The sequence below is a fragment of the Leucopleurus acutus genome (assembly GCF_964270905.1).
Source record: "Leucopleurus acutus genome assembly, chromosome: 15".
Taxonomy (NCBI): Eukaryota; Metazoa; Chordata; class Mammalia; order Artiodactyla; family Delphinidae; genus Leucopleurus; species Leucopleurus acutus.
Window position 1 is genome coordinate 12,255,989 of NC_139157.1, and position 144,179 is coordinate 12,400,167.

Here is a 144,179-nt window from a genome sequence, read left to right on the forward strand (position 1 = left end):
TTTGAACTCCAAGTTGGGATGTGCATTTTTACCATTAGAGGAGACCAGAACCTGTGTCCACTGAAATGCCTGCAACACGCGACGGGGACTGAGTATCTATGTGCTCAGTGAATGGTTTCGTAATAAGTCCTTAACGCTGAGGATGCTCTAGGGCTACTGCAGGTGGCCATGGTGGAAGTTTTCTTACACTCTGCGGCCACAGATGCTCTGTCCCTGTAACACTGATTATACAAAGCACGGGTTTAATGCTGACACGCTGGCTACATGGAAAAACCTGGGTGATGATGGTCTCATCACAGGTGACGTCACTGACAGAACGTCTGCAGAGCATGTGCTAGGCCTGTCTCTAGAGCAAGGCCTCCTGTTAGCCTCACATTTTTACAAGACAGGTGTTAAGGCTGCCTCATGGATGAGCACGGTCTCAGGTGTGATGACTGCATAAGGAAGGTGTCAGAGCCAGGATTCGAGCCCCAACTTCCAACGCTCTTTTCACTCTATCCCAGCTACCTGTGAAAGCACACCTCCCCACCTTCGATTGGTAGGAAACTATTGATTAAAATCACACACGATCTCCTTGCTCCAAACCCACGAGGGATCGTGGCTAAAGCACTATCATCGGAAAAGCAGGCAGAGGAATAAGACCCCGCCACTGAGTGGCTCCTTCCCTCTACAAGAACAGGACGATAATACTGCTACACATAAATCTGTTGGCTGACATTAAACAAATCTACAGCTTGTGCCCCCTCATTCTTCAAGCCCTTTCTCTCAAGGCTTACTGTACAGTGTGCTCCCAATGACCTCCTGATGGACACAGCTGCCCACTGACGGTCGGCCCTCACACCGCCTTTCCCGAGGGGGGCTGGGAGCCACTGGGCTGTGTCTTCCAGCAGCAGCTCTCCCTGGACACTCTCCCGGCACCGCCTACATCACCTGCCCGGGTTCCCTCGCTCTCATCACCTCCAGCTGCACCTTGCCTCCCCGCTCCTCCGGGCCCTACGTTTGCATTCCACAAGGGAGGCGCAACACCACGTAGGAGAGAGAGAATTCCCACCCCAAACACAAACGTGCACAGTCTGACCAGTGTTGCTTTTCCACAGTCGAGTGGAAGGGAGGAGTATGTTTACTTAGTGCCCCTTACACTTCATAACTATGGTCAAGGCTAAGTTTTAATGTGTATAAATAGTCAACCCGATTGAGCACTTATGACGATACACGATGAACAGTTTCAGCTGAGTATAATGAAGAGTGGTCATTTTAAATAGAACTTCCTTGGAGAACGTAAGGAATGTTGTTCAGGGCTTTCCAAAATAGTGTCTTTTATACACTGCTTTCTGCCAATCGTTTCCCCACTAAAGGGGAAGCGGCTCAGCTGCACGGCAGGGCAGTGCTGATCACCAAGAGCCTGCTGGGGGGACCAGAGATATCTGGACTTTGGAAACAAGTCAGCGTGCAACCCACACCCGTTTCCCGTTTAGATTCTTGAAGAACCATCAAATCCAATAAATACAAGATACCTTCTGTTCACTCCTCAGACAGAAATACACACAACATACGCATACACACTGTAAGGCTGACAGAAAATGAAATACCCACCCAAGTCATTGTTCGTCAATAGCTATGTAAGACCTAAGGCGCCGGGGGGGTGGGGGTGGGGGCGACGACTGCTTCCAGACAGCGTTACCGAAGGCCCAAAGTGATTCTTTACGGAAAAGGAAAGTCCGCTGTGGTGTTTATTATCCTTCAGAGTAAACACCAAGCTCTTTTCCTTTAGTAGGGAATGTCAAATGTACATTTTCCCCATCACCCACTGATCTCTCCCTAATATTCCTTTCCCTGTGGGCCAGATCCCCCATGTCCCAGGGCATCACAGTGATTCTCTGCCTCCTGTCCTCCCTCAAGTCAGGGCCAGCTCGTGGCTCAGCAACACACACTGCCTGCTATTTAAAGGGATTTTTAAGTCTACATAAGTGTACAGGAGCCTTCGAAAGAAACATGTAAACAGAACAATAACAGTCATGAGTACTCAAGTACGTACCAGGCACTTGACCTATGTTATCTCCTGCAGTCCCCAAAGAGCTCTCTGAAGAACGCACCGTTACTAGCACGCCTGTGCACTAGCACACGAGAGAACTGAGGCTTGGACGATTAAAGTGTCTTCCCCACCATCTCAGCGCTGTTCCCTACGGGAGATACTGGATTTCAATCAGGTCTACCTCAAAGGCCCATGCTTTCAACATGACATAACACTGCAAGTTTTACATGGAACAATCTTTGCACTTAGTTTACTTAGCAAGTAAAACAGACTTGCTAACTGTTTTTATTCAACAAAATTAAACTTTCTTCATTACACTGGAAGAACTTCAAAGTGTTTTCAAATGAAAAAGACAACTAAGCAGCGTACATTCAAGAAAGCCATTTGGTGTTGAGAGGAAAAAGAATGGTCCTCAATACTCTACATATGCAAGAAAAAGTCAAAGCCTAAAATTAAAAAGCAAAAGTTGGTCCCTTGAAAATCAACCAGAAAAAATAAAACAATCAACAACAACAACAACAAAACAAACCCCAACCCCTCCCCAGACTTCAGAGTTAAATGTGAATTTCTGGTTGTGTTTAGACATAAGAACTAACTGGGAGAGAAAACAGATGACTTGTCTACAATAAACGCTTAATCTCAGCTATCTATAATGTTGAAAAATGAGATATTCCACACGAGATATTTTTCCAGAACTATAACTGCACGCGGAACGTAAATTCAACTCCGTCTGCAGTGGCGTACTTGGACACAGTGCATGGCCTTTGGCTGGTGTCTGCTCTTTATTAAGCGTTTTCCGTCTTATCTCACAGTGTAAAGCTGCTAGCTGTCACTGCCTGCTGCTGTCAGCTCCACGCTAGAGGCTAATCTCGTTGCTAGACTATGATGGAATTTCTTGATCTATCAGGACACCTGTCAGCCCCATCTCTGTAATTATTGTGGCGCAGAAAACCAGATGATCAAAAGATTCTTAGAGCCATTTATGAGATATGAACCTGAATTCATTCTCTGATGCCACACATGGGCCTCACAGGAAACCTGTCTGCACTCAAGCAGGCCAGGGGTGGTCTGGACACACAGGCCCTGCCCTTCAACCTGCCTACAAACACATACACACCCCACCAGCTTGCGGGTGGCCTGATGCCCCTGACAGTAAGGCTTGCTTGACCACACCCACCTTGACCACCTGCCCTGGCCACGCCTCCTGGCCTTCCCAAACCACATGTAGTCGCCTAGCCCTTCCAGTTCTACATAATCCTCCAAAACAGACCTCATCACAATGGCCTGGGCTGCTCGGGAGCCCCTGGTCCTCACTTCCTGGTTTTTAAGCAGCTGTGTTTAGGAACAATGGAAGGTCCTGCATAAGTAACTTTAAGTAAGTCAGAAGTTTTTTAGAAGTACTTGATTTGAATGGTTTTGGAAGAAAATCATCAGTTTGTTCTGTTCTCAAGCGTTTATCACAATGGACATTCTGACAGTCTCTCTGAAGGAACTGCTATGATACTAGTACAATGGGTATCAGGCACTGCAGGCGCATAACTGACGCAGAGAATCCCCAGTTCTTACAGGGGTTTCTTCACACAGAGACACCACATTGAATCTGTGATCCAATAAGGGAGCATATTAAGGCCATGAGGTTGGAATATCACTTAGTCTGCAGACTATAAACATACAGCCCACGTCTTTGGTTTACAAAATGAAAGAGAAGTTCTGCAGGGACCTGTTTATGTCACTGGGCTGGACAGGGCCTAATGGGGCAATTCGGGGCAGCATCTTGAGGATAAGGCCAGGTCTGTCGTTCCCCGTGCCTCCCTGTGGCACCGGGCACACAGTAGGGATGCAACGAATGTTTGTTGAGATAAATGTCTAACTCAAGATTAGAAGTCATTCTGAGGCATCGGCTGTCTAGCCTCCGTCCTCCTCAAATATATCAGAAAGTTGCTATTTCTTCCACTTTAGAGTCAGTAGATTAACCTGCCAAATTCTGACAAGTCCCACTCGCCTTTCTAAATCACTCAGATTTCACGTGTGGCTGTGTGACCTGTGACGATCGTTTTGTATTCATCTGAAATCACAGTTAAAAGTATGATGAACTTATAATTTATTGTCCATGGAAAAGTGAAAAGAAGCACTATTAATAATTACATGGGGACAACAGGCATAAACTGAGGTCCTCTGGAGCAAACCTGGACACACGGTCACGCTAATTTTAAGTAAGGTGACAAAGAATCTCAACCTGGCCAAAATGAATCCCAACTACGTATCTTGGACCTGAAACAAATAAGACTGGAGCAATTTTGAGGAAAAGTTAAATGTGACAAGGGCACGGTGGTGGCCCTGTTCTATCTCAGGTTACACCATCAGAGGCAAAAATGCTACAAGGTAGGAAGACTGGCAAATTCTAAGGCAACTAACTACAAGACTGCTTAAAATAAAACAATTTGCATTGACTGGAAGTATAAAATATTTTTTAGAGAATTAAATTACAAAATGTTTTTCCCCCCTATAACTTTATACTTTTCTCAGTAACCAGGCAATATTCCTGGGCCAGAACCTTTTAGCCCCAAATTTCCCTATACTGTCCGTCGTTGAAGTTAAATTATTAGGAAGATAAAAAAATCAGGCGAACTGGACTCAACACTGTTAGTTACTATATAAACGTTTTGAGTAGAAACACATTTTCTGAAATGCTTTTCTATTTATACTCAGTGGGCCTCTTCTTTTAGTCAGTTACTTTGCTTTATAGGCATAACTCTTACTTAGGAGAATAAATTCTAGCAAAAACCATTAGGCCTCAAATTTTTACTTATTTTTTTACTCACTTATTTCAATTATAAAAGTGGGATTTCTCCTATTGGAAAAATACAGTGAAACAACTGGAATATAGCGGACAACTCTGCAAGATGACTTTTATCTAATATTTGGATGAACAAAGTTATACTGTCACGAAGTTTTACTGTTATGTCACTGGGCACAGGGTGCAACTTATGTGCCCCAGAATAGAGATGTTAACTGTCACGGTATCCAAAAATAACACCTGAAGGAAAGTTTGAATACAAAGCCAATGCTATTCTATGATTCTTGCTTTTAAGAGCAAATTTTTAAAAACTGAGATACAGTTGATACACAAGAGCAAACTTTTTTTTTTTTTTTTTTTTTTTGCAGTACGCGGGCCTCTCACTGTTGTGGCCTCTCCCGTTGCGGGGCACAGGCTCCGGACACGCAGGCTCAGCGGCCATGGCTCACGGGCCCAGCCGCTCTGTGGCATGTGGGATCTTCCCGGACCGGGGCACGAACCCATGTCCACTGCATCGGCAGGCGGACTCTCAACCACTGCGCCACCAGGGAAGCCCAAGAGCAAACTTTTAATGACAGGAAGTTTTGGCTTCCGGGCAGAATGTTTATCATTATACCATATAAAACTACCTGGAGAATTCTATCATACTTGTTTTGGGAAACCAGAAAAAAATGGGTAAACAATGCAAAAGATGCTGATAAAAATAAACGTGTATAAATACATACGACATCTTCATAAACGTCTATTTTATCAATGTCCCTTGTATCATTTTCTCACTTTTATAGGTGTATATGTATGAAGAGGTGAGTATATTTCTATGCTTTTTGAGAAAAAACCTCTTTACTTACAAATAATTTTATTAATATGTCTAAAAATGTTACCTGTCTTGGTTGTTCACTGAAATATTTTAGAACCTCAAATTTTCTGTTCCCATATTCCTTAACAATAAGGGGAACACGTAAAGTGAAATGAACAAAGGACAAAGGATCTTTTTATTTCCCTGTTAAAAATAATAAATATCGGGACTTCTCTGGCAGTCTGGTGGTTGAGACTTCGCCTTCCAATGTGCGTGTCGGGGGGTGCGGGTTCGATCCCTGGTCGGGGAGCTAAGATCCCACATGGCTCATGGCCCAAAAACCAAAACATAGAATAGAAGCAATACTGTAACAAATTCAATAAAGACTGAAAAAAAAAAGAATAGTCCACATCAAAAAAAAAAAAATCTTAAAAATAAATAAATATGAATACCCCAACCAGGCCATTTGATTTTAATTCAACAAATATTTACTGAGAGCTAAGCATGGTCTGGCATTTTGCTAAGCAGCAGAGATAAAAAGCTGCATACCAGTAATATCTTACGTTTAAATAAAATTAGCTCATGGATATCAATAACCAAACTGGAAAAAAAGTTGGCTCCACAGTTTCCCAGACTGATAATACAGTAAGCAGTGGAAATTACCGATCAAATAAGCAGTGGATAGAATTACCTAGCACAGTAATTACGAGCAAATATCTCTGACTATGACAAACACTATGATTAAAAATTATCAACATATTCATGTGGTGGAATTTCTACACTTGCTCTACTGGCAGTTTTTGCAAAATCTCTCTCCTGATCGTTTCTGTCGTGAATGATTACTACTTAACATAATTCTGCTTAAGAACCCACATATAAATGGGTTCTGCAAAACTGACATCAAATATATATTTTGACTTTAATTTCTTAACTAGATTTCAATATTGAGCAAATTCAAATCTACAGCTATTAATGGTTATAATTTGAAGTTTTTTTCTTTTTTTTTTTTTGGTCGTGCCACTTGTCTTGCGGGATCTTAGTTCCCTGACCAGGAATCGAACCCGGGCCCCCAGCAGTAGAAGCACGAAGTCCTAACTACTGGACAGCCAGGGAATTCCCTATAGTTTGAGTTATGCTGGAGTGCTGTACTGAATTGCATTTGAGTATTTTCCATGCCCCTTAGCCCAAAATGCTATCGAAAGACACTTAACAAAATTGGACCCTTTTTTATCGTTGTTCATTCACTTAATTCCTTATTTAAAAGATACTGAATGTAAATGCCTTCAACTCAAAAATTTTTAAAGATGTGGTTTTCTTATACATTTCAATAAGCTAATAACACCCAAATGCAATTAGAAAAAGCAATTTCCCAAATGTCACATGCAGCTGCTAAAAACAACTTAAAAAAAATAAGATGACAAAGACAAGGCCTTTACAGGACACAGCACACACATAAGCCCTCAGGAGCTTTTAACTGGGCCAAAGAGAAAAAATATCCAGCAAAAAGTGGGTCCACATGGTGAAAGCTGGTCAGGGCACATGTGAGTTTTATTTTTAACTAAAATCTCCTTACAGATTCACTTAAGCCAAAACTTAATCTTTAATCACTAGAAAAATGGGAACATATTCTAGACCAGAAGAACTCGGCAGGTACTAATCATATAAATGAATAGAACATGACGTTCCTTTAGTCTGTCAAACTTAAATCAGTGATCTTGAATAAGAACAGATTCTACATTTCATAGCCAACTGTCACCTTTCTAAAATCTCTGTAGCTAAGAACATGGCAGAAGTGAAATCAGATGGAGAAGAGAGCTGTGTGTAAGAGCTGAAAGAAAATAAAAATAACTTTAAACATAATTTGATTGATAAAATATTTTTCGACAGTGGATTTCCATTCTTTAACTGGATGTAACTCATTTAAAAGCTGTGCACAGTGAATAGATAAATGCTGACCACAGACCCACATGATTCTACAGACCCCTGCATGCCTTTCTCCAGGCTGTCACATGCAATGCCTGCCATGAATTCATTTATCTCATGCCGATCTCTACAAATGTAAGGAGAGAACCTAAATATTTCTGCAGGGATCAAAGTGTGCTATTTTAATTAACAAGATAAAATATTATTTTAAGCAAAGTGAACAAAGTCAACATCTGAAAAGAAAAATGACAGAGCATGAAATTTGAACACACAGGACACGCTTCTGAAGAGAAATTCACCTAACAGACAGTGAAGGAAAAGAGGAAAAGCTCTCAGTAATTTTCTGTCATAGATTTGGCTACAAATCATCCTGTCCCAAAACACGCAGAGTGGATATTAAGAACACAGGATTTATCATCAGATGCCCCTGGGTTAGAACCCACCTTTTGCCCAAATTAGCTGTTTAATTTGGGCTAAACTGCTTGTTTGATCTGTGAAGTGAAATAATATTCTCACAGAAAAAATAACTTGTTAAAGGTCTAGAATAGCAGGTTTTCACTATAGAATAATCATTACTATTATTCTACAATAACACCGACAACCACACATGGCTCAATAATGAGGTCAAAGTGTTGATTCCAACACTCTCCAGTTCTGGGGATGAGGAGGAATGAGGAAGAAGAAAGGGAGTGAGACATTGTTTCTAGGTATCTAGAAAAGTCCAAGGAGACCAAGGCCACCGGTGAAATCCCTACACATTCCAGGACATCAATCCTTCAGCCAATGTCTTGGCTCTACTGTGATTCTAGGTTTCTAATTAATTAGGGGTGCAAGATAAAATACAGGATGCCCAGTTAAGTTTGAGTTTCAGACATCCTGTACCTATACTTAAAAAATCATTCACTGGGGGTTTCCCTGGTGGCGCTGTGGTTGAGAGTCCACCTGCCGATGTAGGGGACACGGGTTCGTGCCCCAGTCCGGGAAGACACCACATGCCGCGGGGCGGCTGGGCCCGTGAGCCATGGCCACTGAGCCTGCGCATCCGGAGCCTGTGCTCCGCAACAGGAGAGGCAGCAGCAGTGAAAGGCCTGCGTACCGAAAAAAAAAAAAAAAAAATCATTCATTGTTTATCTGAAATTCAAATTCAGCTGGGTTTCCTGTATTTTTATTTGTGAAACCTGGCAACTCTATTTCTACTGCCTCTTTTCTCTTAATTCACTTAAAGGAAGCCTCAGGGAATTCCACTTTATCTTCAATTCTGAGACTGATAACGTGGTATCTACCAGTGCAACAAAGAGCATCATTCATTTATACAAGGTTTTCTAACTTTCCCGAAACTTCCAAGGAATTTTTACTGTGACGTCATTTGATGCTCATTCTAAACAGCCGGTACCTGCACTCCTGCTTTACAGATGAGGAAACCACGGCGGAGAGATGGCTGCACAGCTGCTGCTAACTCAAGCCCACTGCCATCCTTTGCACGTGACCAGATTCCTCACACCTTCCTTCAACCCAGGGGATTTGAAAACGTTTTATCTCGCATTATGAAACAAAGCGTGTTAAACATGCTTTTCAAACTCCCTCCTATCCTCCCCAATTTGACATATCCAAATTCTTATTCACGGACTAGATAATCTCTCAAGTGCTTTCGGGCTCTAATTTTCTCTGAACTATGACCCATGAGGTTGCTAAGTCCCAAGGCCCATTTGTTCAACAATCTCAAACAGAACTTGTACCTCCAGACGCTGCAGCCTTGCAGCCTGCTATTTCTACCACTTCACCCTGCAAGACCAACTCTGCTCTACACTAAAGGAACGTGGGTCCTATGGAGTTTGTCAAAGCCTGTTACTACAACTACACAGCTTGTCACCTGTGATACCTCACTGCAGTCAGCGTCAGACTCCAGGTTACCTGTGTGGGCAGGTGGAGCGCTGGCCCATCACTTCCTTCCCTGTCACCTGCCTCACTAGAGCCAGTTCTTTGAAGGCCATTTGGCTTTTCCTCTGCACAAAGCACCCTTCCTTTCCTCTGCAGACACTTGTCTCTACCTCTGCCTTTTCAGGTGGAGTAAAAAGAGTGTACAAACTGTGAGGGTAATAGGCTCTGTCCCTCTAGTTCTGGTTGCTATTTCTTGAATGGCTGCCTTTCATCTTTCTACTCTCCTACATGTTTATGAACAATAATGCTATCTATTTTTGAATAAATAAGACAAGATGGCAGAGGCTGTAGCTTTTATTGGCTTTATCCCACATCCAGCACATTATCACACACATGTCTTGTAAAATGTATGCTTTCTGAAAGCCAAGCATTGCTAAAAAGAGAGGGAGACTTTGAAGATATCCCCATTCCATTTCCATACATTTTACAGGAAACTTTCTCTTAAGAATGAATATTAACAGAGGGCCTGGTACTCCTAATGTCTGCAGTCTTAAAATCTTTTTCTCTAGAATCTAGATTACAATGAAAATAATAATAACTACCATGAATTAAGTGCTCACCATGTACCAGTCCTATTCTAAATGCCATATGCACTATTAAGTGCCATGATAAACCCTCTGACACAGATGAAGAAACAGAGCAACAAACTAACTTGCCCAATGTCATATGACTCTGCAGAGACAGAGAAGTTTGCTCCCAAGTTATGTTCTTTACCCACACATTGTCCTGATGCCCTAATTTAAAATTCTTTAGCTAAAATTTTACTTGGAGAATAGATCTGGGTAGAAGGAAGAGGGTATGGTGAGAAAAAAAATACTGAAAAGTGACCTAAATAGTATTCTTGGCTATTTCCTGAGTTTCCACAAAAGAATTACAGCATATTCACAAAACATATCTTGACACATTGTCATTCTGGAAAACTAAGTTAGGAAACCGAAATTTTAACTATAATAATTAAACTTATAATAAATAAGTTTAACTTATTTATTAAACTTCATAAAATGCATGGAAAACATTGAAAAGTAACGATTATTTTTACTTAAAAAAAAAAAGGCTTGTAACTTAGACTTATGAAATAGATCAAAGAATCTTCCAGTAAAAGTTCCCTCTGCCTCCTAGCCATTATGCTTTCTGGATAAATTAAATTAATTCAACATGCTGAATTCAACACATAACAGATGCTAATATCACTGGGAGAAATGTAGAGAAAGAAGGCTGCCTCCTTCTCTGATGGCTGACTTACAGAACAGTTAAAATACAGTTGCATGTAAGAAATAGCTGGTACCATACTGTCTTATGTAATGTTCTATACCAGGATGTTTCACATGTGGGGGGGTGTCTGCACAGGGAAGGGGTATCCACATACGTGACTAATTTAAAATTCTGAGCGCAGATATCTGAGTGTTAATGAGGTGCGTTCTTTCAGAGAATATCTCAGTCAACATGATTTTTAACACCCTTTACCTAAGAAATGCATGGCTCTTAGGTTAATGGAGAGGACAGTCTAGTTATGGCCTTCCATTTATTCTGGGGAATTCCTTCCATTCCTCCCCTACAGAAATAACAGATGTTTATTTAAAAATTGGAAGTATTTACTGGTCTCACCTTTCAAGACCAAAAATCCACACCTATAAAAATGTGTCTAGGGGCTTCCCTGGTATCGCAGTGGTTGAGAGTCCGCCTGCCGATGCAGGGGACACGGGTTCGTGCTCCAGTCCGGGAAGATCCCACATGCCGTGGAGCGGCTGGGCCCGTGAGCCATGGCCGCTGGGCCTGCGCGTCCAGAGTCTGTGCTCCGCAACGGGAAGAGGCCACGACAGTGAGAGGCCCGCGTACCGCAAAAAAAAAAAAAAAAAGTGTCTATATATTTATGTGCCAGGTATTGGTTTCCTCACTTGGAACTGATTATGTGGGTGTTACATTTTTATTGTATAGAATTTGAAAGTTAATAGAGACCTTTTAGATAAATGGTCAGGTCACTGATCTAAATTTTTTAATGAGCTGACTGAATAAAATACTTTATAAATGACATAATGGATTTCGATTAAAAAAACATTCTGTAAAAATTTGAATGTTACAGAGAAATCCTGTTAAAAAAACTTGTGTCATGTGATTTTCAGGAACCTAGGACATTTAAACATTAAAAAAGTGTCGATATGAATCATTAAAACAGCAACTGAAATGTGATTATATACTCCACAAGAAAAATTCCAGAGCAAAATATTGGATCAAAAGAAGGAAACTCACTGGATTAATGTGAGAACAACTTTAAAGAAAAGAAAGGAGAAACCTTAAATCATTAAAAATTATATACACATCTGGTTCCTTGATACACATGTCATTAATTGAGGGTTAATTAAACACAGAATAAACTCTACTTTGATCCTTAGGGAGCAGTCAAGAACAGAATAAGGTCTAAGAATTCAGCTATCATATCACAGCATGGGTTCTACTAGGAAAAAATGAGGGTCTGTAATAATACCACTGGAATATTTACTATGTTCTGGGTACATACTATTCTAAGTACTTTCCATCTATTAACTTAATACTACCGCAGGTGTTATTATCAACCCCACTTTACAGATGAGGAAACTGAGGTGCAGGGAGGGTAACCACAAGATAACCTGAGAACTAGCAAGTGGCAGGGCCAGGATTCAAATCCAGGTAAGGTAATCGCCTTCCAGGATCCGTGCTGTTAGCCCCTGCAGTATACACTGACCACGGACAACCAGAATGTTAGCACTAAAGGGACCTGTAAAAGCATCTAGAACAATGTTCTCACATCCTATAAACTGAGGCCCAATCACACTGGCCTACAGAAGTCGTCCTTGATTCCCAACTGCCTCTTTTCACAGCATTCCTTATCACCTTTCACAACCACCTTAAAAGGGGCTTGGATCACTATACAGGCTACAGATTTTGACTATCTGGTAACCAGCATTTGTTTAATTCTTGAATACTCCTCTGTTATTAAGAGGAGACACATCTGTGGAGATTACTTTAAAAACAATATTCTCCTATGAAATAATCTGTTTATATACTCAGAGAATGAAACACTATGTAATACGAACACACCCTAATGGTATAAAGACACAAGCAGTTTTAATAAGTAAAATTCTATACTACTAACTAGCAGATGACTGTACTGAAAATAATTACTTTGAGACTATTTTCAGCTAGCAAATTAAATGTTAAAATAGATGCTGAGTCTGATGAATATTAAAGTTTCTTCAAATTCAGAGATTCTATGGTTTTGTGAAATCATAATTTCTGGTGCTTTAGTGGATGCACCTAAGCATCGGATGGGAAGGTGTGTCATGACTCCGCTAAACATCATCAGGATATGCTCCCTTTATGTGGAAAAACGAGTGACTATCTCTTAAATAACAGGCAAGTGACTTTAAGGGAAGAGGAGGAATGTGCTTATTAGGTTCCCAGAAACACCAATGATGAATCTTAGTTCTAGGATAACCAGCTCATCACCAGAAGATACCACTGGGTTTCCTTTCCTAGGTGCAGTGCACAGTGACCTCTACTGGTGTAAATATGGAATCCTGAAATGCAACTTTCTCCATAAGTGAATTTTCAGAGGCACAATTAAGAATATTTATTCAGGGGCTTCCCCGGTGGCGCAGTGGTTAAGAATCCGCCTGCCAATTCAGGGGACACGGCTTCGAGCCCTGGTCCAGGAACATCCCACATGCCGCAGAGCAACTAAGCCCATGCGCCACAACTACTGAGCCTGCATTCTAGAACCAGCGAGCCACAACTACTGAGCCAGCGAGCCACAACTACTGAGCCCGCATGCCACAACTACTGAAGCTCATGCGCCTAGAGCCCGTGCTCTGCAACAAGAGAAGCCACCGCAATGAGAAGCCTGCGCACCACAACGAAGGGTAGCCCCTGCTCGCCGCAACTAGAGAAAGCCCGTGCGCAGCAATGCAGACCTGACGCAGCCAAAAAAAAAAAAAAGAATATTTATTCTTTGGGAACCTTTTAAAGTTTTTGATTAAAAAATAAATTTCCTCCTCTACTAGTATTAAACATTCCAATTAAAACAGACCACATAAATAATATCACAGAATGGAAAGAACTAAACAGCATTTTCATTAAAAAATTAATCCTGCCAGTGATAGCAATAATACAGTTAAGTGTCATGTATCAAAGCTGTTATTAAAAAAATAACCTTTTGGAAATACCTCTAATACACCCCAAAAGTTATCAAAGGGCACCAACTGCAGAACAAGAATTCAAAACTTTCAGCTGTCAAATATTATGTGGCCCACGTTCTCATGAATATTTTGCTTTCTTGTTTCCAAAATAATACTTAGAGCTTTGGTTTTTTCCTTTCAAATCTCAAAGGTTATCAGAAATAAAATAATTATAGATAGGTTTATTAAGTTTCTAAAACTTGCAAGGAACAAATTTTACTATTCAATACATGTGAAAAAAATGTCAAATAATACAGTTGACCCTTGAACAACACAGGTTTGAACTGAGCAGGTCCACTTACTCACAGAATTTTCACAGATTATTTACAGGAGTGAATACTACAGTAGTACTACACGATCTAAGGTAGGTTGAGTCCCTGGATATGGAACCGCAGCTACCAAGGAACCTAGTATATGGAGGCCAACTAGAAACAGCTGTACGTTACATGTGGGGAGGGTAGGCACTCCTGACCCCAACGCTGTTCAAGGGTCAATTGTACTTGACCTTAAAGACAGCCTTAATGTGCTTTGTTACATGATAGCCACACACATGCAACTATGATGGAAATACTGTACACAATTTCACAGGAAATTATGAGTTTTAAAAAACTGACAGGACTATTTTTAATTCTTGCAGGCTGAAATAATTTCCTTGAAACTTCATTTCCATAAATTTCCATTGCAGAAAACGAGTACGAAAAAATTCAAAATGATACTTTTCAGTGATGAATACTCAAACCAGATTTTGTTCCAACGGTGGGGAAATATAGCTTCTCTAATCTTGCTCTATTTTTTTTAACCAAGCATAATAAAAATAGTTGAGGATTGGTGAGTTAGTTGGGTTTTGCACAGAATATATGCTCAGATTAAATGCAGTTATTTTTCCAGAAATGTTATTTATTGCTTAAATAAGAGTAATGGGTTAGGAAAAAGGAAGACATTTCTATTTAACTTTGATAACTAGGATTTAACTATTTCTATACTATATTTCCTTTTCATTATTTCCACTTATTTATTTATCAGTCAGTATTTGTTGTACTACATGTAAGGCACAATCAGGAAAAAAAGGGTGAATAAGGCATTATTCTTGCTCCTGAGGAAGTAGCAGCCAGTAGGGAAAATAGGATTGCCATACAAATAACTACAAGGACATATTTTAAATAACTTAGCCTTAAAATACGAAGTTTTCCCTAAAAAGCTATCTAAGAGTTTGTGCAACTCCTTACCCCACCACATACATATCTGTAGCCGCGTGAAAGGCCTGCTTCTGCAGACCAGACAGTATCTTCTCTCTCCTCTCTTTTATCGGGGATGGGGTGGGGAAATTATGCTTCCGGCACAAGATCTATCCATATACACAGCTATTAAAGCAATTACCACCACATAAACCTCCTCCTTTTCAACCAATCATATCCATAAAATATGCCCTGGAATCAACTACTGAATGGACGCCTGGAATCACAGACTGAACGGACACGTCGTTTTTAGGAGAGAAAGCCTAAATGAGAAGTGAAAACCCATCGTGAGCCCATCAGAGTCTCTACCATCAGCCTAGGATAACATAAGACATGACAACAGCAATTTCCTAAAAGTTATCTCTAATTCACTGAAAGAATTAATGGTTTTCAAAATTGTAAACAGTAAGTCACAAAATTCTATGTAAACACTGAAGTCTTGACGGTACTCTAAAATAGCATGTCCAAAAAAGCAATAACGTCATTTAAACTCTACCAAGACTGGGTGTAACAGAAAAACAGGAAACAACTGAAATATTCCTCAGTAGAGGACTGAAACATCATTTAAAACTCTGCGGAGACTAAGTATAAATAGAAAAACAGGAGACGGCTGCAACGTCCCTCAGAAGACTGGTTAACTAAATTACGGGGAACTAAACTGGAATATTATGGATGTATTATAAAAAATGATACGCTTTTATGCACTGAAGTGTCTGGAAGGATGAATACATGGAGAACTGATGACAGTGGTTGCCTCTGCAGGACCACTGGTGGGCTGGTTAACTTTGAATTTTTAATTTCATATTCTTTAGTACTTGTTGAATTTTTCATGATAAACGTAGTGTTTAAAAAATAAAACAGAAAAATAATCATAAAATAAATACTATTTTGAATGACAAAAACCCAACCACTGCTCTGTGGAGAGTGGAATGAAAGCAGGAGTGTGAGAGATTTTCACAAGAAAAAAATAAACGACATACATCAACTTTTTTGCCAAATGAATACTCTGATAAATTCATTTGTCAAAATAAACTACTGTCAATTTGAAAAAAAATAAACAATGACCGAATTGGGTAAAAGGCCAGTATTCTTAAAAGGAAATAAACCCTTACATGAGAGTTACTCAATGTGGTAGTATTATAATCTTTTATAAAATATTTTCTATTTCCACTGTTATCCTCACAAGTTTTCTTTTTTTTTTTTCCCACAAGTTTTCTTATTTGTTTGCTTCATTCAATGCTTTGCTCCAAATGTTAATACTCCAAGAATTAGCTGTGAGCAACCCTCCATTATCCTTCCAGTGGAAGCTTTTGCTGCACACACCTCAAAAGCACATGCAATGCAGTACACAGCGTGCAGGATGTGTACAAATCCTCGCGATGGTCGGATGACAAGTTCTGTGCCTAGGACAGGATTCTCTGTGGGGGCTACAGGCAGTAAAAATTGTTTTGAAAATAACCACAATTCAGAAACACGTAACACTGCTTTCAAATGTAGATCAGATTTTAAGGCACTGAAATGCTGTAATTGAGAGATCCTTTTCTCCTTCATTTTTTGAAAATAATGTAGGGAAAAAACCCCAAACAACAACAAAAGCAACTATGTTATCTAGTATGAAATTCCACATTATAAATTTTCAATTTACTAACTAGTACAGGTAGAGATTAACTGGAAAAAGCAATCAGGAGGAAGAAAACAAAACCAGGGTGGAATTGGGGCCTGAGTGGGGAGGGAGAAACGAAGCAGGTCTGTCACGGAACATCAGGAATGCAGTTTGCACTTGTGAACTGCCGATCATTTATTGGCTTTTCATTTCCGTTAAGGGGAGATTTGCTCTATAGAAAAATGTGTGTTGTGACAGGGACAGTTCACTGGGGGTTGGGGTGGGGTGTGAAGAATAACTTGTTTTTTTAATTCCTGAAAGGTTCAGGGCTAGATTAAAGCTCAACAGAGGAAAGCAAAAAAAGAAAGCTAGGAAAAGGCAAACTTCACTTATTTTACAGTATCACCTGAAGCTAACTATGTATTTTACAGATTAAATTCCCAAAGTGTCTGTGTGTGTACGTGTGTGTATGCACCTTACAAGTTGTATGAAAATAATGCGTGTAAAGAAAGCAAAAGCAAACCTCTCACTGAGTCCCGACTGACCTTAAAAAAATAATTAATTTTATCAGCCATGAGAATAACTTTATAAGGCAGATGTTTTTGTGGCTATAATTTTTAGAGTCAATTCACCTGTCCACTTTCAGATTTATTATCTTGGGAGACTAAAACAGTAACGTTCTTCATCTTCTGGCAAAGCTGATTGTCAAATGATTTTAAAAATCTGCCCCTCATGAGTATTTATTAGAGTCAAAATCCTATACCAGTTAAGCCATCTGGCAATGGCAAAATTCTGTTGGAGCTTACAAAATGAGAGGAATGTTAATAACTCTCCAAACTAAGTCCTTTAAAATTAAAAAAAAAAAACACAGACTTTAAAAACTATAGTATACTCCAAAGGGAGTACACCCAGCACCACATGAATGGTAAAATGAAGTGACAATCTTGAAGAAATGAAGATTATCCTTTAAAATACTATAAAATATTTTATATTCAGCTAAAAGCTTTCATGCTTCTAAGACCAAATTGAACTATAAACACCTTCATTTCTGAGTTTCATAGCAGAGACTCCAGGTCCTCTATTTTAATAACTAACAGCACAATGTAACCTTACAGCAGATATAAAAATCAAAAGATCTTTGGAAAAACTGAAAATTAATTTGTTATGGCTAAATTACTTTTTTTTACTGTATAGTAATGCTGTGTCATGAGCACTTTATTTTTTTGACAACTAATTGGAATTTCAAAATCCTACTTTTCTGGTTGGAAACCGACTGATCAGGCCTTTAATGGAGAGGCTCTCACACTCACCTTGATGAATCTAGTTAGCTACTTATTCCTCATTTAAATACGCAACGAAGCTGCAAACCAAAATGCTGTACAGTCTACATCAAACTAACTATACTATACAGTTTGATTTACAGTGAATCTACACTGTGATGGACTCCTGAAATACTGTTACCTACAAAAATCCTTTTTCTTGCCTTTAAAGAAACATTTTTAGCCTAGTAGAAAACACTCTAAATTAAAAATTAACACAGGAGATATATAGAAAAAAAAGGGGTGGGGGGAGGTCAGGGACAAATCTGCCTTGTTAAAATCTTTTCCTTAGGAAAAAAAGATAGAATGCACACTTGCATCTGAGATGATAACTTATTCACCCAAAAGGCAAAGTGCATTATTGCTGTTTATATGTATCTTCTTAAATACTGCTCTTCCGCTTTACAGGCTAATTAGAATAGAGATCAATACATTGCTTCCTTCTTGCTGTTGCTCTTCTCACACTACAAATAAGAGGTCCTAGTAGTATAAGGATGACTATCAGCCTGGACACATTAGAAAGAAATATTTTAGTTTCAATGTTACCAGGAAACAACTAGATTAAAAAGTAGCATGCTAGGCTTCCCCGGTGGCGCAGTGGTTGAGAGTCCGCCTGCCGATGCAGGGGACACGGGTTCATGCCCCGGTCCGGGAAGATCCCACATGCCGCGGAGCGGCTGGGCCCGTGAGCCACAGCCGCTGAGCCTGCGCGTCCGGAGCCTCTGCTCCGCAACGGGAGAAGCCATAACAGTGAGGGGCCCGCGTACCGCAAAAATAAATAAATAAATAAAAATAAAAAGTAGCATGCTATACGGTACAGTCATGGGGAACAAACATTTCCGGTTCCATACCTAAACTCACCTAAAAATGAATATAAGGAAATCCATTTATCTTAGTAGTATTTCTTAAGTATTTAATTTGCTTCTCAGTCAAGTAACAAAATGGTAACAGTTTAAATTTACTCATGTTTACCCAGAACAAAGGTCGATAAAGGTAAAGGGGAGCCAGGTGCAACAAAAAGGCAGCTATAAGGTCAACTGTTTGAATTTTTACCCAGCAAACTCCCTCTGTCCACCTCCCGCAACAGGCGAACTTCAGTTACTTCTCTAACTTCTGAGACAGTGTTTTGGAACTCCTGTTTTAACGTTTTCGTTTTTTTTTTTTAAACTCTGGCAAGTTAAATTACTAAAATTTAAAAATACATGTTCAATGATTAATATGACACTCTAAGTCGGAGCGTAATAATTATAGGGGATTTGAAGTAAACAGTCCAACAGGTAGAACAGGAATCATTCAACTCCAGACACTGGTAACACTGACATTATTATAGAAAAGGAATTTGATTTAATGAGATTTGACAAACCAAACCAAACCAAACACTGGATGGGCTACTTATGCTGCTAGTAGTCAACCCGTCCAAGGGGGAACTGTTTGCTTTACTATATGCAACAAGAAATTGCCTGCACTCTAGGAAAAACTGCAAAACTAGGCCCCAAACACCAGTAGATTATTTAATGTTCTTTTAGCTTCCACCTGAGAATAAGATGCTACATATAACTTGGTCTACTGAAAATTGTTCCACTAAGAAAGAAACTAATATGAAGGAAATGAAATCTAAGACTACCTGCTAGAATAATTTCATAGAAAATTACAGTTCCTTAATCAGTGGTTCTCAAAATTTAGTTATACCTTTAGTATACTTGGATTGCTGGTTGAAGAGGCAGGCTTCCCCCACTTACTCCCAAAGCTTTTGGTTCCACTAGGTCTTGGGAGGGGCTCAGTCTGCATTTTAAACAAACCCTTTGAGTATTCTAATTCAGGTTACCCTTGGTCCACACTTTGAGAAACAATGATCTTAAAAAGTGAGATATCCTTATAGGTGGTCCCTTCTATACTGTGATTCTACTGGGCAGTGTGCCCTGTCCAAAAGTATGAATTCTCTACCATTTTTATCATTAACCTCCAATGAAAATTTGACAAGGAAAGTTCTGTTTACAAAATTCACTTATTAAAGTGAGTTTTTTAAAAAAATCACTGACTTAATGAATAACATCTAACTGCCATGAAAGGAAAAAGTGAAAAAAAGAAAGGTTAACAACCTACTTAAAATTCTGCCTAGGACCGGACTTATATGTCACATAAAGTGTACACTACCCCAATGGTCTCTCCACAACCATTCACCTATGATCCATAAAACTACCATTAACCTCTCCTAAAACACCAATTCACCAAACCATTTTTCAGTTTGAGAACCTATTCTAAGTGGTTCCTCACAACTTAAATGATGAAATATGAACCTCTCAGCTCCTGATGCTTAAGATTCTGTGTAACCCAGTCTCACTTAACCAACCAAACCATATGTCACCTTATTCCTAGAGTGATCTTGCCAGCTCTGGTCAGATGGGTTTTACATCTTATCAACCCCTCTAAAGGGTCGACCTCAGTTAACTGCAGTCTCCACAGCATTCCTTTTCTGATTAGCTGCAGCACCTCACACCTTCACCAAATACGGAAGCACTTGAGTATATTCAGCCTCGTGTTTTATCACAATTGTTCTGTAGTATTCTATACCCTTCCCTCCCCTATTAACCTTCCAAGACCCTTGAAGGCAGTAACACTGAAAGAATTTCTCGCTATCTCCATGCCCACCCCATCAACTCCCACTCAAAACACGTCATATAGAATCAGCTTGATCACAGCTGCCACAATTTCTGTATTTATTTATCAAATTATATCGAATACCTGCAAATTAATTTATTAGACAAACGTCTGGGTAATCATTATACATCAAGCACTATTCCTAGGCACCAGGGCTTCACTTAGTAAACTGTCCTTGTTTTCAATTCTCTCTCATGTGAGTCCTTAAAACAAAAACAACGGATTTTTCCCCCTTGCTACCAGCATTATAGCATGACATGAAGCCCTAAAACCTCTTTATTATAGACTCTGAAAGTTAGAGTTCTCTACTTTTATAAGTTACTGACATTGGTATTACAACTAATATGAGAAGCTGAGGCATCATTTTCCCTCCTCCCCCACCCAAGACCAAAATCACTGAATTTTTTATTTGATCATAGTAACATCTTGAGATAAATTTAAGGTATGGAGTCTATTTCCTGTATGCCCTATTCAGTACCTAGTATATATGACCATGAGATGTTAGCTGCTAATAATTTTGATTTTAAAAGTTCCAAACTGAGGATACATATCATCTGTCATCACTAAAGATTTCTATCTCTATGATTATCTTTTTCTGAATTAATAAAAAAAGAATAGGTCTAGGGCTTCCCTGGTGGCACAGTGGTTGGGAGTCCACATGCCAATGCAGGGGACGCGGGTTCGTGCCCCGGTCCGGGAGGATCCCACATGCCGCGGAGCGGCTGGGCCCGTGAGCCGTGGCCGCTGAGCTGCGCGTCCGGGGCCTGTGCTCCGCAACGGGAGAGGCCACAGCAGTGAGAGGCCCGCGTACAGCAAAAAAAAAAAAAAAAGAATAGGTCTATAAACACGGCAAGTAGAGACTACCTATGGATGAACAACTCTCATTAGACTTGGTATTTATTTATCATCTTTCAAATGGGGTAAAATATACACAACATAAAATTTTACCACTTTAATGGTATTTATTTTTATATTAAGAAAATTGTTTAAATGATACTGTAATATTGACTAAAACATGGGATTCTTTCCTGCAAAAGAAAACTGCTATAGTTAACATTTGAATTTGGAAACTAATGTTACCAAATACCTTTTGCACATTATACGTACTGCTACTGCTGACAAAAAAATTAAAATAGGGCTTCCCTGGTGGCGCAGTGGTTGAGAGTCCGCCTGCCGATGCAGGGGACGCGGGTTCGTGCCCCGGTCCGGGAAGATCCCACATGCCGCGGAGTGGCTGGGCCCATGAGCCATGGCCGCTGAGCCTGCGCATCTGGAGCCTGTGCTCCGCAACGGGAGAGGCCACAACAGTGAGAGGGCCGTGTACCGCAAAAAAAAAAAAAAAAAAAAAAAAAAAAAAAAATTAAAATATGCTATTAATGGTTAAGTCACCTGTATTTCAGGTAGTAAAATAAGATCCTAAATATTATACTTCATAGATTTCCTGCATTTTCTTCAAGTTCACAAATGGTTTCTAATAACGGTAGCAGATAATCTTTATTGAGAGTTTATTATGTTTCAGGTACCTCCTAATAAGTGCTTTATATGCATACAGGTTTTTGTTTTCTTACTGAGGTATAATTCACATACCATAAAATTCACCCTCTTCAAGTGTACAGTTCAGTAGTCAAGCGTATTCACAAAGTTGTGCAACCATCACTAGTATCTAATTTGAGAACATTTTCATCATCCCAAAAAGAAACTGTGTACCTGTTAGCACCCTCCATTCCCCCTTCCCTCTCAGCCACTGGCAACCATTAATCCACTTTGTTTCCATTGATTTGCCTATTCTGGTCACTTCATCTAAATAAATCATATAATATGTGGTCTTTTGTGTCTGGCTTCTTTTACTTAAGCATAATATTTTCCAGGTTCAACAGCGCTGTAGCCTGTATTGGTACCATGCATTACTTTTTAAGACCTCAAAGTAAACACGTGAGCTAGACACGATAATTGGCTCTACATAAAAATCCTAAGATTGAGAGATGAAGTAACTTGCCCTCTTTGAGTCTCTCTGAACTCAAATTAGTTCACTGCACTTCCACGGAGATGTAGAAAGTATAAACACTATATAAATTACATACAAACTTATTATATAGAATAAACCAGAGTTGACCCTTGCACTGCACGGGTCTACTTATACTCGAATTTTTTTTACAATAGTAGACACTACAGTACTAAGTGATCCGAGGTTCGCTGAATCCACGGATGTGGGACTTCGGATACGGAGGGCCGACTATAAGTTACACGCAAATTTTTGACTCTATGGAACCCCCCTGATGTTCAAGGGTCAACCGCACGTATTTTTTTAAAAACTGCCACCTACGTCGGTTACCATGAGTAAAAGTCATAATCTCTCTAAATTCTGTCTGTTTAATACAATGATCTCTGTGATGCTTTCAAACTCTAAATTCAAGTTGTTCTCAAAAACATTAAGGGTTAGTTACTTTCTCTTCAACTCTTTATCTGATTCATACTCTTTCAAAATAATTCCTACAATTACACTTACTATAATAGACATCTTTCTATATTGTGGAGAATACTGCTTCATGTAATAAAGTATACAGTAAAAGGAACAGGGCAACAATATTAGTATTTCATATTATAAAAATAAACTCAGCATTTACTTACATATCTGTTAATCCAATCTGTTTTTATTGCAACAAGTCAGAAAACAAGGAACATCAGTTTTGAGGACTATAGAATTTTTTTTAAAAAGGTCACTCTGGAAAAATCCTGATAGGCACACATGTTGACTTTTATGGGATGAATTATAGGTGGGTTCTTGGCAAACCAGTATGGAATGTTTGTACAACTGAACACTTCCACTCACTGTAAATTTGTCAGGAGCAGTCAGTAGAGAAACTTTTTAGCCTTTTTTGTTTTTTTGATTTATTCAAAATTATCTGTCAGCATATTTGCTGGTGTGTCTGCCACAGTAATAATGTAGATGTAAAATGGCAGTTGCAGTATGAAAACCCTAAATGAACACTGTCTGTATATGGAAGATACATGCTGAGTTGCTCAGAAAAAACAAATGGCAAATACAAGTTATAAAAGATTGAAGAAAGGGATTAAAGCAGTGTTGAATATATTTAATCTAATCAAATAACCAATAACCAAAGGTGATAGGTTTTTTTGCTTTAACATAGTGGTGGAGAAAGGATTTTGAATCATAAAATTGCTCAGGTAAGCAGCCCACTTTCTGGGTCCTATAAGACCAGCAATCGCTATTCTAGAATAGCGCTACAAAACAGAGCTTTTAGGAAGTGTTCTGCATCTGCACTGTCCAACTGGGGAGCCACAAGCACACGTGGCTACTGAGCATTTTTAAGTGTGGGTGGTGTAACTGACGAACAGACTTTTGAATTTTTAACAATTTAAATAGCCACATGTGACTAAGCAGTTCCTTACTGAACAGTGCAGATGCTGAATGAGAGGCAACATGCCGTACAAGAGCCACACCACTCATGTTCTGGAAACTTTAAAAAGTGAGAGAGACGGGGGTTATTCATACTGAAGGAGGAGAATGACAATGAGGGAAAATAAACTTCCAAAGAAATCTAAATTTGACTTCCAAGATTTTAGAGAGCCTCCTTCAAATCCATGCACGAGGGCTCTGAATATAAAAAGAGAGGAAGAAGAAGGGAAGCAGAACCCACAAAGCCAGAAGGAAAGATTCTCTATGGTTACACGGGAACTGCCACTTGGTCATAATAGCTAACATTTATTAAGCAATCAGTCCATTTTAGATATTGTAGTAAGCACCATACATGTATTTTCACTTAATCCTCAAAGCAAGTCTTCCAGATAGATAGATTTATTTTCTTCATTTTATGGATAAGGATACTGAGACTTAGGGAGTTAAGTTGCTGAAATAAAAATGCATCTTCTAACTGAAATCTAGCAACAAGTGCCCTTCCTCTATGATTCAGCTGCATCCTGTATATACTTCTGTTACTGCAATTCACACATCATACTGAAATGTAGTTTACCGGCTGTTTCCCACTTAAAAGGTAAACTCCTTGAAGGCAGGGACTGTGTTCTGTCAACTCCTTACCATCATTCTCAGCCACCTGCTACCACCAGCTTTTATGTATCAAAGCACTTGAAATATATATACCCTTCAATAAGTATTTGCTGAATTCAATATGAATTTCTCTATTCCAGTGATAAACCCATGTGGTAACATGCTTTTTCCAACTCTTACACCTCAAGCATTTTTATTTGAGTTTTAGAATCAAATTTAAATCTTAGCATTAAAAATAAAGGTTTGTAAATAGTTTCAAAGAATCTGGCAAGGAACTTGGAAGTTTAAATGTCTGATCAAAACATGTAACTTTGAGCTGTCTTGTTTTTTCAGACTCAATCAAAAAATCAGATTTCCCATGCTTCTGGAAATTATGTTATAAAAATTTTAGTACTACAACTGAAATCCTACCTTACACAAAAGTTGTGTCATATAATACCATTCACCCTTACATGTTCATCTTAAAGCAGAGCTGAGTCATACTGCTTAAAGTAACTTTAAATAATAAAGCCTTGAGAGTTCCCAATCTTTTCATCTCATTTATCAATGACTTGTTTTTAGCCTTTCATACTTTATTAAATTATATTCACTCTTTATGGGCACACTGCTAGTATCTACGGGGTAAAGTGAGGCCAAGATAACCTTTGGGACCTCCCCCTCCCCAATCAGAAACAGCCAAAAGAAATCTAGGAATTCCTGCCTTCAATCCAAATCTATAGCCCCACCCCCATCCCAAGAATTAATGAAATTCAACTTATAGACAAAACAGGAATAGTCACATGAGAAATGTACTCAAGGCTCTTGTTTAGAAACATTATCAGAGATGGTATCAAATAAAACTCTTGAATACACCAAGCCCTTCTAGTTAAAAAATGATCTCTTTTCAAAAACGAGTATCACACAGGGCCTCTGCTGTTGTCTTATGAGAAATATAATTTTAAAGAATATGTAACACATCATCAAATTTACCCTTGCCTTAAATTTCCATTTTACTTTTTTTTCTTACCATTAAGCCTATTTATAAAAGTAGCTATCCTAGTCCTTAAAAACATCAAAAATGTGTGTGTGTATATATGTGTGTGTATATATATACACATGTGTATATGTGTATATATATATGTGTGTGTATATATATGTGTGTGTATATATGTGTGTGTATATATATATATGTGTGGATATATGGATAATATGTGTGTATAAACATATACATATATATATTCCATTTGAACATACGAAAACCCACATTTGTTGGGGAAGAAATGAAGTAGAATCCTATTTCTCAAGTTTTATCATTCCTACAAATCACCTGAGGATCTTTTTAAAATGCAGATACTGACTCAGCAGGTCTGGGATGGAGCCTGGGATTCTGAGTTTCTATCAAGCTGCCAGGTGTGATGCTGAAATTGCTGGTCTAAGGCTTTGTGTAGCTAAGAACTAATTTCTCCAAACCTGTGACTTGTTTTTGACTCTTCTAATTTCTTTTTAATGCTCACTTATTCTTTCCACAAGTTTTTACTGAAGGTATATTATGAGGCAGGCATTTCCCTAGGAGCATAAATAAGGTCTGATCTCAGCCCTCAAGGAAGAGAATGGCCACTTTCCTAGGGGGAGCAGAAAAGGCTAAAGGTGTGGCTCTCGCACTGAGTCCTGGAGATAAAGAGGAGTCCACAGAGTGAAGCAGAGGAGGATCCCATCTCAGGCAGAAGAAACAGCAAGACAGGCAGTAAAGCACTGGAGGAACTGCAGATTACATCAAAACGCCGGACACATGGTGTTTGTGGTAGAGAACAGATAGGTAACTAGGGAAAGGTAAACAGAGTTATTAGATCATGGAGTCCAACATGCCACTGGTGACTTTAGGAAAAGCAACTTTAGTGGACTGGTGAGGTCATAGCAGACGACAGTGCACTGAGAATAAAAGGAAGAAGAAATTGAGACAAATGAAAACTCTTTCCAAAGATCTTGCTCTAAAGCAAATAAAGAGACCAGTAACTGGAAAAGGACAAAAAGTCAAGGGCAAGTTTTCATTTTTTTAATGAATGTGAGACACCTGAGCACATTAAACAGGAAAACTTGGGGTCAATGAAGAGAGAAGGTTTAAAAACACAGGAAAAAGATGATACTTGACGAAGTGGTGTCCTAAGTAAAACAGGATGAAGAGAATACCAAGAAATTCGCTTTGGACCTAAGGAGTGACGCTTCTTCCTAAGACTAGAGAGTAAGGTTTCTAGTCCCAGCACTTCTGAATTTGGAGGGAGAATTCTTTGTCGCCAGAGGGGGTCGGGGTGCTGCCCTATGCACTGTGGGACTTTCAGCAGCGCCCCTGCCCCTCATACTCACTGAATACCAGTAGTAATACCAACCGCAGCCCTGCCGTGACAACCAAAAATGTCTCCAGACATCGCCAAATGTCCCCTGGGGGAAGGAGGGAGCAAAACCTTCCTGATTCAGAACTACTGGCCTAGAGGCACGGACTAGATCATTTTGACAAAGCTTAGAGGGAGACTGAAACAAAGTGGTTCCCATCTACCAGTTGTACCCTGAGAAAGGAGAAGGGTCCTTTGCTCAAAGTGGGGGAAAAGTATGTATTGCTGTGGGTGAGAAAAAATTTGCAATGATTTTGTGTGGAATGGGAGAGGCACATAAGCAGGGAAACAAAATCACCTGGGTATTAGAAATATTTTCTATTCTCCTAGGACAGAAAGCAAGTACACTTCGCTTTATGGGCTCTCCAGAAAACAGTACACAAAAGGACATGAGCTTGAATAATGCACTGAAAGATCTTTCTCAAAATATTCTTAAAAATTTAAGGAAGTGAATCATTCTGAAAAGTGTTTTGACTCTTAGAAGAACCATCTTCTTGTTTACCAGAATAGAGATTTAGGGGTAAAAAGTGAATTGATCTTTTTTTCAGAATATACAATCTTATCAAAATTTTGTAAAGTCTTCATTAAGAAGTCTTCTGTTTTATTTTCGCACTCCTATCCATTACAACCAATACTTTGATTTTTATTTTAAGACACAAAAGTAAAACAATCTAATATTTTAAATGATGCATCACCTTTGAAAAACTGTCATGTTAACTTCCATATGCTGGGTATACTCCACATTAATACTTGTGCTCAGTGTAGAGAAAAATTTAATATTTATATCTAGGTCCCCAAATCTTAATTACTGCATACTTACAAAGTGACTGGTCAGAAGATGTTGTAACTAGCTACCTCACTTAAACTTATCTTCTAAACACAGTCTTTATGACTTGAAAATTTGGTTTATATTTTAACAACCTAATTTTCTGAAAATGTTGAAAGTAAAGTATACTTTTCACAGTACACATTAGGCAGTTGCCCTTATACAAGTGAAAACAGGTCAGATGTATGATAATACCTCCAGTGTTTGTCAACATCATTTCCAAGGAAAGTAATCTGCAAAGAAATTTATCTCACTTAAAAATCTCCCCAAAATATGTATTTAAAAGATATGGAACTTTGTCCCAGAAATTTTTCTTTTCCTTTTCCTGGATCCATAAACTTATTGTAGCACTTTCATGCGCAGCTAAGAGAACTGCAAATCTCCCTCAAGAGACTTCAGCTCAACACAAATATCTAGCACATTAAAATATGCTCAAACAATAATTCCAGATATAATAGGCAAAGATTCTCATCTGCTAAAATAAACCTCAGCATAAGCATATGTTCAGAAGTATGACTATTTTCAGCTAGAGAGAAGCCACGGTGGTGGTTATAATCTCACTATGGTTATTAGTCTCACTGCCTAAACAGAACTCCTCTGGGCTCCACAACCATCTGAAGTTGGTCTCAATACTGAATGATAAGCACTTTGGATATGTTACCACTTCTCTTTCAAAGAAAGAAAATTCAAGTTGGGTTCGTTTTCTGATCTGCTACATGTACTGATCAAAGGACAAAAAATTAAGCTGAAATTCCATATTCTGAAGACCAATGTGAACAACATCTTTCAACTGCATTTCTAATTTGCAACATGATCTGCACACTTGAGGCCTCTATAAGATGAGCTCTGATAACGGGCATTATATCATCAGGAAAAGCCCATGCACTTCACCCAAAACTGACTACAAAATGGTGCGTAGGCCATTTTTCTCTCTTACCAAGTGAGAAAGAATTTACTGAAGGCAAACATATTTGTACAGCAATCAGGGTTATTTCTAAAGCTGTTAGGTTATGTCTTTATTCCTCCCAAAGGAAATGAAAAGTGCACATGATTTGGAAACATGTTAAAAGGTATATGAAAGAAAGAAAAAAAAAAGGTATAAGAATTGAGAAAGGGAATGTTAAGTGTAGTTAAAGAACAACCTAGATATAAATAATTCAATTATGCTTAAAAAAATCTAAGGATTTCAATACCTGGCCCACATTTTAAGCTACTGATTAAAAAAAAAACCTCTTGTTGTCTATTTACTGTTGCAAGTTACTACGAAAATCAAGTTCCTTCAAAACCAACATTAAGCAAATAAAATTTCACTAGACACTTCAATCAACAAAGTACTGAGTTCAGTCAAGTTCCAAAGTGGACAAACTTCTGAGACTTATTTTTCTTAATATAAATTGGATCCAATCTCTGAGAGTGCTCAATACTAAAAAGTCAAAAAGGCCATAAGCACTGATTTCCATGATGACTCATAATCTTAAAATATTTTATTCTAACATATTTGGATTACATAAACATGAAACCTTGACATAAAGGTTAACTTTCTCATTTCAAAAAGAAATCTGGGTATATTTAGGTGCTGAACAATGCTCGTCCTTTTCTTAAACAATCTGTGTTGGCCTCTCACTGGCTTTATTTTCTGTGGGAAATAATGCAAGTATGCTAGTCCTAATTTTATTCTCTTTTTCTGAGTTCTTTTCAATTTTCCTCCTCCAATGTAATTAAAAAAAACTGTCCCCTTAATATTTAAAAAACAGGTTTTAATATCAGAAACAAAAATTAACTGGGTTCAAAGGTCATGCCTTAGCACGTTTCTAATAATTACTTATAACAATTTTATTGACAAGGTTAAAGTAAACCTAAAACAAATGGCAAAGGATGTAATTATTCCATTTAACATCTTCATTAAGGATTCTTTTCCCTAAAAAGTTGAAAATAAGGCCAAAACACAATTGGGGCATTGTGACGTCTATAAAATTAAGAGTCAATAAATAATCTTAACTATATTACTATTTTTGTTTTACAATACTTAAAAGAATTCAGGAACAGAACACTTAATTAACTAAATTATGCAAGATGTGACTGCATCTCAAGTGAGGTACAGATAAAACAATATTAACTGTGAATGGTGTTAATCAATGGAAAGTAACATCATGTAATGTCACCTTAAGAACTAAAAAACTATACACTGCAAACTGAGAAGATGCTGGGATAACTGTTTAAGAAAGGCATACAATTTTAAATGGTGAAATGCTTCAGGGCTAGAATGAAGAGCTTTCAGTTCTAATGCTAATAACTGTGACTAGCACTGGCCACCTAGAGAAATGTGGAAAATTCGTGGCTTAGCAAGAGTCCCTGGATAGATTAATGGTACCTGACACAGCTGGACCTGTAAAGTATATACATCTTTTGAGGGAAGAAGGAAAATGCTGGTACACCTTCCATGTTTTTGAACCTTGCTCTAGGTAAATATTAGAGTGCTAGCACAAGGCAACAAATTCCGTTACTGATGGGTATCACAAAGCTAACTTCCCCCAGACTCAGGGTTCTTTCTACTGTGCAAGTTATAGGAGAAACGGCACCCTAAAATATGTGAGTCACTCTCCTGGGGCTTCAAAGATTTTTAATTAAAGATGAAAGCTATAAGCTCAGAAGAATATCAGAAAACCAGAAGCAAGAACGGTGCTAGGGCCTCAGCACTCCTGTTAACAGAAGTGAAATTCCAGATCATAAAATGCTTAGAGAGCAGAAGGGTGTAGAAGCAATCATGTTGGCGCAAAGGCATTGAGAACGTTATTAATTCTCATTTACTACGATAGGTTGTAATACTAAAGAGGGCCCAAGGGTGTACATCAGACTCTCTGTGCAGGACCACCCATGAAGTGTTCTTTCCTGAGTTAAATTCCAAAACCATATAAATGGGTTTTTTGCTTGTTTATCATCATCCCAAGAGGTCTACTGCTTGGGTTTCAAATATGTACTCTAAATACATGATGAGCCAAACGTACTGTTTTTATTTTTATCAATCCATTCTAGGCAGAATGGCTCAATGAAATCATGTACTTCACTTTGTTTTTGTTTTTCTTGCGGTACGCGGGCCTCTCACTGTTGTGGCCTCTCCCATTGAGGAGCACAGGCTCCGGACGCGCAGGCTCACGGGCCCCGCCGCTCCGCGGCATGTGGGATCTTCCCGGACCGGGGCACGAACCCGTGTCCCCTGCATCGGCAGGCGGACTCTCAACCACTGCGCCACCAGGGAAGCCCTGTACTTCACTTTGAATTAGTCAGTTTGATAAAAAGGAGTTTAGAATGGTGGTTCATAAATTAGAACATCCAAGAGGACGCCCATAAAACAGCCTTCAAAAAATTTACGAAAAAGAAGAAAGTTTTCTTTTTGGTAGAATACTGAATATGAAACAGGTCAAAAGGCCAAAAAGGGGCACATGCCTGCCCGCTGCTGTATCCCTCTCACTCATGTCACATCTCTGTCTTCTCTCTGAAGTCTTTCTTATTCAGTCTCAATTAACTTCTGGTGTCTTTGAAACCAGCTGGTGCAAAGAAAGAAGCTGAAGAAAATCCACCAAGTGAACCATACGACTGATGCTATTGAGAGCACTGGACAGTAATTTTAGAGAGTACTATTAGGCTACAATAAATCAGAAGATGAATCATAACTCAAAAATCATTTAAAGCTACTTTTTTTGTTAGCCAGCTATCAGAAATATTACTGCTTTAAAAATTAAAGGCAGCTCTCTTGCTCGCTCTCATTCTCTGAGAATACATTTAGTACCGAGTACAAATTAATTTCCAGTTGTTGGGGCATTTAAACGAGTCATTTTTCTAATAAAGACTGAGTTGGCCCTGATGAGACTATATCAGCCTTTAAAGATCTAATTCCTAGGAACTACAAGTTTGCTAAGCATGTGTGAGACTCAAAGCAGAGAAACATATTGCTTTTAAGTTGTCTGATTCCTGAGAGAATATTCAAGTACAATCATAAAAAGATCAAAAGAAAATCTACAAAGCTTGCTAAAGGTTGAGAAGGTGCCTGATATATACACATATGCATGTACATATATACATGTATGTATATAAATTGTATTATGAATTGTATTAGATTATCAGAAACCATTTTGAAATGTTAAATTAAAAATGTAAAATCAAGAAACAAAAGCAAAGACTACTAACAGAAAAAATATATACCATTAAAAATCAACCTGGCTCAACCACTTCCAGGCAGAAGAGATGCTTTAAGATGCCAAAGTAGATATCTGACAACAAAACACAACAAAAGGCATTAAGTAGTCAAGAGCCACTTTCTTTTTCCACCAGACCATCAACCACTGGAGTTAATGACAATGGACAGAGAGCTGTCTAAACTGCTAAGAACAAAGGGAAAAAGTAGCAAAGTATTCCTCTGGAGAAACTGAGAAAATCACACCTTGAAAGGACTCAATGACAAATCACAAAATGTCAGGCTTATTCAACTCTCTGGACTTAAGACGTCATCCTGCTTTCAAGACCTGGTTATACTATTCCTATATGCTCTGAAAATCATTTCCATCTCATGTTTAGTGCTTTAGAAAAGAATCAAGGCCATACCCTCATCTACAACCCTTGGATAGTTAGAATAATCACATAGCTGGAGGCTCATAAGATCCAAAGGCTAGTCAGTGCCTTTATTCTCATAGTTTCTCAGGTGAATCCTCCATTCGAATTTTTCCTTCATCCATAAACATTCCCACATTTCCTACTTTTACTAACAGTTAAATGAAAATGCTGCTGGTGTAAGGGAAATCCTTTTTTGGCCCTTTGAAAATGGATACTAATTTAAGAAGTCACTCTTTGTCTGCCATTAATTAAAATGTACACTACTGAGTTTATCTGCTCAGCGTATAGAAGTCATGTTAGGAAGAAAACTTTCAACACAGAGCTCAAATTAAAACAAAGGCTTTGAACTGTGGATCTGGAGACAGGTACAGTTTGTACTTACACCTCCCTATTTAAAGTACTCCATCTACAGCATGTGGCAAAGAAAAAGTACAGCTGTAACACAGTTGAAGGGACTGCCAAATCCCAAATTTAGCTCTCTATATCAAGGTAACAATTCAATTTTACATTATCCCCTAAAGAGTCTAGCTATTGTTTTTTTTAAGGCTCTGCTGAGAAATTAAATTACTGCTTTACATTTGGAAGCACAGGTGACTACAGTTATTGTGGCAGTTCATGATTTCCAATGGAACCAAGATCCCTACTGTGTCTTCCTAAACTGGTTGCTATGAATGACTAGATAGTCCAGAATGGACAGTAACTTCACTTCTCTCTCCCAAGTAGATAATATCTTTTGAGACCTCAAATTTTATTTGACAGACTTAATTTGGGATAAAATAACTCTAAATATGCTTTTCAAATTCTCAGTGTCATACAGGGAGGTCTAATAAAAATTTTTTAAAGCGTTTTTCTAAATGATTTAAGACAATTTTTCCCATACAATGGATTGAGTCAGACACAATTTTTAAAAAGTAATTTGTTTATGTCAGTGATTAACAACTTTTCTTTTCTCCCCCACATGCCTGCATGGCGCAGCTTGTGGGATCCTAGCTCCCTGACCAGGGATCGAGCCCTCACCCTCAACAGTGAAAGCGTGGAGTCCTAACTACTGGACCGCCAGGGAAGTCCCAACAACTTTCTTTTTAGTATGAGTGTACTTATGAGAAAAGTATAAATCTTTTTTTTTTCATTTTAATCGAATCATCCTTTTTCAAGTCCCATGGAAAAATCTCTACTCTTAAAACTTGAGTTCCTACTTTGCTGAATAAGAAAAATGAGGAATACTATGTTTTCACCATTAAATTGTTACTATCTGGACATATTTGGACAATTAACAAAAGGAAGGAAGCCATCTAACTGTTCTTCCTGAAATTAGATCACAGCCATCTCTTTATTACCAGCAAGCCAGGTACGCCAGTAGGCTTGCCACTAGCCTAACAAATCAAACTCCCGTTTAAAGACTGGTACTGAGGACCAGAAACACAAATACAGCTCGAATAACGAAGTAAGCTGTAGAGGTAGAAAAAAACACTTCAGAGCTTTAAAGTTCCAAGAACATATAACTCCATCCCATCCGCTCTCCCTACCCCCTGATGTGAGGTTGTTAATATTCAAATCTGCATAAATTATCCCTTAATTATTTACAATTAATATACAACAGTGATTTGCATGCCCCCAAAGTCTCTATTAGCCACTTTGGACAATTATAACAATAGTGAACACCCAGGTATACTACATGTCAGGCAGTGTTCTAAGTGCTTTGGTGCTCTTCAAATGAAAATCAGAAGAATTCTCCATTCAAATTTCTACAAAAGTTATAGGGGACCTTGTTAAAACACCTATTTAGTAAAGACCTATATTTTTATACAACTTGGATTCAGTCAGCTACAAAGCCAATTTTCACTCAAAGATTTTGCTGGATAATTGCATGAAAAAATAGAGATATATATTAAGGCTATGCTACTAGATAAATAAAAATAGTGAACAAATTGCTAATTTATTTGGTAAATGAAAAACCTATTTCTAACAAACCACTAAAACAGCAAAATGATAGTTATATCACTTGCTTAACAGGAAATTTTAATGAGCAAACAAAACAAATGCTAGTATACTATAAAAAAGAAACAATAGAAATGAAATGGAAAGACACATTGCATATTTTCAGTGTAGCTGTATTTAATGAAGTCCAAAAAACCTTCACTTTTAAAAGTCAGCATGAATTTTTTTAAGTGCAAGAATAATTTTCAGTAAATAGATTCTTTGCTACATAATGCCAATACTTTTGGATTTTCTTTGCCGATTTGTTAGTTGAAGTATTACTAAAAAACATAAAAATATGGGCATTACAAATTCATCTTAAAAGCTAGGCAGTGGCTATCGTATTTAACAATTTGCAATACTTGTATGAAGGTTGTAAATTTGTTTATAACACCCAAAGTAATTTACAAATGGAATTCTATAAAGATGTGTTTCATCACTCTAAAATGTGACTATCTTTCCCCCCTGTATGTGTGTTTTAAACTGTTCCAAGTGTATTTACTTAGATCTTAAATAGTTACAGAATCCAGTCATAGGTTGTTATGAAATGTGTCCTCCAAAAACATATGTTTAAGTCCCAACTTCCAGTACCACAGAATGTGACCTTATTTGGAAACAGGGTCATTATAAATATAATTAGTCAAGATTAGGTCATGTTGGAGTAGGGTGGGCCCCTAATCCAATAAAACTGGTGTGCTTTTAAGAAGAAAATTTAGATACAGACAAGCATAGAAGGAAGATGATGTGAAGACACATGATGGAAAACAGCCATGTGATGACACAGGCAGAGACTGAAGTGACATATCTACAAGCCAAGAACAAGGATTGCTGAGAACTTCCAGAAGTTGGGAAGAGGCAAGGAAGGATTCTCCTCTAGAGCCTTCAGAGAGAGAATGGCCCTGCCAACACCTTGATTTCAGACTTCTAGCCTCTAGAACTATGAGAAATTAAGTTTCTGTTGTTCTAAGCCACCCACTTTTTGGTATGTTGTTACAGCAGCTCTATGAAATTAATTATACAGACCATATATTATAATCAGAATCTACCTGTCCAAAAGAGCATTTTTTTAAACTAAGGCATAGCTTTGAAGTCAGCAAACCCAGGGTTCAAACACCTATGCAAATCAAAGGCTGTGTGACCATGGATTTGAGTTTGCTTATTTGTAAAGAAGGGAAAATGAATCCTACCAAATAGTGTATTTCTGAAGATAAATTATATAGAATGTCAATGACACAGAGGTTAAAAATTTTCTCTGTCCACTCTCAAACCCCTCTCCCTGTAATGAGAATGTATTTTAACATATGGTCAGACACTATTTGGCTAACAATTCAGAAAGTAATATGATAAAAAGAGGACTAATTCAAATATTATTAAATAAATTTTATAAAAAACACTGTCCTAAATGAAGCCCTGATAGCGTTACTACTTAGAAATCTCTAAATCTTTACCCTGGGTATGACCACAGTGCTATGTGGTGTGCTGTTTTTCAGAACCTTCTAAGAAGGTAAATGCTACCCTATCTAAAAAGGCTCAACGTAGTTTCAATAACCAGAGAAGGTCAATTCTTAAACAAGTTATCTTTTATACTTTCAAAGGTTATTTATTTAATACAAGTCTTCTGATTTTACTAATATTCTTACTAATGTGTAAACTGACCCAAGTTCAGTAATAAACACAAGACTCATGTCATTAAAAAGCGACTGTTCAAATGCAAGAACTTTTTATTTCATGTAATAATAACATAAGCAAATAATAATTAACTTTGGCAAGATTAGTAGAAATAGAAGTATAACTCACAAATACGATAAGCATGTTCCCCTGATGTGTGGATTAGGCAGTGATATGGCCACAATGTTTAGAATCATCTGTCCAAAGACTTTGGAAAAGGTGATCAAAGGCCAGCACCATGACATGCTGTGGATTAAACCTCATATGAACCTAAGTTTAGTGACTTGAAGAAAGCCTAGAATCAGGTTATATATTCTAATAAAGTAAAATAACTAAATTATTCACTACTACCAAAGACAACAGCTAACCTCCAGACTGCTTGAATTCAAGTGGTGAATAACGACTAACACTGAATGCTTACTATGTGTAAAGATAACTTTACATATTTCATTTATTTCAAGCCACGGAATATTCCTAATACATGAGTTTTATACACAAGAAAACTGAGTACTAAATTATGGCTAAATATACAGTGTATAACTGCCACATTTTAGAAAGGAGCTGCCAAAGCCACAAAAGTATAAATTTGGAAGCTACCACTGGCTCTGCTTTACAAGTATTAAAACATTTTAAAGAACAAAAAAGTTTTGAAATTTTATTTAATTCGTGGGAAAAGGTGTTTTCAAAAAGAAATCTTATTTAATATCAATGCAACACAAACCTGCCTCCAAAGTAGCAAGTTACTTAGAAAGTTAACAATATTATGCTATGGTATCACTTTAAGAAAAAAAACATATCCTGAAAGTAGGAGCTAAGAAAATGAAGTTGAAGTGAATGTTCAGACACTGGAAAAGAAGACAGCCCCAAGTACACCTGTACCAGTGAAAACATAAGTTCAGTGTTGCACTGCACCCTTACCCTATAAGGATAAGTCTGGTATGCATGTTACGTTTTTCTGCACAAATTTATTTGCCTTTTCTAAAGAGAAGAGGAACTAATAGTTGGTGAACCTCTGCCACATGTGCCTGGCACTTTATTAAGTGGTACATGTTAATTTTTTAATCTGACAGGCCTGGCTTTCAATCTTTGCTCAAATATTTACAAGTGGTGAGATCTTAGGATATTAAATCCGTGATTCAGGTTTCTCTTAGTAAGAGATATTACAGCAACAACTACCTCACAGGACTGTCAATGAGAATTATATTATGCAGGTAATAAAATCATCCCAGTTCTTGTCACACAGTATATGCCTATTAAATATTAGCTAATATTATCATCAATTAAAAAAAAAAAAAAGCAGCCCTGCAGGCCAGCTTTTAAGAAATGATGCTTCAAGGTGCAGTAACTTGTCCGAAGACATATATTTAGAAATGTTAGTTTTGAAAACCCAAAGGCAATAAAACCTATGCTCTCTTAAAAAGTGTTCCAATATTGTTAGCCTTTCCCTCTGTTCCTCCTGCTTCCTCAGCTGGTCTTTTACAGAAGAGAAAAAACTTACTGACTCAAGGTACTTAAATGCTGGAAACGACCTTAGAAATCACTAAGCAAAGGAGTAGCAAATTGCTTTCACCAGACAAATCCAACTGATAGCCTCTTCCTGGAATGATAGGTCAAAAAGGAGGCTGGGAGGTGCTGTGATGAGAATTCTGAGAAAGGCAGAAAAATAAGATAAAACAGTGACAGCCACCCACAGGCTGAGTGATAGTGGTGGGAGGTGGGAGGACAAACAACACAGGTCAACCAAGTGCTACATTCTGAAGCTGCTGTGCGAGCTTAATACGCTCATTAAACTAACTCATTTAATTCTCACTAAACTCAGGGCTCAAGGTTACAAGTTCCAGGCGCACTCTCTACCACCTCCTGGGCTCTGCATAAGCATGCCCTCAGCTTCCTTCACTACAGGTCAGCCTACTATCCAAAGCATCTCACATTGCTCATACAATATAAAGTTAGCCCATTAGCACCATTCTACCCCTTGATATACTACACATATTTTACAGATTACTTAGAATATTTGTTCTAAATCTTGAGTAGAACGAGGCAGAGTAATTCTAAGTACATATGAGGTGAACAGCCCCCTGGGGAGGGGGGGAAGATCTAAGTAGAGGGGAAGAAAAATGTCTGAGCAAAGCTCATGCCAAAATAAACCACTGACTTGCATTAGTCTTTGATGTGCAACCCACATCTAAGTAGTCCTACTAGTAACATTACTCCTAATCCCTGATAAGCTTAATGCTTGCAGTTTTGGTCCCAAAGGGACCCTTTTTATAACCAAAGCATTTAATTACATGATACATCTAGTAAATTTTTCTTTGAGGTATCCAATAACAAAGTTTCACCTGGGTCAAAAATACTTCCAACAAAACCATCTCATATGCGTCATCCTTCCATCCCTTTCTTGCTATAATAATTCATTTTTAGATAAACACTTGAATTTAAAACATCTGTGATGGACTTCTCTACTTTTTATTCACCCTCCAATACCAATTACCACAATTAACTGTATACTTTATTGAAACACTACAAATAATTTTGTATCACTATTTTTAAAAAAAAGTAAAAAAATCTCAAGTGTATGGTACATTAAATATTTGCATATTTTAACGTATCTAAAGTGGTGATATGTGGAAGGTATGTGTGTGTGTGTTGGTGTATGAACATGAATATCTCCCCAGGAGATTCTGTATTAGTAAGTCTGTGGTGACCATCCCCACCCCATATTTTCAAAAAGCTCCACAGGTGATTCTTCTGTCACACATTTCCTGGCTGAGAACCACAGAGAAAGTGTATTTCATATAGCTTTCAATACACATGCCCTCATTTAAAGTATGCCCCCAAAGAAAACAATTTCTGCCATTAATTTTAAATTCTAGTTCTAGAAAGTTTTGCTGGATCAAGGTATCTTGTTTTTAATCTCCCATTATAAAGTGTAGCAACCTGACTTTTTTTTTCAGAAGTAGAAAATAAAACTTTTAGAGCCTACAACTTAAGTTAGTTTAAAAGATGGTTCCTATAAAACCACAGCATCATCAATTAAGCAAACATTTATAATTCTCTGCCACACTAATATTTATGATTTCTTACATAATTTTATTTTGCCTATCTTAAAAATGAATATACACTTGCTCTCCTCTTCTTCATTATGTAAAATATTTAAAGAGTAAAATGTTAATGCTTTTTTTCTTTGAAAGAGTTAAAAGCCCTTAAAACATCTTATTAATATAGCACCCAATAATAACGATGAAGGCACATAAGGTACAACAAAATTATTTTTAATCAAATGTTAAATTTTTTTTCATTAAATGTTGTGCCCATCTAAAATATATACAATGACAAAAAAATCAGAATTTTTCTAAATCACTTACTAAGGGAATATATATATATATGGAGTGTGTATATATATATATATATATATATATATATATATATATATATATATATATATATACCAAAGAAATACCATATTTCTTTGATCCTAAGACACATTTTACATTTTGACATTTCTGAATTACAAATGTGTCTTATAAATCGCTGGCATGTCATATTGGAAGCATTTAAAAATTTCTGAATGGTGCTTCTTACAATCAATGATACCTTAGATCTGATGAACTAGTGTTTATAAAAAAATACTTTTTCAAATTAAAAGAGGTAACTTTCTTTTTAAATGTAACGAAACTGTCCCATTCCCAAAACAACCCCAAATTTGTGAAGAATGGCCAATAAATTGGGTGAAGCAACTAAATTACCAGAACAAAAGCAACTGCTCTGGTAAGAATGTAATAGTTTAAATAATAAACAAATTGTATTAATTAAATATTATATGAAGTCATTTCCAGAGTTTTAAACAAATAATTTTATACTATTCCATCTTCCAATGCTTTCTAAGTATTCTGCACAGCCTACACATTGAAATAAGATTAAAATAAAGGAACATTCCACCTATGATATGCTGTAGATAAAGACTACCTTGCTTTAAAATAAGTTGCTATCTACAATATAAAACGATCAAAGTACAGTATATGCATTCATGCTAAGAACAGAAGCCAATGTTTAATGAAATGTTTAAACACAAAAAAAATTTAGAAATTAATGTCTATTAACGCTGCAATCTACTAATACCACACTAAGTCCTATCATTCTCTCTCTCTAAAATATCACAAATCAAAACACTATGTGACCTCCTGTCTAATGTAATTACTGCCTGCAGCACTTCAACTGTTTTATTAAAGTATTTAGGTACTCCTTGCATATTTCTAACTGCTAGCATTCTAGCGACAGCAGTACTGTGATCAAAAGCGTCAAAAATGTGATAGGCCTTATGTCAAACTTAGCAAAGTAAGACAATTAACTTTTCTCTCCACCGTTTAAAAAACAAATAGTGAACGTAAATATCAATTTTGGAAATTCAGTATGAGGATGAATAACATCCTTTCACTCAAACATTACACAACAATACAAGGATAAAGTGAGCCTAACTACACATAATTATTTTTCAGCTGTTTTAATTAAGCGTGTCACACATTTCCAAGATGGGTTTCTAGGAGACAGTACTGACAACTGATTAGGTAACTTCTACCATCAGAATCATCAAACCAGTGCAATACTTGTGCACATTTTATTTTCAAGTTTGCACCTGAAGGTCCAAGGGTGATAAAAAAAAAACTTGGGATCAAAAGTCACTGAAAAGTCTCACTTTCTTTTTTATTGCTACTTAATCCAAGTGAATGTCACTTAATTTTGATAATGATAAATGTAACTAAAGTAGTTTGAGAGAAATCCCAGTTAATGTAATTTCCTTAAGGACAAGGCTAAATCTTTCCAGAATATTAAAACTTCGTACCAATGTCACAGTTTTTCCCATTACCCCAAGGAAATGATCTGAAACCAACTCGAAATTATTGGACTGAATTCAATTACCCTAGAAATAAACACCAAACTCCCCCTCTCATCCACTTTTCCAAAAAAACAAAATAAATAACGTACTATTTCTATTTCAGAACCTACAAGAAGAAAAGACTTTATTTTTGGCGAGAATCCTTAAAGATCTATAGATCATCAGAGGGAAGCAAAAACCACCCAACGTTCAATGGCTGGTGTACTCCATCATTTCTTCTGGTGCGGGGTGGGGTGGGGGGGGCTTGACAAATGTAACTTAAGAATTTTAGGTAAATAGAACAATGAGGAATTACTGGAATAGGAGACAAAGCAACTGTTCATGGGACCAAATGAAAGCCATCATTAGAAACGGAAAAACACCAATGGTTTTATATATATGTGTATATATGTAAAACCCAAAGGAGAAACAAACAGCAAATAAATGAAAAGCAAAAGCAAAAACATAATAATAATAAATAAAACAGGAAACTTATCCCCAACTTTTCTGCTACTCAGTTTACCTTGGAGGCTAATCTGAACAGCATTATGCAGAGCCTACAAAACACATGACGGACACATTGTTTCTGGTATACAAGTTAATGTTTTAAAATCCACCAACACTACTCTACATTTTGTGCAACTGAGAAATTCACTTCAGGCAAGTGACCAGTAAGTACTTCAGTATAAGCACTATCTATGCAGAATAGCAAATAGTGTGAAACAAAGCAATGCAAGCATTTACGTGGAGTTCAGCTTGATGCTAAATCTGGCTTCATGCTTAACTGTATTAAAAGAGAACGGCCAAACTGCCAATGTATTTCTTTACAGTATTTCTTATTTTACCATCATAAAGGCTAAGAGCTGTAACTATGAGCAATGTCAATTAGCCAAATTGCTCTTATTTTCTATCCAGTTTTAAAGAATATTTTATTATCTAAACTACCAACTTCCTATTTTTCTCTGTATGTGCATGAAAATAGACGTACAGAGAAAGAAAACTCTACGTATGACTTATGCAATAAATATACACAGATATTACACACATACTAATGAGACTGCATGATTTTTATATCAAAGTACATGCTTTTTTCAACCACATGGTTCTTTGTTGTTGTTATTACGAGTTAATAGAAAAATTCTGCAACAACTAAGCACATGCTGCTAATGATCCATGGTTTTAAGAATCTGTAGGTTAAAAAAATACAATTCCTAGAACACTGTTATCAAACAAATAAGTTTTATTGGCATCTAAAAACAAAATTCACCCAACATTGAAACGTACTTTAATATTTATGTTGTTTTCTTTTTTTCTTTTTTCTTTTTTACTCACTGCAGTATGAGGAACAAATCACAAACACTTACTTTGGAGAAACAGAGACCATAGTGTAGATTTTACAAAATCACTTTTTAAAATCTCTGTATTGTGCTCCTCAAATATCTAGAGCCAGTCTTTGCATAAAATATCACAGCTTTGTCTATTACCTTAAAATTCTGCAGCAGCCTAAAGATATGGATAAGATATACCACCGTTTGCTATTTTGAAATATATCTATTACCATATCCAACCTAATGGTAGTATCTAAAAAATTCTTTCTTCCATAGGAAGTCTCTGACAAGCTGTTATTCATTTCCTTGAAGTTAAAAGAATCTGGGGGCAACATTTATATTTTATCAGAAAAATAAAAAAATGTTTACCTACCATGTTCATATTAAGAACAATGTCTATACAAGTCAGTTGTACAATTATTTTAAGAGAAAGGTGAACATGAACATCAGATTAACTTAATTCTGGCAGACAAAAGTGAACAACTATGGTCCAGTCAGCCATTAATCTATTACAGAGAGATGACAACTTTACAAAATGTATCTTTTACCTACTGAGTGATGATTATGTCCCCTCAGTTTCTGTGCTTTCTACCACTGGTTCACTCTCTATATCAGCAACTGTGTCACTCTTCTCCTTGTTTATTTCACTTGAAGATGTCAGTTTTTCATAAAGTTCAGGATCACTCTGCGCTGGTAAAGGTGGTGGCTGAGCATGTCTCTCGGTATTTTCACCATTAACCTGAGGCACATTATCACCTTTTCGCTGAGAAGTGGCCCCTTCAAAAAAATCAAAAACCCGAGCATGAGGAGGGGGGACCCAGGTGTTTTGAATTCTATCTCGTCCAAAACGACTTCCATTAATTTCTCTGCAGAAATCAAAATCTCTGTCATCCCTATCCCTTTGCCTCTCCCAGGGTCTTCTGCGGTCATCAAAATCTCTGTGAACTTCTTGTCCAAATCCTCTGTTCCAAGGACCACTTCTAGGATCAAACCGATAGTTTCCAGACCGAAATCTACCTCTTTCTTCATGTAAGCCTTTTGGACCACCATAGACAGGCAGAACCCGATGCTCTCTCTCGTCAAAATCTCTATGCCCCCAGGGCTTCTCTTGAGTAAAGCCAAAGTGGTCTCTTCGACCAAGATGATCTATGCCTGGCCTCACAAGGTTCTCTCTAATATCTACAGGAGGTCGTCCAAAGTGATCTCTACCGTCTAATGGAGGCCTTCCAGGACCTTCTCTTGGATCTACAGGCCGTCCAACCACATCCCTAACATCCACCGGGGGAGGTCTACTAATGGTTTCCCTGGTTTCTATGGGAGGAAACCGGTAATCTCTATCTCCTTCCTGTTGAATGTTATCATTCCCAAGTGGTATCCTTTTTTCTGGATTAGCAACGTTGTCTACACTTTGTCTTCCAGGAACTAGAAAAGGTCTTTCAGGTGGACTAAAAATATCTCCTGGAGCAAAAGGACCACGGGGTGGTGGATGAAGAGCTGAATCAAGCACCGCTGGGGGAGGGAGTCCCCGCTGAGGTGGAATTCCAGGCTGCATTAAAGGGAATCTTGGTCCAGGTGTCTGTGGTATTAGTCCTGGACGAATGTCTAACATTGGCATTGCAGGCATCCTTTGATTAGAAAGATTTAAAGGGGGTAAATTCTGAGGCCCAGCTGGTGGCTGTGTTCCCAAAAGTCCAGAAGTATTTGGAACACTGGGTGGCTGTACTCCCATAAGTCCGGAATTGTTAGGTATATTTGGGGGTAGCATGCCCAGAAGTCCAGAACTACTTGACACACTTGGTGGCTGTATTCCCAAAATTCCAGAGTTATTTAGAATATTTGGTGGCTGGGCTCCAATAATCCCAGAACTATTGGAAACATTAGATGGCCGGACTCCAAGAATTTCATTATTACTTGATACATTTGGTCTTTGGACTCCCAGAATTCCAGAATTGTTCGTCACATTTGGCGGCTGTCCTCCTAAAATCGCAGAGCCACCTGAAACATCATTTGGAATCACTAAAATGGAAAGAAGAAAAATAACACAAACAATCATTCTGGTGTGAAAAGGAAACTATGTTTATAATTATTAATGCTATAATTTCCAGCAGTTAGTTTAATCAGCTACTTGTATCCCCCCAAGAATCCACAGGTACACTAGATATTAAAAAATTAAAGCTAAAATTAATACCATACGTAGTGAAATTTAATATTAAAACATAAGTGGGGCTGCTACCTAAAATCTTTACATGAATCTTTTTAAGTTAAATAAAAATATCAGGTTTTATACTGATTCTCCACCTTTAACAAAAGTCTTTCTAAAGTACAAACAATTCTTAATATACTAACAGTGGTGCCATAAAAGAAGGACTTTGGTCCTGAAGATCCAGGGGCAGGACAGGAATAAAGACACAGACGTAGAGAAAGGACTTGAGGACACCGGGAGGGGGAAGGGTTAGCTGGGACGAAGGGAGAGAGTGGCATGGACATACACTACCGAATGTAAAACAGATAGCTAGTGGGAAGCAGCCACATAGCCCAGGGAGATCAGCTCGGTGCTTTGTGACCACCTAGAGGAGTGGGATAGGGAGTGTGGGAGGGAGACGCCAAGAGGGAGGAGATATGGGGATATATGTATACGTATAGCTGATTCACTTTGTTATAAAGCAGAAACTAACACACCATTGTAAAGCAATTATACTCCAAGATGTCAAAGAAAAAAAAAAAAAGATGTATAGTGTAGCCAAAAGAACACTGAGCTTGCAGGTTTAAAAAATCTAAAAAAGAGAGTTTAATTCCTGGCTCTGCTACTTAAAGCCTGTGTGTGGCATCATGCAAGTAAATAAACTGCTTTACAGTTGCAGGAAGGAAAAAAAAAAAAAAAAAAAGGACTCGCTGCTTTCAAAACTATATTTATCTTCTAGACCTAGCTGGATATCTGGTAGTAGTTACTTATAACTAATACTTGTTTGTTTTAATCTTTCTGTAAGTATACATATTTTGTGCAATCTTATTTTGATAACACATTAAAACAGTTCCAATAGGCCAAAAACAGGAGGAAAAGGAGTCTTAATGGAAAGGTGTCAAAATCTATACTATCCTGAAGAGAAAGCCAAATTTGTTTTTAACAGGAATTTTAGGAGATAAATGTTTTACACATTCATGGCACCTAAGAATTAAACACCAATATAGAGAAGTAGTGATTATGATTTAGCTATGTATCTCTGGGGATTTCTTTTTTCTTTTTACCTGATCTGGTGTTTTCACCAGAAGAAATCTGGTGGTCTATAAGATGAGGTACTTTTTCTTCAGGCTCTGCTTGTTTAGTTGGAGGATTAAAAACACTTCCAGCTGGCAGAGTGGAAGTAGCAAGACTGCTGGCAACAGAACCACCTGGCAAAACAAGGCTACCAAATCCAACATCTTTCACAGTTTCTGGAGTCATAGATAATGGCGGCTGCACTAAAGCTGTTTAAAGAAGGAGAATATATATTTCAGATTTAATTAGCTAATCAATTCATGTGCTAGGTAAAAATATTAAGTATGACCAACACTGGTCTTGCCAAAGTTTTAAATGACTTCCTATCCTCTTTCCCCAATTATTTGGTAAGACTGCTCAGTTAACATGACATATGTGAATTCTCTTCTGGTCCCTTTATTTCGTTTATAATGAAAACTAACTTCTGGCAGCTTGAGTGTTTCACTTGATGGCATCTCTGTATCACCTAGCACATTATATAATAACTGATGCTCAAAGTGACAAATGAGTCATCCTGAAGAAGCTAAATTATATTTAGAAAGCTTCATTTTTTAAAAATAGGGAAAAACAACAATTTTTAGAAATATTTTCAAGAGAAATGTTTAGTAAAATAAGGATCCATACTTCAGAACAAAATCCCAGCAATTAAAAAAAAATCATAATTTTTCAAGGATGCCAGTATGGGAATATCTAAATATAGAGAAATGACTGGCGAAAACCAACAAATATGAGAGTGAAAATCTGCCCAATCCCGTTGAATCTGTAAGTACGAGGGTCTTTACATTCACTACCTTTTGTCAAATGAGGCAGGAAACTCATCAGGTGAGAACTACACATAAAAAGGTAAAACCATTTCCTTTTTATAAAGATATAAAAAAGGCATAAAGAACGGGTAGAAAAACTCTTCTGTATATGTCACCTGTATGTTAAAAAACTAAGCTAGAGGAGTATAAAAATCACACACAGAATTTCTAGTCAAATTTATTTCACAACACTACTAAATCATGTACTTTGGGATTTTAGAAACTGTTATCCTCACATTTAACTCTGGACTACCTAGACAAACTGTTAGCACAGAACAGAGCTGTAAAATTGGGATAAAAATCAACCGGGATCATGTATGGGAATTATGAGAATTAGATAAGACAGTGTGAACAATTAGGGGAGCAGCTGGCACACAGTGGTGTTTCTCCTTCTCCTTTAATTGACCCTCGGTTTTCCAAAATGAACAGTGTAAGGAGAAACAACTGGGAGGGAGGCTCTAAGTAAGGTGAGTCTCTGTGAATGGTGAATTCAGAAACGGCTTCTGAACACTTTTCTAATCTTCAGAAAGAATAAACAATTCTTCCTAATTAACCAACAGTAACACAAAAAGGATTCTAATGTTGTCTAAACACTGAAGGAGAGAAAAGAGTTTAAAAATGGAAGAAAAGTGGGTTATAACACCAAAACGTAAAACTGTATCATATACACTCTCTTTACAATAAAGTCCTTTGGTCTAGTATTAGGCCAAAAAGCTCTCAAAAACTGATGCAGTCATCTCAAAAGAATAGAGAAGTAACATGAAAGGCTCTTACTGTCCAAAAATGAACAAACTGAACTTCAAAAAGAAAGGTGAATGCAACCACTTGGAAGTAAAAATGCATTAATCCATAAACACTACTAAAAGTGAAGGAGAAAAAAGTAGAGGGAAGGGAGTGGAGAAGGAGAAATAAGAGAAATCCTCCCCCACCTTCAGTCACTGGATATCACAGGTAATATCCATAGAACTCATTACTCTGAAAAATTGCACTTACAGGCAAGAATTTAGCTTTTCCTGTACAACTGTACTTCAAGGTAACTAAATACTTACTAGTTGATAAGAGAAAGTTTTTCTTTACAGAAAAAATCCCTGCTAAGAAATGTGGAAGGAATTACAAAATTCGGAAGGTCACCACTTTGCAACTAATGAAAAGTAGATTCAGCAATAATAATCAAAAGACGAAACCATCTGATGAAAATTTGAAGGGCAACTTTTTTAAATGACCAGGTCCCACTATCTGAATGCTCTGATCCATTATGACATCATTAAAAGTGGGACGGGCTTCCCTGGTGGCGCAGTGGTTGAGAGTCCGCCTGCCGATGCAGGGGACACAGGTTCGTGCCCTGGTCCGGGAAGATCCCACATGCCGCGGAGCGGCTGGGCCCGTGAGCCATGGCCGCTGGGCCTGCACGTCTGCAACCTGTGCTCTGCAATGGGAGAGGCCACAACAGTGAGAGGCCTGTGTACCGCAAAAAAAAAAAAGTGGGACATGAAGGCACTGCACAGGCTCCTGATGTGATATAATATCAAGTCCACAGCACCCCACTTGTTAAGTATTCTTATCAAAAAAGTTGAAGCATATTCTAAACAAGCCTATGGTGCTAAAGACTTTCTATTTGCAGGAGATTCAAGGAAGATACCACAAAGATGCAAAAAAACCAAACCCATTATTTGGGATCTTGCATACAGAAGTGAACTGCTTTTCAACAAGTCAAAGACATGAAGCATTTTTAAAAAGGGGGGTGTGGGTGGGGCTGCTCTAGATTAAGACATTTTATACATAAAACAAAAAACACAAATTTGATACAACAGAGCAAATCTGAACTGTCATATGATACTGTTAATTTGTTAGAAATCATTTAACCCAAAAAATGCATTTGTCTGAAAACTTCTATGATAAAAAAATTAACAATAATTCACAAAAATGAGAACCAACACATTATCACTATCATAAAGAAAGAAAATTCTTAAAGTAGAAAACTCACATGTTGGTACTACTGGTGGAATAGTAGGTGGTGGTACAACAGGTGGTGGAACTGGAGGTGGCATGAAACCTACATGGAAAAAAAAAAGACCAAAAATAAAATAACAAAAAGTGTTACTTTCTTTTAAATCAAACATTCCAACAGCTATAAATGAAATCCTACATTCTTAAAACAGTCATTACTACCTCATATTTATGAATATATTTTCCATTTAAAAAATTACTTTTATATACACTACCTTATTTGATCCTCCGTAAGCTAAGTAAAGCACAGAGAGCCCCATCATGAGCATATACTACTTATTTACTTGGCATGCTCTGTGATGCTGTAAAATCAATGATTAAGTCAAGCTAGGCAACCTGTTTATATGTTAGCATGGTGACTGTACGGGAAGTTAAACATTGTATTTCAAGCGGCTGATAACATTATATGCAATAATGTCATCTGTAAAATGTGCTACTGTACTTCTCTGATGCATATGCTGTTTACCCACTATATCAGAATACTTTTATTAACCTTGGATGTTACATTTTATTTTGAGCACTGAAACAAATCTTAATAAAAAATAAGGAATAAATAAAATAAATTTAATATTGGCTGTTTTATGATTTTAAATATCATATGATCAAACTATAAACCTGCTTCCCTGCATTTTTAAAATATAGAGCTACCATTAAATTCCAATAGAAAATAGCGGCTAAGAATAACGGGGAAAAAAGATATGTGGTTTTCAACAAATGAATGCTAGATAAAAACTCTATAAAATCCATGTGGTATGGTTTTTGAAAAAATCATTTAAAAATACCTTCTGAGAAAAAATTTTAATTTTCAATCACAAATACAGATTTGTGATTGAAGATATCTGATGAGTAGTTTTCCAATATTTAAAATATTAAAAGATAAAGTTCTTATTAAAATCTGCATCAATTTCAAATTATGTATTAAACTGTAATTTAAAAAATTTACATTACATGACAAATTACAACCGTTTTCAGACAATGAATTTACTTTTTGGCCTTGTTGACAGTTTTTAGGAACTCTATTCAATGACTAAGAACTTAAATTACAGAAGTCAATTCAGTACTTCTTTTCTATAGTACACAAATAATTCATGAAGTTCAAAAAAAATAGTTCTGAAAAACAACATATATCGTTTGATCCCTTGTATTATCTCTCTCCTTTATTTGTCTAAGCCTTCCACGACCTAATACGAAAAGCTCTATCTCTAACCTATGTAAGCAATTATTTATATTTAATTGATAAATGTTAAGTAACCTATAGTTTTTACCTAGAAACGATTCAAGGAACTTGTTTATCTATAATTTATTAGGTCAAAAAAAGTATTATGAATTCAATTAGCATTTTAAGATATACTATAATTTCTAATGTCAAAATGGAAATCTAATCATTTTTAGGAGGACTAATCTATATAATTTAATGCATACTTTCTGATGAATGGGTGATAACTATAGAGAACTTTTATATAAAAACTTCAACATGAATTTTAAATCATCTTAAGGCATTTCAATGATTTTAAAGGATTCCATTTCTTTTCTGTCAGTGCTTCTTAAAGTGTGGTCCAGCAACAATATGCATCAGCTGGACACTTGTTCGCAATGCAACTGTCCTGCCCCACCTCAGTTCCACTGACTCAAAAGGAGGCTGGGCCAGCAACCTGTGCTTTACCACGCCCTCCAAGTGATTTGCATGTAAGCTATGGTTTGAGAATCACTGCTCTACAGCGTTTAAACCTGGAAAAAGAACATTTTAAATGATATTCTAAATAGAGTTGAAACGATAAGATGAAAATTTCTTACCAGGAGGTGGTTGTGAAGGGTTAAAACTTGCGCGGAGAAAAGGCGGTGGAGGAATTGGACTGAATCCAGGAGGAGGAACTGGCATTGACACAGGAAATGCTGGTGGGACTAAACTAACTGTAGGCACTGCTGGAGCTACTGGAATCTTTTGTGGATAGAAAATAAAAAGTCCATGTATCATTTTATCCATCTGCAACGATTACATCTTAGGACAACCAAAGATAAATTATTTCTGTTTCTTTTATAGGAAAGTAACAAATGTCATTATATTGTTTTGGTTTTTTTCCTTCCTTTTTGTATTCTTATAAGTGAACTTACTTGAGGTAAAAGCAAGACAGTATTTTTCAACAAACAGTATATGCAGAGATTGTGAAAGCTACCTCACAGTCGAGTGACGCAAAGATGTGGGCACCTACTTCAACAGTGAACACCACGCTCAACTTTACACTGCCATCTCCTACTAAGTTTATAATACCTAGCTATATTATGCAATCTAATCACCATTAGGAAGCATGTCACTAACAGCTTTAAAATGGCTTGAATTTCTCATTAGTTTGTTTTCTACTCTTAATCATAAATTCTTTTACTCACCCTAGGTACAACAATTCCCAAATATTTATCTGTATTATGGCATGGCTGTACCCCTCTCCTAAAGTTCACACTGTATCAATGGTCTATTCAACATCTCAACTTTGCTGTCTAGAAAGACACTTCAAACTTCACACGCATAAAACTGAACTCCCAACTGTCCTTCCCAAACCACACTTCCACAGTCTTTTTCATTCTCAGATAATGGTAACTCCATCTTTCCAATTTCTCAGACCAAAAACCTTGCCTCCGCTCTTCCTCACAACTCAAATCTAACCACGCGCACTGGCCACACCATGACAATACACCTAGGATCTGACGACTTCTCGTTGCCTTCACTGCCATCAGTCCAGTCTGAGCCACCATCATCTCTCACCTGGATTGCTGCAACTTTTAACTGGTCTCTTTGCTTTTATCAATGCCCACTATTCTATTCTCAAAATAGTTGCCAGTGTAATCCTTTAAAACTCTAAGCCAGACTGAGTCACTCCTTTCTTCAAAGTCCTCTAATGGCTCCCCATCTCAGAGTGAAAACCGAAGTCCCCCTAGAGGTCTCACTTACACTAAGTTGCCTCTCACTCACTTTATTCTTGTCCGCTTGTTATTCCAGGAACACACGAAGCATGCTCCTGGCTGCAGGCCTTTGCACTGGTTGTTCCCTCTGCCTCCGACGCTTGCTTCAGATAGCCACGTGACTAACTGCCCCAGCAACTTTAAGTTGTGGCTCAAATGTCTTGTTCTCAATTAAGTCTACCTCACCATTTTATTTAAAATTTTAAACACCTACCCAGGCACTCTTGATGACCCTTGTACTACCTTCTCCCCTCCACAGTATCTTATAAACTTATTAATTTTATATTTTCTGTCTCCCCTATTGAGAACAAACTCTCCGTAAGGGAAGGGATTTGTGTTTGTTTTTTTTCCCCACTGATGTATCCCTATTCCAGGTGCCTAGAACAGTGAATGTCACAGAGCAGGCAATCAATAAATATTTGTTCAATAAATAAACATTTAAATATGAATTGCACTTTTTCTAAAAGGAAAATTTCAAAAATGCTTATATTTAATATTAATATATTTTGGATAATTTCTTCCAAGTTTTATGAAGTAAAGATGTGAGTAAAAACAAAACTGTAAAACACCACATTAAACAATAAAAAAACACCCAGCACTAACCTGTAACATAGCAACAGGTGGAGGGAAAACCTCTGCCTGGGTTGTGACCACTGTCTCCTTTTCAACTGGAGGTGGGCTCTGAGTTGTCTGGACCGTCTCTTTAACGGGTTCTGAGCTTTTCACACTCTCCCACTCTAAACAAAATATTTGAAATTGATTTCCTCTGGATAGGTGCAATTTTTCATTTTATATGTACACATTTATTTCACATCTGAATAGTCCTTCATCTACCTTGGCACATCTTTAAGGTGTGCCCACAGCTGTTGGTGCCAACCTATTTGGTTCTGCTGAGATAAATCTGATTAGGGTACTAAGGAGTTCAAAGCAGCATGACATGAGGCACAAATCAAAGACACTAAAATATTCAGTCTAGAGAAAACACTTAAAAGGGATATAACAGATACGTATCTCAAAGGCTGTCTGACTTAAGACAAACCAACCTTATTCTATATTTTGTCATAAGGCATAAGGGGAAACAACAAGTACTAACCCAGTACAGAAAGATCTTTCTGAAAATACAAAAAAATGCAAAAATAGAACAAAGAGGTTCCTCCAGAGGTTCGCCTCCCTTAAAGCTCAAAGTCATGAGAATGACTAGTAAGACCACATGACTTCGCCCCTCTGCACCTCTCTGACTTCATCTCCTACTACTCACTCCTCATTATGCTCAAACCATACTGGTCTCACGACTTTCTAACAGACTTGGCGCTTGCTGTTCTCTCTGTATGAAACACTCTTACCCAGATAGCTGCATGTCTCACACCTCTGAATACCACCTTCTCCATTAGACCCTCTTCAACCACTTAAAACTCCAATAGCTCCACACCCATACTGCCTATCCCCTTTCCCTGTTTTTTCTTCTTAGAACTTAACCAACACTGAAATACTACCTAGTTTATCTATCTTATTTATTATCCATTTTTTTCCCACTAGAACATGGGTTGGCAAACTCTTCCTATTTGTAAGTATTTTAGATTGTGTGGGCCATGTGTTCTCTGTTACAATGACTCAACTGTTGTTGAATTTTAAAAAGTCATATACAATAGGTAAACACAACTGAGCATGGCTGTGTTTCAATAAAACTTTATTTACTGAACAGGCTGCCAGTAAGATCTGGCCCATGGGCTGTTGTCAACCCCTGTACTACAATGTGCACTCCAAGAGAGGAAGGATTTTTGTCTGTCTCACTGCTATAATCCCAGCTCCTAAAGTTATGCCTGGCACACAGTAGGAACTGAAATATTTTTTGAATGAATAAATGTTCTGGAGGAACATCCATCCAAAAAGGAGAGAGAAAGACAGTGAGAGAGAATGACAAGAAGAAAACAACTGAAGAAGTGTTTGAAAATATGTACATTGGCCTGAGAACAAAAATACTATTCTGAAAATTAGCTAATTTTGGTAGAAGAGCTAAGATATCAAGAAATAAGTATAACATATTTCAATTCTTTCCCAAGCATCCATTATTCTGTGAATTTATAACTGAAAAATTTTAAAACAAAAAGACAAATTTTTCAAAAGAACGGGCCAGATTATCCCTTGGCTATAAGCTTTCTAAAGCAGCATGAATCTGAACTACAGCTCTCTGAGATTCTATTCCTGGCATTCTCAACATAGATACTAATCAAAATAGTCTAGGAAGTTTTTTAAAGGAATTTCCTAAATCCCCGGTTCTCACTGAAACTCAAGTGACTGAAAAAATCAGTCTTTACAAGCCTCCATATACACAATGCTCTCATAAAAGACATACATAAAAATGCTACATTTAGAGTTTTAGAACACTATCTATATACTCTGACATTTATGAAATAGATCCCATTAAGTATACACATTGAACAGGGTAATGTTTCACTTTTTCCCCTCTTTTGCAGGATGGGGAAGATCCAGGAAATAAACACAATTCACCCCAACATGTAAAACTCTTATCAATTACAACCCCTCAAGCATATTTTTAAACAATAAAACTACCCACAGGGCTCTTACCAGTATTTACAGTTTCCTGATCAATCATGCCTCCCTCTGCAAAACCTTCCAAGTCATCCACTTTAACTTTTTCCCATGGTATATATGTTACTCCAAGATCCACATCCCAGAATTGTTTGTATTCTGTTTTTACACCTTTGTTTAAAGCCCAGGCAATCTATCAGGAATGAGGAGAGGAAAAAAGAAAGCTCATGTTTACTGTAAAAACAAGGTAAAACATACAAAATCATATGCTAACAATGCAAATATGAATAAAATTAGTTTTAAAAATCAGCTGGACAGGCAAAGCATCACTGCTGGAACAACAGTAGCCAATGAAATTTTTTCCATGTATTTTCTGATTTTGTTTGTAAAATAAAACCTGCATTAGATAGCGGTGGTATTTATAATATGGGATTTATTTCCACTTCTTACTATGGCCTTAAAACAACACATTTCCAGAAATAAACCAAATCTACTTTTCACCATAAAAATGTCAACCTACATTAGCGATAATTAGAATAGTTAAACAAAATCTTGGTACTCCAAGAGACCAGTGACACTTTAGCTTACATAAACTCTCTGCCATAAAATGAGAAAGCATGGGCATATTAACTCCCTTGAAAGTAATTTAAAAATTTTTAATTCAGTTGCTAAAACTATGGAATAAATTAACTCCAAATAGCAGAAATAAAATGTAAATTAGTTATAAGAAGTAAAAATGGAAAAATACACAATAAATACTCAAAGACTAAGAGGAAACAAATATACATAAATAAACCCTTCACAAGGGCCTGAGTTGTATAAGACAAGATGTTAAAAAGGAGACGTTAATAATGTAATTAAGGGGTAGGATTAGGAAGCATTGGGAAGGAGTGAATGAAAGACAAACTTGTAAAAATGAAAAAGTTCTGCTCATAAAATGGTGCCCGGGTTGACTAAGAATACTGTGCATGTGTGATTTTGAGGAACTGCTTGAATAAAGTTTTGGTTATTGTTTTACCTATAGCCAAATTCTATAATTTAACAATACTAAAATAATAAATTTGTCAAGGTTTGCCTACAACATTAAAGAAGAAGATGAATTAAATACAGGAAACATTCTAACAATCCAATAAAATAAGAGCACGTGCCCCCCAATCTCACCTTAATGACCTTGGACCCAATTTTATATGACCCGGAACTAAGTTTCTGAAGAGCCCGAAATGCATCTTGTCGATGAACCATGCAGACATAAGCACAGCCCCTGGGAGGAATCATCTATTAAAAAAATTATTTTCTTTAGAAAGGGTGTATGAGGAGGGCAAGTCATTTCTGGCATTTTATAGTTTTAATGGAACAGAATATTGATTATTAATACTGAATTGTTTCCCCTTTTCTTCCTCCAGCTATCTGTTTATTGGTAAAATTCAAGCACAATCAGTTGAAAAAAAAATTCAGAAGCTAGTTGGGTCTCATTCTAAGCCATGATATATGTGAAATCTTGAATATCACGTGTCAACTAAAGTTTTAACACACAATGAAGAGCTATTAAAACAAAGCAATGTATAGATGTGTATATAATACCACCAGATAAAAGGAAAACAATACTGTACGGCCAACATATTTGAAGGCATACTATTTATTTACAGTAGTATTTAAATTCTGCCAAATGTTATGTTGAGTAATGTGAGAAGGATTTTTGTTTTGGGGAAGTATCTTATCCTTAATATAAAGTCCAAAATCTACAACAAATAATAAAACTAAAGCTTTTCAATTTTATAAAACTTAACTTTGTCCAAGTACTTCTGGACAAAGATTTTAATATGAATAAGAAGATAGCCTCAGTGTAAGGATCTCAAGAGGTTTATTTACAAAGCATTTAACTACTCTATTAACTACCAGATCATAAAATTATCTTTAATGTATTAACTCAGAAAAATACACAGAGCATTTCGGTTTCTTTATGAAGAACTCAAAAGGTATTCTATCACTTTGTTAGTACTTAATACCTAATAAGCTCTCGCTGTCAAAGTAACGCTTCCCTCAGCCTTGCTAACAGCTGTCACTTTAATACCAAATTTCTCGAAAGAGAAGTCTATCCAACCCCTTATATAATTCATCTCTTGCAATGTAGATCTAACCCCTTACCAACCCACCGAAAATATTTTCTTCGAGCTAATGACCTACTAAATGCTAAATCTAATGGACTTTTCTCAGTCTTCAAACTCCCCCAAAACGAAGTGAAAGGTTTATAAATCTTCCATTAATTTTTCAAACCCTGGATTTTATCACTAGCCATTCAGTACACTTCAGTTCACAAAATAACTTAGTGCCTATTACTTTTGTTTTGTTTTGTTTTGTTTGTTTGTTTTTTATTGCGGTACGCGGGCCTCTCACCGTTGTGGCCTCTCCCGTTGCGGAGCTACAGGCTCCGGACGCACAGGCTCAGCGGCCATGGCTCACGGGCCCAGCCGCTCCGCGGCATGTGGGATCTTCCCAGACCGGGGCACGAACCCGGGTCCCCTGCATCGGCAGGCGGACTCTCAACTACTGCGCCACCAGGGAAGCCCAGTGCCTATTACTTTTAAGTACTACACTCTTAAAAGGTAATACAGAAGAAGAGGGAGACAAGGCAAACTAATGTCCAAATGACTGTAGTATAAGAAAGACTACAAATGTCATAAGCAACGTGAAAATACAAAATGCTACTTGGATTTGGGATCTGTTCAGAGCAGTGATTCCTGGCTTTGCATCAAAATCACCTGCGTAATTATGGCACTTTGATAAGAACCTAAAGGTACTGATAATGGGCATCCCTATTTTTTCAAATGTCAACCCGTTTCTGATATGCAGCTAGAGCTGAGAACCACTAGTTTAAAGGCAGCAGAAAATCAGAAAAAATTTCAGAGGTTATATGATCACAGACTCAGAGATTACTTATGTTCTGACAGGTGAAATTTAAAAAGACGAAAAGAGAAGCCTACAACACTTTCATGGTGTAAAAAGAGGAATCTGAAATACCTAAGTTGAAACACTCAGCCAATTACCTATTAATTAACCAATCAATCAACTATTTATTATCTGTGTAACTTAGACAAATCATTTAGATTCCTCACTGGTAAAATAACAATATTTGAATTACTTAACCAGCTTCTTGTGAGGCTCCAATGAGATCATACATAGTTGAAAGTAAAATACAAAATGGTCAAATTCAATTTAAATAAAGAGTGCTGTTATTAATACCAAAAAGTCAAGTTTGGCCATATAAGGAATGTTGAGAATATAAGGAATATAAGACTAGAAAGGAGAACCAGCCAATTTCCTGGTAAATAATGATAAAAAGGTCCAAAAGACATAAAAGTATAATAACAGTGAATAAAATCAGAGAGTTAAGGAACAAGACTCCTCAAATGACTACTCCATTATCTTTAGCCTCAAGGAAAAACAATAGCCCTGCAGGAGGAAGAAAATACTCAAAGGTGGACACTGGGTACACTGAAAGAATCAAGCTGAGGAGTGACAGAGCTATGCTGTGGCCACACAGGTTTTCTTGCCTCAGGTTTGCTCTGAGAGGAAGAGGCTGGCAAAAGACTGGGGCCTCGAGTCCAGTCGTGTCCCCACCACTACCTAGGTGCTCGTGTGCAGGTGGTTACAATTCTAACTCAGTTTCTTCACTTTCATTAAAAAAGAAATTAAACAATATCACAAATACGGTTCCTGCTAACTCAAACATTCGATGTTTTTAGGAATCAAGTGCTATTACATTGCTATAAAACTCCTAAGAATATTTTGTTAGACTTCCATTTAAAAAAGGAAAATTAATTAAGCAGAGAGATAAGCAACAGCAGAGTAAACATAAAAACGATTAGAGTCAAACAATCCTTTTAAAATTTGATTAAAGGCAGATATTGCTGGGCTAATTAGGAACCAAAGTGACTCTGAAAACTCCCTATTTTTTTTAACTTTAAATTATTTAAGAACTGATACTTACATTAATGGATTCAATCTGTCCAAACTCTTCAAACAGGTTGGTTAAATCTTGCTGTGTTGCCTTCTTGTCTACCTGACCAACCCACAGAGTAGTACTGCATACTGTCAAGATATAAGAGAGGAATAACCCAAATCACATAGACAGCTACTTCTTTCAAGTAGCTGAGGAAAAAACACTAGTAACAATAACAAATTAAAATTTCAGATAGTATATTTTAAATACTTGTTAACAGACATTTTTATGTTATGTTTAAAATCAACTAAAATACCAGGTACCCATTCACATCTATGCCAAGTCAACTTCTTGCATTATCACCTGTTCTCAAGCGTGGCAGCACACATCAGTCACCTGTGGATATATGGAACCCACTCTAAAAGATGATGGAAGGTATGGGGTATGACAGATCAGGAACTGGGAGTTTTAAAATTCTGTAGGTGATTCTAATGTGCAACAAAGTTTCAAAACCACTTCTCATTGCAATCCTATCTGTGTAACTTTTAAGTATCTTTCTGTGCTGGAATGATTAAATGGATGTTTCTCCTAAATCAACAGTTAAATCTTATCCTTAAGGAAAGAATAATTATACACAAAAAATATATATACAAAAAGGAAAAGGCTAATTTAGAACTCATTATCATGAAAGACTTAGGGATACTTAAGGGCTGGAAGCCACTTCCCTTTAAGAAATAAATGCTACACGTGAGACATCTTGCCTACTTTGAGCTGCACTGTTCATGTCTCCATGAACATCTCCTTTTCCTGAAAACACTGACTTTAAAAATATTTACAGCTGATATATTTGCAGAGTTTTCATATATTTGGATTTATGTCAATGTCATTAAAAAAAAAAGAAATCTCCAGCTTTTGGGTTATCTTTCATCTACAACACAGCCTACAGCAGGTTTTACTCTAGAGCTAAGATGTCACCATTGCAATGTGGGTTTCACATTACATTCTACTGAATGTGGGTTTCAATCAGGTCTCCATCCCTCTACTCTGGCTGGTCAGAACTTGAACGTCTTCCAGGCCTGTGTGAGCTTTAGGAACCTGTTCAGCTAACAGATGCCTGGAAATTGCTCTTTCCCTGCTCTTTGTTCTTTGCCTCATGCAGTCTTACCCTGTGCATAAATAACTTAATATTCAACCAACGTCTCAAAGGGCAACATATTAGTTTTCTTTTGCTGCTGTAACAAAACACCACAAACTTAGTACCTTAAAACACAAAAAGGTATTCTCTTACAGCTCTGGGTGTCTAAAATGAGTCAACAAGGCTGCATTCCTTCTGGAGGCCCTAGGAGAGAATTTGTTTCTTTGCCTTTGCTAGCTTCTACAAGCTATCTGCACTCCTCAGCTCATGGTCCCAACCCTCCATCTTTAAAGCCAACAGTGTAGCATTTACCAATCTCTTTCTCCTTTCCACGTTCACATCACCTTTTCTCTCTGACCCTCTCCTCTTGTTTCCCTCTTATTAGGACCCTTGGATTACACTGGGCCCTTCTGGATAATCCAAGTTAATCTCCCCATCTCAAGATCCTTATTAATCAGATATACAAATGTAAGGTAACATATTTACAAGCTCCAGTGATTTGGACATGGGCATCTCTGGGTGACCACTATTCAACCTACCACCAACCCTTAGCAAATTTCTGGACCTCTTTCACTGAACAGTTCCCACCTCTTCATTACTCTGTTCTACATATTATAGCTGCCTTAATCTCCCCAAAATCTGTTCCACGTTTCCCCTACTCTTTTGATATTGTCTCTCTACAAATTTTTCCCATGGACAACTCCATTTCCCCCCCGAGGAAAGTAATGAGTCTCCTCCATCCCATGAGAAGGGGACACTTGATTCTTAGAATGTTACTCTTTGTTGATGTTTCACAGCCCTTGGACTATTCATGAAAACTCATGTTCTAAGAACCAATGGGCAGAGAAACACTACCACATGTGTTTAAAATGTGTTGGGACCACATCAAATTGTTATTGCTTCTCAGTAGAGTTTTGAGGTAAAAGACAAGATATACTTCTCACTGTATTTTCTTATGTCCTTTCTAAATTTTTTAATTGTGTGTTTTACCCATGAAAATAAATTCCACGGTCAATAACTATGTAAACGGTGGCAACGACACATGACAAGTTAGGTAAGGAACTAAATGAGAGACTCCACGTAAAAGCCCATCATAAAAATCGTTATTCTGAACGTCCTAATAGCAATCATGGGAGGAGGCACAGTCGAGATTTTACGATCAGACTTTTGACATTATTTATCAGACAGCACGAAAATGTTTGAATTTTCTCCCTCACCCTAAGGGATAAATAGAAACTTTCAGAGTTAGGAATGTCAACATTACTAAATTAACAATGGCTCTCATAATCAGGTAAGATTCTGGAAAGATAGTCAAGGCTTGTTCAAACGGCTAGAATTTAGTAAGACGGCGTCGCCTTTAATCCTAAGCCTCGATTTCTAGGATGCTTCAGCATTATAAATTATACCAGTTACTCATCTATCGCCATGGCAGAAGGAGTTTATTTGGATACATTCAGAAATTAGATAACCTGATCAGTGTTTCGCTCTTGGCGAAGAATGACAATTTACTTCCTTTTATGTACTTTATCCATCTGCAGTCTGTTGATTCACCTTAAAAGTCATAACCCGCTAAGAATCGTTTAGGCAGAATTTGGCACTAATTACAAATTATTTTCCTAGACCTCACATGCCTACCAAGTCAACTCTCCTGCAGCACTCTCCCAAAACAAACTCACACTACTACCAAATGTGTTCTAATCATACATTATAGATTAACATATAAAGGAGGGAAAGTTTTTACGAGAGAAATCTCTCCTTCAGTACTGATCCAGTAAGTTTATAATTAGCTTTAAAATTTGCATGCTTCCTATAATAATTACTCCTACAGACCTAGTGTTCATAATTGGTTAGGACACTGTGCATACAAGTCACAGTGTCCATGAAACAGACACGAGGCCTAGGACACTTTATAAATCATTAATCAAGTCATATTTTCTAACTAGCATTAAAAAAAAAAACTCTCAATGACTTTAGTACTTGAGTAGAAACTGCTATTCCTTTTCCTTTTCTCCTCTATCACATTACAAAACCCAAAAATATAATTACTCATATACCAAAACAGGTATTTAACCTCTTAGTCTGAAAATAAGGTTGGGAGACATTGTAACAGATACTATTTTCTCAATGTTATTGAAACCAAAGCTTGTACGTCACTTACCACTTAATGTTTTAGATCTAATTGGAGGCAATCCCTTCTTCTGTCGTTCTTTCTCCCTTTCTCTAGCTCTTCTTTCACTTGAGTATGAACGTGATGATTTCCTTTTTCTTTCTCTAGAGCGAGAGCGTGATCGCTTTCTGTGTTTACGCTTTCGAGAACCAGACCGTGACCTAGACCTTCGTTTTCTTGGTGACCTACAAAAAACATCTTATTTTACTTCTAATGACAAAGTTATTCTTCTATCGAATTTCTCACTTGTAGGTGGGGCGGGGGCGAGACTGTCTGGTATTTAGCTACCTTTTAAAAAACATTCAAGCATAATCAAGTATCAAACATGTATTTTCTCAAATCTCTATACTGCTTAGGTCCACACTAGTCACAGATGTTTGTTTGCAATGATTCTTACTGAACCACAACCACAAGGAAGAGTAAGAGAAAGAGATTCTAGTAAGGCCTCACTTTCTCTTAGGGTCTTCCAACTCTTTTTTCAAACAAAAGTCAAGAACAGGGATGAAAGATGGAAGAAAACAAAAAGATTCTTTAGGTGACAAAGATGTTACATTCTTAAAATTAAGAAACAAAGAATGTTTTCAACAGAACATTAGGCCACTATACAATTCTGTTTACAAGTTTTCAATTTCTAAAATCTCCTGTGCTTGACTTTACAATATAATGTGATACTGAAATACTGTTTCTTTTTTCCTGCCAGTCATATGCCATTGAACTCTCTTCAAAATACTTAGTAGGGAGGTGTTGCTAAGACAAATAAAGAAGTTGCTAAGACAAAGAAGTTTCAGCACTAACACTGTAATTCACTGCAGAGAGGTCAGCTTAGAGAAAGATGAACTGACAGGCTCTCATTTGCAAGAGGCAAATACAAGTAAGTTCTTGAAACACGTAAGAAATGACTGAAAAAGTCATCAAGGACACTGCCTCTCTTCCAGCATTCGCTGTTCAGATTTTCTGGGTATTTGTGTGTAGAAAATAGGGTATTAAAATGTTAAAGATTAATGACTTTAAGTTTTAAGACAGTTTATAGCAAAAACAATATACACATGCTACAAGAAAATTTACCAGGTTAAGAATAAGGCACCTCCAACTCAATCTGAATGAGCATGCACATTAGTGAGCCTCAGCCATGCTGAACAGCCCACAAAGAAACCCATTTCTAGGGTATGTTTTGTAAGAGTCTGATATGCTTAATGTTTATAAAAATAATTTTTGTAGTTTTATTTTTATAAGCATTTTTGGTATTATGAGATGAAATGGAATGTGAGAAATACAATGGAGTTTCTAATACTGGTCCTCTACAGCTTGATTTAAGTGTTGTTCAGGGGCAATAATACCCTAAGCTGACTATCATGATGTTATTAACTAAAACCAGATATAACCCCAAATCCAAGTCTCGTGATACTGCCGTGACTCATGCAAATCATTCAAATAAATGGCCACAGCCACACCCAATTAAAAACAGAACACATTTTCTGTTTTTTGAAGTTCTGAATTACTTCTTCCTGAGAGAATGTCACTCTCAGAAAACATTTTCTTTAATCTTGATGCAAAGAAATAAAGGACGCAAAAAAGTAAAGCCAACAATTTAAATGTTCGCACACAGCTATTCTTAAATAGGATTGTAGAACCTTGAACGAGATCGTGAATGCGTTCTTGATCTTGAGCGAACAGCCACTTTCTTTGCTTCCTGTTCAAAGATCTCCTCTTCTACTCCATCTTGCCCTTCATCTATATCCATATCCTTGAAAGTCAAAAGAACAGCAGACAAAATGCCTGGTTGAGATTCAGTGTGTATTGGTAATTCTGCCTTACAAAATATTCACCATAGTAGCATTAATGACTAATAGTAAAATGGTAAGAATGTGGAGCTTAATGAGTAGGAAAAAACCATTCAGGTTTACATTATTTACATACAATAAAAATTATTACTATATTTTAAGATTTTTTTTCTGTAATTAATTTTATAAATTTATGCCCCAGAAAAACATTTACTTTTTACCTGCTGCTGAATATCTATGGAATCATCCAAATTTGCTTCAGGTTCAAGGAAATGCTGTTGACTGCTCCCTTGTGATGGTGACACAGAATGCTCTGACCCAAATGTTCCTTCTTGACTATCCTGAGGAGTTGCCTATTGAGAATGTACACAAACACACAAACATTGGGAAATAATGAATATTATGAATATTGTTACAAATGAAACATCACAATTACAATTTTAAAAAGGAGCCCAATACCTAAAGAAATCCCATTACATCTTTTATGATCAATCTAAAATGGCACTTTTGTATAAATCCAAGTTTACTTAAAAGCACAGAATACCTCCATAAAAGGGAGATATTATAACACTAGAAAGAATGGTAAGATAAAGTAGGTCTCCAAACAAATTTTATATTGTGGAAAATATAAACTACCAAGAATAAAGGGACTGTATCATGAATGATATATAAAGAACTAAGTCACCCAACTGCACGTGTAGAAGCAAAATGAAGCTCAAACCCCAATATCAAAATCACTGATCTTGCAAAATCAGTTCTCAACTTGGGTCTTTTTCAACCTCCACCTCTAGGAATTGACAAAAGAGTATAAGGAAGTACTCAAATATGTAAAATATTTCAGAAAGACTAATAAAAGTTAGGCAACGCAGCCTAATTATAGGAAAAACTAAAATTTAAACCTTTTTGCCCCCCTAGGACTAGAATTACAGCAACTCGCTATAGGGATACTGCTTACATGGTACTAATCAGTATGAACTTGACTAGCAATTACATACACTATGGTGTTAACTAAAACTGAGAAACTGATTATTACGAAGAAATGACTCCCTAGTTAAACATTCCTAAAACATGATCTCACAGGTGTTGAGGATTAGTAAGAAGAGTTGGTACACAAGTTGGGGACTATTATAATAATTAACAGAAAAGAGCAACTCAAAACTACTGTTCCCTTGCTACAAACTCTGTGATTGTGAACCAAGTTACTCCAACTCTGAATTTGTCTCCCTATATGTAAAAGGAATACAACCACAGTGATTATAAAAAACAATATTGTATTATAAATTTCAAAGTTGCTAAGAAACTAAATCTTAATTGTTCCCACCACAAAAAAGAAATGATAATTATTTGACATGATAGAGGTGTTAGCTAACACTACAGAGGTAATCATATCCCAATATATAATCATATCAAATCAATATGTTGTACACCTTAAACAATGCTATATGTCAATTATATCTCAATAAAATTATTTTTTAAAACTTACTCTAATGACATTTAAACTGAAAGAAAAGAAAGCAGAATAAAAATTAAGAGCCAAAAAGAGCATTAAAGAACTGTTCCAAAAAAAAAAAAAAAAAAAAAGGAACTGTTCCAAGTGTCTTAATTTATGAAGGAACAGGCTCCCCAAAGACAAGTAACATTTTCAAGTTTAGAAATAAATTAAAACTAAAATCAGAATTAAAGTTCTATTAGTCTTTATTCCACAAAATTGACCAAAGAGTTGGTAAATAAGTATATGTTTGAGAACAAATCAAAATGTTTTTAAAGCACAGTCCTGGCTTATGCCTTTAAAATGGTACAATAAAACTAAAATTCTTAACAACACAGCAAGATAATTTTCAACTTTATCCTGAGCTCTATTGTTTGCTCCTAATTCAGTACTCATACATCCTTCACATTATTTACTTCTTACCTCACCATTCACCTTGAGCATCCTACCTACCATCCACCCACTTGTTTTTCATCTTTGATTTTCTATTAATGGTCAACCCTTGGTATAACCAGCAGAATCCACTGCAACCAATGCTAGTTCTTGAGCTTCTTTGAGCAGTTTTACCTATTTGAAAAGGTTGTGATTCATGACTTTTATTCTTTCTTAACAATCTTATGAAGAACAAAGAGAAAATCTACTTTTAATATTCTACCAAATTTTATCTTATGATCTTGCAGTTAGCATTAATTAGGTCCACTGGACCCTTAGCTATATCTAAGATATGGTACGGGATCTTAGAGGCTTTATTTTCCTATATACTGAAACATTTTGCCATTTCATCATCCTAAGAATTATTCCATTATTACTCATCAATTACTCCCAACTGTAGCCAAAAAGACTAAAATAATAACAAAAAAAACGGAATTGTTGAGAAGGGTGATTCAACAGTGAAACCATCATCATTCAGTTTTACTGAATCACCAAAACCACTGCATTATATTTCAAGAAGGTATAAATAAGACTGGAGACATATCTGTAGTCTGCTTTTAGCTTTCCTTGGACAATGGATATTTAGATGTTTCATTTTCTGTCCATAATGGCAAAGAGAAGAAAACTGACAAAGAAACGTATTTCACAAAAATTTTTTTTTTTTTTTGGGCACAAAGCCTGTGGGATCTTAGCTCCCCGACCAGGGATTGAACCCGCGCCCTTGCCAGTGTAAGCGCAGAGTCCAAACCACTGGACCACCAGGAATTCCCAGTATTTCACAACACTTAGACAAAGCAGATGATGAATGCAAAAAAAAAGACAGCAGCATTCTAGACTCTAATGGTAACGGTGAAATTTAATGTTTAAGTGAAATATCAGACGGTGAGTTTTCAAATGACTGCATCCCAAACGTATTTCTCAAACTCAAGAACTGATGAGCGAAAAATGTATCTCTAAGGACAAAAATCTCTAAGGGTATTTTCATTCAATTAGTCATTCAACAGGAAGGACTTCATCTTATAGTATTTTGGAACAAGACGCTGGACTGTCTGTTTTGTTAAAAGAACATGTGACATTTGAACTTAGTTGACATAAAAAGGTTTGCTATATTTCAACTATATTAAAATTCCTAATTATGTTTATTTTCCCCTATCCCTTTAGCTTCGCTTTTAAATTATTTGTAAGATGACTAAAAAATATTTTTAAAAAACCAAAAAGACTCCATAGGACCCAGGTGGCAAATGACTTTTTACCCTGATATACTGATATATGTCCTTAGAATACATCCTGGTATATTCATCTTTAGTTTCTTCAGCAATGTCTTCAGGCAAAGCATCAGTGATAATAATGAGGGACTTCCCTGGTGGTCCAGTGGTTAAGAATCCACCTTCCAATGCAGGGGGCCCGAGTTCAATCCCTGGTCAGGGAACTAAGATCCCACATGCTGCGGGGCAACTAAGCCCACACCGCAACTACTGAGCCCATGTGCCACAACGAAAGATCCTGCATGTCGCAACGAAGATCCCACGTGCCACAACTGAGACCCGACGCAGCCAAATAAATAAATAAAGATAATATCGAAAAAAATAGAAGACAAGGATAACAACAGCAGAGACTTTTTTCAAAGTTGGATTAACATTCACTCAGTATCACATTTTGATCCCTTATAAATCTACTTTCCTCTATTTTTTTCTGTATAAGTGGCAGGAAAGACTGTCAAAAAACCTTACTGAAATCCACACATGCTATGCTACACCTACAGCATTTTCCTAATTTATGAGTCTAATAACCTTACAACATCAACCTCAGTACCCTGAAATGCAACTCAAGTCTCTTAATTATCACCCATCTTAGTTATCATGTTCAATTCTCCTCTTTCCATTATATTCTCCTCTATAAAAAACTACTGAAGCAAAGTAAGTTACATATTTCTGATATCCCACTGACAGCTCTTTATTAAGTAGCTGAATCTTCTATAATCTTTTTATTCCTAACATTCTTTTTAAAGCCCTTTTATTAGTCTTATCATTTTCATCATCAGCATTTCATTCTATGACTCTGACATCTTTTGGATATTCTGATAAAACAATTATCAAAATCACAACTCCAACTTACTCAAGACAATAGAAATCATTCCTCTTATGATATGATTGTTAGTCCCTTCACAATTCAACCATTCTCAGGAAATGCTCCCATTTTCCACTGGTTTTCCATCATTAGATAAAAGACCTCAACCCACACCCAAGTGTGGTCAAAGCTGCAAGGAACAGAGTGGCACTAGCAAACCTATTCTTTTCTCTGAGGCGCTCTAATAAATTTTAGGCAGCAATACGGAGCTTACTGGTAAACAAAAATGCTTAATTTTTCTGCATGTTTCACCCCATCTTAAATACACTAAAGGCAACTGGTTTGATAGAGCCAATTACACAACTTATTAAATTTGTTACTCTGTTGATATTTACTTTTCAATTTTAAATTTGTGATAGGCTTTAAACACTATTCACCTTATGCATTAGAAAAGTTGCTTTTTTTCTTCACTACTCCCTTTTCTTCACTGCTTATTTTTGAATAAGGAAGCTTTTAAGAACATCTACTTTCAAAGAGATCTTATTACTATATCTTCTAAAATTTTGGAGATGGTATAGAGTAATCAACTAAGACCAGAGTTCTTTTTTCTGTTTTTGGTTGGTAAGATTCTTAAAACAAAATCACTCTCAAGTTTTTAGTAACTTTCACTTCAGTAACTTGGTGTTAATTACAAGCTCAAGCTCAAGATCCAGGTCAAGAGTACTACACCTTTACTGTCTCTGCTAAACCTTCATTCTACTGCTTCTGCTAAAACTTCTGAAATGAAATTGGAACTAAGGCAATTCAAAAGTGTCACATCTATAGCTGAACAAATCTGTTTAGATAAACTCTTCCATTACTACTACCTCTTGCCTCTGTAACAGCTCTGACAACCTGTTTCTCTTCCTTGAGTCACAACTTATGTTTTTCTTTAAATAACATCCAGGTTATTTTTATTTATTTATTTATTTTTTTGGCCACACTGTGTGGCATGGGGGATCTTAGTTCCCTGACCAGGGATCGAACCCGGTCCCCTGCATTGGGAGTGTGGAGTCTTAACCACTGGACTGCCAGGGGAGTCCCCAAATGTTCTTTATTGTGCTTTGTCTTCAAGTTTCTGAATTCTTAGGCAGATATATTTTATTTTCTTGACATAAAATAATGCACCTACCCAACTACTTCTATCAGAATTATTTCTACAAAACAAGGTATGGAATTCCATTCTCATCATTCCAGGTACAAGTTCCAACATACAAATATCATCAAAATCCATTTTACAAGGACTTCCCTGGTGGCGCAGTGGTTGAGAGTCCGCCTGCCACTGCAGAGATCGAACACGGTTTCGATCCCCGGTCCCGGAGGATCCCACATGCTGTGGAGCGGCTGGGCCCGCGTGTCACAACTGTTGAGGCCCGCACCCCTGGAGCCCAGGCTCCGCAACAAGAGTGGCCCCTGCTCACTGCAGCTAGAGGGAGCTCACGTGCAGCGGCGAAGACCCAACACCGCCAAAAATAAATAAATAAATTTATATTTTTTTAAAAAATCCATTTTACATTTACTCTTTGCATTAAAAGGACAAGTTCGGGGACTATCCCTTCTTACGTAATCCTCCCTCTTCCATATTTCCATAGTCCTTCATATATACCTCTATTTCAGAAACCAGGATTCTGCCTTGTGTTCATATAGATATATGCACTCCATTAGAGAAGAGCTTACTTGAGGCCAGACACTTCTCTGTTCATCTCTATATGTATTACCTAACAATGCTCATACTTTAAAAATATTTGTGGTATTGTATTAAATTCATTAGAGTCAAAAAGGTTTGATTAGGAAGAAGTGTGAGTGGGGGGAATTCCCAGAAACTCATATCCAAACAGTTTAACATCCGTAAGTATTTCTCATATAGAGCAAAAAGAGGCTTTGTAATGGATTTAACCCTAGCTTCACAACAATTTGACATATTTTATCAATTCTAAGGTATGATTTTTCTTTACATTTTATCACCCTGAAATTTAGAAGATTCTTAAAACTCCAGGGGATGTTATATATACAAGTATCTAAAAATTCTTAGCTATACGTAAAATAATGGTGGGTCTTAAGACTGATGATATATGATACTGTGTACTTTAACAGTAGATGTTTCGATTTCACTAAGCTTCAATTTCCTACAATGTAAATGAGATTCAAAATACCTATCGCATAAGCATTAACTGTAATCATGCCTAATAAAGCTCCTGCCACATACTAATAACAGTCTAATTAAAGACAGCAATCTATTTTGTCATCATCACCACCAACAACAGTAAAATCATCACTATCTTGGCTTGACAGGGAATTGAGAGGAAAGGAAAGTTTTCAGCTGTAATACTGAAACACCATCTCTGTCTTCTGTTCTCTAATTCCAGTATACTGAAATTAATGTTCTCAATGGATACTTAAGTTGCCAGTAAACATTTTGATTACCAAAAAACAAAATGAAACAAACAAACAAACAAAAACTGTAAAGGTCCTGAAAAGACTGATCTCCCTAGTAATAAATAGCTGAAGAAAAAAAATCACCAAATGACAGACTGTACAAAGCAGTAACTCTAAAGACCACAAGATGGGGATATAAACCTTTTGAGGCTGTTGCTGTTCCAGGAGTTGCTGTCTGAGATGTTCAAGATTTTGCTGCTGTAGCTGTTCTGCTATCTGATGAAAGATGGAATTGTTCACAGATTCTGAAACATGAGAACTAAAAGGAAAAACAAGTGGAAATGTATATTAAAATCCAATAAAGATAATATGATAATAACTGAATATTCAAAAAGAACACCCCAAAATGCAATTAAATGGAACATACTCTACTATTATACTCTATGTTTACTTTTGAAATATTCACACAGAAAATAGAATACCTCAGAACATTAATACGTTAAAATAGAAATATACTCTTCAATAGTGTTTCAATAGATGGATCACATGTTAGAGATACTCTGATGAAGATCTGATATTACTGCCTCACAGTATTAAAATACATATAAATTAGTACTTTTTACATTACAGCAATTTAAGAAAATCTCAATAAAACACTTATAAAAAGAGTTAAAAGTACTTAAGCATTGTCACTCTAACTCCTTCTTTAAACTATGAGACAGTGGGAAAAATGTTCCATCAATCACTATATGTGAAATCTACCATCATAATTGATTATACACTTCATAAAACTAATCTGCTTTCTTTAGAAAAGCATTCATATTATTAGGTATGTTAACGGAAACAGTGTTTAGATAAGAGGAATTAATAATTTAACTATACTCTGGGAAATTCACACCTGGAATACACCTGGAATTCTGGGTGCCACAAGGCAAGACATGAACAAAAAAGAGGGCATCCCAAAAGGGGCAATCAGGATGGTGAGAAGTCTTGAAACAGTTGGAAAAAAGTGTACTTCATCTGGAGCAAATAAACCTAAGGGGAAGAATGATACCTATCTTCAAATACTGGAATGGCTATGTCTCAAAAGAAAATGGAGCAAATTTGTTTCCTTGCTTCAGAAAGCAAAATGGATCAGTGTATAGAAAGCAAATCAAATAAGATTCAGTAACAAAAGATCATACAGTATTAAAAATTACCTTCTTGTCATAGAAGGCATTAAAACAATGGATAAATAACCTATACAGATGGTTAAAGGAGATTACTACATTGCTCAGGACACTAAGCTACATGATCTCAAATGCTTCTTACAACTTTAGAATTCATAATCTAAAACATTAGTTTTTAATTTTTTCAAGTAGAATCTCTATCATAAGCATATAATTGCAATTTTACATATAAGTATATTTTTAATATATTATCACAATATAGAAAACTAAATAACCACTGAAATAAGATTTCTAGAGGCTTTCCCCACTCATCATCCCTTTCTAATCGTCCCACCTTCCACCCCTGCTCTCCAACATCCTCCTTCCCTCTGGTCCTCTCATGAACCCTCACCGAACCTAAGGCTCTGCAGAACTGTATCACTGATTTAAAGAAAAACATACAATCCATTTCTTTAACAAACAAAATCCCTACAACCCTATTCCTTACTTCTGATTAGTCTGATCTACTCCCAGAATTTAGTATACTTCCTAGTAGTGCCCACTGGCACTAGAAGCAAACGTCTTTCCTATAAATATTCTTACAACGGAGTTAAATAACTTAAAGCCTAATATAGACAACAGAAAATAACACAACTAGATTTATCAACACATCAATTTTCCAGTAAAGAATATAGACATATCCCAATTATTTACAAAGTTCTTAGGAAGAGTCAAAATAACACAGGGAAGCAACAAGCAGCAATTCTACCATCTTTCTGTAATGTGAGAGCTCAAGAGCCTGAAATAATAACTCAACTCACTCAAAGTACACTTAGTAGCTCAATGGCAACGTCCCATACAATGTTTATAAAGATAACAGAAAAAATTTATGGTTTATAAAGAAAAACATAATGACTCTTACAGTTGAGAAGCTGGAATTTCCTTTTTGGGTTCTTCACTATGCTCAGAATCTTCCCCAAAATCAAACCTATCCATCAACTTCTAAGTGGGGGGGGGGGGGGGGGGAAGAGAAAGAGACAAATTTAAAAATGCTTTGCACAAATAAAAGTTGCAAATGCTATTTTGAAGGTCACTGACACCCCATTAATTTATCTCTATCATTTAAATGTAAATGTTTCATATCATTTTATTGTTATACTCCAATAAAACATTTTATTTGAGTGGATCTTTACTTTTCTTCAGGGCATTTTGACAGACATTGCCTTATGAAGCAAAACAATCATGACACGCAGGATAAATACCAATACTCTTAACTTTATAAAAGAGAGGATTAGGATTAAAATAATTAAGTGGCTTGTCAATAGTAACAGAGCTTGATTAAAAAAAAAATCTAGAACTATAATCAACAGATCTGTTACTAGCGCAGTTCTCTCAGAATGCTCCATTGTCTTCTAAATGGTCAATTTAAAGACTTTTTGGAAGCTGCAGGCTAAAAAAGTCTAAGTAATAATCTCATAAATCAATATTTATACTTCTATGAAAATTACAGTAGCAGAAATAAAAATAATACAGATAACACTTCCAAAGTATTATAATATTCCCATAAATAGCAAGAATATTAAGCATATCACACAAGTTAAACATAAAAGATTTTCAACTTTAAAAACACTATTCTTGGGGCTTCCCTGGTAGCGCAGTGGTTGAGAGTCCGCCTGCCAATGCAGGGGACACGGGTTCGTGCCCCTGTCTGGGAAGTTCTCACATGCCGCGGAGCGGCTGGGCCTGTGAGCCATGGCCGCTGAGCCTGCATGCCCGGAGCCTGTGCTCCACAACGGGAGAGGCCACAACAGCGAGAGGCCCGCGTACAGCAAAAAAAAACCAAAAAAAAACCCACTATTCTTTAGTTAGACCTCGATTTATCACAGCATAGTAACAACTTGTAAAGAAGCTTTCCTTTGAACTTTCACATACTTTACAATTTTAATTCTAGCAGATTAAAATTATAGGATGGACACCATAATTAATATATTTGTGACATCCATAAAATAAATTAGGAAGTATAAAAAATAATTATCTGCCTCAACAGTGAATACAGGGGGCTTCCCTGGTGGCGCAGTGGTTGAGAATCCACCTGCCAATGCAGGGGACACGGGTTCGAGCCCTGGTCCAGGAAGATCCCACATGCCACGGAGCAACTAAGCCTGTGCGCCACAACTACTGAGCCTGCCGCTCTAGAGCCCGCGAGCCCCAACTACTGAAGCCCGTGGGCCTAGAGCCTGTGCTCCACAACAAGAGAAGCCACCGCAGTGAGAAGCCCGTGCACCGCAACTAGAGAAAGCCCACACGCAGCAACGAAGACCCAACGCATCCAAAAATAAAATAAATTTATTTTAAAAAAAGTGAATACACAATTTTACTAACCAGTTATTATTAGTCAAAAGAAAATATTCTAAATGTTGCCAGTGGAATTATAAAATTACTTAATTTCTTTCAGAAATTTGAACTTTTTCTAAAATTTGTATCTTATAGAGTATGATGGATGTTAAAATATAAAATAGTGCTATGGTAAAATGTAATTTACAGAATTGGAATATACATGATAGTACAGAAAATTCAGTTCTTCATACAGAACAGATCTCTTATCTTAGTTTTTACCTTGTTAAAAGACACTCCCTGTTCTAGGGGATTAAGGGTGCTGGCTGCTGCAGCCGCTGCTGTGAGCTGTGCTGTAAGAGCCTGCAGCTGGACCACAAGGCCGGCATCCAGGGCTTGCAAGATGGAAGGCTGAGGCTTCTGCTGCTGTATCTGTAAAGTCTGTATTAACTGCTGAAGCTAAAGGGTGGGGAAAAAAAAATAAAATAAAATTACTACAAACAGGTGTTGGGTTTGTAATAAGAATACTCATCTAAAACTTTTGGTCAATAAAATTTACCATTCTACAGTCTAGAGACCAAGAAAAAATATACAGTAACTTAAAACAATTTTTTTTTTTTAAAAAAAAGACTTTTTGTGTGTGCCATATATAACACAGTCCTTAATAAGTTTGTCTTGCTTCTGGAAAGTCAGGGAAGTTTAAACAAAATAAAATGATCACACCATGACCAACGGATAAAAAAACTCATCACAAGCAGACTTTTTTCCACTAAGCTTTTTCATCCCTTCTTCAATTAACTCAATCTCTGTAAAAGGACGAGCACTTACAACTGCTTTTACTATCATTCAGATTTACCATCTGATAACACATTCCTGAAAGCAGCTAAGAAAATAAGAAATCTGTCCCTTGGAGCAGTCTGAAACTAAGGAAATTAAAGGTGAATAGTGTCAACAAGAGTTGAAAGCAATCCCTGTCCCTCCATTCACCCTCCCTCTTAAAAAATAGAAACAGTAGTAAGATGCTGAAGATAGTTCAGTTCAGTAAACCCTATATATAACCTAGTAGTAATTAATACTTTCCTACTCAAGATGTAAACCCAAGTTAAATCTGAAAATCATCAGTTTAGAATAGAAAAAGAAAAATAGAAAAGCTATTGCTAAATAAGACATTTGCACTCTTTAAGTTCAGTTTACAGTGGGAGAAGGTAAAAACATGCACGATGACAGTAAGTAAAATAATTTCATCTGAAATAGCAACATTAAGAAACAAAGTAGTGTCTTTACCTATCATACCAACATTTACTACAAACTACTAATGTGATAGGAAAGAAACTACAAAAACATATGATAGTTGAGCTACTGCACTGAGGAAGCTCCAAAACAGGATGGATGAATAAGAGGGAGGGAGAGAGGGAGGAAAGAAGAAAGTAAGGCACTTATCACATTTCTCCTTTACACATTTTAAATGTTCCTTTTGACATCTCCATTTCCCCCCACAGCACTGTTATTCTTTCAGGCACCCAGGCTCAAACACTGCAGCACCCTACTTTCTTTCCTCTGCTCTGACTTCATATCTTATAGATCACTGTGTCTTCCTGACTCCTTGTTCTATTCTTCCAGAAAATCCACACTCTGGCCAAACGTATTTTTTTAATAGATGTCTTTTAAAATGACATTTGCTTTACGAATTACTTTCAAAATATCATTATCACAAAAGGTTATTAATTCTATAATTTAATCTAATATCCAATTCAGTTTCCCAACTGTCCCCAAAATGTAGAAACTGGATCCAATCTAAGACGATAACTGAACTGTTTTTTTACATTTGTAAATCACTAAAATGGTTCCATATTTTTTTTGAGATTGTCTTTTAAAGAGTCCACAACTGCACCGTTTTTTACTTATTCATATCACAATTAACCTGGTTTTTAGAGGATAAGTTAAAAAAAAAAAAACCAAACAGACGCTAAGACTATCCTCATATCTTTCCATGACTAGTTCCATTTAAAGTCTCAATTCAAATGTCACTTTGTCAAAGATGCCTTCTCCTGGCTACCCCAATTCTGACCCCTCCCCCTGTTTTAAGTCATGTATCGCTATCGAAATAATGTTTTATACTTCTTTATTGTCTGTCTCCCCTAAGATAGATAGGTGTCTTCTTCAAGGTAGAAGACTTCCCTGCCTTGTGACTGGAATAACAATAGCACCTAATAACGTCTGGCACAAACTGTGCACTTAATTATTTTGGTGTGGAACGAATTATTTGTAAAATAATCTTTAATGGCATAAAAGTGTTCATGATGCATTACTAAATGAAAAGAAAACCAAGTTACACAGTACTATATGTAGTGTGGTCATTTTTAAAAAATAAAACACATACTCCTTAGGTGGTACATAATGAAACAATGTGTTAGGAAAATAATGAGTCCTAAATCATTGACATAATAAAAAAGCTGCTCACCTGTTGGCCTTGAGGACTTTGTAAGATCTGAGCTACAGCTGCAAGTGTATCTGTATTTGTTATCTGAGACACCCACGGATCAGGTAAACCTTGGACCACATTGGCTGGAGTAACAGGTGTCACAGGAGTTCCTTTTAGAAAAGACATCAAACCCAACCCCAATAAATATGTAGGTACATAAATAAGACTTGGAAAAGTAGAGAGATTTGTTCTGTCACTTTTATAAAATATGTACAGATTTATATAAATGTAATTTTACTGTCTCCATTTTGAAAAACCATTACAGAATCAGGTATGTTAAAACAACAACAATTTAAAAAAAAACGACCTAAAAGAGCTATCCATACTTGTTCTCAATTAACTAAGTTACTACTTTAAAGGACCCTACAGGGATTTCCCTGGTGGTGCAGTGGCTAAGACTCCACGCTCCTAATGCAGGGGGCACAGGTTCAACCCCTGGTCAGGGAACTAAGATCCCACATGCCCCATGGCATGGCCAAAAATAAAAAATAACTTAAAAAAATAAACAAAATAAAGGAGGCTTTAATACTTGCAAGTCATTAAAAATCTTATTAAAGAAGAAAATTCAATGACATAAGGAAATATTCAAAATGCAATCTTTCATGAAAAAAATTATTATAAAATAGTGTGCATAACATAAAACTATTTTTGTTCCAAAATATGTGTGTCTGTGTATGTATACACACACACATCAAAAACAAAATATATATACCAAAATGCTAACAAATGTAATTCTTGGACTATGATAAAAAATTTCAAATGTCATTTAAATACCTTAAAAAAAAACAAAACATGCTTTTGAGATTACTACTAAACATACTCCTCTCCATTAAATAAATTTTTCAGGGTTCTCTTTATATTAGTAGTCTTAGTTCACTGTGAATATCAAGATGATATATATGCAAGTTTAAAAGATTACAGTCTAAATCAGGAAAAACTTAACTGACACACCAATTTCCAAAGCTGATTATGTTTCTAGGGATTTTAAAAACTAAGCTTTTCAATTTTTAGAAAAGAATTACACACAAATATAACTTCTGATTTTATTTTTCACTTAAACTGCATTTCCTTTCATTTACCTAATGCTAGACAAATTCTCCTGCACTGTCAAATTATTATTTCATCTATGAATAATCACCTGAAAAGCATAAATAGAATACTCAGAAAATCTATCAAAGCAACATACCTGGGGTATTGCTCATAGCAGCAGTAGTACTGGCCAAAACAGGTGTGACAACTGGAGGAGGAATCCCTGCTGCCATATCCAAAAGAGGTTGAATAATCTCACTTTTAAATACATTATTCTTCTGCCATAAGTTTAATACTCTCACTATTTTACTCTACAGGAAAAAAGAAAAATGGTATTTTGGTTTTTTTGCTTTCAAAACCTTAGCACAGTCATATCTTAGAGGCTACTTGGACAATAGATAGGAAGGATGGATTAAAATACTGCTATGATACTTTCCAGCCCTGATATTATGCTTCTATAATTTTGCATTTATTAACTTTATCTCACTTGCAAAAATATTCATTCTGATGAATATACAAGTTAATGAAAGCAATATTTAGCAGAAAGAAGGAAGGAATGGTAACTAGGTTTCACCTTCTACATGAACACTAATGAGATGGTTACAGTTAGCTGGAGAACTGTGTTAAGGCTTAGCACATAAACTGTGTTAAGGCTTAGCTTAGCACATAAACTGTGTTAAGGCTTAGCACTAAAGTTATATTTACTGTTGATTTTAATTTTATCTTTTAAAAAAGTAACTTCAAGAGAAAATCCCTATCTTATGTGACTTTAAAAAAAATTTTTCATTTTAAAACTATCTAAAAACAAGAAAGGGTATTTCCTCACATAAGAATTTAACCAAATTTACTTTCTGCCACCACTGTTCAGCATATAAAAGTTCTGTAAACAGCAGTATTAGTTACTGACTACTGTAATGCTATTTAACTCCAGTAGAATAAGTTAAATGACAGAGGCTGAAATTAGTACTAAAAAGAGCCTTTTGTTAAATAATCTATTTTGTAATAGGTTGTTTTTTTTTTTTGGCGGTACGCGGGCCTCTCACTGTTGTTGGCCTCTCCTGTTGCGGAGCACAGGCTCCGGACGCTCAGGCTCAGCGGCCATGGCTCACGGGCCCAGCTGCTCCGCGGTATGTGGGATCTTCCCAGACCGGGGCACGAACCCGTGTCCCCTGCATCGGCAGGCAGACTCTCAACCACTGCGCCACCAGGGAAGCCCCAGGAATTTTTAAGAATATCTGGTTCACCTTTAAATCACTCATAATATTATATCGACATATTTTCAAACTATGTCCAAGCTAAATTAACATGCAAATTTTTGTATTTCAAATGAAGCATAAGAAAGTTACACAAAGAATGCTTCATATCTTCTGATTTAACTATTTTTCCTAAGATGTAGGCACTAAGAAAGTGTCTTATATTTTTTTTGCTTTACATAAAAAAAAAAATCTTCCAGTTCCCAAGATACTCACCAAGCACTAAAAGTAGTCCCCGTCTGGTAAGTATCATTCTATGTATCTACCTACACACAAATAATGCCTCTCCTTTATGGAGTTTATGCACTGAGATTACAGCAGCAATGTAATCTTTCCTACTATGGTTATTAAAAAAAAAAATCCCTATATACTAAACTTTATTATAAATGAGAAACATTATTATTATGAAATCTATGAATTCAAGACTGACTTGTTCATTGTAACTGATAGAAATCCAAGTCCAAACCAGTGAAATTCCTAAATCAAAGTGTTTAAGTTACTTCAAAAATGTTTATATAAAATTTCAAATGAGTTATTTTAGGTGGGATTCTAAGGCATCTACTTTAAGTCTCAACTGTGATGGGTTACTTAAAAACTAGAAGCATTCTTTCTGCCTGCATAGAATTATCAACGTACCAAAGTTAATTAAAAGAAAAAAATCTGCTTCAAGAAGCATATCCAAGAACAGTTTACAAAGAATGATACAATGATAAATTTATCTCCATGTCTATTATAACAAGACTTCTTTTGTTTCAAAACTGTACAATAGTTAAAATAAAATAAAATAAAACTGAAAAACAATGATAAATTTATCTCCATATCTATCTATTATAACAAGACTTCTTTTGTTTCAAAACTGTACAATAGTTAAAATTAAATTAAATTAAATTAAAAATAAAAACTACCTAGGGCTTCCCTGGTGGCTAGGTGGTTGAGAGTCCACCTGCCGATGCAGGGGACACGGGTTCGTGCCCCGGTCCGGGAAGATCCCACATGCCGCAGAGCGGCTAGGCCCGTGAGCCATGGCCGCTGAGCCTGCGCGTCCGGAGCCTGTGCTCCGCAACGGGAGAGGCCACAACAGTGAGAGGCCCGCGTACCGCAAATAAATAAATAAATAAATAATAAAATAAAAACATAAAGACTACCTAATCTTGTACTTGAGGGAAGGTAAAAGATTTGTGGTGAGCTTTTAAGTTTTGTGGCTCTTCCTCAGAGTAACAGTTAGTCTTCACCTGTTCGTTCCTTTTCCTACAAAATCAATACTGCAATCAACTCTGTCAGAAAAAGGACACTAAATTTCCAAATCAGCATCCAAGATACGTAACCTTCTACTATCTTTGAGCACCTATGAGGATAAACAGCACCTTTTTATTCTCCCTCAGGTCCCAAAGCTTTTGTTTAATGTGGGAAAGAATATTTATTCATTCAGATCCAGCAGACCCAGTAGTGTGGTTTCTAGCACTAAGAAAACTCTACCATGACAAAGGAATTTTGATATGCAGTTATTTTCTATTAATTATTTGGTAAATCCACTTTTCACAGACACTAAATAGGTAAATATCAGCTCACGTCAAATAATCAAAATTCTGAATTGGTTGTGCGTGTAAATAAATAAGATTTTAGGATAATTCCAAATGCTTATTAGAGCCAGTTTCTTTAACACCAACTGCTTCAATAAATTAAAAAGTAGCAAAATCAACTATATCTTTCCACTCTGTTTAAGAAAAGTCTAATAACAAAGAGGAACATGGAGAGTGCGATAACTAAATATTTAAATTCGGAATAACAAAGAGTAAACAATAACATAAAACGATAAAATTAAGATAATGTAAAGAGTCTCATTAAGACAAAAAAGGTAATTACTGTAGTGACTTAAAAAAAAAGAAAAAAGGCAGCATACCTTGTCGTCTCCAGGGCAACGATATAAATTCTGGAAAGTGCTAATGATGTTATTACTAAATCTGGGTGCGAACACATCCTTTTCTTGACCAAACTGATGTCGAGATTGTCGTACAATAGAGTCAATAACATAAAGTCCAGGTACCTTGTATTCTGGTTTACACTGAAGAAAAAAAGAAGAGTGGGAAGGGAAGCAAATGAGAAGGTCAAAATTCTTGATATACAAATGTCACCACAAATCCTGTACAAACACAAAAACACTGCTCATACTGAGGTGATGAACATTCGAGGTTGACTATTCCACACCGTTGGTCTCTGGAATGGTATTTGAAAGAATCTACTTTGGCTACTCTACATATTCAGTTCAACTGCCAATCACCTAAGTTCTGAAATAGCACTGAGTAACTGGCTTGAACAATAAAAAACAAAAGATAAGGTACTGTTATAATAAAAAAAAATGTTTAATGATTTTGAAAAGCCAAATAAAAGGAAGCAGCAAATTCAGGAAAGAAAAGCACTGGTAAAAGCATTGCCAACATGCCTTAGACTTCGTCTGAAACATATAGGGAAAGGATTTCTGTACTAATGAAGGTACAAATCAAATGACAAATTTTAACACTCCAAACACAATGAACCCAAAGTTTCAAAACTTTTCTCAAATACCACACCTATACAAAGGACAAGACACTACCATTATGATTCTAGGAATCTATCCCATGAAAACATTTTTTAGCTACTCCACTGATCAATGTTTCTCAAGCTTATCCATTACCCAATCTGAAGAATATGAAAGTCTCCTACTTTCCAGAGCACAAGGAAGAATCCTTTCACTATCAAGCTCACTGCTTCGATTTCTTCCATATCCAGAAGCATAAGAACACCTGCCTCCCAAACATATACTGATAAAAATGAAATTATGGCTGCAAAAAGCAGGTTCAAATTCTGGGTGTAATTTGGTATTTCACCCAGAGTAATTTCATAGAAATCATATATGGACTAAATCAAAACTGCATTCTTGAAAAACTTCCTGGAAACCCAAGGACCAGTGGGTAAAGGATCCTCAATCTACCTCCAACGCAGACATACATGCTTCTAAACAGGATTTTCAGTCAAGACAATGAGTGATTTCATTCTGCAAAAAGACTAGATGATTCTTCATTTGTTCCTTCAAATCCCTTTTAAGAACCTTCTCTTTAAGATCATTATTAAGAAAATGAAGAGACCTTTAGCACCAATTCACAAGTGTCTACTGCAAGGTTCTGGCTGTTTAGTACTTGAAACATTTAATAAAAGGGCAGTAATGCTGGTGACTGGACATTAAAGTTTTAGGTTTAACCTACCAAAAAGTTTCAAAACTGTCTGCTCGGGCTTCCCTGGTGGCGCAGTGGTTGACAGTCTGCCTGCCGATGCAGGGGACACGGGACACGATGCCCCGGTCCGGGAGGATCCCACATGCCGCGGAGCGGCTGGGCCCGTGAGCCATGGCCGCTGAGCCTGCGCGTCCGGAGCCTGTGCTCCGCAACGCGAGAGGCCACAGCAGTGAGAGGCCCGCGTACCGCAAAACAAAACAAAACAAAAAAACCTGTCTGCTCTATTGAAAGTTACTGTTTTAAAAGTCTGAAATAGTTTTTTCCCTCACGTTCCCCCCCAAATCTAGCATATCTGTCCCTCAGTTCATATAACTGGCCAAGGCTATTTTCCTTTGACTACCAGACATTCAAAGAAATATTCACCTAGCCAGGCAAATAATACATCCAGTAAAGAAAAGAAATTTTTTTTAATTTAATGAAAAGCAAGACAACTCTGTTAAAAATTATCTATTTCCCAATGCCGAAAACACAGATAAAATAATCTGATATATAATCTATTACTTTACAGAAATGATTATCTTGAGACTAAGGCTAAATAAAATTTATAAGTTGCTGGTAAGAGTTATTAAAATTAATACTGAATGGTAAGTAATAAAAGTGATTAATGCAGTGAGTTTTGTTTAAACAAATACACCTTTTTCTCTGATTTATAATAAAAACTCGATTATAAACTCACAATACATAAGAATCATGAGTACATACACAATAAATGGGCCTTCCTCGCCTACTGTGAAGATTCCAAAGCTTCAAAAATGTTAGCAGTTTTATTATTAAGCTATAAAGATAATTCTTCTTCCACAATATCTTTAGAAACACTATATTAACGTGTTATGGTACAGAATTTCCTTCACTGACAGACTAGGCATTTTTATGTGTCTGCCACATAAAATGGCAAAAAAAAATTATGTACGATTTAAATGTTGTAGAAGTTTTAAGGTTACAATATTTGGTAAACTTGGCTAAGTCACCAACTAGAAACTTGAGAGGCGAATTAAGACCAAAAAATCTGAAATGTTTTCAATCTCTTTTTCAAGTTCTGGCAGTACTGAAAACACAAGAATTCCTAAGACTCCAATGTCACGAGGTAGTTTTTACACTTTGAATAACAATTGTGGCTGTACTTACAAAGCACTAAATGATGCTGACAGGAGCATGTAAGAAAAGAGGGCTGGTCTCAGGAAACAGTTATACCTAATACCAAATGAATTCTCACAGTGAATAGAGCATGCTTCCAAAGGAAGGAGAGGAAAAGGAACCATTCTGAGACAGCCACAGCATTCAGTTCTTCACAAGGTCTTCTCTCAGGAGAAACTCTTTAACCAGAGCCTAACTTGCCGAGGTTGTATCAGAGCCTAACTAACCCACACTTAGGGAAACAGAACTTGCATTTCAACAAGATCTCTAGGTAATTCCTGTGCACAAAAGTAGTTTAAGAAGCACTGTTTATAGACACTGAACCTTTTGAAAAAGATTTTTAAAAGCTTTAGAACAATGAAATTTTCCAATCACCAACATTCGTATTTTCTAGTTGGATTTACCTAAAACACAGCATACGTGTTATTTTACCCCATGCCTTAAGCTTCAACTCACCAGTTGTTCACCTCAAAATATGTTTTACCAATACTTTAAGTTTTGAGAGAACAAGACTTTAAGAGAAAAAAAGCTGAATCACATAAAGGTTAACTGATTTATTCAAGATTATCTAGCTAGTTTAGTGACACAGTAATATCACTTTGATTCATGCTCCAGTCAACTATTTTCGTTCAAGAAACACACTGCAACCTTGCCAAGTCCTTAATGCCATTTACCTCTGATCCTCAAACTGGTTCTGCTTACATCTAGGCATGAACAATGGGCAGAATACAAAACCTAAATTCAATTACAGATATCCTACAGTACAATATTACAAGTTATAAAAGTTATGTACTCCTCCCAAAAAAATGTGGCACCAATAGGGCACTGATCACAAAGGGGCAAAGAAATATAATCTAGCCACCTCGGGCCCTGGTTACAAAAAAAATTGCTAAGTGTATGCCAAACAGCTGTTTTCAACTTCATCTCCCTCTGCTTACCCCGGAAAATGGAACTTCAGGTCTATATAATAAGATGTAGGATGTGTAATGCCCTAATGCATGAGACAAAATGAATCAGCAGAAGGAAAGTGGCTGGTATTTTTACTACATTTTACCACATCTTATCTAAAAGGAAGACTGCTCTCTAAGCATTCAGCTTCAAATAACAAGGGAGAATTTCTTCAAAGGCTATAAAAAATAATGAATCTATAATTTCATTAAAAATCAATCATATTGGGGGGCTTCCCTGGTGGCACAGTGATTAAGAGTCCGCCTGCCAATGCAGGGGACACGGGTTCAAGCCCTGGCCCAGGAAGATCCCATATGCCGCGAAGCAACGAAGCCCGTGCGCCACAACTACTGAGCCTGCGCTCTACAGCCCACGAACCACAATTACTGAGCCCACGTGCCTAGAGCCCTGCTCTGCAACAAGAGAAGCCACCGCAACAAAAAGCCTGCTCACCGCAACGAAGAGTAGCCCCCGCTCGCCGCAACTAGAGAAAGCCCGTGCACAGCAACAAAGACCCAACGCAGCCAAAAAATAAATTAATTAATTAATAAATTTAAAAAAAAATCAATCATATTGAAACATTTTCTTCAAGGGACGGATGCTCACTACGGCAATGCAAATTAACAAAAACATCTATCTAAAAGCTTTTGTTTTTAGAATTATCCAAAAAGCACTTTCATTTTAACTCTTAATCAGATATTAAAACAAATGGAATCACTTCTGAACAGTCCATCAAAACAATTTAAACTTGGGTATTTGATTTAAAAGAGAAGAGTGCGGGCCATTAATCTATAGTTACAGAACATTTAGCGTATATATAAAAAATTATATACTTACTTTCTGAATGAATTTCTCAACACTCTGTACCACATGTTTATAAAACTAAAAGAAAAAAAAGAAATGTGGTTTTAAATGTTTGATTAGAACTTTCCTGCTAAACATACGGTTTAACATAGCTTCAAAGGTCTATCAAAGCAATGAATTTTAATCATGAATTTTGATTAAATTCATGATTAAACTAGCTATGATTAGTAAAGGGATTCTTCAAGTAGGTGTATGATCAGTATATCCAAAGTGTGTTACGTTAACACAGATACAAAAGAATTCTATTACAGTCTTTAAGAAAGCAAACTTTCACAAATAGTTAGGTTGACAGCAAAATACTGGTGGTAAGACGCTGGTAGATGTACATACTTCCTTCCTGGAAAAAAAGCAAAGCTCTCCTTTAGTATCGTTTTATTGGCTAAATTAGGTTAGTACTAGAAAAATCAAGTAACTGAAAATAAAGAGCATTAATAAATGTGTGCAAGGGAGATGTTTTCAACTTCATTATCTTCCTCTGCTTCTCCTGGAAAATGGAACTGCACGTATATATAACAAAACACAGAGATGTATAATGTTCTAAAGGATCAGCCAAAACGAATCAGCAGGAAGAGAAGTGAGCACACACATTAAAAATTAGAAATGGGCTTCTATCGATTATGTGAAAACTTAGATTTAAGTTTTATGAAACAACACTATGAATAAACGTGAAAAAAATTAGATGAAAATTACAGGTTAAACAAAAATTATCTGGAATTTGTACCTAATTTAATTTTAATAGCTCAATGGCAACTGCACAATCAGCACATTTCTGTTTAAAAAAAACTGTCCTGAATTGTACTTCTATTTATATTTCTGATCCCATGAATTATGCTCTTTAGGGACATCCCCTTAGACTGAAGAGACACAAGAACTTTCAACTGAACTGCAGCAAGAAATCCAACATTTATAAAGTCAAAAACAAAGGAAAACTGGGACTTCCTTGGTGGTGCGGTGGTTAACACTCCACGCTCCCAATGCAGGGGGTCCAGGTTTGATGCCTGGTCAGGGAACTAGATCCCACGTGCATGCTGCAACTAAGAGTTCGCATGCCGCAACTAAGACCTGGCCCAACCAATCAACCAACTAACTAACTAACTAACTAAATGTATATAAAAAGGCGTATTTTAAAAAAATAAAGGAAAATCTCATTATTCATATTCACCAAATCAAAATCTACAATAAAAGTTTCCTTACTACAAAGTAACAGTTTATGCTACAGTTTAAGTTACTCAAGCAAAAAAAAGCCAAACTACTTAAAAGTTATTAGGCACTTTATAAGTAACTAAACATTTAAAATCAATATATAAAATAGTAATTACACAGAGTGGTTTTTATTAAATATTAATTTTTCTGGAAGACATCTCGGCAGTGCTTCTTGCTTCTAGTTACTTCATGTACTATATGTAATTCAGAGTAAAACAACTTACGGTTAATTCAAAGATACTCAACTCACATAGGCCTTCTTCCACAATAGGTTATCAGAAGTTTTGTTGACAGTGTGCAATGTTAACAAGCACCCAGAAAAATAATCATGTCTCTAAACATTGATAGAAAGCCAATGACTTACCTTAATATGAAACACAATATCATCTAAATCTGATTTAAAAGGCAGTTCAAATATCAACTTACATATGTATCAAATGCAGTTTAAATTAATACAGTACTGCAAAAAAGTTGGTCTGAACTCTTCAAAAATGTCAATGTAATGAAAAAGAAAACAAAAACAAAACAAAGCAAAAAGGCTGGGTGACAGGAGAAATAAATGACAGGATCTCGACTGGATCCTGAAAATGCACAGGTGCAGGTGCTAAAGTTAATACTGAGACAACTGGTAAATGAAAGTGTAGATTATATATTAGATAATAATATTATATCAAAGTGAAATTTCTTGCATGTGATGTGTATTTGGTTACCTAGGAAATCTCTTTGCTTTAGGACATTCAAATTCAAGTATTTAGGGACTATGTGCTAGTCTGAATGAACACTGAAACGAACTCTCAAATGATTCAGCCAAAAAAACGTGAAAGTGTGTATGTACGTGCTTCTGTGTGTGTGTGTGTGTGTGTGTGTGTGTGTGTGTGTGTGTGTACACGCCCGCGCGTGTGTAGAAATAAACCAAATGTAGCAAGATATTAACACCTGGTGAATCTAAGAGGCTATGTGTTGCTCATTATATTATGCAACATGTGTTTTTTCAAAATTAAAAACATTAAGACAGTACCAATAAATCAAAATAGTACAGTATAACATGTTTAGACTAATTGAGAGAAGATCAAAATCTAGCTGATTTTATTCTGACTGTTGCAAATTACTTCTCTTAGACCCTTGCAACAAGTGAAAAATGGAAATAATGTTAATACCTATTCCTTAGAGTCCTCTAATTAAAAAGTATTCTGTTCAACAAAAGGTTATATTAAATGCATCAATTATTAATTTTCAGAATAAAAATGATAATAATATACACGTTCACATACTCTCAGGATCATGACCATAAAAATCAGATCACAATGAAGAAGGGTATAAAGCAAGCAGAAGAGACTAACGTTCTATATTCAGTCTATTAGATAAACTGAAAAATCACTTCTTTGAAGAATTCTCTATCTTAAGGTGTTTACTGGTCACTGTCCTTATCCCCTCTTTGATATTGTGCATATAAATACAGGGATTTGAACTATAATACTATCAGATATTAATTGTAAGTTTGAAAACTAAGTTTGGGGCATTAGAACACTGCAAAATCAACTACCTAAATTTTCTCCTAGTAGTGATTCTCTGTAAAGAATTTGTTAAATCTAACAGATAAATGTTATTAGTCCAAGACAATTTATTCAGGGAATTCCCTGGTGGTCCAGTGGTTAGGACTCCGGCGCTTTCACTGCTGGGGCCTGGGTTTGATCCCTGATCGAGGAACTAAAATCCCGTAAGCAGCGAAGTGTGGCCAAAAACAAACAAAAAACCAAAAAAGACAATTTATTTAAATAATGGTGCTTCTGGTTATGAGCTAATGCTCAGAGCAGAAAAACGTATCACCAAATATCTATAGGTTAATACCTACTTAATTAAAAATAAGCACTCACTCAGTCTCAGTTTTAACAACCCTACTAGAGCAGGGAGTCTTAGCTTTGGGGACAAGAACATTTTGGAGAGATGTCTATGGTCGAGCTTCATAAGGTCCCTAAAACCAAGAAATTTTATGCAAAATTCTGTACATATGTGTATTTCTCTAGAGATGACCCAACCTTTTCCTGAGATTTTCAGAAGTATCCATAAATCAAAACCACTGTTACCAGAACAATGGCTAAATACCTGTGGCCTCTTCCCACAGTTTAAATGTCCTATGTACAATGAAGCCCAATTATTTTCCATAATGGCCCATTTTTAAATCTATAATACAATCAATAAGAAAAAGAATACATTAATTTTTTTAAAGAAACCTTTTCTTAACTTGTATTTCAAGATTCTGTAAAGTCAGTGTGACAAATAACAATGTTAAACACGTTCTCCACAATGTGGCTACATCTAAAATCTTACCTAAGAAAAATAAGGGAAAATGATTGCTTCCAAGTTTATGGAACAATATTTATCAAGATATTAAGTGTTTATCTCTAGGTGAGAGAGTTTGCAGGTGACAGATTTTCATTTTTGCATTTTTTCTCTTGAACATGTACTGACTCTGAAAAGAGGAAGACAACATATAATCTATAAAAATCATCCCTCCTGCAAAATATTAGTGTAGTATTTCCTTTGAAAAACACAAGAATAAAAGGTGTTACTCACCTTAATAGCTTTGATGGCTGCTTTAGTAATTTGGGTCATTTTCGCTTTAGAAATGGGTGGCTTGTAGTCATTCAGGGAATACAACTGATGAAAAAGAAGAACAAATTTTAAACACAGCAAAACTGGTCTCTAAGAAATTACATGAAATTACCAACCATTTCTATTTTTATATCCTCAGTGAAATTAAAGTGCTGCTTTTCTTTTAAAAATCAAGTTCAACATTATTAGCCATCAAGCAAATACACATCAAAACCACAATGAGATTATCACTTTACACTTACTTGCTTATAATCAAAAAGACAAGTGTTAGCAAGGATGTAGAGAAACGAACCCTAATCCACATTACTAATGGGAATGTAAAATGGTGCAGCAGCTTTGGAAGACATTTCGGCAGTTTTTCAAAAAATGAAAAATAATATGTAATATGACCCAGCAATTCCACTCCCAGGTATATACCCAACAGAGGTGAAAATATACGTTCCCATAAAAACTTGTACACAAACGGTCACTGCAGCATTATTCATAAAAAATTCATTTAAAAAGTGGAAACCACCTAAATGTCCATCAACTGAGGAATGGATAAACAAAATTTCTTCTACCCATTCAGTGAAATATTAGCCATGAAAATGGAATGAAGTACTGATACATGCTACAACATGGATGAACCTTGAAAACATGCTCAGTTTAAAAAGCCATATTTAAAACATGTTACAGAATTGCATTTATATGAAATGTCCAGAAAAGGCAAATCTATTGGTGATTGTCTAGAGCTGGGGGAGCTGGGGAGAAATGAGGAGTGATAACTAATGAGTAAAGCATGTTTTTTAAGTGACAAAAATATTCTAAAATTGACTGTGGTGATGACTGCACAACCATACTAAACACCACTGAATTATACACTTTCAATTGGTTAATTGCGTGGTATGTGAATTACATCTCAATATAATTGTTTTTAGAAGTCAAGAGATCTAATATTTAGCAATAATCCCACCCCCCCGCCCCAAATTTTTGTTTTAAGATTTCTCATATACGCAAAGGATAATAATACTGCTTAGAGAGAAAACGGATGAAGACAAGGTGGGGGAATTAGGCAAAAGACAAATAACTAAGCTTAAATAAATACTGATGAAAACTGGTATTAAATGATGCTGGAATTTAACTACAATGCTATAAGATATTAACTAGAAGCCTGGAAACTAAGCTTTGGCCCTCAGAACATCGCAAAAACAACCTGAACAGACTTGCAAAGCAACTCAAAACAACACTGGTTGGTTAAACAACTAGGGAGTCCTCTAGAGCAGGGCTCCCCAACCCCCGGGGCGGGAGAGCAGTGGTCCATGGCCTGCATGAACCGGGCCACACAGCAGGAGGCAAGCGGGGGGCGAGTGAGCGAAGCTCCATCTGCTGCTCCGCATCACTCCTGTTCCCGCCTGAACCATCCATCCCGGCTCCCCAACCCCGTCCATGGAAAAACTGTCTTCCACGAAAACGGTCCCTGGTGCCAAAAAGGTTGGGGACCGCTGCTCTATAGCCTTTGCTCCAGCAGCCCTTATAACCTATTCATCACTGAATTCTATTGATTTTTACCCAGTTTCCTCCATGTGTGCCTCTTCTTCCTCCAACCACTACCATGACCACAGTCCAAATTACCTTCATCTCGCACATTGTGATAGCATGTCTATCTTTTCAAAAACTAATCTGATCAGGTGACTGATACTCACCCACTTCCTCTACCACCCTAAAAGGTTCAATGACTTCCCACTCTTTGGAGATACACAAAAATCTACACATACAAGGCCCTTGCCTGATCTAATTCCTGTCTACCTTTCCAGTCTCATCTCATACCATGCTCCTCTCCCCAGCTCTCTGCCCTAGGCACAACGGTCTTTTTTCAGTTCCCTGCCACAGAGCCTTTAAAAATGGGCTTGTTTCCTCTATTTGGAATAGAACTAGGACCTCCCTACTAGTTTATGCATACTCATTCATCTTAGTTAAAGCATCACCTAATGCGGAAAGCCTTCCCTACAACTCCCCACCCAGAGCTATACCACCTTTTTTTTTTTTTTTTTTTTGCGGTACGTGGGCCTCTCACTGTTGTGGCCTCTCCCGTTGCGGAGCACAGGCTCCGGGCGCGCAGGCTCAGCGGCCATGGCCCACGGGCCCAGCCGCTCCATGGCATGTGGGATCTTCCCGGACCGGGGCACGAACCCGTGTCCCCTGCGTTGGCAGGCGGACTCTCAACCACTGCGCCACAAGGGAAGCCCCTATACCACCTTTTATACCCTCATTGTACTGTCACTCACCTTTGAACATTCATCACAGAATTTGACACTTACTTGCATGATTATTTAACTAATATTTGACTTTTAAAAGGACTGTCCCAAAGGGTGACAAAGACTGACATCCTTGAGACAAAGGATATAAGTTCCTTTAATGCAGTTTAAGCAGTAAGACACTAACTGAACACCAAGAGCTGTCCAAACTGAAATCAACCTTGGGAGAAGTATAAACGTCTTTCCCTTTAAGTTCCCACAGAGGTGTCCACTTGTTGATGATACTGCCCAACCGGGGTTAGGATCCCATCAGATCATTTAAGAAGCTACCTCTGTCAAACTCACAGGGAATTTTAATATACTCATGGCCTCAATTCCTACCTGTCTGTTTTAGAAAATCTAACTGTATGCCAATCACCTCACTAGGTGCAAAACAACATCAACACAGTGTTTTCAGCAAGCTGTGTAAAGCAAAGGTCAATTTCCCAGAAGTTCTTAGCAGGCCCAGACTGCAGCCCATCTGAGATCCAGACCTGCCCTCTCCTACTAAAGAATAAGCTCTAAGAAGAGAAACTCTGCCTTTTATGCTTAGATTTTTTTTCCCCCTTTGTCCAAACTGTATCCTCGGTGTCTGGCAGAGAATAAGAATTCGTTGAGAATAAGAATTTGTTAAGAATAAATTAAAATGAACAAGTACATATAAGACACAGCATTGTACAAGCTTTGCACAGAAAGACCTGGATTTTAATTCCAACTATGTTACCTTAATACAAAGTTGCTAAACCTCTGAACCTTAGTTTTCTCGTTTAGAAAACAGAAGCAATACTCATTTTACAGAAACATTGCATATAAAGCTTTTAGAACATACTTAAGTCACTCAACAGGGTTAGCCATTATTAAATTAAAATCCTTCTCTTTGGAGGCATTCTCCATTTAAATGAATAATATTAAAGTATGCATCAAACATTTATTCACTCAGGTACCTGAAGGTACATTCCATAGTAATTTATATGACTGGGGCAATGAAGAGGCACCAGGGTCTTCCTATAGTTGACAATACATTACTTCTTTCATTTTGTGTGGTAAAGCCCTAAAGTTTCAATCAAGCACTGGTCCATATTCTAGCAGATCAAAAACTTTGCTCTCTTTCTTCCTTCCTTTTTTTATTGGGCGGGGGGGAGGTTGGGAGAATGATGTAGGGAAAATATAGCTTAGACTTGTAAAACATTTCAACAGCATGAAAAGTCAGCTCTTATCAGAGACCCTCTTTATTTTTTTTAATTTATTTATTTACTTTTATTTATTTGGCTGTGTCAGGTCTTAGTTGCGGCACTCGGGGTCTTCGCTGCAGCATGCAGGATCTTTCGTTATGGCGTGCAGGCTCCAGATCACGGGGGCTCAGCCGCTGCAGTGCACAGATTTAGCTGCCCCTCGGCATGTGGAATCTTAGTTCCCTGATCAGGGCTTGAACCCGTGTCCCCTGCATCAGAAGGTGGATTCTTATCCACTGCACCACCAGGGATGTCTGAGAGACCCTCTTTTTAATACTGCAGAAACTTAAGGTATTACTTAGAAAAATACTAAGCAATTAAGTACTTTTCAAAGGCCCACTGAATACATGTGCTTCCAACTAACCATTTATTTAGATTCTCTAAAATCTCATTTCTTTATTAAATCTGACAGCCAGAAAAGAGGCATAGATCACTTCATCTAATTCTTCACAGAATGCCTTTACTAAAATTTAATGAAGTCCCAGTCCTGACGTGTCCTTCCTTTGGCTACTCAAGACTTACGGATTCAAAGGAAAGATACTAAACAACAGCCTGGGCTTTCAGTCTAACTCATTCATTCTTTTGTTTTTCAACTCCTTTCAGTTACATTGCAGAGTGCTCTTTCAATCAGTAACATTTAAATTTTCTATTCTATCACTTGTATGTACCACATGAAATGCACATTTTTAGATCTGAAAACAACTTCTTCAAATCAAATCAGTTTCTAATGACTTCAATCAAGGTTTGAGAAATCTTTAACCTAAACGGCGATTTCTCAGTGGCTGCTGGCTACTCCCCCAAAAAACTCATTTCTAATAAGGGGTTTTTAAGTTGTCCATTACTGATTAGGCCAGGGGTCAGCACAGTAAATATTTTAGGCTTTGGAGGCTACACACTTGCTATCGCACAACAGGCATATTTCATTTCACCGTGCTTTGCAACCCTGTGACAGTGAAGGAGGCAGGGTGATAGACCTCTTGCACCAAACAGTCCAGTTGTGAATACAAAGGAAAAGGTCTTGAAGGAAATTAAAAGTGCTATTCCAGTGAATACGTGAATGATGAGCCAGCAAAGCAGCCTTACTGCTGGTATGGAGAAAGTTTCAGTGGTCTGGATAGAAGATTAAACCAGACACCACATTCCCTTAAGCCAAAGCCAAATCCAGAGCCAGTCCCTAACTCTCTTCAATTCTCTGAAGGCCGAGAGAGGAGAGGAAGCTGCAGAAGAAAAGTGTGAAGCTAGCAGAGGTGATTCATGAGACTTAAGGAAAGATGCCATCTCCATAACATCAAAGTGCAAGGAGAAGCAGCAAGTGCTGATGGAGAAGCTGCAGCAAGTTATCCAGAAGATCTAGCTCAGACCATTAATGAAGGTGGCTAAACTAAACAACAGATTTTCAATGTAGACAAAATAACCTTATGCTGGAAGAAGATGCCAGGAAGAAGATGTAGGACTTTCTAGCTAGAGAGGAGAAGTCAATGCCTGGTTTCAAAGTTTCAAAGGACAGGCTGACTCTCCTGTCAGGGGCTAATGCAGCTGGTGACTAGCTGAAGCCAATGCTCATTTACCATTGTGGAAATCCTACACGCCTTGAAGAATTATGCTCAATCTACTATGCCTGTGCTCTCTAAATGGAATAACAAAACCTGGAGGACAGCACATCTATTTACAAGATGGCATACTGAATATTTTAAGCTCACTGTTGAGACCTACTGCTCAGAATAAAAAAAATTCCTTTCAAAATATTACTGCTCACTGACAATGCACCTGGTCACCCCAGAGCTCTGATGATGTACAATGAGATTAATGTTCTCATCTGCTAACACAACATCCATTCTGCAGCCCATGGATTGAGGTGTCATTTCAACTTTCAAGTCTTATTAAGAAATATATTTCGTAAGGTTATAGCTGCAATAGAGAGTGATTCTTCTCATGAATCTAGGCAAAGTAAATTGAAAACCTTCTGGAAAGGTTTCACCATTCTTGATGCCATTGAGAATATTCATGATTCATGCGAAAGGGTCAAAACATCAACGTTAACAGGAGTTTGGAAGAAGCTGATTCCAACCCTCATGGTTGACTTCGAGGGGTTCAAGACTTCACTGAGGAAGTAACTGCAGATGTGGTAGAAATAGCAAGAGAAGTAGAATTAGAAGTGGAGCCTGAAGATGTGACTGAATTGCTGCAATCTCATGATAAAATTTTAAAGAATGAGGAGTTGCTTCTTATGGATGAGCAAAGAAAGTGGTTTCTTGAGACAGAATTCTATCCTGGTGAATATGCTGTGAAGACTGCTGAAATGACCACAAAGGATACAGAATATTACATAAACGTGGTTGATTAGGCAGGATTTCAGAGGACTGACTCCAATTTGAAAGTTCTACTATGGAAAACTGCTTTAAAAAAGCACTGCATTCTACAGAAAAATTGTAAAAGGAAGAGTCAATCCATGCAGCAAAACCTTCACTGTTGTTTTAAGGAATTACCATGGCCATCCCAAGCCTCAGCACCACCACCCTGATCAGTCAGCAGCCATCAACAGTGAGGCAAGACCCTCCACCAGCAAAAAGATTACAAGTCGCCAAAGGCTGAGATGATGGTATTTTTTACCAGTAAGTTTTAAAAACAAAGTATGTACATTTTTTAGACTGAATGCTACTGCACACTAGTATAGTGTAAACATAACTTTAATATGTACTGGGAAAGCAAAAATTCATGTGACTTGCTTTATTGCAAAATTTGCTTTATTGTGGTGGTCTAGAACCAAACCCGGAACATCTGAGGTCTGCCTGTACTCAGCACTACCCCTGGGTAAAGAAAGCAGCCACAAACAACTCATATGAATGGGCAGGGTGTGTTCCAACATAACCTTTTTACAAAACCAGGTCAACCCGATATTGGGCAATTTTATTTCTCAATCCTACAAACACTCCACTTTGTTTGTTTTTGGATAAACACGACACTCTCACGTCCTGCCAAGTGTATTGAGGCCTTTCCTCATCTATGCACTGAGTAAGGCTCATTACCCAAAATTTAACAAAATGTTGTACTTCATGCTTGTTATTTCGAGCAAACTCTCCACTTCAAAAATTTTAGTGCCTTTCCCAATTTGAGCAATATTAAATAAATTCTACCATGACCCTGGAAGAGTGCAACAAAAAAACATGTGACCTGACAAACCCAAGAGAACCATTAAATTGGGGTAAAATCTTGCTCATTTACAGATTAATCTTATGCCTTCAAGGTTGATTCTATGTCCAATATGAATTAACCTTAAGTGTGAACCTAAAATATTAATCAATCCAATTCATTTTTCTCTACAATGGTCCTTCAGGGCCTTGAGAGTACTAGAGTTAGGATCCTTCAAATCTCCTAAGAAATCAGACAATCACAAAAGTTCCTGGATCCAACACAATCTTGGTACTTTCAATTCAAGATAGCATGCTGACCACCTTTTCCTTTTCTTCTTCTTACTGGCAGGACAAAAAAGGAATAATTTTTTAAAGGTATTTAAAACTCACAATAAAAAGTAGAATGGGAATGGGAACAGAATAAACAGACAAGAAAATTTCCAGAAAATGGAAATGTCATAAGAGGACTGGTTAACTGAAGAAACAAAGAGAAAACCGCAAGCCCCAAAACACACAGATACAGCCAAAGAGGGAAATAATTTGCCCTGCAAAAATCCAGTCTCACCATTCAAAATCAAGGTATTCAGGGCTTCCCTGGTGGCGCAGTGGTTGAGAGTCCGCCTGCTGATGCAGGGGACACGGGTTCGTGCCCCGGTCCGGGAAGATCCCACATGCTGCGGAGCAGCTGGGCCCGTGAGCCATGGCCGCTGAGCCTGCGCGTCCGGAGCCTGTGCTCCGCAACGGGAGAGGCCACAACGGTGAGAGGCCCACGCACCGCAAAAAAAAAAAAAACAACAACAAGGTATTCAGAGGGCAAGACCAGCACAAGTGAACTAATGCCTCACCTACCGTTGCAAAATGTCACTGTCTAAAATTGACCATTAAAGAAACATATAAAATTATTGCTTAGTGATATGAAGGTTATCATCAGAAGTGTTATGAATTAAAACACTGTTCTTTTTGGAGATCCAGCACAGGGTGAGAAGAAAGAGCTTCCGATAAAATCTCTTTTGTACTTAAAAAGAAACTACATGCATACGTTATTCTGAAAAATGTAACAATTACATTTTAATACAATCTTGTTTTAACTCCACTTGCCAACCCTGGCCTTCTACAGTATCTCTCCCCCAAATTTCATATGTTGAAGTCCCAATGCCTAACGTGACCATGCAATGACCACTGAACAATGCAAGAGTTAGGGGTGATGACCCTCCACATAGTCAAAAACCCACACATAAGTTATAGCCAGCCCTCCATATCTATGGTTCTGTATCTGTGGATTCAACCAACCACGGGTTGTTTAGTACTGTAGCGTTTACCACTGAAAAAATTCCACATATAAGTGAACCCTCACAGTTCAAACCCGTGCTGTTCAAGGGTCAACTGTATTTGAAAATAGGGCCTTTATGGAGGTATTGTATTTAAGGTTAAATGAGGTCGTAAGAGTGAAGGCCTTATCCAATAAAATTACTGTCCTTCTAAGAAGAGACACCAGAGAACTAGCTCCCTCTCACAGCCATGTGAAGACACACATAAGAAGGCTACAAGGCAACTAGGACCTGAGGGTGGCTGCTAGGAACTCCGAAAGACACCCAGCCCATAGCCAGCAAATAAAATGGAGACCTCAGTCCTACAATGGCAAGGAACTGTATTAAGCCAACAATCTGGATGAGCTGGGCAGAGGACCACACATTTCAAATGAGAGCACAGCCTGCCTGGCTGACGCCCTGACTTCGGCCTAGTGAGCCCATCAGCAGAGGACCCAGCTAACCAGTGCCTGATCCTGACCCACAGAAACTGTGAAATAAGTACATGGTGCTTAAGCCGCAAGCTAAGTCTGCGGCAATGTGTTACACAGCAAAAGAAAATGAATAAAGTAGAAGAAAGCTGTGAACGATTTATCTTAATTTTCTAACTTGACTGTATAGATTTTTTTACTTTTCATAAATATTTTTGCAAAAACCATTTTTATAATTCAAAGTATTCAACAGAAATTAAAATTTCAAAATAAAACAGTTCTCTATCTTTTCCTAACTTTAAAAATAGAAATTCAGTATTTTGCATATAGGAATAAAAAGTAAGTAAGAGGGCTTCCCTGGTGGTGCAGTGGTTAACAATCCACCTGCCAATGCAGGGGACACAGGTTTGAGCCCTGGTCCAGGAAGATCCCACATGCCGCAGACCAACTAAGCCCGTGAGCCACAACTGCTGAGCCTGTGCTCTAGAGCCTGTGAGCCACAGCAGCTGAGCCCGCGTGCCACAACAAGAGAAGCCACTGCAATGAGAAGCCTGCGCACCGCAACAAAGAGTAGCCCTCGCTGGCCACAACTAGAGAAAGCCCTCGTGCAACAACGAAAACCCAACACAGCCAAAAATAAAAATAAATAAATTTATATATATATAAAAAAAGTAAATAAGAGACTTGTTTCACTGATAGTCATTTTAAAGAGCATAATATTCACCAATTTTAATACCTGAGAACCAATACACCTCATTACAAATTTTACCTCAACAAGTCAAAAACTAGGTATTCTCCATATCCAAAACTTCTCACTCCCTAACATATGAGTTCTCCTTTCTTTATATAGCACAATCTTCAATATTACTTTTGGTTTGGAATACAATATAAACTATCTGATAATACAAGCATGTAACAAAGTGACGTACAAAATCAGACTCACAGGACATGACAAAATGTGACCAGAGAACATTAGCATTAGACTAACAGTAGTAGATCCAACATTAAGAAAAGCACATTCTAAAACAATAATGTGACCAATATCGACATGTTCCTAAGGTTTTTTAAAGTAAATTTCTTTGTAAAAAGTATTTGAAACAAAGCTCTTTATAAACTTGGGTTAACTTCTACTGAAGTAGCAATATTCTTGAGCAATCACAATGTTTAAAGAACAAAGGCTAAATAAAAGATACATCACAGATATTCTGTGAGGACCACCAGATCAGGCTTTTAACAAAGGCAGAACTCCCAATTTTACACTAAATATTGTGCCAGCATGAAAACTGCAGAACAAAGTTTCAAATGCATCTTTGGGGGAGGGGGGGCATAAATAATTGCAAACACCAAAGCACAAAACCTGAAATGTTACATAATACCTAAAACCCAGTGAGAGAACATAAAAAATAATCACCTTAAAAAAAAATCTTATAACTTTTTTCTGATTATAAAAATATTTTACTATGGAAAAACTGGAAATGCAAAAAAAGCATGAAGACAGCAGAAAATGCAAATCATCTATAATCCAAGAATTCATCACTCATTCCAAATATACTCAATTACTACCAGGCACTATGGATCCAATAGAACAGGTAGACAGTCTCTGTTCTCATGAAACTAATGGGCTGCTTTTGGCGATGGACAACATTCTAATAAACAAATAGAAACACTTTGCAGAGTACAGTTAAGCACATAATGAAGGTAACAATGTGATACGGTGAAGAGTATGCAAAATTGTGCATTTTTTTCAGAATCTCAAATCTAGAATCCCTTTTTTTGTTTTTTTAAAAGGATGGCAGCTTCTCTAATTTTTCTGTTCTTAATTTATTCATTTTATTTTTGGCTGTGTTGGGTCTTCGCTGCTGCCCATGGGATTTCTCTAGTTGAGGGCAAGCGGGGTCTACTGTCCTTGTGATGCATGGGCTTCTCATTGCGGTGGCTTCTCCTGTTGCAGAGCACGGGCTCTAGGCGTGCGGGCTTCAGTAGTTGTGGCACATGGGCTCAGTAGTTGTGGCTCCTGGGCTTAGTTACTGCATGGCATGTGGGATCTTCCCAGGCCAAGGCTCAAACCCGTGTCCCCTGCATTGGCAGGCAGATTCTTAACCACTGTGCCACCAGAGAAGCCCCAGAATCCCTTCTTTAAAAATGTAAGATATTATAAAAGGAAATGATGCCTTTTTTTTATTATAAATCTGAATTATGCAAACATCTGTCCAGTAAGATCAAATCTATATACCAAACTTTGGCGGGGGGTGGGTTAGAGATCCTCTAATTAAAAAAAAAAAGAAAATGAAAAACAAAAAGCGAGAATTTGATATATAAAGGTGCTAACCAGATTATTATGACAAATACAAATGTTTATATCCTTCATAAATTATCTTTTGCTATTGGCTATAAGCAGTTTCACATAAATAATTAACCTTTTATATTATTAAGCAGAATATCCCATTTCTCAAGCATGGCAGACACCTAAGGTTAATATTACAGTTTTAAATACTGTCAAAAAGGAAGCTATTTTAGAATCTAAGTTATAGCTTAAAACTGTGTTAGTAACAAAGAAAAACTATCATCTCTCCCCCCCAAAATATTACCATTTAAAGAATTAAATTTAGGCCACAAGAACTTATTTTCATGGTCCTTTAATCCAACATCCAAATTTTTACAACCCTCCCAAGTCCCTGGAAAAGGGGGGTTAAAAAATACTCTTAAAAAAGGTACATAGAAGTTACAGTCAGCCAAGATGGAGTAAGCAACTGTAGCATCTCTCTCTCTCACTGATTACAAGTAAACCCTACTGACTACATATAAAAAACAACTACCTGAGGATGCTGTAAAAGGGAACACCAAGCCACTGGAGTCAAACTTGAAAAATGACCAGTTACAGCGGGGCGGGGAGCTGTGTGTGTATGTTAAGGTAAAAAATTTCGCAGTGTTTTGTGTTCCTCCGTTATTTCCGGACTTTTATCCCAGAGCCGGCATTATTAAATGGTGCAGCCAATACCAGAATTAAAAACACAATACTAGGGGAAACCCCCTTCATCTAGCCAGAAGACTAGGTAAAAGGAATCGTCCACACTACTGGGGAAGCAGGGGTGAGGGAAAAAACAACTCCTCCCCCTTTTCTTCCCAGGCCCTGCTAAAGGTTAAAGAACAGCCACTGTTGCCACCCCAGCACCAAAAACGCCAAGAGAAAAGCCATCTCCAGACAGGAAAAGGGCCCCTACTATCCAAAAATACCATTTTCTTCTCTCTCTTGCCACTTCACTCTGAAGGCTAAACCTGGAGAGAAACCTGACTTTTTGGCCAGAGAACAAGGAAAAGGATGCCCTGGGATCTGGAGAGAGTATGGGAACCCCAGAGAGAGATAGAGAGGAGCCCAACGTAAGTCCTGGGCTTGTCCTAAAATTGTGCCTGTGTGAAACAGACCCAAAGAAGCCCAGGAGAGGCTTTGAGAACTAATATCTATGTAAACCATTACCCAATACCTAGACAAGTGAGTGGAACATATGCTGGGCACACCTAAACAGCAAAAGAAATGCTTTGAAAACTGAACTGACACTGGAACCACCTAAAAAGGCAAGACAGAACTTGCATCCTGAACCAAACCAAGTTGAATACCTGCGAAACAAAAATCAACATTATTCAGAGGATTTTAATAAAATACTACAATACAATATTGAAAATGTCTAGCATACAAGCCAAACTTACTTGACATACCAAAACACACACACACACACACACACACACACACACACACACACACACACACACAATCTCTTACTCTCTCTCTCTCTCACTGTCCTGGAAAATCTGTCCACACTGATCAAGGGAAAAAATAATCAACAGATGCCAACCCCAAAATGACACTGATGTTGGAATTACCAGTCAAGGACTTTAAAGAAGTTATAATCATTCTAAATAAGGTAAAGGAGAAAACTCCCGAAATAAATGCAAAGATAGAAGTTTTCAGCACAGAATGAGAAACTACAAAAAAGAACCAAATGGAAATTTTAGAACTGAAAACTACAGTATCTGGAAGAAAAAGACAGTATGGCACTATATATAAGAGCTATAAAATTTCACCAGTGACTTTACATATTTTAAGAAGCAAAAGGCCATAATCATGATTATTTTTACATCAACATTTTATATGGCAGTTAAAAAAAAAATGTCCAGGAAGAGAGATTTAGTAAGGTATACTAAGAGATAGAAACCTGATATACACATTATTAATGCAGAAATATGGAAATGTCTAATGTTACATGACAAATAGAAAATATCTGCAATAACTGCAACTTCATAACTATAAGAATTAAATGCAAAAACTTCCTTGCACATATTAGTTATTCAAATATAAGCTGATTTAACTTTGATAAATTAGCTTGCTAGGTTCCAAAGATAATCAGGTAACCAAATACAGCTAGAAAAATAATCTATCCAGCTTCTTCATATCTAAATTCACCTGAATGCAACAGATCTATTGTGCTCAAAGGAGCAGAATGCCAAAGCCAGATTTATGACATACATTTCTTTACTCCCATCCCCCCCAAACTTTACTTTTAACAATCTCTGCAACCCCGTATCTATAATCCTATGCCAATATTCATGGAAATAAAGAACTATTTCAAAGGAGTGGAATGTCTCACTCTGAAATAATCTCAATATAACTTGTAACTGACGTACAACAATCACCCTTGTGTACTTACTTTCAAATTTACTTTGAGAGTTAATCATAAGCACTCACGCAATAATCTTACTGAGATCAATCAAGTTTTATTTTCAAGGTAAAACCAACTAAAAACAAAACAAAATCAACTAAAAACAAATAGAACAAAAAGAACTGGGAAATAAATACAAAGCCAAACTGAACTGATTAACAGGTCAAAGCTAGTGGGTGACTTAAATCAAACCAACATCCACTGATTAGCTACTGTAGATATGCACAATATATTAAGCCCTTCAGGGGATAAAAGATAACATAAAGCCTTTCACCTCAACTATCTAACAATCTACTGAAGTGGAAGGGGAGGGTCATAGACACATCATTACTCTAACATAGCAGATTCTTCATATTCTGAGATTTACCACTGTCAGCTTTGACAATTCACTAACGATCCCAAAGTTCTCTAAAATGTAATCACAGGTAATTTTTTGGAGATACTAATCCGAAGTGTGTATATTAAAAAGCTGGTGTATGGGGAAACAATTTACTTAACCATTAGTGACTGAGCATCTTTTTCTTCCCACACGTTCCCATACGCATTTAACAAAGGAATAACATACCAAACTAGTATTTAAAAATGAGGGATCCATGAGGACCTTAAGACTTTGCCTCATGAAAACAAGAACACGGGGCATAATTTAGTGCCAAAATAAAAAATGCTACTGGGGAAGGTATTCAGACAAATGAAATGTAATTAGAAACAACAAATAAAAGGTTTAATAAAGAAAGTGGAAGTGAAATGGACTGACTGGAAAAAGAGAGCATTCCTGTCACAGCTGTGATTCTGCTTCTACACTATTTACACATATAGCATACTCATCAATAAATCTCTTGACAAGCAGTAATTTTCACAAAGGATTAGAGAAGTGGCTATTTCCTAATGGGAATGCATTAATATCTCAACAGACTGCTGTGCTTTCCTACTGGAGTATCACTAAGTACCAAAAACAAGACACAAAGATGGGAATACATAGTGTATAGCTTTGCATATAGTAAATCATCCTATTTCATAGCATTTTCAAATATGCAATGCTATGACAAACATATTGATAATATTTATTTATAAATATTTATAAATAACTTATTTATAAAATAGTCTTATAAAAAGCATTAAATCCACAGTTAAGAAATCTGCACAGGGCTTCCCTGCTGGCGCAGTGGTTGAGAGTCCGCCTGCCAATGCAGGGGACGCGGGTTCATGCCCTGGTCTGGGAAGATCCCACATACTGCGGAGCAGCTGGGCCTGTGAGCCATGGCCGCTGAGCCTGCGGGTCTGAAGCCTGTGCTCCGCAGCAGGAGAGGCCACAACAGTGAGAGGCCCGCGTACAGCAAAAAAAAAAAAAAAAAGAGATCTGCACAATTGAAGGTAAAGGAATCTTAATGGTTTTTCAAAATACAAAGTGATTCAAACAGAACAGTTGTTCAGAGATTAACCTAGTAAAAATTAATCTAGCAATCTTAAAAAATGTCGTTCTACTGTATGAACAAGAGAGAACAGAGAATAATAAAAGTCAATTAAAAACTGACTATAACGGGCTTCCCTGGTGGCGTAGTGGTTGGGAGTCTGCCTCCCGATGCAGGGGACGTGGGTTCGTGCCCCGGTCCGGGAGGACCCCACATGCCGCAGAGCGGCTGGCCCCGTGGGCCGTGGCCGCTGAGCCTGCGCGTTCGGAGCCTGTGCTCCGCGTACCGCAAAAAAAAAAAAAAAAAAAAAAAAAAAACTGACTATAACAAACCAAGTGGGGAGTTATGAAAATATGGACCAAAGTATTCGTACTAAGAATAAAAGGGGAGGGAGACGCAAGAGGGAAGAGATATGGGAACATATGTATATGTATAACTGATTCACTTTGTTATAAAGCAGAAACGAACACACCATTGTAAAGCAATTATACTCCAATAAAGATGTTTTAAAAAAAATGAAATATATTTTAGAAGTGAAATGCAAAAAAAAGAATAAAAGGGAAGAGAAGGATGAAAAGCGTATTTTTAAAAATAATTCATTGGATTTCATGACTGAAGATACAAATAAAAGAGAGACACTTATGAAAATTCCAAGTTTTCAGGTCTGAGTGTTTGGGAACACACTTTTACTACCGACATAAAGAGGAAGTCTAAAAGTAAGTTTGTAGAAGAAAGACAAATTTAGACTAGGATGATAACAATGCCATTTTATGTACACATAATACCTAGAAGATATGGGACTGAATCCCAGAAGAGAAAAGCAAAATTACAGTCTTTCCTGAAGAGCTAAGAGTTGAAGAGATGAAGAATAAAATACTGAAGACTAAATATCAGAGAGAGAATAAGTAGACCAAAAGACTAGCAGGCCTTACAGTAAAATCATTTCAGAAATATAAGCAACAAATGCAAAAACTAAAAAAAGAGATACGCAGTAGCATAATAAAGAAGAAAGATAAAAATAAATATTACGGGCTTCCCTGGTGGCGCAGTGGTTAAGAATCCACCTGCCAATGCAGGGGACATGGATTCGAGCCCTCGTCCACGAAGATCCCACACACCACAGAGCAACTAAGCCTGTGCACCACAACTACTGAGCCTGCACTCTAGAGCCTGCTCACCACAACTACTGAGCCCGTGTGCCACACCTGCTGAAGCCTGTGTGCCTAGAGCCCATGCTCTGCAGCAAGAGAAGCCACTGCAATGAGAAGCCCGTGCACTGCAACAAAGAGTAGCCCCCGCTCGCCTCAACTAGAGAAAGCCCACGCGCAGCAATGAAGACCCAATGAAGCCAAAAATAAATAAATAAATTTATATATATATAAAAAAAATCTTTAAAAATAAATATTACTTTTCATCTCTATGGCACTGTCAACTATTAAGCACTATCATATTATACATGCTATATCACTTTTACCTTCAGAATGGCCCAGTAAGATTAGTATTTATTATTCTCATTTTACAGATATATAAACTTAGGGTAAATGACCTAACTAAATTCAAACTGGTATTAAGCTACAGAGCCATGTCTCAAACCCAGTTCTTCTGGCTACCCCAACACTCAGTTTGCAAAAACAAAGCAAAGTCCTCCAAGGAGCATCCAACTAAACATATACAACTGAGTCACTGAGTAAGATGGTAGATGACCGTGGAGACAACCATGTAATACCATCAACCTAACCAATAATAATAACCAAGAAGATTTAAAGACAACAGATTATGAAGCTTATATGCCTACTGATCAAGTTTTAAGAGTCTTCCAACCCTTAACAAGGAAGTCCACTTTCTCTAAAGGATTTAATTCAAATAACATTAAAACAGACCAACTCCATCTTTCTCCCCAAAGCTAAGACACATAATATTTTGGGTTTGAGGAAAATATTACAAAACTGGTATGGTAATAGATGCTGAATGAAAAATTCCAAACACTGAAAACTCTCATTCGCTACACCCTATCGACCTACTTCTCTCTTAAGAAACAACCACTGCTAAAAGGCTGGTAGGCTACTTTTCAGAATTTTCTATGTGCATCTATATGTGTGTCTGTGTGTGTATATATAAACATAAATGTGTACACATATTTATATATGATGACATATATACTTTAAATACAATCTGGTGCAAAATTATACTCGTAGTAACTATTTAAAATTGATTATCTTAAAAGTCTTGCTGGATTTAGTAGAACATTGAAATTCTTATAAATGATGACCAAAAATAATACTGGTCCAAAATACATCATGGTCTGTATTTTGTTACTGTCTGATATTCAAAAGTTTTGTTCAACTTATAAATATTTCTCCAACTTGGAAAATATGTCGAATATAATACAGCACTTTCTTTATAGCTCATACTCTCCAAAACTTTTATCCATTATTAAAATGTTACAATATGAAAATACTTTCCAGGGCAAAAGAGACATCCACAATGACAGTAAATGTTCCCAGTAGCAGCTTTAAAAAAAACTACTTTTCTTAGTACTTTTTAGTTTTCTCTAGAAACTAAGAATATTAGAACTAGTATTCTTTAGCTTTCCAAGTACTTTATAAAATTATTTTACAATTTTATATATTAAACCACCTTCTCTGAATATTTAAAATTTTACATACACCAACTTTTTTGAATATTTCAAACCAGCCAATATTTTAAATATTTAAACCAATTCTGAGAGGTAGTCAGGGAAGGTATCACTATCCCTATTTTTAAAATGAGTAAACTGAAGCTAAGAAAAATTAATTAGAAAACTTATTCATTAGGGCTAATATTTAAGAGATCCTAAAATTTATCTTGTCTAATCACATTTTATAAATGGTAAAACAACTACCTCCTTCCTTGCCAACTGTAATCTATCACATCTTACTTTGAAAGCAACCACATTAATTTTGTAGCATTGTTGTGCCTTAAAATACCTGTACCAGGAGCTTTCTAAACAGCTGTCTATGAAAATTTAAAGAAAGCAGTTACAGAGCAGCCACCATTATTAAAATGAAAATTAGAAACATGCTAATGATACAGGCTTACAGAGTAACTGTATCCCTCTTCTACAAAGAAGGTACAAGATAAGTAAAAAAGGCTTTTTTTACTCTTCTGCAGAGGGCTGGGTTGCTAGGAAACTGCTGGCTAAGTGGGTGTTACTATACAACGCCTCTCTGCCAAGGAGTGCGTGCTCTCCTATGGCACCTATTTTATGAGCAGGGAAGCAGCAGCCTAGTAGTTTGTTCCTCATTCTGGTCCAGGGTTAGCATAAAGTGATATTAATTTACTAAGAATCACCAATTCCCACTCCTCTTCCACCTACAACACACATGAACACTACCAAAATCTCACTCAAAAAATTATACTGAAAAAGTGAAAACAATGAACTGAGACGCAGAGAACAGAAATTTCTTCTAATTTGGCTGCTAACTATATGCCTCTCATAAACTGTGATTCTCAACAAGTTTCATCACCTTTGGGTCTTGATTCTTCATCTGTCTATTAAATGATATACTATCACAAGTGTTTCAGGTCTAAAATTTGCAATTTCTGGAAATCAAGTTTAAGCATTAACAAGGAAGTAAACAAGAAACCCAATCATAGAACCTATAACTACAAATGCTTACCATGAGTGTAATGGTCTTTAGCTACCCCATTCTAAAATCAAAGAGAACAGAAATGATTCTCTATGAGAGAAAACAAAATGTATAAACAAACACGTACATATATAAAAATAAGACTTCAGTTTAAATTTTCCCAGGAATCCAAACAACCACCTTTCTTTGATTTCAGTTCTTTCCTATGTTTTTTGTAATATTAAAATAAAAAGATGTGAATTTTACCTCCTCTTAATTTTAGAGTTACTAAGTAACTGATAAGCAATCTATTAACAGTGAAATGGCCAAAATGAGAACAAGAGAAAGAATAATTAATTTGTCAATCCTCTTCATTACAAACCATATTAGCTGGAATTTCTCAAATAAATATGGGTTCTATTTCTAAAAATACAGTATTTAAATTCACCACAATTCCATGTTCACAATAAATTGGTTATTGCAGACAGAGTTATGATAAAAAACTACGTGACCAAGAGGAGCTAAGAAAACACTCAATGATACAAGTCGGCTCAATGTTACGGAATTCTAATAAAGTTTCATTAAACAAAATTTAAATCTTTAATTTTATTCATAGACCATGCAATTTACTACTTAACTTTTAATTGCATATAAGAACATCTGGTTGTATAAACAGAATTTAAAATCAGGCAAATGCCAAGCAGAGTTGCTTTAAAATGTCCTTACATTCACAAATACAATATGACAGAAAGGGTCAATCCTTATCTAAAACAACAAAGAAAAAAAAAAAAAACTGAGTAAGATAAAAGATTCTAAAAGATTTTGCCCCAAGCCTTTTTCTCTTCTTTTTCTACATCATCTCCCCCTAATCTCCATCTCTAGCCTATTCTCTAAGTGCTTGACCTATATCCAGCTGGTCATCTCCACCTTGATGTCCCATAGACACCAAATCTTCAAGATGCTCAAAACTACAACTGTATTCAACAAACTAGTTACACTGTCTTTGGGTGGTTGAGATATGGGTGATTTCAATCCTCCTTCCACACTCTTTTATTCTAGGTGGGAAAAATGATCCCTCATCCAACCCACCAAATTATCTTCCTCCTCTAGCGCTTTGCTCCTCCTGATTTGCCCAATTAATGGTTGGTACCGTATCATTTTATCTACACCGTCACTCAGCCAAAGCCCTGTGGCACCACCCTCTTCCTTATATCCAGCTCCCTATTATTACTAAATTTATTTTGCATTCATCTAGTCATCTCTTCCCCATTATTACTGTAGTTGAGCTCATCTTCTCTATAGTAATTTAACCTTCCTTCCCTCAATCTCACCCCTCATTGACCTGCCCTGTTCTGCAAAGATATTAATCATCATTCTAAAATACAAATTTAAAACTTGTGCTTTTATTAAAAACCCTTCAGAATCTCCATTCCCTTCTGATTAAAAATGCGGTCTTGTGCATAGTACACAAAGACCCTTCATCAGAAGACCCTTGCCTAACCCTCCAGCAGTCCTCCCAACCACCTCCCCTACCCAAAGCTGCCATTTCCTTGAAAATGATCTCTAGCCTTTGCCTTACACAATGTCTCCTCCATCATACTGTGTACAACATGATATACACAGAAGAGTATACACATACTGTTTATAAACTGTCTACACCACTACTCTGTATCATAGTATTCATGTCACGTTACGTTCTTACCCTTTGTGGTAGTCCATTCCCAACCCCACCCCTATTAAAATATGAGCTGTCTGAGAAAAAGGACACAGGTATCTGATTAACCTGGTAACCACTCTGCAGAATACAATGCCTGCTAGATGGCAAATACACATAAATAACAAGGCTCAAAGGACCAGCCACTACTTTCCAGCATTCCTTCCAATCACTAGTTGCTATTACATTAGAACCTTTGCGGGTTATTATTGCATTCTAGCAATTTGAAAACTGTAATATAGTTAAAATAGAATGAAAAAATTGTCTGACAATCTTGAGGGACTAGCAAAATAAAGGAAGCACTCAGAATTATTTGGAACGACTCTCTGTTAACAGCTCTAAGATGCCTGAGATATCTAATCCTTTGATTTTGCAAATGAATCAAAGTAGTGACTGGGAAATTTTGTACTAGGAATGATGTGGCAGCCTCTGGCCTATTCCTTTGGGATATCAATCCTCTTCAGCTAAGTTGGTCACAACCCTTGTTCTTGTAATTGCCACCAAAGCAGAGAGAGGCCTCTAAAAGAGGTTCTGAGTTCTCTGACAAAATGGGAACAAGAATTTGGAAAATTCTGCCCAATAAGAGGAACTGCTATAAAAATAAAAACCACTTTTCTTGGTGTATAAAAAACAAAGCCAAACATGTTAATAATCCTTACAAAAGCAGTCACTCGTATTTCAATAAAGCATTGGGGGGCGGCACTAACTGGTTTATTAAATGCTTACAGAAAAACTACCCAAAGCTATAAGTCATTTCAGCAACTAACATACAACATGGTAAAAACTCATTTTGATGATTTTTATTCAAAGCCAGGCAAAAGATAGATAACCTGCACATAGTTTTTAAGCTGTTATTAGGTAAATGCATATTAGCATTATCAGGAGACTTTCTCCCTATTTCAAGAAAACTACACAAGCAACTACTTTCACAGTGGTCCTTAACTTTGGGCAATACTTTAAAAAACATTCTTGGACTTCCCTGGTGGCGCAGTGGTTAAGAATCCGCCTGCCAACGCAGGGAACACAGGTTCGATTCCTGGTCCAGGAAGATCCCACGTGCCACAGAGCAACTAAGCCCGTGCGACAGAACTACTGAAGCCCACACGCCTAGAGCACATGCTCCGCAACGAGAAGCCACCGCAAATGAGAAGCCTGCGCATCGCAATCAACAAAGAGTAGCCCCTGCTCGCCACAACTAGAGAAAGCCCAAGCACAGCAACAAAGAACCAACGCAGCCAAAAATAATTAATAAATAAACAAATTAATTAAAAATTTTTTTCATTCATTCATTAAAGCAGTAAAGGAAGATTAGCTGATTTACTGTTATGTACACTGTTGAACAGCTTTTTAAGGATCTGTAATACATGTGTACTCATCACTAAATTAGGTCTGGGTTCTGTGCCCAATAAATGAGGTTTCTCTTCTCTTCCTTTAGTGAGTTAGTGTAGCTACACAATGAAAGCATCATGACTGGGAGACAGGAAGAAATGAACAAAGCTTTTAAAAGTTTGCTCCCTTTGCTGCATTTTTTATCAAGTTTTCAAGAAAGAATGCTCGCTCTGCAATTAATACGAAAAAAACTTTTAGTCCATCAGAAGTCACTAAATGTGGAAAAACAAGAAACGTTCATTTCCAGTACACACCCACACAAAAAAACTGAATGTAAACTCCAAGAGGACAGAGGTTTTTTGTGTGGGTGTGTTTTGTACACTTAAATCTCTAGAGCCTAGAACAGTGGCTGCACATCTGCACATGGTGGTAGGTGCTCAAAAAACATGTTGAATAAATATTTTCACTAAGGCAGCTTTTAAAGTTATTTTGTTTCTGTTTTTGATGTTAAAAAGGCTTATAAAGCCTATAAAAGAATATATCTTCCTGCTCAATTATAATTCTGATTTGCAAGTAGCATGCTATTAACCAAGTTCTTAGGTTTCAGAGTGCAGTAAGGCCATAAGTGTATGGCCCATGGCCTATTTTTGTAGGCCCTCAAGCCAAGAATGGTCTTACATTTTAAAAGAACTGTGAGAAACCAACAAGATTATGCAAGAGAGACATAAGCGGCCCACAAAACCTAATATTTACCATCTGGCCCTGTACAGAAACCGTGAATGGAGTTTCCATTCAAAAGAGAATGAAAGTTTTTTGAATATGTACTTTCACCTATGAACTGAATCTCTGCTACTAGAAACATATTTTTCACCTAAGACCTTCTCCATATCTAAACCTCTAAATTTTGGTTTATTTGATTTGAAGAATACTAAGGAAATGGTTTTTTGTTTCATTTCTCTTTTTTTTCACCAGAGCATAAGTGGTTATAATGCTGAGACTAATAAGAAGTAAAGGAGGATTAAAGTTAATTTATGTTTAATATTTTACATACTAAAACATTACAAAAACGGATGGAGGAAAAAACAAAGGAATACAAACAGAGAAAAAAAAGCCAAATTATATTTCAAAAGAATAGCAAGTACATTAAGGGAGAAAAAAACTAACAAAGCAATCTTTGAACACTGCATTTTGACTATATATCCTCAGGCTAAAAAAGATGAACTATAAACAAATACTAAATTCTAGTTAATAGGTTTGTTTTCAGACCTATGGTTTAGAATTCTGCAACCACTTTCTGCATATTTTAGGACTGATAAAACAATAAGTAATTTTAGGATTGATAAAACAGTAAGTAAATATATTGTGGATAATGGGAACTAGTTTTCTCACTGTCAGAGAAAGGAACTACAGATTTGCAAAAGGGAAAGGCCAGAATGAACCCTATAGTGCTGGACTGTTATTGGAGATAGGATGAACTCATGGCTTTTTAGATAGGCAGATGGATAAACAACAAAAATGTGTGTGTGTGTGTGTGTGTGTGTGTGTGTGTATATATATATACACACACACACATACATACACACACACACACACACACACACACACACACATATAAGCATGTTCAGACATATACCCAATTTCTAGCTCAATCTGTTAACAGATAACCACCAGAAGAAACTAGGGTTCCTCAGAGAAATGGCTGATTCCAGAGCTGGGGTGGGAATATCTTATTATACAAGAAAGTAAGTACTCAAAAATTGATAAGCACATGTCACAATGACACAGGTGCCAGCCTGAAGGAGCCCTGACATCAAAACATCCCAATGAATAAGAAAAGCATCCTTGAGTTCATACCGATATGCATAAATACATAAATAGGGAGAAGGAAAAGCTCTTATGCACTGCCAATAATAAACAAACAATAGACTTAGAAAATCTGACAACCATCTTAGTCCTGATTCAGGCAAGAACTAACTGGATGCTAAAAAAAGAAGAGTGAAGTTTGATGTTAGGACTCCGTGCTTCCACTGCAGGGGGCACAGGTTCGATCCCTGGTTGGGGAATTAAGACTCTGCAAGCCGCATGGAGTGGCCAAAAATAAATTAATTTTTAGAAAAGATATCTGCCACAAGGGAAAAACAGTAATTTTACAATGGAGAAACCTTGCAGAAAAAAGTTAACCTCCCTACTAATGGGATAAATAGACATCATGTGCTTCCTGAGGACAAAATATTACTTCTGGATTATTCCTGCTAAAGAAGCATAACCTTAAACTAATCATAAAGCAACAGCAGACAAATCCATATTGAGGGAATTCTAAAAATAACTGGCCTATTCTCATCAATCATCAAAGGTCACAAAAGACAAAGTAACAACTGCTCCAGATTAAAGGACACTAGACAGACATGACAAGTGAATGCAAGGTGTGATGTAGGATTTAGATTTACTCCTTTTATTCAGGACGTTACTGGTACAGACAGTGAAATCTGAAGGTCTGCAGACAACTGCATTATATCAATATTAATTTCCTGATTTTGGTAACTGTACTATGGTTACATAAGAGAATGTCCTTGTTTTCAGAAAAGAGAGTTATATTTAGAAGTAAAAGGCATTAATTGCAGTTTACTCTCCAAATGTTCAGAAAAAAAGTTTACATGTGTCATTAATGTGTATGTCAAGAGAGAAAGAGAATAGGAAAGCAAATATGATTAAATTAACTAGATAGGGGAATCAGGATGAAGTGTACATAAAAATTATCACTCTTGCAACTTTTCTGTAAACCTGAAGTCGTAAAAATAAAGTATAAAAAGTGGGAAAAATAGTTAATTTATATTTGGACATTATACCAGCAAAAAGAATTGTGAAAAATCGAGTGATGGTTCTCCTTTACATCTCAACCAGGAGTTGAGAGCCGGCCCTTCCGGTCTCAGCTCTAACACAAAGCTGCTTTTCCTCGGTAAGATCACAATGGCAGGCCTCAGTTCCCTTGTTTGTAAAATGAAGATAGCACCTATCCTACTTTCCTCACAAATTAACCCTAAAGATCCACAGAAACATAATAATGGTTGGGGAAAAGAGGTGCATAAAACACCATATATTATAAAGTGGCTCACTTTTAACAATGTTTGGTAAATAAAAAATACTTCAAAATTACACAAGCCAGACATTTTTTTCACCATAGCAAGCAGCTGTTTTAGAAACTAGACATTTGCTATGTGTTTTGGTTTGCAAAAAATTTAACTTATTCAACATTCTTCTTACCATTTCAATAAATTCAAATACCTGTATCATTTTTTTTAACCATAAAACTTTACAGTATCAAAAACATTACTAAAGAAAATCATTAACCAGGACTCTGTCAACCTTTTTAAAAAAATTAAGATACAGCTGACATACAGCTTGTATTAGTTTCAGGGCTACTGGTCAATCTTTCAGATACTGTGACCCAGATTAAAAAGATTATATCATTTCCCAAGTTCCCAAGATCATAAAATACATGATCCAAACTTTTCATCCTTCGCTCACAAGCCCCAAGGAATTAAATCAAATTCAGAAAATTAGTGTTTATAGAAGAGAGAAAAAGAGAGACACCAAATTTTTTTCATGCACTCAAATCAAGGGAAAGTTTGTTTCAAAAATAAAAATATTCCTTAATTTATCCTTCCAAACTCATAAGGGTTTGGTCACCACTTAAAAGTATTTTTTAATTGTTTACACACGGAGACTAATTAATATCTCACTCACAAAAGAAAACATCCTTAAAACTGTGTTCTCTAAAAACAGTTATGATTCCAAAATGCCAAATGGAGATTTAATACGACAATTTAGTTTAAAATAAAATAGGGTAGCTTGTCTTATTTCCCCGTTGTTGAAAATATAAGATCCCATTCTTGTTTAAGAAGTCTACTTGCTCAATCCCACGCAGTTCCTGGCAAAGAAGCAAGCCCAGAGTCAGTAACGCCTGCCCAGCCTCACTAGCTCTGCAGCAAGGTCATTGCACACAAAGCTGATGAGGTGAAAGAGAAAGGATTACAAGAACATAAGCTCAAAGAGGGTATGCTTTTCGCTTGTCTTGTTTACAACTGTATCCCAGCAGACAGAAAAACGGCTGGTGTATGGTAAGCATTCATTAAGTACTGGTTAAATGAATAAACGAATGAAATCCTAAGTCTTTATAAAGTATACTAGTCAGCCTTTATGAAGTATACTAAGTTGCAGAATTATTTTAAAAACAAATTTGGCATACATTAAATTAATAGCCACAAATGTCTTTTAAAAACATGAACAAATAATCTATATTCCCCATTCTGACTAAATAGAGTAGTGTCAAAGTTCCTAACGTATTTCCTGACCTACAGTAGATACCGTAACATATTTACATACCCTTCCTTGACTTTAAAATATGGTGTATCAGAAACTGGCAAAGCAGAATTACAAAGACGAAATAAATGCATAAAATCAGAATCAGAAAGATCAAATGCATCATGTTTACCATCAAACTTAAGATAGAACTAACTCAGACAAGGAATCAGAAGCTACAGAAACATTTCGCACCAGCATTTATTTCTCATAATAGTACCGCTAACAAAATCTGCTCCTCTATAATTAGAAAACCAAAAATTTGATTTAGTCTTGTTTTTCCATTACTACACAACATCTGTCAATGATCTGTTGTCATCTTATAGTTTGAAGAACTTCCTCAAAATATAAGATGTATTTTACTTCCTACCACCAAATTCAGAGATTTGCAATTTACTCATATTATATACATAAGTAATATTTCTTATACAAAAAACTATACGGAGCAGAATGCAAGTAAATGCACAGGAGTTTAGACATGATTTATACTCACTACTAAGCACAGTAACTTTTTTTTCACTTAACCTATTTTTTGTGAAAAATTCAACTTATTCCCTACATGTTCTCTTTCAGATTACCAACATACTCTAAGTGACAAACTTTATTCTGCTTCCCAAGTACTTCCCATATAATCAAGACATCATTTCACTACCAATTTAACCCTAAGTATTTTCCAAAGGGCCTGCCTTATGTGGGTCATAATCATCTTACTATGCTTCTTGTGTCCATGCTGCTGGAAAAGCAGTCTGTACAAGCAGGAGTAGAGAGGCACAATCCTGAGAGAGAGGAGTAGAGAAAGATGTTGAGAAAACAAAACCAGATAAAATGAGCTCACTTAAGAGCTCAGGAGCTCAGCCACTGTTCAAGGTCAAGATTGATTACATTCTCTCAAACCATTATGAGTTAGTTGTTGTCCAATAACAGGAAAACTGGCCCAGAAGAAATACCTAAAATTCCATGTACAAGCAGCAATACCAGCACTAATTCTAAGCCAACTATACTTCTAAAAAAATGGAGCAAGTGATCATAAAATATGACTATTTAGAAGACTGGGGAATACAGATGTCCCCTAAATGCCAATCAAAATTACTGTAACAAACTCAATGCTAGCCTAAAGTAGAACGGCTGAACTATATATATCTTATGAATTTCAATGTTACCAAAAAATTTTTATATTTAATCCTGAATGACTGAAACACTCTCAGAGTCCCCAAAATCATTATTATCAGTCTCAATTATCCTTGTATTCTAAATTTTTTAAATTAGTTAAAAACACAACTTTTACCATATGTTGTTTTAAAATGAAAAACAAAGCAAAAAGGATTTGAAAATAGCATAATTACACAATATAAAATTTAGGATGGATTAAATCTAACTGGAACTTTCAATGGAATAGTCCCCTTCCCACTATCCCCTCTTAGTAAGAAGTGAAAATCATAAACAAATCAGAGTTTTGATTTTAAATTTCCCATCTAAACTCCTATACGCCTACAATGCCATAAAATGACCTTCAAAATAATGCTTATACATACTAAGTCCTCCAAAACATTAATTTCATATTTAGTCAAAGAATCTCCCAACTAATAGGGAACCTAAAAATCTCAAATCAATCATTTATTTCACAGAGGAGAAAACCAAATGTCCAGAAATGTTAACTGCCTTGGTCCAGGCCATTCAGCTACCTACTATACCATCAAGCTATCCATTCAAGAAATCTTTATTTAGCATATACTACGTACTAAGGCACTATGCTATGTACCAAGGATATAAAGCAATAAAGATACATGGTCACTGTCCTCATGTAATTTATAATATGGTGGGAAAGATTACTGCTAACTACTTAAAATTGTAGTTATCACTAGAAGGAAAAGCACAGTGTTTTAAGACAGTTTAACAGGGGACCTAAATCAGTGATTCTCAACCATGGTCGATTTTGCCCCCCAAGGGGCATTTGGTAGTATCTGGAGACATTCCTGGTTGTCACAATGGGGGAGCTAGTGGGTAGAGGCCAGGGTTGCTGCTAAACATCCTGTAATGCACAGAACAGCTCCTCACAACATATAATTATCCAGCCCAAAATATCAATAGGGCCCAGGCTGAGAAACCTTGACCTAAACCACTGGGGGGGCACGGAGGGGTTAGTGAAGGCTTCCTTCTTTTATAACACCAAGACTGCTACGTCTTTAAGGGATTTTCACAAGGTAGAAACAAAAAAGATAGACTAATTGTTACAATTAAAACTCCCACTGGGGCTTCCCCTGGTGGCCCAGTGGTTGAGAGTCCGCCTGCCAATGCAGGGGACACGGGTTTGTGCCCCGGTCCGGGAAGATCCCACATGCCACAGAGCAGCTAGGCCTGTGAGCCATGGCCGTTGAGCCTGCGCGTCCGGAGCCTGTGCTCCGCAAGGGGAGAGGCCACAACAGTGAGAGGCCCGCGTACCGCAAAAAAAAAAAAAAAAAAAAAAAACTAATTAAAACTCCCACTGGAAAATCAAAACAGGAGAGAAAAAGGAGAGACAGACTTCCCCCATACATGAAAAAGAAAAGAAAAAGGCAACGTTTTATAGCTACTTCACATAAATTCCCTTTCCTGAACCACAAGGGGAAAATATAAAAACAAATTTCACATGCTTTTATTATTCCCGTTACCTTTCCCACTGTTCTCTACCAAACCATGCCTACTACTAGATATTGGTGGAAAGACTGTATTAAAAGTCCTGTAGTTAACCAAATGAACACTCCGGATACAAACTTGGAAATGGAATACAATGAAGATGGGATTTCACTATTGATGTGAAAGACAAGGCACAGAAGAGGAAAATGTACTGGGTGTTAAAGTGACTCTGGAAAGGGCTACATCCTGAAACAAAGAGTAAGCTATCGGACTAACCAAAGGATCCTAAGAACAAAAGACACTAAGAATTTAGATATCCTAAAGATGAGTAAAGAATTTAAGAACCAAGGTAAATTCAAAAATTAAACTGCAATAGTTTTCCTGATACATGCATAACAGATTCTTATAATGCATAAGAGATTCTTATATTTTCCACATATTATTTTAAGAGTTCCTATATTACTAAAATGCCCTCTCCAATTAAGTTATAATTTTCTAAGGAAAGGGTCCTGTATTGCTATTCTCTTTTCCCTGTTTTCAAAAACAAAAACCCTACCACAATAACCTCCATACAGGAGGAGTCTTACGGACAGAGTACAAATATGTAGCTCACATAAAATTGCTGCATTCCAGTAATCAACTGTGGTCCTAACGTAATCCACAGATTTAAACAGATAAAGATGAGACCGTTTCCACTGCGGTGAGAACTCTAAACCATCATAACAAATAAATGCCACCATCTTTGAGCAGCAGTAACTACAATACCTTGTAATGATGATAATTCTTCTGGAATTAACCGCTCAGGTCAAGCACTGACCGTTAGGGAATCTTATATTCCATCCTGGACAAATTTTCTTTCATCATTTCAGAACTGACATTAGTGGTCACGGGACAAACTTTTATCACAAGGATGATGCTTAACTGGAAATTAAAGTTTTCCCACAAAACTAGCACAATGAGCACTTAAATATCAGTTCTTGAGCCTCAATCTCATTTAACTCACGATACGTACGAGGGATTTACCACGTAAAGGATCTTCTGACAGTGCATTTGAAAACGGGGTAGGGAGGCACAAAGCCCCTTTGAGAAAAGGGTTGGGGGGGTGGAGGGAGGCGGGGAGGCAGACACGCCATCATGACTCGGACATATCCTGCAGAAGACCCCACACGTTCAGACTGAGACTTAGCCACTATCTGCAGATTAAAAGCCTATATTCTGAACTTTAAAATCTCTGGCACATTCCTGTTTTCAAGCCAAGATCTGCTTGCTTGTCTTTTTTTTTAATCTTGAAAAACCTGATAATTAGCAAGTTATAAAAGCTAAGCATTTCTTATTTTAAACATTATACATATAGAGATAAATTGTGGTGCCTTATCAAGCAAATGGCACTTCTTGACAATTCAGTGCTTCAAAGATACCTTTAAACTTCCCAGAGAAAGTTCTGTTGGGCTCAGCCCAAGGATAGATGCCTTTAAAAGCCAAATTCACTGCAAGTAAACATTCTAAAACATCCTTTTCTCCTAATCCTGTAACTCAGATTCCTTTTTCATTTTTGCACTTTGCAGCGTGATTTAATGGAAAAACGTCATTACTGAACTATTTCCCACTATATACTTCCTTGCAACAACAAATTTTTACTACATCAGCAAGTGTTATAGATATTCACAGAAACTATATTCAGAAATCAGAAAAAAACAGGATGATGTACTTTCAGTTTAAAGCCAAAAAAAAGTATATTCTTCTGAATCTCCTTCAAAATCTATTGCCCTTCCTCAATTCTATGACTGTTAACTGCTACAATTTTTAAGCCAACCCCATTTTCAAATATGGTGAAGTGCGAGCGTATTAGTAAATAGGAAGTTAAAGGATGTTTTAAGGTCTCTGAAATACGTAAAGGGAAAAGAGAGTGCTACATGAACTAAAATGGGAATACTACCACAAAACTCAAGTTCTTATGAAGATTAGCTGAGAGAAGAGTTGAAGCATCAAGCCAGCCATTTCAATGTTAGACTCCTTACCCTTAACATCAATGCTAAAATGAAAAACCAACTGTTAACACCTGTAATCCACCACGCTTTACAGTGACCAACCACAGTGTACTAACCACTTGTTTGTATCTATCACATGGCAGGGAGGGCTGGGAATGGAGGACGGTACATATTAGGAACCCCCAAGATAAATAGGAGAGGCACCCAACAAAAAGGCGTAGGGTAAACAAATAATGGCAAGGAAATAAGAGAAAGGATATTTTTTATAATTAAAAAAAAAACACTAACATTCTCTTAGTGCTATAGCACCACATGTAGCAAATAATAAGGCTACAGACCTGTTGTTTTCCCCCCCTGCAGAGCCATGAAACTATTAGCAATAAACTGGAACATACAGTATCCTTACTTTTTATTCCAGATTTTAAGGACAAGAGTATTGTGGGGTGGAACCAAATTTTATAATCTGACCCAAATTATCAGCTATAAATCCATAAAAAAATGGAAAAGATTCCCGAGTCTACTGCTCTAATTTGTATCAAGAAGCGGTAAAAAAAAAAAAAAAAAGAAAATCCAGTATTGAAAAAGAAAATCCTTTCCCAAAAAAATGCTTGCTTTCATGTAACTGTGTCACTGCTATCTAGTCTAATATGGAGAGTTTAATTCACATATTATCTAACTTTTAGCCTCTTTGCTAAGTTTCCAAAACGTCAATTCTAGGGAGGAAGGGAGGGAGGGAGAAAAGAGGGACGGTGAGAGGGAGGAGGGAACGAATTTTCTCCTTTTGGAAAATAAAATTGTAAAACAGCTTTTTAAAGTATTGCCCTGTTCAGAATATCACTATTATACTACTGAATGGAGTATTAGCACTTCCACATGAAAAGTTCATAAAATTTATATAAATTTAGTTAACATCACATTAAAATATTGTTAAATAAGTCATACAGGTAAGGATAACTCTGGTTGTGTAGATATGTACTTGTTAAATGCTTGTTTAATGTTAGCATTAAAGTCTATTCCTACCGGAGTTTTAAAAGATTTTAAAATATTTTATCAAAACTTGTCTCCCTTCAGACTAGTGAACTCAACTAAACAGTGAAAACTGGACACCTGCTTGTTAAAAATCTAGCCCTATATATGACACGTGAAGGAGCCCGTGGGAAATGCTTCTCTAGCATCTTCCCTCTGCATGCACAACTCACCCTGCCTGTCTTTATGTCGGATGATGAGAACGGGGGGGAGTAAGAATAGGAGAAATTGCAGAATAATCTCGCCTCCCGATCAACCATGCCCTTAGCTTAAGTCCCTAGTTGGCAGGTTACCTAGCCAACAATATCTCAATTATAAACAAACACTACTTGCAAGGTGACCACAGGTTATCATCCCTGTAGGTGCTCTGCCTGCACTACCCCCGATCACGGCCTGCCTCATTAAGGACCCGGGAAAGGTCTGGGCGGTGATGCCCGGCCTCCAGTTAAAATCCCACAGGCCCAGGAAAGAGATGGGCGGGCCAGGCATCGGCGGAACTGACCCGGACAGACCTGCCGTAAGCCTCCGGGGGAGGGCCCAAGCGGGCCTTCCCTCCAGCCCCGCAGCCACTCAGTACTCTGCTGGAGACACCGGAACCTCCCTCCGCCCCGGGGCGGCCCTCTTCCAGCCCTCCGCCCACGGAATCGGGGGAGGGGCGCCGGGGCAGAGAAACACCCCTCCCCCACGGCCACAGCTAGGCCGCCACTCGCCCCACCCTGAAAAGCACTGCGGGCCAGTGCCCACCCTCCCGCAGTGGCCTCGTTCCGGGTTGGGGGGAGCGTGGGTAGGAGGGGAGGCTAAAGTACAATACCAACCTCGCTATTGAAGGTTTTCACAGCCTCCATGTTGTCGGTGCGGAGGCTCGGAGCCCGGCGGCGGAAGAGGCGGCGGCCACTGCACTGGGTGGGGAGAGCGAGACGGGGGCGGCAACGCGGCTGCGAGGAGGGGGCGCCGGCGGGAGGCCGGGCCGCTGCGACCCCGGGCAGGAGGGGAAGGGCAAGCACCGGCGGGGAAAGGTTCCCTTAGGGGCAGCGAGGCCCCGGCATGGCCGCTAGGGCGGGCGGAGCGCCGGTCCGGGAAACAGAGGCGCTGCCGGGGCTGGTTGGCAGCGGGCGGGGGAGGGGCTGGGCGCCTTCTCTTCTCCGCCCCGCTCGGTCTCGGGCTTCCACCCCCTAGCCCGGTCCCCTACACTCTCCACCCCCTTCTTCCTCTTCCTCCGACAGGCTCCTGTTTCACCTCCCCGCCGCTCGGGCCGTAGAAACCAGCAGCGCACGGCGAAGACGGAGGAGGAAGCGCTGGCAGCAGCGGCTGCGGCATCCAATATGGCGGACACGAGTCGGGCCGCGCAGCTCGGAGATCCGCGGCGCCTGCCAGCGCGCCCCCTGGCGACGGGACCGCGCAGGCCCGGGCCGCCGCGCGGAACCATCGAGCGCGCGCGGGCCAGAGCGTCGCCGCCAGGAGGCCCCGCTCATCTCGGCTCCCGGGGTCCCTGCCCCTCACCCGCACCCCACCTCCTCGCGGCTGCGGGAGCGAGTGCTGCTGCCTCTTGGAGCGCCCTTGGGGCCACTGCAAAGCATTGCTCTAAGAAAATCCCAAATGTCCCTCCGGCAAGTTTAGGCAATATATACGTTTCCGTTGTTTCCATGTGGCTTGGCCCCTTTACACGAGGTTTAGTTGCTTTTCAGAACTTTACTGGACGTTGGCCTAAAGGTTAACAGCCGGAAAAGCTCCTAGTCAGCCACTTATTTGGTAACGATGTGCCCAAGCATTTTAATAGCGTCGGGAGAAAACGTTAGAAACAAAAGCTTTGGATCCGGGCGGGGGCAGGGGGACGAGGGAAGCACGCCTGCAGCGAGCAAGCAGCTCGCTGCAGGAAATGCACGCTGCATAAAATCCGGGGGGGACCGGCGTGGTCTAGACAATGAGTGCATTTGTCTGTACAGCGGGAAGCCGTGCCCAGAACGCACAAGATTTCCATAGGCGAAAGAACCCATCTTTTATGAAAAATGAATTATTCTAAAGGAATTTTGCCCTAGGTTTAGAGGCAGAGGGTGAATACCGTTTTCCTAGATGAAATAGATGCTGCTAGCAAAACGCCTTCTCTCTCACGTCGTGCAATGTAAGATAACCGATACCAAATTCAAAGCGAGCATTTAAATTAAAAGTTAGGGGTGTATCACTGAACCCCAAACACCACTGTCGTCTTACTGGGAGTCATTTTTCAGCAATCACTTCTCCGAAGTTCACTCAAAGGAAAGGGGGGAAAGATGACGGCAGAATTTTTCTCTAGAGGATTGTTGGAATCAAGGTACTAATGTAAGAGCTGAGCCCAGAACCGTGTGAAACTGGGGAAGGCAGGCGCCTCTTGACATTTTAGGGTCTGCTTTTTAGAGCCTACTTCATTGACAGCTTTAATACGGTGGCTGGCTACTTAGAAGGTAAAACGGATAACTTTTTCATAAGAGCTTATATGTCCACTTTCAAAATCTCGAATGTGTCACAAAGTTCATAGGCCAAGCCATTGTGATCTCTTGCCAACAATTGCAGTAGCCTCCTAACTAACTGGTCCCTGTCATTCATCCTCCAGACTCTAGCCAGAGGGGAATTTTTTAATACACAAATCAGATCAGGTCACTCACTTGTTTAAATCTTTTTAAGACTTTCCCACTGCACTTCAGATATTATCTTAACCTCTTATTATGGCCTGAAGGTCCTACCTATCTCAGCTCACACTACTTCCCCTGTCCTCTTTACTCTGGTCACAGTGGTCTCCTTTGTTCCTTGACAACACTGAGTGCTTTCCTACCTAGGACACTTGTGTGCCTCTGCCTTCTGGGGTGCTGTTGCTCTCGTTCTTTCCTCCTGCCAGAGGTTTCTCCTAATCAGTTCATCTACAGTAGCATGCTGTGACTTGCGGAAGTACCCACTCAGTTCTGCTCATGCCAGATTTTTACCACTCAACATTTGCCGCTCTGGCCTATGAGGGATTATTTATTCAGTCATTCATGAATGAATGTTGACCGAATTACTTAGGCCTGAGAGATTAAGATGCAATACAAGCTAAAGAATTATATTTTAAAAAAAAAGAATTAAATCCACTGTTAACATATTACAGGACTTGATTTCATATAGCTTCCATAGCCAGAAGGATTGCAGAAGGCGTATTTTGACCAAGGGACGGAAAAGAAAAATAAAATAGGCAGAGGACAACCTAAGCACACTCTTTTAGTGAGAAGGAAGTAAAGCAAGAGGAAAAGTAGAGAAACGTTAGAGGAGGGTAAAGGGGAGTCTGGAGGCCCAGTGCAAAGAGTAAATGCAAAGTTTGTGCACAACTACACACACCTCTACGTTGTGAACATGTCAATGCCCATGTCTGTAGTTTATGTATGTATGTATATTAGGATTCTGATTCCCAGGTAACAAACCAATTCGAGCTAGCTTAAGCATTAAAGAATTCACCATTAGGATGCAGATTTTTCTCCAAAGTCAGGAATGCAGATGGGCCTAAGGAAGGCACCCAAACCAGAATTTAGAAAGCCTAAAGCAGCCTTATCTGCTTACCAGCTTGAGTTTTCCTTCTGTTGCTTTATCCACTCTCTGTTTTACTTAGTGGGATATGACTGTCGCTCCTGGTTTTATAGTTCTAAACATCTAGAGGACCTGACTGATAGCCGCTCCTTCCCAGTTCCAAATTCCTTAAGAGGAAAGTAAGGAACTGGATTGACCCAGCTTGGATTAGGTGATCATCACCGAGAAACTTAAGACCAATAATTCATTTTCTGAAGAAGATTAATGTGGGAAATAGCGGGCAGGAGTAGCCCAGCCACTGGAAGCAATATTCCCAATTGTGAATTATGAAACTCACATTCCAGAGTTTATGGCATTCTCTTCCAAGTGCAGTTATCATTGGCCTTTCCCCTAGGACTTAATCATTTTGGGAAGTAACTCATAGGCTCTAATTCAGCCGTAACCAAGTGGTCAGAGTCAAAAACAGTCTGAAGCAGCACTCGCCATAGAGCTTTCTGAGATGGTGGACATGTTCTATATCCGTGACGCCCAATTCAGTGGCGCTAGCTCCGTGCGACTATCATGCATGTGAAATATGGCATGCGCAACTGAGAAAATAAGTTTTTAATTTTATTTCACTCTAATTGGCTCAAGTTTAAATATATGCTAGTGGCCACCACATTGGAAAGCAGAAGTCTAGCTAGAGAGGACTTAGTCCCATCGATAGGGCACGTCCTGGATAAGGGGAGTCATTGTGAGGTGGCAGTAAGGAAAAAACAATTATCAGCCATCAGAAGTCTCTATATATGTATATGAGTTATTTTTAAACAAGGGCAGAAAACCTGGAGCACTATCTAAACCAGAACTAATTTCCATCCAATGAAAAAAATGAAAACTTGAGATTCCTCAGGAAACACTTCGGGAATGGTTTAGTAAATTAGGACACAGAAACAAAATGGAATATTATATAGCCAATTAAAATGATTAGACAGTGGGAAACAATACAATGGTTCTTCAAAAATCAAATAGAATTAGCATATGATTCAGCTATTCCACCTCTGGATTCACCCAAAAGAAAGGAAAACAGGGACTTGAGCAGATATCTGTGTACCCATGTTCATAGTGGCGCTTTCACAATAACTAAAAAGTGGCAGCAGGGCTTCCCTGGTGGCGCAGTGGTTGAGAGTCCGCCTGCCAATGCAGGGGACACGGGTTCATGCCCCGGTCCGGGAGGATCCCACATGCCACGGAGCGGCTGGGCCCGTGAGCCATGGCCGCTGAGCCTGCGTGTCCGGAGCCTCTGCTCCGCAATGGGAGAGGCCACGACAGTGAGAGGCCCGAGTATTGCAAAAAAAAAAGAAAAGTGGCAGCAACCCAAGTGTCCATTGACAGATAAATGGACAAACAAAACAGAATGGGGTATATGCATACAATGGAATATTATTCAGCCTTAAAATGGAAGGAAATTCTGACATCTGCTACAACATGGATGAAACTTGAAGATATTATACTACGTGAAATAAGCCAGTCACAAAAAGACAAATATTGTATGATTCCACTTATATGGGGGACCTAGAATAGTCAAGTTCATAAAGACAGAAAGTAGAATGGGGGTTGCCAGGGGAGAGTGGAAATGGAGAGTTAGTGTTTAATGGGCATAGAGTTCATTTTGGGAAGATGAAAAAGTTCTGGAAATGAATGGGGATGGTGGTTGCACAAGAGTATGAAAGTACTTAGTGTCACAGAACTGTACACTTAAAAATAGTTAAATGGTAAATATTATGTTATGTTTGCTTAATCACAATTTTTAAAATATTTTTAATGGTTAGAATAAGACTAGAAATACAGGAAAGGGAAAATGCATATGTTAGCCTATTAAATACAAAAAAATACAAAACAAACTTAATGTATTGATATTTTAGTTTTAAGAGTATATATGCAAAGATTGAAAAATGATATAAAAAATAAAGATAATTCTATTAGGGTGCTGGGATCGCGAGGGTTTTTTAAAAAAATATTTTTGCCCCATTTCAATAATTTGGTAATTTTGTATCTTATTATTTTATTTTATTTTATTCTTTTTGACCCCACCATGTGGCTTGTGGGATCTTAGTTCCCCAACCAGAGATTGAACCCAAGCCCATGGCAGTGAAAGCACCAAGTCATAACCACTGGAGCGCCAGGGAATTCCCAATCTTATTATTTTAAATGAGCACAGTATAACTCACCAAACTTGATAGTGAAACCAGGTATATTTCCTGAGAGAATCATAAGATGTTAAAGGTACAAAGTAAATATTTTACTTCCACCAGCTTCACTTAAATTAAGTAGGAATTTTGAGTTTGGCAGATGTGTTTTGTTTTCTGTTAAAGAAGTGGATCTTCAAATAGCTAAAGGTAAAACAGCACATGTTATCAGTAGTAGTGGTCAAAGATTTAAAAAAAAATCTCTAAATTTCCAGGTTTTGTAGTTTGAATATTGATTTAAGCTTAACCTTTGCCCCTCAATGAGTAAACCAACAGATTCGTGTCTTTCTCCTTCACAATGAATCTTTCCTTACTACTTACACACACACACACACACACACACACACACTCCTGACCCAAAGTATATGCCCAACCCACAGACACAACCTTCAGTTGTTCCCCAGACTTTCCAAATGGACATGACTTCAAGTTGCTGGCGAGAACGAGCTGTTTCGCCTGCCTTAAAGTTTTATGCAGCTATTGTGAAATGACAGAAGAACTTTCTGACTATAGGAATTTTCATTCATCTCAGATCATTGAAAAGGAGACCAAATTATTTTGTTGCAGTACAATGAGAGAAGACTCAGGGTATGATGAAAGAGGTCATATCACCCAAAAGGCATTTTCTTATATCCCTAAACTCTGTCTACCTTTCTGCTACAAACAGCTGTTATAAATTGAGGGCACTGTGCTAAGTGGCATCAACAAGGCTGTCCAAATAAGGCCTCACATTTTGACAATACATTGTGACCACTGTATTCCTCATATGTTGATGGATTAGTAACTCAATTTAATTCATCCAGAGTAGATCAGAGCCTCATGGACAAACCAATAATAACCAAACACAAGATACTGACATATGCCCCCCAGAATCCAAGTTTATTGATTTACTATATAATATATCTCATTCAAGTGACTGGAATCCTCATGTCTACTATTCAAGGCAAAGTCTTCTACACCAAGGTAGCTGGGAAACTAATAATCTGACAGTTGCTTTGAATTATTAAATTGTATAAAGAAACTTATAGTGACTAGAACTTTTATATCCTTCCCCCTGACATATACCCAAGCTTCAGTGCTCCTTTTTCCTGCACCATATTGAATAAACACTGCAAATATCTCTCTGATACCTATTTTGTTTTTATGCTAATATCTTTTGGCTCAATCTGAAGCCTATAATAAGACTAGCAAAATCATGGCTTTCTGAAGATTTGAGTTTATTCCTTATATGTTAATTTGTATAGATTTTAATCTAAGTCAGAAGGTTTCAAGGCACTTTTTAAAAATCAGTTTTGGGTGTTTTTATAGTCTGAATTGTGTCTCCCAAAATTCATATGTGGAAGTCCTAACCCTCAGTACTTCAGAATGTGACTGTATTTGGAGATAGGGTCTTCCCTGCATCCCAGCTTGAGATATGATTGAAAAATAAAAATTATATACATTTAAGATGTACAAGGTGATGTTTAGATGTATATTGTGAAATGCATACCACAATCAAGCTAATTAATATATCCATCGCTTTCCATAGTTACCACCTTTTTTGGGGAAATGAAAACACTTGAGATCTACTCTCTTAGCAAATTTCAAGTATATATTACATTATTATTAACCATAGTCATCATGCTGTCTCTAGAACTTATTCATCTTATAACTAAAAGTTCGTACCCTTTGATCAATATCTCCCCTCTCCCCTGACCCCCAGCTTCTGGTAACAAAGATTCTACTCTCTGTTACTATGAGTTTAACCTTTTTCAGAAAAAAATTCCACAGATAAGTAAGATTATGCAATATTTGTCTTTCTGTGTCTGGCTTATTTAACTTATAATAGTGTCCCCCAAGTTCATCCATGTTGTTGCAAATGGCAGGATTTCCCTCTTTTTATTTTATTTTTTGAGCATTCTTTTTTTATATATTTTTAAAATTGAGGTATAGTTGATGTACAATATTATATAAGTTTTAGGCATACAACATAGTGACCCATTGGTTGTTCAGTAGCATGTTGTTTAATCTCCACATACCTGTGAATTTTCTGGTTTTCTTTGTATAATTAATTTCTGGTTTCACACCACTGTGGTTGGAAAAGATGCCTGAGATGATTTCAATCCTCTTAAATTTATTAAGACTTGTCTTGTGGCCTAACATAAGATCTATCCTGGAAAATGTCCCACGTGCACTCCAGAAGAACGTGTATTCTTTTGCTTTTGGAGGGGATATTCTGTATATATCTGTTAAGTCCATCTGGTACAACATGTCATTTAAGGCTGACGTTTCCTTATTGATTTTCTGTCTGGATGATCTATCCACTGATGTAAGTGAAGTATTAAAATGCCCTACTATTATTGTACTACTGCCTATTTCTCCCTTAAGTCTGTTAATTTTTGCCTTATATATTTAGCTGCTCCTATGTTGGGTGCATAAATATTTACAAATGTTGTATTCTCTTGTTGGATTGACCCTCTTATTACTATGTAATGCCCATCTTTGTCTGAGAAGCCCTGGGTTAAGATTTTGTTTTATTGTTTTGTTCTGCTTCTAATAAGAAGAGATAAGAGAGCTATGTAAAGTTCAAAAAGTTCTTAACGATCATATGCCTGTCATGTTATTTTGACTTACTTCACATAAACTGTTTGTAGAGAGGAATGGGTTAGTAATCAAGAAGAGTTATAAAAGAGAATTGAGTATGAAGGCAGAAAGAATTCACATTCAAGGCATAAAATGGTGGTGAAATGGAATCTAATCTTATCCTCCGGGTCAGGGAGGACTTCTGGAGGTCAGGACACCATGGTGCCTACTTTAGGAACTATAGCCTTAGTCCCTTAAATTCCAGCAGACTGTTGACACTTTAAAATGATGAATTTCTGACAGAATGACAGAGCAGATTCCTAAACACCTCCATTGCACAGCAACTACCAATACTCATTAAAATATTTAAATTTTCTTTTTAAATGTATTGCTAGGTTGATAAAGAGTAAAAGCAGTCTTAGAAGCCAAAAAAAGTAGAGGCAGAAATCTAGAGAAATAAGGAAGCACTGTAATGGCAGAACACTGCCAATCCCTGGTGTCACTAAGCTTTGATTTTGATATGTACATAGGACATGAGATGGCCAAGTTATGGAGTCTTTTTAATTTAAATAATTAAACAAATAACACTATATTAGTTTTAGGTGTACAAGATAATGATTCGATATTTGTATATATTGCAAAATGAGCACCACCATAAGTCTAGTTAACACTATCACCATACGTAGTTACAAAATTTTGTTTTTTCTTGTGATGGGAACTTTTAAGATCTACTCTCTTAGTCTTATAAAAGAACCTTGTACAAAGCTAAGTGTCAAAAGGGAACCATCAGCAAAGTGGTTAAAGTGTAAAGGGAAGAATAAAACAAAAACAAAAGGTGTTGGCGGATGAGGGAGGAGGGAGCGGCACAGAAATTCCTGTATCAACATCAGAACTGAGTAAAGAGAGGGAAGAAATTCCCACAAGAATGTGTAACCACAAGTCAGACCTCATGCATGTTTGTGGTCCACTTCATAATACCCGGGTGATGTAGAAAACCTCAAGCAAAGGAATTATTTTTAATTGGTACTGGGTTGGCATGCCTCCAGGCAACTGAAAATACAACTGCAATTTTTTTCTGGGGGTAAGTGACTTCAACCTAACCTTCAAAGAAGTTTGACAAATAAAGGTCTATTGAAAATGAGATTATAATTAAACAAACAAATAAATGAACAGGAAAACAAAGCATCGTGAGTGGGAGCCAGCAGAAACACAAGACAGCAAAATCAGATCATCCAAAAGTTTAGATGGTAGAACTGACAGATTCGAGGACAAAATTTTTAATAGGTGCCTGGGAATATGTTGGGCTAGGTTATTCAGATCAGTCCCATTACTGAAAACCACAACAAATGCTGGCTAAAAGAAAGAAAAATATGAAAAGCCTCGAAAGCGCTGAAAACAGGGCAAAACTTAAAAGAAAGTGAGAACCAGAGAGACCCCGAAATTGCTTCTGCCTTGGGTGCATTTTCCATCCCAGACAAACTTGAACTTTGGGTTTTGACAGCCTTCTGGGGTAAAAGGGGCAGAAATCAAAGCCTGGGAGCCCCCAAGTTGGAAAGTCTAACAGGAGGGTCTCTTTACACTGGGCTAGACCTGCAAAGGGTTACAACCCAGGATTAGGGTGAAACAGAAGTAAACTCACATCTCTCTCCACCCAGGAGACTCTGAGAAAATTTTCCTTGTCTAACAGAACAAGAAGAGAGGGGAAGAGCGAAAAGTATAACACAGCCTAGCCTTTACACGGATTTGCAGCTCAAAATCATGTTACCTCTAGCCCTTAATGTAGTTCAAAGAGTTCCCGGGCTAGTAGTGCCCCTAGATCAGCGGTCCCCAACCTTTTTGGCATCAGGGACTGGTTTTGTGAGAGACAATTTTCCACAGATGGAGCAGGGGTGGGGTGCTGAGAGGGTGCAGGGCTCGCTCAGGCAGTGGTGCGAGCGAGGGGGAGCGGCAGATGAAGCTTCGCTGGCCTGCCCACCGCTGCTCCCCTCCTGCTGTGAGGCCCTGTTCCTAACAGGCCTCGGGACAGCTACTGGTCCATGGCCCCGGGGTTAGGGACCCCTGCCCTAGACAGCTAGGAGAAGGAAATACACGTCCTCTCTGAAATACTGGTCCTTCCTTTAAGGCCTTAAGGAAATCCTGCAAATGAATCCTTAAGGGAAATGAGTGTATTTGTTTCCCATTGCTGCTGTGACAAGTGACCACAAAGTTGGTGGCTTAAAACAACACAAATTTATTGTCTTACAGTTCTGGAGGTCAGGAGTTCACAGTGGGTCTCACTGTGCTGAAATCAAGGTGTCAGCAGGGCTGCATTTCTTCTAGCTGGAGGCTCTAGAGACAACATTTGAAGATTATATACCATAAATGAGAATCAGCAGAAAAGACAGATGAAACATACATTCATACATATATACATCATAAACCAGTTAGATTTATCACAGGAATATAGGGTTGGTTTAACATTAGAAAAATTCATTAATGTAATTCACATTTTAAGAGATTAAAAGAGGGACTTCCCTGGCGGCACAGTGGTTAAGAATCCGCCTGCCAATGCAGGGGACACGGGTTCCATCCCTGCTCCAGGAAGATCCCACATGCCACAAAGCAACTAAGCCCATGCAGCACAACTACTGAGCCCACACACTGCAACTACTGAAGCCCACGCTCCTAGAGCCTGTGCTCCGCAACAAGAGAAGCCACCACAAGGAGAAGCCCGTGCACTGCAACGAAGAGTAAAAAAAAAAGAGAGAGATTAAAAGAGAAAAAGTATATGACTGTTTCAGTGGATGCAAAACAAATGCATTTGATGTGATTCAATATCACAACTAAATAAATACAATATTAGATTCCAATGGCTGCCATAACAAATTACCATGAATGTGGTGGCTTAAAGCAATAATTCTCTCACAGTTCTGAAGGCTAGAAATAAGAAATCTAAATGTGAGCAGGGTCAGGCTCCCCTCAGAGGCTCTAGGGGAGAGTCAGTTCTTGCCTCTCACAGTTTCTCCTAATGTTTTTTTGTGTTTTTTTAACATCTTTATCGGAGTATAATTGCTTTACAATGGTGTGTTAGTTTCTGCTTTATAACAAAGTGAATCAGTTATACATATACATATGTCCCCATATCTCTTCCCTCTTGGGCCTCCCTCCCTCCCACCCTCCCTATCCCACCCCTCTAGGTGGTCACAAAGCACCGAGCTGATCTCCCTGTGCTCTGCGGCTGCTTCCCACTAGCTATCAGTTTTACATTTGGTAGTGTATATATGTCAATGCTACTCTCTCACTTTGTCCCAGCTTACCCTTCTCCCTCCCCGTGTCCTCAAGTCCATTCTCTAGTAGGTCTACATCTTTATTCCCATCCTGCCCCTAAGTACTTCATGACCATTTTTTCTTTTTTAAGATTCCCTATATATGCATTAGCATACGGTATTTGTTTTTCTCTTTCTGACTTACTTCACTCTGTATGATGTTTTCTGACCGATGGTGACATCACTCTGATCTCTGCCTCTATCCACACCTGGACGTCTCCTCTGTGTCTGTTTGTATAAAATCTCTCTCTGCCTCTCTCTTCTAAGGGTACATATGATTGCATTTAGGGCCAACCCTGATAATTCAAGATAAAGTCCTCTCAAGATCCTTAACTTAATCACATCATTTGCCATATAAATTAATTTTCACTCTTGCTGTGTAATGTGATATTCACAGGGTCCAGAGATTAGGAAGTAAATATAACTTGGGGGGAGGGGACATTCTTCCAGCATACCGCAAAACAAACCACAAAGGAATTGTAAAAGACAGCTTCCTTAACTTGTATTTTAATCAGGATCTTAAAAAAATAGCTACAGCTAATATCAAACATTCCTTTTAAAACCGGGAATAAGAATGGATGTCCATTATTACCAGTTGTATTCTACATTATCCCAGAAATCCAAACCAATGCAGCAAGACAGAGAAATAAAAATTCTAAGAACTGAAAAGAAAAACACACAAAATATTATTTTAACACAACTATCTGAATATAAAGCTTTAAAAACATCTACAGACAAGTTATAGAATTATTAATAGTTTAAGAAAATTGCATTTCTTTTTTTTATTTTGGCCTCCCCACACAGCTGGTGGGATTTTTGTTCCCCGATCAGGGACTGAATCCAGGCCTTCAGCAGTGAGAGTGCAGAGTCCTAACCACTGGGCCGCCAGGGAATCCCTGACAATTGCATTTCTATATGCCCATACATGGAAGTTATTAGTAACTGTAATCGATTACAGAAACATTTACCAAGTAAAATAGCAACCAAAATATTGGGCTGGCCAAAAATTTCGTTTGGGTTTTCTGTACGATCTTATGGACAAACCTGAGCGAACATTTTGGCCAACCCTAGTAGAGGGCGTTGTGCTTCCTCCTATGATGGAATACTGGTACTGCACTTGGCCTTTTATAGTAACAAACTAGAGAATGTACAAAACATAAGCAACAATTGTTTTCAGACATTGGACACTAGACAGAGAAGGATAATAAAAACGGTATCCCAGCAACACGTCTACTTTCTTCTTGGTGGCTCTTTCTGGACCACAGGTGGGGAGGAGGAACCCAAACAGAGCATGAGAGTCTTACTGAGTTGAGGAGACAGAGATCAGATTTTGGACAGGTGGCTGGAGTTTGGAGGACAGGATGCTAGAGCGGAGAGAGCTATGTGGAGAAAGGGCTCCAGGGACTTCCCCGGTGGTCCAGTGACTAAGACTCCAAGCTCCCAGTGCAGGGGGTCTGGGTTCGATTCCTGGTCAGGTAACTAGATCCTGCATGCTGCAATGAAGATCCTGCACGTGGCAACTAAGACCCGGCGCAGCTAAATAAATAATTTTTAAATATATCTATCTTAAAGAAAGGGCTCCAGAAATCATCATAGAGGTCACCTTGAGTTCTGGCTGACTACAAAGCAGCACATGCCTAGAGAAAATTCTACGAGGTCAGGCAAAGAAAAGCACTTGGGAGCCCAAAGCTGAACAATTCCCAGAACTAGGAGATACTGAGTTCTCATCAGCCGGAGTGGAGAAATCCTCACTGAACACCTGGGAAGAACTATAGGCACACACACACAATGATGGTGTGTATCAAAGCAACACAGGAACCAACTGAAAGAGCTCCCAGTGCCAAAGCAGAAACAATTTGAACAAAATAAAATATTACTGAATTATAATCCAAGCAAGAATGATAACCTCATTCATGGCGTGAAGGCAATATTGTTAAGATGTCAGTTTTTCTCAAAATGTTTTAAATGTTCAGTGCAATTTTTTAAAAAGCAGGGTTTCCCCCCCTTAGAAATAGACAAGCTGATTCCAAATATATGAGGATGAAAAGGATTTAGAATACCTAAGACAATTTTAAGGAAAATTGGAAGGACTTCTACTATGTGATCTAAAATACTATTATAAAGCTACAGCTTCAAGATAATGTCGTGTGGTAGTGGAATATCAATCAACTATGTATCAACAGAGAAGACTAGAAAATCCAGAAAAATACACATATGTGTATACATTCCCACACATATATAGTTTATTCATTTTCAAAAACGTACCAAGGTAATTCATAGTCTTTCTAATAAACGGCAATGGAAAAAAGGGGATGCTAATGGGAAAAAAAGGCGTCTCAACGTTTGCATCACACCATAGATGAAAATTAGGAGGAGAAGGGGCAGTACATGGAGGGAAGATGGGGTCGGCAGGAACTGGGAAGACTTTTTCATGGAGATCACAACCACGGCTACTTCTGATTACTTCTCCAGTTTTACCATTTCCTCTGATTCCTCTGTTCATAATTTCAGTTCCTTGAATGAGATATTCTGTGGTTTGATTCTAGACATTGCCATGCTATTTCATTTTACTGGAACGCTTTCTACACAATCACATCTCATCTTTACTTGGGTAACTCCTATTCATTTCACCTTTTCCTTTTGATTAATCGGTAAATACATGCAATATTTATAATATATGAAAGATATAAAAATTTTTGAAAGAACACCTGTATAGCCCTCACTGAAAGGGATTTCTAAAACCAAACCTAGCTTTGATATTAGCTAGGAGGACTCATAGTCTCAGAATCAGGTCATATTCACAGTATGATTTGTTACAGTGAATGGATACAAAACAAAATCAGCATAGGGAAAAGGCACAAGGAAATCAGGTGCAAGCTTCTAAGAGTCCTCTCCCAGGGGAGTCAAGTAGGATGGGTTTAGCTCTTCCAGCAATGAGTCGTGACAACATGTGTAAAGTGTTGCCTATTAGAGAAGCTCATTAGGGACTCAGTGCCAAGGGTTTTCGCTGGGAACTGCACATGCAGCTCCCTCTGCCTGGCATGTACCAAAATTCAAGACTTCCGGATGGAAAGCAGGTGTTTGGCATAAACCATATTGTAAGCCACTCTTATCAGGCAATGGTGGGAACCCTCCCAAGATGAAATCTAAGCTCCCAGACGCTAGCCAAGGTCTAAACTTACAAGCAGGTCTTTCTAAGGATAGCATCTCAGGCCTGCTACTTATTCTGGTACCCACTTCCTGTTTATGCCCATCCCAAATCCCAAACACTTCCCGTCCACCCATCAAGTAACTACCATATTAATGAATATTTACTGTGACTTTGCTTTTCTTCCTACAGATTTATTTTATATGTATGTATACCTATACAATTTATTTTTGGTTTTGCAATGTTTTGAACTTCATCTAAGTAGGATAATGTACCTTTCAATTTTTCATTTATATAATGCTCGTGATGTTCATCCATGTTAATATCTGCATTTCCTAGTGTGTGTGTATGTGTATGTATACACACATACTTTATTGTTTAAACTTAATTATATGTATGTATGTGTTGTGTGTGTACATATACACATACACATTTGTTGGAGACAAAATATAATCTTCAACTCAATAAGGCATTATCTTTACATTTGCTCATTGATACATTATTTATTTTAATAACTTTACTGGTTTCTTTTTTTTAATTTTAATTAATTAATTAGTTTATTTTTGGCTACGTTGGGTCTTTGTTGCTGCACGCGGCATTTCTCTGGTTCTGGTGAGCGGGGCTACTCTTCGATGCAGTGTGTGGGCTTCTCATTGCAGTGGCTCATCTTTGTTTTGGAGCACGGGCTCTAGCACGTGGGCTTCAGTAGTTGTGGCTCGCAGGCTCTAGAGGGCAGGCTCAGTAGTTGTGGCGCATGGGTTTAGTTGCTCCATGGCATGTGGGATCTTCCCGGACCAGGACTCGAATCTGTGTCCCCTGTATTGGCAGGCGGATTCTTAACCACTGCGCCATCAGGGAAGTTCTGATACATTATTTATATTAGTGAAAACAACTCAAATTTCAATAGAATAATGAATAATTAAGTTATACGGCAGGAGATAATTTAAAGATAATACCGTACTGAGTTGAGGATTATATTCTATCTTCAACAAACTTGTGTAGAGAATCCATTATGTTCTAGGAAGGCATGAGCACAGATGTAGATGTCTGTTCATGTGTCAAGTCCATAGTTTTTTATTACCATAGGTTTATATTATTTTAATATCTGATAATATCAGTTTTCTTAATTGTCTTATTTTTCCAAATTTCTTGACAATTCCAATTCATCTAATTTCTTATTTGGAATTTAGAAGCATAGTACATAGTACAAAAACCAACAAAATTATCTTCTGGGATTCTCATTAAATTTACATTTTGCTCTGGATTTGACTCTTATTTTTTTCCAAATGGTTACTGAATTTTCTCCAACTCATTTATTGAAAAGTTTATATTTTTCTCAAAGGTTTGCGATACAACCTTTCTTTTATGTTAAATTCCCACATGTTGTTCTACTCTATCGGTTTTGTCTATTAATATTTCTCTATAACACTATTCTGATATTCTAGGCTTTTATGATATATTTTATTATATGGTATGGTTGGTTCCATCTTATTGCTCTTCTGTTTAAAAGATTTCTTATCTTATTTCTTGATTCTTTTTATATATGAAACTAAAATCCATTCGCCTATTCTCATACATAGCCTTAGATACTTTTACTGGAATCCTACTAAATTTACGAATAAATTAGAAAGAACTGACATCTTTTTGAAATTGAGTCTTCTGTGGAGAGATAGACAATAATCAAAATAAGCAAGCTAAATATATGAAATATTTTTTGATGATAAGTGCTAAATAAAGCAGGGAAGGAGACTGGAAGGTGGGGCTGGAGGTTGCTATTTTAAATAGGAGAGACTCACCAATATTTTAGTATAGACTCTAATGAAGGGAGGGAGACTGTTCATGTTCTAGACCTAGGGAATGGCAAGTTCAAAGGCCCTCAAGAATTGGCTTTGGCTAAGAGCATAAACAGCTCACCCATAGTAACGGGAGGCCAGGCAGAGGGTCCCACCGAGATGCAGTTCAGTGGGTAGATGCGGTGGTAGGCTGGGGTAGACAGTCTCCTGTTTTCTTAGTGAAATAGGAAGTTGCACAGAGTGAGGATCTGGAAGGCAGTGTTAGGAGGAGAAGGGGACGGTGGTGTTAACAGCAGGCAGCACTAGGGGCCTATTCAAGAATAGTGACTGTGGATTCACAGTGAGGACTGTCAACATGGCTGTGCATGGTTCTCTAGCCACAGTCAGCCACGTGGGTAAAGGCTCGGAGGATGCAAGAGCTGGACTTACTCAGGGTTGTGATTTAACCAAGCAGGAATCACAAGGCAAGAGAAGGGCAAGGAAGCCGAGGATGAAGTGTTTGAGGATAAAAACAGTGGCTGTGGAATTGCTGCTGGATAAGGGGAGAAGTGAGGGCAGGAGGGGGCAAGGGACTGTGACCTTTCTTGGGTCTTTTAAACTAGCACCTCAAAATTACTTTGTAAAATTTATTGTAAAACTAGCTTTTTAGAGATTATTCTTCAAACTATAAATCTGTGAAGAGATCACCTCATTATTTTAATTAATTAAAGAACGTAATTATTAGTATTCTTACAAAGCTGAACATTTTTCTATCCCCAAAAGTTATCATATAACCAAGAATGTAACAATAGTTAAAGACTCTGTTATTAAACTTCAACATCAATCATAAAAGAAATTTCACCCTTGTAGCATTCAAATAATTATCCATAATCTATGGTATCAATTACAGGCATGGAATGAATAATTAAAATTCATAGAAAATGGGAAAGATTTCGATAACAGTTAAGTGTTCCATTGGATGCTTAAGCCTTTCCAATTTTTGATACAACAGAATAGCAAATCTGATTAACCACCATTTTATATTTTCTTTCTTCCCTGGCAAGGGATCTGAGAAGTAAAATGGTAGGCTATAGGACAAATCCTAGGCCTTGTTGAAAACAAGGCCATGATTTGTAAAGTACTGATTAACTATCCAGAAACAGCTAAGTTGACTTTTTTCATTTCTAACTCAATAAAGCATCAAACCTATATTTCCTTCCCCCTCACTCGTTTTTCATAAAATCTCAGTGTGGAAAAGAATGCAAGCATACACCAGTGCTTAGCTCCTAAGTGGATTTTTGACAAGGGGCCATACAGTTTCTGCTGTTGTGGTACCAGTGATGGGCAAGTCCAATTTATTATCCAATTGACTTCAGCTCTGTTTGCTATAAAGTTCTATCTCAAACTGAGCCTAAATATGTTGCCATAGTACTTTCACCCACTTGTCTCGGGCCTGTCCCAAAGTCACACTATGTAGATTTGATTCCTGTCCCACAATATAATCTTTCAAAGAACATTTTAAAAAACTGTAATTTTTTTTTTTTTTTTTTTGCGGTACGTGGGCCTCTCACTGTTGTGGCCGCTCCCGTTGCGGAGCACAGGCTTCGGACGCGCAGGCTCAGCGGCCACGGCTCACGGGCCCAGCTGCTCCGCGGCATGTGGGATCCTCCCGGACCGGGGCACGAACCTGTGTCCCCTGCATCGGCAGGCGGACTCTTAACCACTGCACCACCAGGGAAGCCCAAAAAAACTGCCATGTTTTTTACTCAACATAAACAGCTATACTTTTTTCCCACTTCTTTTAGTCATTCTTCATATGATCTTCTACCAGCCAAACCCTTGTCTTCAGATCAGCTCCAGAGTACTGTTTTACAATTCAAATACTATAAATAAGGACAGCCCAACTCAGAGAGGATCTGATCTATGAAGGCCTCTATTATACTTCTCTTTGGATAACTTAAAATTCCATTTGCTATTTTTAGAATCTATATCACATCGCATTTCTTGCTCTTAAGCTGTACTCCTGTGTGGTTGGTTTCCTGGGCCAAGTTCCAGCCATTACATTTGTCTATATTAAACTTTATTCTCCTAGATTAAGCCCATCAACCTACTACCTTTTCAACCTACTACCTTTCTGATTGTGATTCTGTCAAATCCAGTAGCCTTCTAGTTTTAACTCATCTAAAGATATAATCAGCATACTCTCAATGTCATTATATCTATAGCCATAAAAAAAAGTCTGATTACTAAGGAGTCTGTTCTTCAGTTTTTTGTTTGTTTGTTTGTGTTTTTACATCTTTATTGGAGTATAATTGCTTTACAATGGTGTGTTAGTTTCTGCTTTATAACAAAGTGAATCAGTTATACATATACATATGTTCCCATTATCTCTTCCCTCTTGCGACTCCCTCCCACCCTCCCTATCCCACCCCTCCAGGCGGTCACAAAGCACCGAGCTGATCTCCCTGTGGCTGCTACCCACTAGCTATCTACCTGACGTTTGGTAGTGTGTATATGTCCATGCCTCTCTCGCTTTCTCACAGCTTACCCTTCCCCCTCCCCATATCCTCAAGTCCATTCTCTAGTAGGTCTGTGTCTTTATTCCTGTCTTACCCCTAGGTTCTTCATGACATTTTTCTCCCTTAAATTCCATATATATATATGTGTTAGCATATGGTATTTGTCTTTCTCTTTCTGACTTACTTCACTCTGTATGACAGACTCTAGGTCTATCCACCTCATTACAAATAGCTCAATTTTGTTTCTTTTTATGGCTGAGTAATATTCCATTGTATGTATGTGCCACATCTTCTTTATCCATTCATCAGATGATGGACACTTAGGTTGCTTCCATCTGCTGGCTATTGTAAATAGAGCTGCAATGAACATTTTGGTACATGACTCTTTTTGAATTATGGTTTTCTCAGGGTATATGCCCAGTAGTGGGATTGCTGGGTCATATGGTAGTTCTATTTGTAGTTTTTTAAGGAACCTCCATACTGTTCTCCACAGTGGCTGTATCAATTTACATTCCCACCAACACTGCAAGAGGGTACCCTTTTCTCCACACCCTCTCCAGCATTTATTGTTTCTAGATTTTTTGATGATGGCCATTCTGACTGCTGTGAGATGATATCTCATTGTAGTTTTGATTTGCATTTCTTAATGATTAATGAAGTTGAGCATTCTTTCATGTGTTTGTTGGCAGTCTGTATATCTTCTTTGGAGAAATGTCTATTTAGGTCTTCTGCCCATTTTTGGATTGGGTTGTTTGTTTTTTTGTTATTGAGCTGCATGAGCTGCTTATAAATTTTGGAGACTAATCTTTTGTCAGTTGCTTCATTTGCAAATATTTTCTCCCTTTCTGAGTGTTGTCTTTTGGTCTTATTTATGGTTTCCTTTGTTGTGCAAAAGCTTTGAAGTTTCATTAGGTTCCATTTGTTTATTTTTGTTTTTATTTCCATTTCTCTGGGAGGTGGGTCAAAAAGGATCTTGCTGTGATTTATGTCATAGAGTGTTCTGCCTATGTTTTCTTCTAAGAGTTTGATAGTTTCTGGCCTTACATTTAGGTCTTTAATCCACTTTGAGCTTATTTTTGTGTATGGTGTTAGGGAGTGATCTAATCTCATACTTTTACATGTACCTGTCCAGTTTTCCCAGCACCACTTATTGAAGAGGCTGTTCTTTCTCCACTATACATTCCTGCCTCCTTTATCAAAGATAAGGTGACCATATGTACGTGGGTTTATCTCTGGGCTTTCTATCCTGTTCCATTGATCTATATTTCTGTTTTGGTGCCAGTACCATACTGTCTTGATTACTGTAGCTTTGTAGTATAGTCTGAAGCCAGGGAGCCTGATTCCTCCAGCTCCGTTTTTCGTTCTCAAGATTGCTTTGGCTATTTGGGGTCTTTTGTGTTTCCATACAAATTGTGAAATTTTTTGTTCTAGTTCTGTGAAAAATGCCAGTGGTAGTTTGATAGGGATTGCATTGAATCTATAGATTGCTTTGGGTAGTAGAGTCATTTTCACAATGTTGATTCTTCCAATCCAAGAACATGGTATATCTCTCCATCTATTTGTATCATCTTTAATTTCCTTCATCAGTGTCTTATAATTTTCTGCGTACAGGTCTTTTGTCTCGTTAGGTAGGTTTATTCCTAGATATTTTATTCTTTTTGTTGCAATGGTAAATGGGAGTGTTTTCTTGATTTCACTTTCAGATTTGTCATCATTAGTGTATAGGAATGCCAGAGATTTCTGTGCATTAATTTTGTATCCTGCTACTTTACCAAATTCATTGATTAGCTCTAGTAGTTTTCTGGTAGCATCTTTAGGATTCTCTATGTATAGTATCATGTCATCTGCAAACAGTAACAGCTTTAATTCTTCTTTTCTGATTTGGATTCCTTTTATTTCCTTTTCTTCTTTGATTGCTGTGGCTAAAACTTCCAAAACTATGTTGAATAAGAGTGGTGAAAGTGGGCAACCTTGTCTTGTTCCTGATCTTAGTGGAAATGCTTTCAGTTTTTCACCATTGAGGATGATGTTGGCTGTGGGTTTGTCATATATGGCCTTTATTATGTTGAGGAAAGTTCCCTCTATGCCTACTTTCTGCAGGGTATTTATCATAAATGGGTGTTGAATTTTGTTGAAAGCTTTCTCTGCATCTATTGAGATGATCATATGGTTTTTCTCCTTCAATTTGTTAATATGGTTTATCACATTGATTGTTTTGCATATATTGAAGAATCCTTGCATTGCTGGAATAAACCCCACTTGATCATGATGTATGATCCTTTTAATGTGCTGTTGGATTCTGTTTGCTAGTATTTTGTTGAGGATTTTTGCATCTATGTTCATCGGTGATATTGGCCTGTAGTTTTCTTTCTTTGTGACATCCTTGTCTGGTTTTGGTATCAGAGTGATGGTGGCCTCGTAGAATGAGTTTGGGAGTGTTCCTCCCTCTGCTGTATTTTCGAAGAGTTTGAGAAGGATAGGTGTTAGCTCTTCTCTAAATGTTTGATAGAATTCGCCTGTGAGGACATCTGGTCCTGGGCTTTTGTTTGTTGGAAGATTTTTAATCACAGTTTCAATTTCAGTGCCTGTGATTGGTCTGTTCATATTTTCTATTTCTTCCTGATTCAGTCTTGGCAGGCTGTGCATTTCTAAGAAGTTGTCCATTTCTTCCACGTTGTCCATTTTATTGGCATAGAGTTGCTTGTAGTAATCTCTCATAATCTTTTGTATTTCTGTAGTGTCAGTTGTTACTTCTCCATTTTCATTTCTAATTCTATTGATTGGAGTCTTCTCCCTCTTTTTCTTGATGAGTCTGGCTAATGGTTTATCTATTTTGTTTATCTTCTCAAAGAACCAGCTTTTAGTTTTATTGAACTTTGCTATTGTTTCCTTCATTTCTTTTTCATTTATTTCTGATCTGATTTTTATGATTTCTTTCCTTCTGCTAACTTTGGGGCTTTTTTGTTCTTCTTTCTCTAATTGCTTTAGGTGCAAGGTTAGGTTGTTTATTCGAGATGCTTCCTGTTTCTTAAGGTAGGATTGTATTGCTATAAACTTCCCTCTTAGAACTGCTTTTGCTGCATCCCATAGATTTTGGGTCGTCTTGTCTCCATTGTCATTTGTTTCTAGGTATTAATTTTCCTCTTTGATTTCTTCAGTGATCACTTCGTTATTAAGTAGTGTATTGTTTAGCCTCCATGTGTTTCTATTTTTTACAGATCTTTTCCTGTAATTGATATCTAGTCTCATAGCATTGTGGTCGGAAAATATACTTAATACGATTTCAATTTCCTTAAATTTACCAAGGCTTGACTTGTGACCTAAGATATGATCTATCCTGGAGAATGTTCCACGAGCACTTGAGAAAAATGTGTATTCTGTTGTTTTTGGATGGAGTGTCCTATAAATATCAATTAAGTCCATCTTGTTTAATGTATCATTTAAAGCTTGTGTTTCCTTATTTATTTTCATTTTGGATGCTCTGTCCATTGGTGAAAGTGGGGTGTTAATGTTCCCTACTATGAATGTGTTACTGTCCATTTCCCCTTTTACGGCTGTTAGTATTTGCCTTATGTATTGAGGCACTCCTATGTTGGGTGCATAAATATTTACAATTGTTAGATCTTCTTCTTGGATTGATCCCTTGATCATTATGTAGTGTCCTTTTTTGTCTCTTCTTATAGTCTTTATTTTAAAGTCTATTTTGCCCGACATGAGAATTGCTACTCCAGTTTTCTTTTGGTTTCCATTTGCATGAAATATCTTTTTCCATCCCCTTACTTTCAGTCTGTATGTGTCCCTAGGTCTGAAGTGGGTCTCTTGTAGACAGCAAATATATGGGTCTTGTTTTTGTATCCATTCAGCCAATGTTTCTTTTGGTGGGAGCATTTAGTCCATTTACATTTAAGGTAATTATCGATATGTATGTTCCTATTCCCATTTTCTTAATTGTTTTGGGTTTGTTGTTGTATGTCTTTTCCTTCTCTTGTGTTTCTTGCCTAGAGAAGTTCCTTTAGCAGTTGTTGTAAAGCTGGTTTGGTGGTGCTGAACTCTCTCAGCTTTTGCTTGTCTGTAAAGGTTTTAATTTCTCCATCAAATCTGAATGAGATCCTTGCTGGGTAGAGTAATCTTGGTTGCAGGTTTTTCTCCTTCATCACTTTAAATATCTCCTGCCAGTCTCTTCTGGCTTGCAGAGTTTCTGCTGAAAGATCAGCTGTTAACCTTATGGGGATTCCCTTGTGTGTTATTTATTGTTTTTCTCTTGCTGCTTTTAATATGTTTTCTTTGTATTTAATTTTTGACAGTTTGATTAATATGTGTCTTGGCGTATTTCTCCTTGGATTTATCCTGTATGGGACTTTCTGTGCTTCCTGGACTTGGTAAACTATTTCCTTTCCCATATTAGGGAAGTTTTCAACTATAATCTCTTCAAATATTTTCTCAGTCCCTTTCCTTTTCTCTTCTTCTTCTGGAACCCCTATAATTCGAATGTTGGTGCGTTTAATGTTGTCCCAGAGGTCTCTGAGACTGTCCTCAGTTCTTTTCATTCTTTTTTCTTTATTCTGCTCTGCAGTAGTTATTTCCACTATTTTATCTTCCAGGTCACTTATCCGTTCTCCTGCCAAAGTTATTCTGCTATTGATCCCATCTAGAGTATTTTTAATTTCATTTATTGTGTTGTTCATCATTGTTTGTTTCATCTTTAGTTCTTCTAGGTCCTTGTTAAATGTTTCTTGCATTTTGTCCATTCTATTTCCAAGATTTTGGATCATCTTTACTATCATTATTCTGAGTTCTTTTTCAGGTAGACTGCCTATTTCCTCTTCATTTGTTAGGTCTGGTGGGTTTTTATCTTGCTCCTTCATCTGCTGTGGGGTTTTTTGTCTTCTCATTTTGCTTATCTTACTGTGTTTGGGGACTCCTTTTTGCAGGCTGCAGGCACGTAGCTCCCATTGTTCTTGGTGTCTGTCCCCAGTGGCTAAGGTTGGTTCAGTGTGTTGTGTAGGCTTCCTGGTGGAGGGTACTAGTGCCTGTGTTCTGGTGGATGAGGCTGGATCTTGTCTTTCTGGTGGGCAGGTCCACGTCTTGTGGTGTGTTTTGGGTTATTTGTGGACTTATTATGATTTTAGGCAGCCTCTCTGGTAATGTGTGGGGTTGTGCTCCTGTCTTGCTAGTTGTTTGGCATAGAATGTCCAGCACTCTAGCTTGCTGGTCGTTGAGTGAAGCTAGGTTCTGGTTTTGAGATGGAGATCTCTGGGAGATTTTTGCCATTTGATACTATGTGGAGCTGGAAGGTCTCTTGTGGACCAGTGTCCTGAACTTGGCTCTCCCACCTCAGAGGCACAGCACTGACTCCTGACTGCCGCACCAAGAGCCTTTCATCCACACGGCTCAGAATAAAAGGCAGAAAAAGTAGAAATAATTAGTAGAAGTAGAAAGAAAGAAAGGAGGGAGGGAGGAAGGAAGGAAGGAGGGAAGGAAGAAAAAAGAAAGAAGATAAAGTAAAATAAAGATAAAATATAATAAAGTTATTAAAATAAAAAAACAATTATTAAGAAAACAAAACAAAACAAAAAAAAGGACGGATAGAACCCTAGGACAAATGGTGGAAGCAAAGCTATACAGACAAAATCTCACACAGAAGCATACACATACACACTCACAAAAAGAGGAAAAGGGGAAAAAATCATAAATCTTGCTCTCAAGTCCACCTCCTCAATTTGGGATGATTCGTTGTCTATTCAGGTATTCCACAGATGCAGGTACATCAAGTTGATTGTGGAGCTTTAATCCGCTGCGCCTGAGGCTGCTGGGAGAGATTTCCCTTTCTCTTCTTTGTTCTCACAGCTCCCAGGGCTCAGCTTTGGATTTGGCCCCGCCTCTGCGTGTAGGTCGCCGGAGGGCGTCTGTTCTTCACTCAGACAGGACAGGGTTAAAGGAGCCGCTGATTCGGGGGCTCTGGCTCACTCAGGCCGGGGGGGGGGGGGGGGGGGGAGTGCGGGGCATGGAGTGCGGTGGGGGGGGAGGGCGGGGCATGGAGTGCGGTGGGGGGAGGGCGGGGCATGGAGTGCGGTGGGGGTGGAGGGCGGGGCATGGAGTGCGGGGCGGGCCTGCGGCGGCAGCGGCCGGCATGGCGTTGAAGCAGCCTGAGGCGCGCCATTCTTCTGGGGGAGTTGTCCCTGGATCCCGGGACCCTGGCAGTGGCGGGCTGCACAGGCTCCCCGGGAGAGGGGTGTGGAGAGTGACCTGTGCTCGCACACAAGCTTCTTGGTGGCGGCAGCAGCAGCTTTAGCGTCTCCCGCCCGTCTCTGGGGCCCGCGCTTTAAGCCGCGGCTCGCGGCCGTCTGGAGCTCCTTTAAGCGGCGCTCTTAATCCCCTCTCCTCGCGCACCAGGAAACAAAGAGGGAAGAAAAAGTCTCTTGCCTCTTCGGCAGCTCCAGACTTTTCCCCGGACTCCCTCCCGGCCAGCCGTGGTGCACTAACCCCCTGCAGGCTGTGTTCACGCCGCCAACCCCAGTCCTGTCCC

At 37.6% G+C, this 144,179-nt stretch overlaps 1 protein-coding gene across 1 annotated transcript; it reads right to left on the bottom strand.

The window, feature by feature from the left end:
• Positions 1–40,908: 40,908 nt before the first annotated feature.
• SCAF8 (SR-related CTD associated factor 8) lies at positions 40,909–120,244 on the bottom strand. Its single transcript, XM_082855881.1, is given in 26 exon segments — positions 40,909–44,201; positions 45,432–45,650; positions 48,229–48,297; positions 50,046–50,190; positions 51,810–51,943; positions 53,793–53,949; positions 54,918–55,031; positions 57,745–57,845; positions 60,990–61,183; positions 62,630–62,742; positions 63,001–63,132; positions 69,384–69,501; positions 71,253–71,332; positions 72,947–73,123; positions 75,126–75,256; positions 76,333–76,486; positions 79,329–79,490; positions 83,617–83,661; positions 87,421–87,504; positions 113,679–113,732; positions 113,735–113,743; positions 119,410–119,456; positions 119,459–119,510; positions 119,513–119,692; positions 119,694–119,834; positions 119,837–120,244. Coding segments are annotated over 26 exon segments (4,341 nt in total). The 5' UTR covers positions 119,912–120,244; the 3' UTR covers positions 40,909–42,747.
• Positions 120,245–144,179: the final 23,935 nt, after the last annotated feature.